Here is a 144,179-nt window from a genome sequence, read left to right as displayed (position 1 = left end):
TAAACATGCTGTGATAGGCAAAAGCTTGTGTCCTCACTGCTTTTAAGCAGTGAATCCTTTACGGGTCCATTATTATGCTAACAAAAGAGGTAGATCACTGGGGACATCTTTTCTGATTGGTTTCACAAACATTTGTAAAAGCAGCTTGTGCTGACTGCAGGAAAGCTGGTTTAGATGATGACCGCAAGATTTTTTTTTTTTAATTCCCTGAAAACTCTTCTGCTCATTCTTCAGCTAAAATTTTAATCAAAAATAATGTTTACACAATGTACTTTTGCCCAGTGTGACTTTATTAATTCAGGTATGTGATGGAGTATCCTTAAAACAATAAAGAGTAAATTAAAAAGAAAAAATACTTTCTTGAACAGCACGCTAGCAGCAGTGAACAGGAATGTGAGTGTAGAAGGCTTTCTAGAGGAGTTTAGCATGAAGTATGTCATATACGATGTTGCCAATGCTGGGAACACAGTGAATAAGATGTCAATGGTGCATGACTGGCACAACATATTCAGTTATAATAATAAACAGGGTGATGATTTTAAAGGATTCTGTTTGTCAAGTGAGAAAAAAAATGAGGTCTGACCTCTTTGCATATGCAAAAAAAAATATTCCTTCAGGGCCTGTCACAATGTAAGCTGGAAGACATGAATATCAAAAATCTCTTAACATTAATAATGAGGCTACAGTTGTTCATTCATTCCAGACTGATGGTGAAATAGCCAAAATGATTTTGAATCAAGGTAATCATAAAAATAGTGATGATGAAGATGACATTGTTAATACTGCAGATATGGTGCCTATAGACAGAATTGAGAAAATGTGTGATGGGTTTATTGAAAGACTAGAGCAATAAGCATTCATAACAGAACAAGGAAACGTGAGTTTATAAAATCAAAGAAAGACTTCTAAGAAAAAAAATCTTTCATTTACAGGGCCAATGACTCTGGAGGGAACATTTTAAAAAGCCATTCAGTAAAATGCCTTCTCATCCCTAGAGGACCTATTTTCTGGTCCCTCAACTGTTTCTGATGTTTTTCTCACCTAAAAAAAAAAAAAAAAGAAAAAAGAAAAAAGAATTGAAATACGGTGTATGGTTACCTCTTAATCAAAACACAGCATTGCAGGTGGAGACAGAGAAGCTGCCATTGTTTTATTTTTGCTGTTGTTTAACAATTGATATAGATTTTCTGGTAGTGCTACTGCGCTCCTTAGTTACCCTGAACACATTTTTTTTCACTGTATTAGTAGTATGTCATATTTTTGCTGTTAAGTACTTGTGTATGCATGCATGTAAGAAAATGATTGCATATTGGTTGCACATAAATTCAGTCAGGAATGATATTGATGCCAAACAATCACAGATTGTTCACATGGATGGCTAAGGTAGTGACACCTTTTTTTCCTGATGATCAATGTACATAAACTTTGTTTCATGCACAAAATTATTAAAATATATAAAGTTACCTTTAGGCTATGTGTATAAGGCATATGTGAATCATAAATACATTTTGTGTTTGGACTTGGGTCCCATCCCCAAGATATCTCAGTTTGCATAGGCAAATATTCTAAAATCTGAAAAAAATCCCAAATCCAAAACATTTCTGGTTCCAAGCATTTTGGATAGAGGATACTCAACCTGTACCAACAGAGTGCTTTGGACTCACAAAGGAGAAAAGAACTACTTCTAATACAGACAGATACAGTAAACTACAGTTAAATGATGGGTAATGATGGAAATCTACTAAATTCCCGTCAATATCATAATCAAAAGGGGAAAACTGAGATAATCATTCAGAAAAATACAGTATAACCCAAATTGGAGTTGGTCAGGAAGAAAAAAGTGATGGCATAAAATTGCATGTGGTTTGACAACTTCTCATGAGATAAAACTAAGCAGGAGAGATTTCTAATGCAGAGGGAGATGAATTTAGATCTTTTAAAATCTTGTAGGAGACAACGATATTTAATTTATCCTCTCAATTTTTGTTAGTCACCAGAAAAAAAAAAGTACACTCTTATGCATAGTGCTGCATTCAATTCTGGGTAACAATTTAATAATTGACACATTCTGAGACATTGTACATAATTACATATTAATAATGGCTGCTAACATTTATAAATGCTTTCTCTAAGTTGGAGAATGTATTGGGATTTTTCATGTATTATTAGATTTAATTCTCCAAATAATCCTATGCAGATGCCAATTACTATTGAATTTTTAAATGATGGTGATACAAACAGGTTTGTATTTATAAATAATGAGTTTACAAATGATGATACAAAAATGTTATAATAATTTCCCTTGGAAATCAAAAAATACAAGAGCAAATATAAAAAATAATCGAGCAGGATTTCAAATCTAGTTTACTTTCCTAAAGTTAGAGTTTCCATGTGCAGCTGACGGAATTAACTTATTTCTAGTCTTAACTAAGACTTTATTTTGGTAATCACATTTGCTCTTCTTTGTTGTAAGGTTTGCATAAAATCAGCTTGCTATCTTACATCTTTTTACGGTACAGACTCTAGCTCTTATATTTTAGGCCCAGTTTAAAAAATAGAATCCCCATGAAGCCTGAGTCTACCTCCTTTGGATCTGTCCAACATCATATGTCACCTGATCTTCCACTAGGATTTCAGCTTATTTTCTTCTGGACATAAAGTTCATAAAAATAGGAGAGGAACATGGACAAGGAATCATAGTAAAGCTATGAAAAATAAAGCCTTGAAATAATGAGTTTTTGTAGTGTGGAGCTGAGAGTAGGAAGATCATTCTTGGAATATTGGCTGAAATGCCACTTTGAATTGGGCTATCTCTGAACACGTGTTATTGGTTGTGAATTTCAGTACCTCTCTGGATAGTTGGAAAATAAATTATCTGTGTAACTACCTCACTAATCACTTTAACTAATATATACAATATCTGTTTTATGAATTTTAATTCTTTTTTTATGAATTTAAATTTATGCTTTATCTAGAAGGGCAGATTTGAAATGGTATAAAGTTTAAATCAGTTCTGAAAGAAAATCTGTTATCACATTTTTTAAATAAGAGCTAAATGGTTAAAATTATATTTTCCTTTTATTTATAAAAAATGAAAAATTTCATAAACTATGAATATATTAAAATCACAAATTCATAGCTTTGATATATTCAATATTCAAATCCTTATACATATAATTTCAGGAAAGAAGTATTTTCCATTTAAAAAACACATGATAATGCAAAATAAAGCAGATATTTTTCAAGAAAGTGTTTGAGAAGGTATTAATTCATTTAAAGAGCAAGTATTAGGCACCTACTATCATGTCAGATGGTATGTCAGCATACTTATTCAGTCTACTTAATGCATATAGGATAATAATGTGTACAAAATTTCAATTGAAATTCTAATTTAGCTTTGCTTTTGACTTAGTATACACCTCAGACCTGTGTCCTCAACACTTCATGAATTTAAGAGAGGGAACCCCAAGCTAAACTTTATACTTGGCCACAAAATTCATTCAGAGAAACAAGTGGGTCACAAGGATGATCTCTATTTACAAAAGAGAGTATTAGTAGAGATTTCAGTGAATATTTGCTTTCTAATTTTCTTGATGTATCTCAAATTCCAAACTTAATTCTCTTCTACCACATAATAAATAATTGTAATGCTTGTATTTTGTGCAGACAATTTAATTAAAAATGTAACTTTCACTCCTACATCTTTAAAAATTCAATTTCTCCCATCATGTTACTTCGCAACTAAGTCTAAGCGCTTTTATGACTCAATACCCTTTATCTAGTAATTCCATATATACTTTGTTCTTTTTTCCAATGTGTAATAAACATACCCCCTTTCCCTCTACTTACATAAAGTTTAATTTGTGTTACTTTTTGCATCTCCACAAGTGTTGGTTTTCCCTCAAAGCATATAGTTTTATTGAGATGCATTATTTAAGTAATATCTTCTGACAAATGAGGTCATGTGTGCGCGTGCATGCATATGTGTGTGTGTGTGTACGTGCATGCATGCACTAATGTATGTACTGTCAGAAATGTCCGAAAATTGAGGAGTTGTTGAAAAAGAGCCTCAGTTAGTCCAAACTCAATGAACAATTGGTTTGGCCAATAATTAGGGGATGAAATGTATTTTCTTGAGAATAAGTTGTTGTTGTTTTTTTCCCCAATTGAGTAATTGTTGCAAAACCTGAAAGCTCACAGAAAATGATTAATCTATCTTCAGTTTGAACCAAGTGGATTTATGGTATAAAACACTCTGCTAAGAGAAAATGGAAGATTATATTTTGTTCTTTGTTTCTCATTTGATGATTTTTCTTAAAATTATTACATTTACTTGGTTATTTCTATTTTGTGTTGAGCTATGGTATAAACACTGCATAAAACTACAAAGCTTAGTCTTTCAAATTCGCATGTAATGATAACTTTTGTCTATGTGGGAATTATTTATTCTTATGAGTTGCATTGTAATTGTTAGTGTCAAACAGAAAGTAACTTATAAGAAGGAATATAATAAATTATTTTTATATTATGACACAAAGATGATGAATAAACTCTATAAAAATACATATGCTGAAATTTTCTGATTAATATGTTCAATGGCAACTCTCTCTCTCTGTCACACATAAACATACACACACATCCACATACAAGCACAGACATTTATCTGTGTAAATCTTATAAGCATTACTCAACATCTTTGAGCTTCAATTTTTCTCATTTATGAATGGAAAAATGTATGTAAGAAATTTATAAACACCATAAAATAAATCTAAAAAAGTAGCAATTCTCTGAAAAAAGAACACCCAGATAAAACAATAGATTCTACAGATAATGACCACAGCAATTATCTCTAGGACAGCTGATTGTTAAGTTGCTTTGTACATAGATAGCAACATTAATATTATGTATATTGACTACTCAAGGCCATTCCTTTGCAAAATTATGTATGACAAATTCTCATACAATTGGAACAAGATCAATGAAATGAAAATAAAAATAATTTATTATTTCCTTTTATTTAATAAATGGTAAAATAAATATTATATGTGCTAGAAATCCAACCAGAAAATTATTATTCGAAGATACTAAGATTCTAGGATCCATTATATTGTTTCTTAGAACTGAAATAATTAAAAATAGGCCTTAAATGATATCCAATCACACTTTAGATATATTTCTACAACAACAGCTATACTACTACAGTTATTACTATTCCTAAATTTAATACTTGATATTTACATGACATTGTACTATCTGCCTTACTTACATTGCTTAATTTTATCCTATAGTACTTTTTATAATTTCTTCTATTACAAAGATGAAGAAATGGAAGCAAAGGACTTTGAAACAAATTACCCCAAGTCACGAAGTAATAATACTGGAGTAATGACATCCTGAGAGACGAAATTTTTTTTTTTTGGTTTTTTTTTTTTTTTGAGATGGAGTTTCACTCTTGCTGCTCAGTTTAGAGTGCAATGGTGTGATCTCAGCTCACCGCAACCTCGACTTCCTGGGTTAAAGTGATTCTCCTGCCTCAGCCTCCTGAGTAGCTGGGATTACAGGTATGTACCACCACACCTGGCTAATTTTGTATTTTTTTTGGTAGAAACAGGGTTTCTCCATGTTGGTCAGGCTGGTCTTGAACTCCCGACCTCAGGTGATCTGCCCACCTCAGCCCTGCAAAGTGCTGGGATTACAGGTGTGAGCCACTGCACTCAGCCTACTAAATATTAATGAATATGGTCCAGTACCACATTTTGGTAGAAATGAGAACGCCTTTAATAGCAACAATAACAACAATAGAAATAGACATAACTATTTAGATAATTGTTTTTGTTTTCTATTCCTGAGGGAACAAATGACCATGGTAGACATACTTCATATGGAAAATTATAGGATTCATTGTTCTGAAACCCATGTCAGTTATTTAAAGGTCTTCAGTATATAAAATCAATTCTTTTGGCTGGGTGTGGTGGTTCATGCCTGTCATCTCAGCACTTTGGAAGGCTGAGGCAGCAGGATTGTTTGAGGCAAGGGATTTGAGACTAGCCTAGGAAAAATAACAGATTATGTCTCTACAAAAAATAATAATATTAATATAAAAATTAGCAGGGCATGTGGTGCATGCCCATAGTCCCAGGTACACTGAAGGCCGAGACAGAGGTTTGCTTGAGTCAGGAGGTCAAGGCTGCAATAAGTCATGATTTCATGATTACATCACGGTACTCCAGCCTGGGTGACAGAGTGAGACCTTGTTTCAATAAAATAAAATAAACAATTTTTTAAGGCTTAAATTTTTTTTTTGAAAAATCTTTCAATCTAATAGTTAATGGTAGAATTTGGGTGATGCGGGCAACTTAGAATGGAGGTAAAGATAGCATCGCTATTCAAACCCCCTGTGTTTTGGAAAAACATGAGAAGCGAATTCTTTATTTACATAGATGTAATATGATAAATACAAGCCATTTTTTGAAAAACAGAATACTCTAATGTCCTTGAATCTGAAAATGGTCTTGGATATTATGTTTTCTTTAGTAGTAAAAACTTCAGGCAGTCTTTAGATAGACTTATCCTTGAGAAAGAAAGATAAATAATTTCATACAAAAGATATTGGTTTACTGGAATGCTGGTGACCCTAAAGTGGGAGTGATTCAGATTAAATATCTAAAGCTTTGAGGAGCCTTCTGACCTTTACTGATTGCATTACATAATTTGCCTTCAGCTGTTGGGGAGTTGAAAGTGACCTAGAGGAAGTTAGCTGTTTTGTGAATCTCTGAGTACAACCTGTGTCACACACTTGAGCATGAAGTATGGCTGCAGAGACCAAGGTACACATAGGAAAATTCCAGGAGTGATCCAGACTTTCAGGCAATGGAATCAAGACTGATTCATTTCAACTAAGTGAGCAACCTGGATGTCGTTGGGCACATCAAAAAAAGAGGAAAAAAAAAAGAAAAGAAAAGAAAGGGAATTCCTAGAAAAATAATGAGCTACTTAATGACCTACTTGTAATTTGCAGGGTGGGGACTTCTATGAAAGGAGATGCAACATCAATTTTTTTTTTCTTTTTTTTTTTTTTGGTGTGTGTGTGTGTGATGGAGTCTCTCTCTGTCACCCAGGCTGGAGTGCAGTGGCACAATCTCGGCTTACTGCATTCTCTGCCTCCCAGGTTCAAGCAATTCGCCTGCCTCAGCCTCCCGAGTACCCAGGACTAGAGGTGCGCGCCGCCACACCCAGCTTATTTTTGTATTTTTAGTAGAGACGGGGTTTCACCATGTTGGCCAGGGTGGTCTCGATCTCCTGACCTTGTGATCCGCCTGCCTCGGCTTCCCAAACTGCTGGAGCAAAACTACTGAAGCAGGTTATACCAACTCCAGCCTTCAGAATTAAATGGATGGGCCTACATCCATTGTCCTGTTTAAATTCTGATTATCAGAGACAGATATACATTCTCCAGAATCATTCTGAATTTTAGAAAAATGTATCATTTTTTAATGAAACACATTTAAAGAAAAACAGAAGGAGATAATATTATTGGCAAAATATTCTAGAGAGCAGAAAATACCAGGCTAGTTTTTTTCAAACTGCTCAGGCTGGGGACTTTCCATATTGCTTAATGTATAAGAGGGTAAGCTCTGGAATCAGACTGCCTGGGATAGCATTTTGAAACTTTTAATTGCCAAGTTACTTAGACAAGTCACTCACCCTCTCTTCCATTTAGTTTTATTTATCTGTAATTTTGAAGAATGTAATAGTAGCAGTCTTATAGGGTTATTGTCAGATTTAGTTTAATTAAGGCACATAAAGGGCTTAGTTCTGCACACAGTACATGAACAATAATATTAGCAAACATATGTTTACCCTCATTCAGTCATCTGTAGAGAAATGTTTATGTTCAACAAATCCTAAAACCCCTTATGCTTCAATCCCACTACTTTTAGTCTTTTTGTTATTGATAAAATAGATGAATGGGGCAACTATGGTATGATATTATGTTTTTAATTATGGTCAAGGAAAAAAAATGCCTGGTCTCATCTCTGGCCCTAAGGAAGAGAAGCATAATTATGCAACATCAGATAACAGATGTTATAAAGTCTGACCATCAACACACAGCCTTTGACTTTATCAGCTTTTCTCCAAAAATTCTGACATTGCTTTTACAATGTATCATACAAATTGAGCATCACATTAAACCCATATCAGAACATTCCATATTTATATCTTTTTTCTCTTTTGCAAATTTACTGTAACTCTGATACCAAAATATGACAGCATAAACAAAATAAACGATAAAGCAGAAACAGCAAATATATTTTTCATAGCGTGACACCCTGCAGCTCATTTGTTGTAACTGCTTGGTTGTAACTGCTTAGACTGCTGTGTGGACAAAGATTCCAAGAATGTACCTTGGCTCCATGGGAAGGACTGATCCAATCTATTGGTGGTATCTGTAAATATAGGGAATAAACCTGAAACCTCACTAGCCATAGGTGAAGCCACAAGCACCAAGGCTGGTGGCTCCACTGCCAAAGCCAGTACTGGTGCCCAGTTCACCACCAAACCTAGCACCAGTGCTCAGTCCACCACGGAAGCCTGGTGCTTGGTTCACTGCAGAAGCTAGGACCACTGCTTGGTCCACTACGAAGGCCAACAATAGAACAAGGGCCACTATTGAAGCTGTTGCTGGAGCTAGGTTTGCCAGTAAAGCCAGTGCTAGGATTAGGATGACTGACAAAACCAATGATGGTACTCAGTCCTCTGTCAAAACTGACATTAGGCTCACTGCCAAAGCTATCGCTGGTGCTGAGGTCATCACTAAAGCCAGCATCAGTGCCAACTTTGCTGCCAAAATCAGCATTGGTGAATTTTGTAAACAGGCAACCAGAATTCAGAATTATAAAAGAGGGCTCAAAAGCACTAAAAGAGGACTCAAAGAGTTAAAACTCAAAGAGCAAAAACTGTACATGTGAAACTTTACTTCTGGGCACTTTTTTTCTGACCAGTTGGTCTATGTGACTGTTTTTATACCAGTACCAGGCTGTTTTGGTTACTGTAGCCTTGTAGTATCATTTGAAGTCTGCAGTGTGATGCCTCCGGCTTTGTTCTTTGTGCTTAGGATTGTTTCAGTGATTTGGGCTCTTTTTTGGTTCCATAGGATTTTTTTTCTAATTCTGTGAAAAATGACATTGCTATTTCAGTAGAAATAATATTGAATCTGTAAACTGCTTTGGGAAGTATAACCATTTAAGGACATTAATTCTTTCAGTCCATAAGTATGAAATGTTTTTCCACTTATTTGTGACAGCTCTGATTTATTTCAGCAGTGTTATGTAGTTCTCCTTGTGGAGCTCTTTCATCCCATTGGTTAGCTATATTTCTAGGTATCTCAGGGCATTTGTGTGGTGATTATAAATCTAGTTTAACAGTAAGTTCTCAAACTATAACAATCCTAGAAGAAAACCTAGGAAATACCTTTCTCAACATGACATCATACTTGGCATAGAATTGTTGGCTAAGTTACTAAAAGCAATGGCAACAAAAACAAAAATTTACAGGTGGGACCTAATTAAACTAAAGAGCTTCTGCACAGCAAAATAAACTATCAACAGAGCAAACAGACAGGCTATGGAATGTGACAAAATATTTGGAAACTATTTATCTAACAAAGGTTTAATATCCAGAATCTATAAAAACAAACAAAATCAGTCAACAACGAAAAACCAAATAATCCCATTTAAAAAATGAATGAATAACCCGGACACTTCTCAAAAGAAGACATACAAGTGGTGAATAAATATATGAAAAAAATGCTCATCATCACCAATCATCAGAGAGATGAAAATCAAAATCACAATAAGATACCTTTTCACACCAGTCAGAATAGCCATTATTAATAACAGATGCTGGCAAGGCTGTATAGAAAAGGAAACACTTGTACACTGTTAGTGAGAATGTAAATTAGTTCAGCCATTGGGAAAGCAGTTTGGAGACTTCTCAAAGGAGTTAAAACAGAGCTACCATTCGATCCAGCAATCCCATTACCGGGTATATAACCAAAAGAAAATAAATTGTTCTACCAAGAAGACACATACACACGTATGTTCATCACAGTGCTATTCACAATAGCAAAGACATGGAATCAACCTAGGCACCTATCAGCAGTGGATTGCATTAAGAAAATGTAGCACATATATACCTTGCAATACCATGCAACCTTAAAAAGGTTGAAGTCATGTCCTTTTCAGCAACATAGAGGCAGCTGGAGGCCATGATCTTAAATGAATTAAGAGAAATAGAAAACAAACCACTGCATGTTCTCACTTATAAATGGGAGCAAAACATTGAGTACACATGGACATAAAGATGAGAACAACTGACACTGGGGACAACTAAAAGGAGCAGGGAAGGACAGGAGCATGGGTTGAGAAACTACCTATTGGGTACCATGCTTACTACCTGGGTGACAGGATTCATACTCCAAACCTCAGCATCACGAAACAAACCTGCATATGTACTCCTTAGCTCTAAAATAAAAGTTGGTTTTTTAAAAAAAGCTAACCCATAAACCAACAAAAAATAGCTAAAACTGTTTGATAAATCTGCCAAGTCTCTAGAAATCCTAACACAACTTGCTGAAAAAAAAAGTATATATAATGTATCTATAATATAGATATTATATATATATAATATATGTATACATAACTATATATAACTTTCAGGAAGTTAACTGCAAGAAGAACTGCCTAAAAATATACATTTTAAGTTGCCTGGCTCAGGCTCTGACCCTGAAACCCTAAAGCCTAAACCTTTTTTCTGGAAAAAGAAGTGTCATTTCTAATATCATCATAGTCCTTGGGTATAACAGAATTTTTCTATCTCTGACTTGGTATCCGCACCACTAGAATGTGGACAGAAATGTTATGGCAAGTGGTGAAAATGTGTTAATCTGTTAAGTATAGAAACAGTTCGGAAATAAAAACCGAGAGTTTCAGAGGCGATCCTCCAATGTCTGGAGAAGACACCTTCTAATATGACTGAAACAGGCTGCTGATATATTGGAAATGTGGCAGGCAACAAGTAACAAAAAGGAATAACTTGTTCTAAAACATGAAGTTATTTGAATTTTGAGGACTAAGTGCTTTACAAGTCCAAGAGTTTAGAGACACACTGGAATTTGAGAGTGTCACAAAGACAAACCACACACATATTTAAGTCACTGCTCACTGGGAAGAGATCTTGGTTATGTACTATGTATGGTATAGAATAGTTGTAATAGTTGCTAAGGTACCAGTGGATCAGGGAATGATCACAGAACTGCCTTCAACAGATAGGGACAAGGATACTAAGTGGGGCACTTTGAGTGATGTCAATGGATATTTGCTCTGTAGTTCCAAAGAAAATACACTAAATCAATGAGAAGTGGAAACCTTAAGTCACCAGAATGACAGAGGATTGGAGGATCAGGTCTTTGTGTATTGACAAAAATGTGGAACCAGCCAAAAATGGAAGACTCTAAACTCTTGCCCTATAAGATTAGTAGGGAAATGGTGGGGATAGATGTGGATGGTTTCTCACAAGGCCCAAAATGGACAAGAACTAGGAAAAGGGATAATTAAGTAGCACAAAAAAGTCTTCCTAAAGTATCATAGATGTTAAAGTGTGGATACATGCAAAAGAAATATCATCAAGATGACCTGAGGTATTTGTAATATCAAAATTATTAAGAATGTTTTATAAAATAGCACAGAAGTTTGATCCTAGAAATCCCTGAATCTCATTATAACAGAATCAGGGCAGATAAAGGGAAGCACCTAAAACACATGATTTAATCACTGGCTGTACTAGGTTTGATATGGGGGAGAAAAAGGAGGTAGGTTTGCTATTCTTTAGTACATTTTACCATACACCACAAGTGCACAGTGGTTTATATACATTTATAACAGGTACCAAAGCTATCTCCTAATAAAATATGTTGACCAAGACTATATTGTATAGGTTCAAAAGTTTGCCAGTATAATAGTTATATGATGTTGAAGCTGGAATTACCTGTATGGTATAACTGTGTGACAATAATTATAGAGAAACGTTAGTTGCAGTAGTAGTTCAGTGCCCTGAAATCAAAGCATTCTAGAAGTGAGCACATGGAGAGAGAGTAATCCAAACTAGTTTAGACAATGTCTGTTAGTATTGCAGATGGCATAGAGCAATAACACCTGTGGTTTTTTTTTTTTTTCATGAGTTACACTTGCTGCAGTAACTTTTTATATCACTATTGAGGCTGGGCAATCCCAAAATGGAAGCATTTTCACTTAAGAGTGGAAGGAGGAACTGGAAAAAAATAACTGCAGGACTCAAACATTTAGGCTATGATCTAGAACCCTAAAATCTCTGAGAATGTTTCATAAGACAGCTTAAACTGTCACCAATTATTTGCATACCAGAGCACCATATATTTCTAACCCTTTTTGTTAATACAGAAAAAAATCTAGAAAAGCATGAATGTATATGGTTTATTGAATAAGATCTGATGCCATAAAATATACCAAATACACTGAGCTCCATGTTTCAAATGCTCTAGTCTACCTACTAAGCAGTCAATGGATGTCAATACTATATTCAAGAGGTAAGCATTATCACATATGTATAGTTGAAGAAGATAAAGTAAGGATAAATTTAATCTGCCCATTAAATGCATTCATTTGAAAGATTGTTTCATGGGATATTGGGAGGGAAATTTTTGAAAGTTAATGTGAGATAGATAAAAGAAATCTAGAATATTACTATTATGTTATTGTTAAAACTTTTTATTTATCTTTTTTATTTTAAATTATAAAACTGGATTTGGCAGATTTTAGAAAACTTTAGCAAAGCCTAGTTAAGGCTGTCTCCTGACAGATGTAATCCTGTATATATTTTTCTAAGCTAGGTAAAGCATGTCAAAACAACAGGTGAGTTTAATCCTGTAAAATATTTTCATATTTCCCTATTCCAGTATGTTAGAGAGAAAATTCTATGACTTCTGGGTGTGATAACAACAATAAATTCATAAAACAGTATTCTTTAGGATGTTCAGAGAGGAATTGTAAAAAGAGACCCTGGAAGGTGCAGGAATTGCAGCAACAGAGTTCAGAAAAATCTTAAAAGGACAAAACCCTCAGCTAGGAAATACTTGATAAACTGCTCCAGGTTGACAGATTGAGTGCATTTCCTCAGTCTGGTAGGAACTGCTTAATCATTTATGTCAATAAATTCTCATGAGGCTAATCTAGCCTTGCCTTTTCTGATAGATTCCAGTGCTTCTTCTAAAATTTCTTCAGAATTTTCTTGCTTTCCATTTGGTAATAGATCAATATACATTTTCAATATTTCTGTTCAGCCTTCTACTTCTTCCTTTTCTTCTCACTTTCCATTTGGATAAGTTTTCTTACTGAAGAGCATGCATTATTTTTTTTCCTGATTCTCCTGTAAATTTAATGGGGGAGTGACCTATTTTACAACTTAAAAGCTCCCATATACTGTATTCTAGATGCAATGTTTGTGGGGCTTCTTCAAAAAAAAAAAAAGGCACTGATTTGGTGCCTCTGTACAGTGTGCTCTCTGAAATAAAAGTGGTGTCTTATAGAGTGTGGCAGACTCATACTGTGCTGACAAAAGCTCTTTGATCCAAAAAAAATTGATGCACTGCTTTGGACCCTAGGCAATAATGACACTATTTCGATTTAAGATAGAGAACCAATAAAAAATAGCTTCCTACAAGAATAATCCTTGGATATATGTAAGACAATATCCTTTATTGGGAACTCAACAAATAAAACTGGTTTAAAAATAATTAGAAAAACAAGAAATAATTAGAAAAAGTGGGGCATTTACCCTGTAATACTCCTATATGTCCAGTAAAGATGGAAGATAAATTTGATCTTATCTGACAGTATTGATCTGAGATACTAAGTTTTTAAGGTCAAATATCACATGTTCTCACTCCATATTTGGGAGTTAAAAAAGTGGATCTCATGGAAGCAGACAGTAGAATAGTGGTTGCCAAAGGCTGGGATGTGAAGGCAGGAGAAGGGAGTGAAGAGAATTTGATTACATGATACAGTAATATGGTTGGATAGAAGGAATAAGTTCTAGTATTTGATAGTATAGTAGGGAAATTATAATTAACAATAATTTATTTCAAAATAGCTAATTTTCCCTTAGCTATTTGAAATAAGATATTTCAAAATAGCTAAAGAAAAAGAATTATAATGTTTCCAACACAAAGAAAAGTATATGAGGTTATGGATATCCCAAATACCCTGATTTGATCATTATATATTGTGTACAGGTATCAAAGTACCATATGTACCCCCAAAATTTGTATAACTGTTATATGTAAATAAAAAATATAAGATTTTAATTTGGCCATTCAATTTGAGCAAATGTGAAAGTAGTTTATAAATAATATAATAATAATGTTATATAATAGTATACACATTATTGAAATTTATAATTAATAGTGCATTTTTATAGATATAAACTCAATATTTCCCAAAATGTGGTCCAATTATATTGGATTTCAGAACCAAATGTAAATGGAAAATACAGATACCTTATCAGCTCTTGTAGAATTACAATGTACTCCAAGATGCTAAATTTCTAATAAATCTTTGCAACTTTTTAACTTTGGCTTTCTCTAGTATTTCCAAATGTGTTTCACTACAGTAATCTCTATGGTGTCTGTATTAGTGTGTTCTTACACTGCTAATAAACTGCTAATAAAGACATACCTGAGGCTCATAATAAAAAAAAAAAGAGGTTTAATGGACTCACAGTTCCACATGGCTGGGGAGGCCTCACAATCATGGCATAAGATGAAGGAAGAACAAAGGACGTTTTACATGGCAGCAGGCACAGGGATTCCCCTTTATAAAACGAACAGATCTCATGAGACTTATTCACTATCACAAGAACAGCACAGGCAAAAACCCACCCCCATGATTCAGTTACCTCCCACCGGGTCCCTTCCATGACCTGCGGAGAGTATTACAATTCAAGGTGAGATTTGGGTGGGGACACAGAACCAAACTATATCAGTATCTGTAATTGATGTATGTGTGTTTGTGTGTGTATTTGCACACATGTGCTATGTGTGTGACCAATCAATATCTCACTGGACGCTTCTATTTCTTGCAGAAAAGTTTGGAGTACACTAAGTCAACATATAGTGTCTAAATCCTCCTATTCATCTGATGCTGGAAGTACTATTGGTCATTAAATGTTTTAGATTTTGGACATGATAGGGTATTAAATTGGCGGTTCTTGAATTTTTGTAAAATGGCAGATAGTGATAATCACCTGAATAACTTAAAAACAAACAAGAATATTGAATTTCTATTTTTTCTCAGAAAGTCTGATTGAGTAGCTCTATTGATTTTAAATAATTCTTTAGTTATTAGAAGTCTCCCAATGACTCTGATGATAAGTTACATTGGTGAATACCTGAATAACTAATATTCTTATACAGTACTAATGTTATATAATTCAGATGTTTGGAAAGACACTTAGACTATAATTTTATGATGGTATGAAATCTGTAATATTCATGTAATTATCCTAGCAAATAATGTCAGGCACATGCAATTAAAATTTCTGAACTCAGGTCATGGATTATTTTGTTGATTTAGAGATTGTTGAGAAACTTTTTCATGTTCTTATGTGAAAGAAAATTGTTAAGATATAGACACAGTCCTTCGGTCTGAATGAATGTGCAACACACCTCCCTCCCCCACCCCCACCCAGCCAAGTTAGTATGTTAAAAACCTAACCACAAATGTGATGGTATTAGAAAGTAGAGACTTTTGGAGGTGATTTAGTTGTGAGAATATGATCAGTGCCCTTAGTAAAGAGGTCCTAGAGAACAGCCTTGCTCCTTCCACCATGTGAGATCACAGCTGGAAGTTGCGGTCTATGAACCAGAATGTGGGGCCCTCACCAGACACTACATGTGCAGGTACCTTGATCCTTGACTTCCTCACCTCCATGACTATAAGAAATAAATTTCTGGTGCCTATAAGCTACCCAGATTATGAAAACTTAAACACCTGAAGCCTGCATGTTGGCACATCCCAAAGTGAATACAAGAAGGGATAAAACTGAACATGTTCATTACTAGTTTCCTTTCCCAAGTTCACCCACTATATTGGATATATTGGAAAGTCACCTTTCCACGTATAAGGAGAAATAAGTAAAGAACAGAAAGAGAAGAAAGGAATACTAATTTCTATTAGAAAGCTTCTTGCTGTGAAAACATAAGCAGAGATGACAAAATGGCTTCAGAAAAAAAAATAATGAGTTACAAAGCCAAACTCAATTCTGGCTTTCTGGTTTCCAGACCAGTATTTCCAGGATGTTTTCTTCCAAAAACAAATATGGCATAGATGTTTATGAAATTTGCAGTTTAATTCCTTGAATTCTTATCATCTAGTTCATTTATTCGATAATTTTCATTAGACTTCGACTTTGTGTCAGAATATGTGTTAAGGGAGGAAAAAAGAAGAGTGAATATGACTCATTATAGCCCATAATCTTGAGTCACAAAGTAAATAATCATAGCATGCTATAATAAATACAATGATTGAAATACCTGGATAGTTATTTAGAGAGAAGGATGAGGATGAACATAACCCAACTGAACATAACCCAATCCAATAAAGAAAATGTATTGCCTCATATAACCTTAAAATTCAGTGTAGGAGCCTCTAGAGGCTAATATATTGTTATCAAGTCAGGTATGATGGCAAGAGCTAGAGCAAGTTTTTGAGATCATGGGTGACACATTAAAGACAGAATATCAAAAAGGTAGCCTGAACTCTAGACATGTGAAGCCATTATACCAGCCTAGACTACTTTTGCTTGAAATGCTATATGAAGGAAATAATATTATTCCTTTATTTAGTGTATCCACACTGTATATACTACTTGCTTTTAGTCATTTAGTAACCACCTCAGTTATTGGATTGACTTGTCACAGTATAATAACGCTTGTCTTCAAGATACCTTTATTTTACTTAATAATAGCCCCAAAGTGCAAGAGCAGCAATGCTGGCATATTGTTATAAGTGTTATATTCTATCACTAGTTATTGTTGTTAATTTCTTAATGCACAATTTATAAATTAAACCTTATCATAGAAACATATGGTTAGGGAATACATAGTATATACAGATTTGGGTGCTATCTATCGGTTCAGGTGTCATCCCCTGGGGGTTTTGGAATGCGTATTTCTCTGCAGTGGTGATATCACAGGCAACTTAGACAACATTGATCCAAAAACACTTAATTAATTATTTAAACTTGCTATGACAACCACAGAAGGAAATGAAACTTATTTGCAGTAAATAAGAATTTTCCCAAAGTTCAGGATGTTCAATCTTTTTTATTTACGGTATGAAATTCTGTTATGAACTCTTTTGTTCATCATGCAATTTCATTCCAAATACTCCTTTCTAACATTCTCTAACCAAAGTTAGTTCCCTCCACTCTAATAATTAACTCAATTCGAGGTAACTCTTTTATTATTGTATCACTATTGTGAATGGCAGACTGACAGCACTACCAAAACTACAAAGATGTTGGCCTAGTATATCCCAGACTTCCTTTTTGACAAATCTATGTTTGCTTTTGACTCACATGACTTTAATTGTCCCCAAAATAATAATGATTTGCAGCCTGCTATTGATATCTTGCTTCTGTTCTGTTTTGCTCAACTTTCTTTATTCCCTTAAACTGGCTGAACACATGCTTTCTACTGAACAAACACTACATTTTCTTCCTCCAGAGTAACCACATTCTCCCTCTCCTTGTTGAAATTAATGCTTACCAACACTTATCTATCAAATGACTTTCTAAATTGTTTATCTCTGCTGTAAAGGAACCTATAACTTGAAAAGATTAACTTTTATTTTTCCTTTCTGATTATCGCTTCCCATAAATTTTTTATCGATCAACTTTTCCAGAATCAATCACAATATTTAATGTGCCTGTAGTGTATTTCTCACAAGCAGGTGTTGAATAAATTCCTTTGAATCAATTTATTTATATGCTCCTCTTTCTTCCCTTTAACCAACTTCTAAGGCCCCTATACATATAGCTTTTGAAATCTAAAAAATTGTACAAAGGTAGTTTTTCATCATTGTAGAAAATTATTACAACCCCAAATCACATTGGCAACTCCATTATTCATGCAAAGACAAAGGACTAGCAAGAACATGTGGTCAAAATAAACAAAAATAATCTGTATAATTATTTATGCTAGCAAAATTTTTAAAAAAGAAAATGTAAACTTGGAATTTGGGTTATAATTTTGATATTGATTAAATTTTCCAAAGCCACCCAATTTAGTTAGATCCCCTGAGTGGTAAGGTGTTTGTACATTTGTTGCTGTTTTTCATAAATCTGAATAATCAGACAATTATCTGAGGAATATGAAAACAAGACATAACAAGCTATAGCATATCAGGTTAGAATTAGTTGACTTACAACGTCACTGAATATATACATTCCATTTATTTCAAACACCGTGAAAAAGAATTGGATTTGGAGTCAGAGAGAATTGGATTTAAATAAGGCTTTGTCTCTTATTGGCTGTATCAGTTGAAGATATGTTTAGCTTCAACTTATTGAGAACCCAATTTAAAGTAGTGTAAATTGAATAAAGTAACTTTTTTCACATTTAATATGACATTAAACAATAGGGAGTATAGACTGTGATTATCTTGGTTCTTCCTTTAGGCTGGCTTCACTCATGTTTTAGTTGGTTCTCATGCTGCTAATAAAGACATACCCAAAACTCGGTAATTTATAAAGGAAAGAGGTTTAACTGACTCAGTTCAGCATGGCTCAGGAAGCCTCAGGACACTTACAATCATGGCAGAAGGGGAAATAATCACATTTTTCTTCACATGGTGGCAGGAAGGAGAAGTGCTGGGCAAAGGTGGAAAAGCCCCTTATAAAACCATCAGATCTCCTGAAAACTCACTCACTATCACAAGAACATCATGGAGTAACCACCCCCATGATTCAATTACATTGCACCTGGTCCCTCCCACGACACATGGGGATTATGGGAACTACAATTCAAGATGAGATTTGAGTGGGGACACAGCCAAACCATATCAACTCATGACTGTTCCCTCTTCACTTTTAGTGGAGGAGAGACAACTATTCATTTAAGCAGAGAATAAAAATGCTTTTCTTTAATCTGATTGAGCTAACATACACTATGTGCCTATTTGTAGACCAGTAATAATCACCAGGAAATGCCATATGTTGATTGCTTAAAGCCAAGACTTCCATACTATCATTGGCGAAACAGATGGAGTACTATAAATGGCCCAGACTAATAAAGATTATCTCTGAAAACAGAGTCAATGTAATCCAAGTCAAAAAGATTACTTGAAGGAGAGATAGATAACTGAACACAGTATAGTTGAATGCAGTATACAATATTGCTTAACAGTTCCATCTATTTCTACAAGGCAACATTTATAACGTTTTAGTCATTGTAGCCTTCAAATAGAAAAATAGTACTAATCAAAGAGTCACTGAACAATTGTTTAAATATTCTTTCTTTGAGTAGACTATTTTTCAAAATAGTCTAGTGTTCTGGGAGACTAATGATGGAAGTGGTTTCCCCTCCATCTGCCAGCAGCATGCCGCTCTGCACAATGTCCTTAGTCGTTTAATGCGGTATACAGAAATAGTGTAAGACCAGAAGACTTTCACATGATAGAGTAAATAAGTTTGAAATACACATATGCTTTCCTGTAAACAAAAGGGTATATAAGAGCAGGAAACTTTTATCTATGGCTACTACTGTCATCTCTGGGCATAAAAGAGTACCACATTAAATAAAATTTCAATAAAATGTTTTTAAAATGAATCTTTCTTAATCATATACATTAGAATATAACTTACCCCAGGATTTTTTTAAAAAGTATGATTCATTTGCAGTAATCCTGATTTTGTTAACATGTAACCTATAAAAAGTCATGCTAGTTAATTCCCAACAATGTGCCAAAACTTTATGAAATCAAAAATTACTTTTCTACTAATATTTTGTAATATTTTTAAATTATAGATTACTTAATTCTATGAGATATTGGACTCATTGGGAAAGATATTAATAAGTATGTTCACTTTTACTTTGCATAAGACTTCATTAATAATATTAAAAAGATAATAAAATAATTAGGGTATTTATTTTCTTATTTTCTCATAGAATTTCCTTTTCCTCAATGAAGGGTATACAATATTATCTTTAAATAATATCTTAAGTTGCTAACTTTAAGCAAGGCAATACTAAAATAAAATGATAATAATTTAATAAACCTACTTATATCTTTGATAGAAATTCATGTATTTTAATATTTAAATTTAATATTAAAGTGAATATTGACTTGTCAATGATTTTAGGGAAAAAGCACATCATATAACAACCAAATGGTCAAACACATTTACTTATTTTCAGATAAATATTTTTCCATTTCATCTGGTTTTGTCCTCTGCAGTTACGCATTTTATTGCAATGTTTTCAAAAGTTGTGGCTAATTTATTTCATGCATTTACACGCAACAAAGGTTAAATGTTGATGGCTGGGAGGAAAAATTCCTAGCTAACTTGTCATATTAAGTTGCATGAATCCCCAACTACTCAGGCTGAGGCACGGGAATTGCTTGAACCTGGGAGGCAGAGGCTGCAGTGAGCCAAGATCATGTCACTGCACTCCAGCCTGGGCAACGGAGCTAGACCCTGCCTCCAAAAAAAAAAAAAAAAAAAAAATAGTGTCCTATCTTGTTAGGTAAAACGGCCTATTTTAAAGCAACAGGAGTGGTGCAACTCAACGTTCCCTATCACCAATAGCCTAGATTACCTAGGATAATGAAGAAATGACCAATTTTAGTCGGTACTTTTCAGTTTTTTCTCATAAAGTAGCCTAGTCTGTTCAAGGAACCCATGGCTTTTAAAATCTAAAATCAACTAAAACCATCCAGAAACTCTTTCTTGGCTTTGTGTACCTAAATTACTTTAGAAGCCAAGAATCCTCCTACTGTTTGAGTTGGCCGGAGCCCAGGCTTAGGCCTATAAGAATTTCTGGTCAGACTGCTCAGCACATATTGCACGGGGCATGCTACAGCCTCTGGGGAGTAATTACTCTCCAAACCATTAGAAATACAGAAAGGAAGTAGTTGACAGGCAGGCCTCACAGTTAGCTAAACTATATTGGCAATGCTGTCCAGAAAATAAGCAATGCTTCAAGAACAATTCAAAGGTGATATAAGAGGTAATGTAACTGAGCTAAGCTTACTAATAGTTGGAGTTACTTCGTAATAGCTAGTATCATTAAATGTTGGGATTCATTTCAAACTTATTTTATCTAGCTTTGTCAATGATCTCCCTTCTTTAATTTAGAGAAACAACTATTTTTGAGGTCAGAATGCAGTATTTTAGCACTCTTCACAGCAATTTAGTGCTGTTTTCTCCATCAAAAGTGTCTGGGAAGGTAACCAGCTAGTTTTAAAAGTAATGTCATACTATAGCAATCCATCCAGAGACCACATGACCATGACATTTTCAAGTAACTGGACCAAAAATCCCTGCTAAGTCACTAACATAGATGACATACATTCATGTATGTAAAAATATTGTTATTCTATTATTACCTAATATTAAACATTCCTTATGAAACAGGAGAGTTCCCTGATTGCCCTCGCAGGATGTGCAACAAGGGTGTTGCATGCTTGGTTGCCCTGCAGCTCAAACCCCTAGAGGGATCATGCAGACGGGCAGGTACAGAGGCTGGCATGAGCGCTTTTGGGCGTTGACCCCACAGCAGCAACTAGGAGTGAGTGTCTGCAACTCCTGAAGCCCAGATGGGTGTGTGTTTCCAAGTTCTTTCATATTTGCTGTCTGTAGACAGCTTGTGTGTTAATCAGCTCAATGGACCCTCTGCCTTGTTGCAAGGGCAAGAGGCCAGTGTGACAGCCGGAGTCGTTGCCCAGTGTACTGGAAAAAATTGCATCACACTTGGGCTCCAAGGATGAGTGCAAGTTTTTATTGAGGGGTGGAAGTGGCTCTCAGTGAGATGGATGGGGAGCCAGAAGCAGGGGAGATGGAGTGGGAAGGTGGTCTTCCCCTGGAGTCTGGCCACCTATCAGCTGGACTCTTCTACCATCCCCAGCTGAACTCCTCTTAGCCTCCAGACATCCCTCCTCTTCTCTCTTTCTCTGCCATGTTGCTCTGCAGTAGCTGCTCTGCTGATCCCTACGTTCAGCCACGTGTGTGTGTGACTGCTATGGTCTTGGGTTTACATGGGGGCAGGATGAGGGGGTGGCAGGCCAAAAGGCAACTTTTGGGGCATGAAAGCAGAAATACCTGTCCTCATTTAAGGCCTCGGGTCTTCAGGCTTGAGGGTGGGGCCTTTGCCGGGGAACCACTCTCTTGGACCCAGTATTTCCCTGTCTCCTGTTCATATCACTAATAGCAACACTTTTCAAATAAAATTGCACCCCAGTTCTGAATCTACAACTGACAAACAATTGTTTGATTGTATTTTTACTTCTTATGGTACTTCTTAATGGAAGAATGTATTGACTAATAGATATAAGAATTGGCTTTTTTGTCAATTACATTATATTCCTTATCAGCAATAGATTATAATTCAGATTTATATAAACTTGAGTCCGTTTCTGAGTTATACTGCATAGAAAATATTTAATTTCTAAATCATCTTGTACACTTGATAGACAAGACCCTTACTATTCTTTATCATTGGCGGTAATACAGCATCAGGTCAGTTCTAACTTAATCTCTATTTGGAAAGGCTCATGACAATCTGTAGAGAATACACAAATTTCACTGGAAAGCAATTAGTCTGTTAATGGTGAATCAGACAAAATTCAACACCACCTTGAGAGTATTAATGTGGCCATCTCTTGTCCACATTAATTAATTCTTCTATAGCTTCCTTCCATTGTCAACAATATTGCTAGTCATAATAATGACCTTAAGGAACCATGAAACTTCTGTATTTGTTCTTCAATCAAAGAAAAGTATCAATAATTTTAAATATTGTCATCTTATTTTTTAACCTTTTGTTATTAATTGGAAGAAATTACTATGTAAAACCAACAGTTCACCTTCTATTTTATTAACTTAGGTTATTTTAATGATACTCTACAGTAAAAATATTTAACATTTGAACAATATCTTTTTTTTTTTTTCAGGTTGAGTGCTTTTTTTTTCTTTTATTATTATTATTATTATTATTATTATTATTATACTTTAGGCTCTATGGTACATGTGCGCAATGTGCAGGTAAGTTACATATGTATACATGTGCCATGGTGGTGTGCTGCACCCACCAACTCGTCATCTAGCATTAGGTATATCTCCCAGTGCTATCCCTCCCCCCTCCACCCATCCCACAACAGTCCCCTAAGTGTGATGTTCCCCTTCCTGTGTCCATGTGTTCTCATTGTTCAATTCCCACCTATGAGTGAGAATATGTGGTGTTTGGTTTTTTGTTCTTGCGATAGTTTACTGAGAATGATGATTTCCAATTTCATCCATGTCCCTACAAAGGACATGAACTCATCATTTTTTATGGCTGCATAGTATTCCATGGTGTATATGTGCCACATTTTCTTAATCCAGTCTATCATTGTTGGACATTTGGGTTGGTTCCAAGTCTTTGCTATTGTGAATAATGCTGCAAATATCTTTAAAATCTTTTTATTTATATAATATTATATCATTTTAACCTCAGAGATGATAGAAGTTACAGATTGATAATTATATGAAGAAATCAGAAAGCTTGATTTAATGATTTGCCTACAATCATTCAGCTAGAACAGAATTGAGCCAGGTCTAGATCCCAAGTCTCCAGTCTCAAAAGGATACATTTTGTGACAATAACAACTCATCCCAAACTAAGGTTTTAAGTGGATGACTAAAGTAAAAATCTGATGCCAGCTGATGCCAGAAAGAGAAATGAACAATTCTTAAATAGCCACCCACTTAAGAGATAGCAAACCAAGATTTTCAGAACTATTTCTAAAAGCATGAGCAGACTTGGCTAGAATCTTTTTCCTCCTTAGAGAGAAAAGTTTGTGAGGATCTATTCATAACCTCTACAACTTCCTTTTTCATGTGTTAAACTCCACATTTTGCTTTGCTAACACCTTCCCTTGGAAAACAAAGAATGGAATATGAAGTGAAATATGCTGCCTGCCTGAAGGAGTAGGCAGTGAAGCTAGTTGTTCATAAATTTTGTCAAACTGTGACATTTTAAGCTAATGTTACATATTTAGAATCTGGGGCTATGAAACTATTTCAGAAATAATTTATTTATGTAAAAAAACAAAATATTACTTTAATGAATTACATACATTTGTACACACAATATATACTATTTAACAATCCATATAGTGCCACCATTTTCAAACCCTGTCTTTAAACAAAAATGCTGAATTCTTAGCAAAAATTATCAAATACTTTTGTTTATACACAGTTGGTGTAATTCCTCTCATAAGCTTAGACTTAAGTGATTACTTATCCTAATATTAGGATAAATACATCATTTCTTTAGGTTAATTAAAACCAGTAAGTCTTGGCATTTATTTATTACTCCAAACAAGTATTTATTAATTTTTTACTTGGCACTCTAGGTGCTTCAGCACCATCAATGAACAAAGATGTTTGATTTCCAGACTGCTCAATCTAGCAAGGAGAAAGCAACAAACAATCAGCAGTAAAAAAGAAAAAAAAAGGCATAACGAATTAGAAATGTGTAATATGGTAGGAGGTGATAAATGCTCTGCAAAAATAAATAAATAAATGGAAAATTAAGTTGGGTTACCAGAGACTGGGCTCAAGATGAGTGTGCATTGAAATATTAAACAGATAATCAGGTCTGGCTTCAATGAGAAGACTGGACTTGAAGGAAAATTTGAAAGAGGTGAGAAAGGAAGCCAAGTAGATGTTGTTATGTGAGTGCAGTTGAGCAAAAGCCCTGAGGGAGAAACAAGTCCTAATTTAAAGGTACAGTCAGGAGTGAGAACAGAGTGGAGTGAACCAGAGGAGAGTACTAGGATGTGAGAGCCTAAAACAAAGCGTATGTGAGGAGAAGGGGAGTGAGGGGAAAAAAAGAAATTAATCTGGACTTTCTAAACCATTGGAAGAACTTCGGCCTTTACAGAACGCCATTGCAAGGCTTTAGGAAGAGAAGTAATATGGTTTGACTTCCCTCTAGAATGGCTTAGTCTGGTTGCCATGCTAAGAATCAACTGTGTGGCAACAGGAAGAGAAACAAGGCACCAGTTAGGATACTGGAAATACTTCAGACACCGACAAATGAGGGGACAGGAGGAGAGAATCGTAGGCAGCACATTTCTTCCCTGCTTTCCTTCCTTACTTGGTACCTTGGGTTTAGTAGTGACTGCCTTTCTCCACAGTCACAGTTACCACCTTTTATTTTAGAGAAATAAAAAGTGCTTCATGCACTAGCAAAAAGAGCTGCCTTCTGTCAATAACGTACTTTTGTAAAAGATGGGTTAGTAAAAGGAATAAAAGCTAAATGCAAGAGCAAACTTGGATAAATACGTTATATATCAAATTTGATTCCAATGAAGAAATCAATTTCAGTAGATTTTCTATTTGGGCTCCTTAGTTTGCTTATTCAGTTTCTTAACCACCCAGTGAGTATCAAAACAGATATGCAGACACTGGTTAATTCCACTGATCCTTAATGTTTAGTATTAGATTTATGGCTTAGTTTTTAGAAGAGCTTAATGATTTTTATAAACCCATGTAAAAAACACATGTACAAAGGAATGACTTGTTAAGTAAAATATTATTTTTCCTAGATCCTAGATGTACATTTTCACAAACTATTTCTGAACTTGGTAGCTGGGTTTCAATTCATATTTACTTCTAACTAAATATCTAGTAATCATTGGTCTGTGCTATGTTCATGTGAGTCTGGAATAAATATATATATATATATATATATATATATATACACACACAAACATACCTAAAACATGTTAGCTCTAATGTATGGAATAAAAAAGCTTTTGATAGAATTCAGCATCCTTTTGTGTTCAAAACCCTCAACAAACTAGGGATTGAAAGACCATACTTCAAAATAATAAGAGCCATCTATAAAAATCTCCCAGACAACATCATACTGGATGAGCAAAAGCTGGAAGCATTCCCCTTGAAAACAAGAAAAAGACAAGGATGCTCTGTCTCACCATTTCTATTCAACATTGTTCTGGAAATCCTAGTCAGAGCAATCAGGCAAGAGAAAGAAATAAAAGGCATCCAAATAGGAAGAGAGGAAGTCCAATATCTCTTTTTGTAGACAATATGATCAATATGATTTTATACCTAGAAAACCCCTTAGTGTCTGTCCAATAGTTCCTTGATCTGATAAACATCTTCAGCAGTTTTAGGATACAAACACAATGAACAAAAATCAGTACCATTTCTATACATCAACAACATCCTAGGTGAGAGCAAAATGTGTAACCCAATCCCATTCACAGTAGCCACAGAAAAGAAGAAAATATCTAGGAAGACAGCTAGCCAGGGAGATGAAAGATCTCTACAACATGAATTATAAAATGCTGTTCAAAGAAATCACAGATTGCACAAATGAATGGAGAAAACATTCCATGCTCATGGATGGGAAGAATCAATATTGTTAAAATAGCTATTCTGCCCAAAGCAATTTACAGATTCAATTTTATCCCTGTCAAATTATCAAACTACCAATGGCATTCTTTGCAGAATTAGAAAAAAAACAGAACATTGACATTAAAGAACTTCTTTGCAACACATAGATCAAAATATTTAGCATAGCTGAAAGACTGATTGCTCCAATTCACCTTGACTTTAAAATCAACATTTTAAAAAGGGGCTACTCAGAAATAGGGCCAGATACCTACAACCATCTGATCTTCAACAAAGCTGTCAAAAACAAGCAATGCAGAAAGGACTTCCTGTTAAATCAATGGTGATGAGATAACTGGCTAGCCATATGCAGAATATTGACACTGGACCCCTTCCTTACATAATATATAAAAATCAACTCAAGATAGATTAAAGATTTAAATGTAAACCTCAGAACTATGAATATCTAAGAAGACCACCTAGGTAATATCATTCTGAATATAGGAACTGGCAAAAATTTTACAACAAAGATGTCAAAAGCAATTACAACAAAAGCAAAAATTGACAAATACAATCTAGTTAAATTTAAGAGCCTCTGCACAACAAAAGAAACAATCAACAGGGTAATAAAAACAACCTACAGAATGGGAGAAAAATTTTGCAATCTATACATCTAACAAAGGCCTAATATCCAGCCTCTATAAAGAACTTTAACAAGTTTACCAGAAAAGAAAATGTAAAAAGTGGGCAAAAGGCATCAACAAATGCTTTTCTAAAGAAAATGTACACATGATCTATAAGCATATCAAAATGTTCAACATCACTAAACTTTAGATAAATGAATATGAAAACCACAACCAGATATCGTCTCACACCAGTCAGAATGGCTATTATGAAAAAGTAAACAAAAATAACAAATGCCGGTGAGATTGTGGAGAAAAGGGAACAGTTACACACTTCTGGTGGGAATGTAAATTACTTCAATCATTGTGAAATGTGGTTTGGTGATTTCTCAAAGAACTTAAAACTGAATTACCATTTGACCCAGCAATCTTATATTGAGTATATATCCAAGGGAATATAAATAATTCTGTCATAAAGACACATGCATACATATGTTCACTGCAGCACTATTAACAATAGCAAGGACACAGAATCAACCTAGATGCCCATCAACGATAGACTGGATAAAGAAAATGTGGTACATATACACGATTGAATACTATGCAGCCATGATAAAGAACGAGATCATGTCTTTGTCTCAACATAAATGGATCTGGAGAGCATTATCCTAAACAAACGAACAGAGGAACAGAAACTGAAACACCACATGTTGTCACTTATAAGTGGGAGTTAAACACTGAGTACACAGGGACATTAAGAAGGTAAAAGAGACACCAGGACTTACTTGAGTGTGGAGAGTGGGAGGAGGGTAAGTATCTAAAAACTATCTATTAGATACTATGCTTATTACCTGGATGATGAACTAATCTGTACACCAAACCCCTGTGACATGTAATTTAGCTATAAAACAAACTTGCACATATACCCCTGAACTTAAAAGTTGAAAAAAAAATGCCACTAGAGAGATTACGAAGTAAATTCAACAAATGTTGACAGAGCATTGACTATGAGCCAGTCCCATGCATAAATAAAACATAACATAAAACAAAATGAAATGAATGACTACTTTGGCAATAATCAACAAATTAATAATCCATCAGAAAAAAAATTAGAACAGACTTACAGGGCAGAATAATCTGTCTGATAAATCCTCTTAAATGGTACCTTTTTCTTCTCCTGCACCTTTCAATTCCTATGCTCGTGTTGGGGAAAAATAATTGTTTCATGATTAAGAAGATTAAAAAGCGCTTAGGAGAGGAGGCTCATGCCTGTAATCCCAACACTTTGGGAGGCTGAGGAGGGTGGATCACCTGAGGTCAGCAGTTCAAGAACAACCTGGCCAACATGGTGAAACCCCGTCTCTACTAAAAATACAAAGATTAGCTGGGCGTGGTGGTGGGCACCTGTAATCCCAGCTACTCGGTAGGCTGAGGCAGGAGAATCGCTTGAACCCAGGGAGACGGAGGTTGCAGTGAGCCCAGATTGCGCCATTGCACATTGCAGTCCAGCCTGGGTGACAGGGTGAGACTCTGTCAAAAAAAAAAAAAAAAAATAAGTCTAAAAAGTGATCTGGTCATGTGGAGATCTTTACAGTCAATCAGCCTAAGACATTTTTGTCCGAGTCCAATTAAGGTAACTAAGCTCTGTTGCTAGAAATCCAGCATTGAGAAATTTTATCAAAGTTTAAGTTATAATTAGGAAAAATATATGCATACATGTACACAGAAATATGTGTGGGGAGAATATATATATGTGCATATATATAGTTTGTATGTATAATTTATACCAATCATTCATAAACATTAACAGGAAAAAAATACATATGAAAGTAGATGAATATATTCAACCTTTTCAAACCAATGTAACAAATAGAGAAAGGGTCAGCAAACATTTTGTTTAAATGTCTACATAGTAAATGTTTCAATAGTACCTTTTGACAGAAACATTGTCAGTTAGGAGGCCGAGGTGGATGGATCACCTGAGGTCAGGAGTTCCAGACTATCCTGGCCAACATGGTAAAATCCATCTTTACTAAAAATACAAAAATTAGCTGGGTGTGGTGGTGCACCTGTAGTCCCAGCTACTTGGGGGGCTGAGGCAGCAGAATTGCTAGAATCTGGGAGGGAGAGGTTGCAGTGAGCTGAGATGATGCCACTGCAATTCAGCCTGGGTGACAGAGTGAGACTTTGTCTCAAAAAAAAAAAAAAACATTTTCGGTAGGAAGCGTCCCTAAGGCCTTGGTTGAGGATTTAGTCTTCTGAATTAGAGTATTAATTACTTAACTCATAGAGTCCATGCTTTAGTTATCTAGTTATCTTCATATCCCTTGTGACTAAAAAAATCTGCACATACTAGAAATTTAATGAATATTTGTTGAGTAGTATCAGCTACTAAATAAAATTTAAGTCAGTGTATAATTTGAAGATGATACCAACTATCTATAAATCCTTTTTAGTAGAGAAATACGATAATATAATTGCCAAGTCTGATGTGCTATAATCAGTTTCTGGAATGACCAGCTCTTAATTCTAGATTCAAGCTAAATAGAAGACAGTGCAACAAAGCTGGCTCAGTGAAAAAAATTAAAGAGTGGCCAATTACTTGGCTGAAATGGAACTGATAAGAGAGCAATCTAGCCTCTTTTAAAGGGGGAGAAAGTATATAATGAACAGAAAAGACTTGAAACTCCAAGTGCTAATGTTCAAGCATTAGAGATTTAGAAATACAAGCTTGCTTTCTCCGGCATCTGTAAGACTTTAAAATCATTATTCATGTTTTTACTATCATCAATAAAATCTAAAGATAAAATGACTCCATAAGGATAATGTGACTTCATCACCATCAAATATTCATTTTCATACTCAATAACATGCAGTGTAAAGTACCTGTTTATCAACATAAAAGTCAAAAAATAGGGAAAATAGCTCATTGAATGAAAATAATTTATAAAAACATATTTTCTGGCACTGTTTAACTTAGAGCTATCTACATAAATTAATGACAGTTTACATAGCTCTTTAAAAGTTATTAAACATTAATATCATCTTCCTGATATATCATGGAGCAGTTGAAACTGCTTCATATTTGTAGAAGTTCTGATTTCAAAGATTCAGAACCATGGGAGAAGGTCCTGACAAATTCTTTGATCTTTCTGCCTATCACAAGGGAAATTAAGTAAATAAAATACAAACAAACAAATACATCACTATAACTCTAAATGAATATATATGTGTGTATGCATATGAAATTTCCAAACATTTGAGGAAATGACACGACATGACATTTTATTTAGAACATTCTAAACAAATTTAAGATACATTTTATGATTTCTTCTATATGGCGGGAAAGTAAATGACCAAAAGACAAGGTCAGACATTAAGGAAGTGAAAAACATAAGAAAAGGAGACCTGCTAAATATACTTAATACAGAACCAGGTAGGATAAGGGGCTCAGTTACAGGCAGCAGCTAACAGCACTCATGAAAATGTGAAGGCCACTAACTAGATTTAATATATAGAATTAAGCAAGTCTTTCTTTATTAATATTAATAATGTATTCGAAGTAAATCCAGGAAATGCATGTTCTGCTTTACTAATTGACTAATTTATTTAATATGGACAAGCACTTTATTTCTTGTCTGCAGTATCAGAGCTTGGAGAAAGTATTTAAAAGTAACTACCATGTACTTTCTTCTTCTTCCCCTCCTCTCTTCCTTTCACCTCTACCTCTCCCTTCCCTTCCCCTCCTCCTTTTTGTTCATCCTCCTTTTCCACCCTTAATCTTTCTACTCTGCTATCTTTTTATTCAATACCTTGTTTTATGTTGTTACCGTTATTTTTGAGGCAAGGTCTCTCTGTTACCCAGGCTGGCCTGGAAATCCTGGGATCAAGGGAGCCTCTCATTTGAGCCTACCCAGTAGCAGTGACTACAGGCTTGTGTCATTGTGCTCAGCTCAGTAACTTTTTTATTATTATCATATCTTACACACATATTCAATAATTTTTATTTTAAAAATTCTTTCACATAATGTGCATAGTTAGTAATACAATAAATATAAAATAAGAAAATGAAGGGGTATATGAAAAAGTGTCTAACTAAAAAGGACAAACAAACAAGAAACCAATAATAATAATTATATAAACTCTTCTAAAATCAATCAGTATGAAATGAAAACCATATTGCAAATCCCTTTGAAAGAGTAGCAAGTGTAGCAATAAGATACGTGTACAGAAGCTCTTCTTTTTAGACAGTCAACATCCCTAGACAGATTTCTTTCCTCTGGATATTTTTCAATAACGTAAAAATTTACAGAAAAGATAGTTGTATGTGCACAGATAGATAGATACATACATACCTACATGCATACTTACATACATAGACAAAATTGGTGCTTTGATTATTTTGTATGTGAGATTCAGGTGGTATTCCTTCTCTTACTCTGTCAAAATACATTTATTAAGGACTTTTATGTTGCCATAAAGGTATAAGGTATAAGTTAATTTTTATACAAAAATTAACTCAAGATTGTTTAAAGACATAAACCTAAGACCTAAAACCATAAGAACCCTAGAAGAAAACCTAGGCAGCATCATTCAGCACACAGGCGTGGGCAACAACTTCATGACTAAAACATCAAAAGCAATTGCAACAAAAGCCAAAATTGACAAATGGGATCTAATTAAACCAAAGTGCACAGCAAAAGAAACTAACATCAGAGTGAAAACGCAACCTACAGCATGGGAGAAAATTTTTGCAGTATATCCATCTGACAAAGGGCTAATATACAGAATATACAAGTAACTTAAACAAATTTACCAAAAAAAAAAAAAACTGCATCAAAAAGTGGGTTCAGGATATGAACAGACACTTCTCAAAAGAAGACATTTTTGTGGCTAAAAAACATATGAAAAAAAGCTCATCATCACTTTTCATTAGAGAAATAAAAATCAAAACCACAACGGGATACCATCTCATGCCAGTTAGAAGAGTGATCATTAAAAAGTCAGGAAACAACAGATGCTGGAGAGAATGTGGAGAAATAGGAATGCTTTTACACTGTTGGTGGGAGCGTAAATTAGTTCAACCATTTTGGAAGACGGTGCGGCAATTCTTCAAGGATCTAGAACCAGAAATACCATTTGACTCAGCAATCCCATTACTGAGTATATACCCAAAGGATTATAAATCATTCTATTATAAAGACACATGCACACATATGTTTATTGCAGTGTTATTCACAGTAACAAAGACTTGGAACCAACCCAAATCATAGACTGGATAAAGAAAATGTGACAGATATACACCACGGAATGCTATGCAGCCATAAAAAAAAATGAGTTCATGTTCTTTGCAGGAACATGGATGAAGCTGTAAACTATCATTCTCAGCAAACTAACACAGGAACAGAAAACCAAACACTGCATGTTCTCACTCATAAGTTGGAGTTGAACAATGAGAACACATGGACACAGGGAGGGGAACATCACACACAGAGGCCTTCGGTGGGTGGGAGGCAAATGGAAAATGAGCATTAGGTCAAATAACTAATGTACGTGGGGCTTAAAACCTAGATGACAAGTTGATGGGTGCAGCAAACTACCATGGCATATGTATACCTATGTAACAAACCTGCATGTTCTGCACATGTGTCCCAGAACTTAAAGTAAAATAAAAAAGAAATCTGTAAAATTAATTTATCAGCAGATCTTTCTACAACTCTTAGATTTTTTCCTTTAAAATTATTGTTTTGCTTATTAAATAGACATTGTCAGTAGAGATTATCTTAATGAGAGTAGAGCTTCACAAATTTTAACATTAGCTTCTTGGTGTCATAAATAACCATGTAGTTCGGGGTGTTTATGAGAAGTTTCTTCTGCAATTGAACAGTAGATATGAGTATGAGAACTTCTTTCTCTTTCTGGCAGAAAACAAGATCCATTACATTTTCTAATGTGAATTATTCCATGGTATCTTTATTCCATCATTTTTTATTTTTTTCTCTGATTGAAGTCAAGGACTTTCAAAAGATAATTTTAGAAGAGTTGCAGAGGAGGCAATGAAAAAATTACAGAGTCTTCACTTTAAGTGGGATGTTTTTGGCTACAAAATTTCTCTACACTTAAGTACTGTGCAACTATATAGGGAAACAATAATATGGGTCAACATAAAGAAAACTAAAATATCCAAAAAAATTGAAAGAAAGTCATCTGTCCTTATGACCCCCTAATTTGATGATCTCATTAAATAAGTAGACTGATTACCATTTTTGTGATGTCATTTAATCTGATTTTTGTTGACTATAATAGAGGTCAGAAAACTTTGTCCCACAAGCCATTTCTGACCCATCATCTGTTTGGTTTGTAAATAAAATTTTATTAAGCATCGTTGTCTACTCATTTAAATGCTGCTTATGGATACTTTTGCACAATGAGAGAGTTGAATGGTTGCAACAGAGACCATAGAGTCAAAAAAATCCTAGATATTTGCTCTCTGCTTCTTTACAGAAAATATTTGCTCTTCTCTCATCTATAACATGGTATACTACTTATCATTGCTGAAAAAAAATACCAAAACAGTAATTTAAAACAGTATCTTATGTAGTATCATATATCCAGAATTAAGACATCTAACCAGGCTTACACGACTACTAACAGATCTGTAGTCCTAGCTATCAGGGAGGCTGACGCAGGAGGATCACTTGAGTCCAGGAGTTCAAGGTTACAGTGAGCTATGATCATGCCACTGCCCCTCCAGCCTGGGTGAGAGTGATACCTGTTCTTAAAAAAAAAAAAAATTGAGAAAATAGTGACTCAGCTGAGTGGTTCTGGGTCAGGTTCTCTCATGAGGTTGCAAGCAAAAGGTTGATCAGTGATATAAATATCTGAATTCAAGTTAGAAACCTCCATTTCTTAAAATGATCCATCCAAAGAAGTCACGAAACATCATTTTTGCAATATCCTATTCATTACAAGCTAGTCCTAATTCAACATGGAGGAGAAAACATGAGTGTGTGAGCATGAGCAGGTAAGGGACATCAAGATCATCTTGGATACTTGCTGTCACAGGTGAAGATCCAGTTCAGTGTAAATAAATGTTATAAGATAAAGACTACAATACCATGCTTGGCACACAGTAGAAGAATGAGAATTTTTCCCATTTTTTCCTTTTTGGGACATGATACACAGTAAAAAATTCTTCATGTGTATAAAGTTTATTGGCACAGTATATGTCTATGCCAGGAGTCAGTAAATGTTGATCCAAGGACTAAATCTGGACTTATGCCTCATTATGCAAAAAAGTGATATTGGGACACACCCATGCATGCATGTATGTTGGTTTGTGTATTGTCTATAACTACTTTTGTGCTAAAATAGCAGAGATTAATAACTGTGATGAAAATTGCATAGCTTACATGACTAAAATATATTCTACCTGGCCGTTTACAGAAAAAGTTTGCTGATTCTTGGTCTATTCCATATGTTGACCTGAGTAGGTTTGAATTTATCACTGAATAAACTGGAACTACATAACAGTGTGACCTAAGCAAATAGTCTCATTCTCTCTAGATCAATGGAAAACACTCCTGGCTGCAAAACAAGTCACTTTCTAGGCAGATCACACACACACACACACACACACACACACACACACACACACACACCCCAACAAAGTACCAAGAACAATGACTACTTCAATATTGCAGAGTTGGAAAGCTCTGGTTAAAAAAGAAAAAGCTGTACTCAAACCAGTCTATCCTTTTATTATCCAATAAACTATTTTTTAAAACATGAGATGAAATTCTCTGCAAATAGTAGCTATTTTGTGAAAGTTAGATTATTTTCAGTAATCAGAGATTCCATTTGTCTCCCTACTTTATGTACTCAGATATAACACTTAATTTATAACTAATGTTTTGTCTATACCATACAAATAATCAATTCTTTATGGTGGTGCATATGCTGCTCTGTTACTTGGTTTATATAAGTACTTTCTAACAAACTTGATTCCTTTGGGGAAGAAATGAAGCCTTTGAAAACTATATTCAAAACATGGCTTAATGGAGAGTTGTTCGCACAGTAGTTGTTAGCCAAAGGCCTCTTGATTAACTATGATCAATGCAATGTAATAGAAGTTAAAATCTCAATTACTTCAAAGAAATAAAATAACTAAGAATTGATATTTATCTAAAATCCTCACAAAGAATTACTGGCTTGGGCCATTGAAAAGTAATTGAAACGCTAAAATACACTTACATTTTAGATCTATGTTGACATCAGGTAAGGTCCCAATAATAAAGTAGGCAAATCCTAAAGTGCATGATGAAGAGAGAGCTTCTTCCTAACTTTCATTTCTACACCTCATAGTTCTTAATTTTAGTTAAAAGTAAGCACATAAAAACATATGAAACTCTTTCAGCAAAAATATGTTGGTTAAAAACAAGGACAAAAAGGTATCAAACACATTATATTATATAATAGAATAATATATAGAAAGAGAAGCCCCAAGCATAATATTCCTGTAATGGGAATTAGTATGCTGTCATACGGATGAGGATTAATTCTTCTAAGTCAGTGAGTTAAAGAAAAAGAAGCAAGTTTCCATAATCTGTAACTAGAATAAAATTAATAGCATGAGTACTCTGGAAAACTTATAACTCAAGAAATCACTTAGTCAATGGAACAGATTTTTCTACTTAGAGTGAATGTTACATTCACTGAAGCAGTTTGATTATTCAGATTCATGTAACATTTGTTCACTGTCTACACTGTTTGTGGCATTTTATCTAAGTCATTTAACTTAATTGTTCAAATGTGTGTTTAAAGTTGGTATTACTGTATTTTATAGTGAAGGAAATGGAATTAGAGAGTTCAAGTTGCCTAAAGGTATACATCTTGTCAATAGCATAGCCTGATTTCTAACTCAAGCCTTGTAGCTCTGAGTGTAATATTCTTGCCTCTGTCTCATTTAGGATCTCAGAATAGTTAAAATCTTCCCTATAATGATGCATAGGAAATAGTGATGCAGACATTCTCACACTGTAATGTGCATAAAAGGTAGTTACAAACTTAGATACCCAGGCTCTACTCAAAATGTTTTTAGTTTGTCAGTCTGCACAAAACCAGGTATGTGTATTTTATTTAGTGAGCATTAATGATCATTTAGACTAATTTGTCTGTACTTCACCAAAGGGGGGAAAAGTGATGCCATGAAGAAAAAGTAGGCTTTAATATACTTGGCTCTTAAATGGGAAAAGTGGAAAATGTGTAGTGTTACAGAACGTAAAATAGTAGATCATATTTTAAATGCAAGTGCTGCTTATTTAAAATAAATGATTTCATTTTGTTGATTGAAGACATTCATATAATTGGTATTTTATTATGAAGACGAAGAAAATTCTATATTCCCTAAAACATAGGAATAGACTTTTAATAAAAAATCAACTGTTATTTTATTATTTGATCAACATTCAGATTTAAAGGATAAATCCCTTTGTAGGATATGTCTTATTTAATTAGAAGTGAAAATTTTACAAGTCTGAAATATATTATTTTTAGATTGTCACATTGATAGATGAGGTCTCCCATATAAAACTCTGCAGAAAAAAAGGAAAAATATTTTCTCACAACAGACAATATAAAAAATGTGATTGAATGTCAAAATTACAGGTTTAGATGTTATATTTATACTTGGCACTGTTCCAAGGAATCTCAATTTCAAGAAGAATTCTACCTTTTGTTGCAGTTTTCTGTATCTTATTTGCTTATCTGTTTAGATCATTTCAATTATTTAAAGCTTAGACTCTCCATGAACCAAACTTCCTGTTGTCTTTGCCTTTCAAAATGAATCAACCTATCTTATTGTTGTTGCTGTTGTTACCTGAACATAACATTTCCACAGCAATTGAGTTAATACTGACTTCTAGAGGTCTTAATACAATGGTATATAGACTGTGTCATGGATTGGCAAAATTCTTTAAATTGTTATATAGAGGATATCTTTTAAATATTATTTCAATTATTTATATTTCCATAGGGAGGTAGTTTCCTAAGGAAAAAGAATAGTCAACTGCAATCATGTGTCTCTTAAAGACAAGGATATGTCCTAAGAAATGAATTGTTAGGCAATTTAGTCATTGTGCAAACATCATAGAGTGTACTTCCATAAACCTAGATGATACAGCTAACTACACATCTAGGCTATGTGGCGGAGCCTATTGTTCCTAGGCCACACACCTGTATAGCATATTACTGTATGGAATACTGTAGGCATTTATAACAACATGGTTAATATCTGTGTATCTAAATATAGAAAAGGTACAGTAAAAATATGATAAAAATAATTTTAAAAATTGTACATCTGTATAGAACACTTACCATGAATGGAGATTACAGGACTGGCAGTTGCTCTGGGTTAGTGGATGAGTGAGGGTTGAATGATTGAGGGCTGAATGAATGTGAAGGACTAGGACATTACAAGACACTTTTATACAACTGGCCGCATAATAGGCTTGTTTACACAAGCATCACCACAAATATGTGAACAATGAATGGCACTATGAAGTTCTGACAGCTGTGACATTGCTAGGCAACAGGAATTTTTAAGATTCGTTATAAATTCTTATGGGACCACCATCATATATGTTGTAAATCCTTGACTGAAATTCTGTTATGCATGGTATGACTGCATTCTATGTGAAACAGAGATCAAGAAAAATAAAATTGTAGGTTTCTCTTATAAATATGCAATCTATTCATGAAGGGTAATAATGCCAGAAAAGCAGATCAGAAAACTTAAACAAAAACTAAAACAAAACAAAGGACATGTGTTGAGGTTAACAAGAGAAAGAGAAAGTAAAATTAGTGAGAATAAGTATTCTTCACAAAAATGTTTGAATTGTTTTTAAATTTTATATCTAGTGGTATTTATTCAGCATAGTTCTGTAATAAAGGGTTTTCTGTTAAATTCTATCGGAAAAAGATAAGCCTTTTAATTCAATCCAGGGCATATTACATAATCTAAAACAATGGTCCCCAACCCCCGGGCTGCAGACCTTTACCCGTGGCTTCTGAGTAACCAGGCTGAAACAGCTGGAGGTGAGTGGCCAGTGAGTGAGCATCACTGCCTGAGGTCCACCTCCTGCCAGATCCGCAGTGAAGTTAGATTCTCATAGGAGTGCAAACCCTAGTGTGAACTGTACATGTGCGAGATCTAGGTTGCACTCTCATGAGAATCTAAGGCCTAATGATCTGAAGTGGAACAGTCTCATCCTGAAACAACCCCCTTGTAGTTTCCACAGTCTCATCTGTGAAAAAGTTGTCTTCCATGAAACCAGTTTCTGGTGCCAAAAAGGTTGGGAACTGCTGATCTCAAACAAGGCTTATTTTATGAACTATTGCTCAATTCAGAACATTTCTTCCACATATTCCATTATATTTTTTCAGTTGAATTCAATCAGGTCAAAGTATAGTAAATTATGCTAATCCAAACAAATCAGTTTAATTGAGAAAAATTTATTTAATTTGATTTGTTGAATGTAATGTATTTTTCTTTTCTGTAATGTAAATTGAATTAATTTCAACCCAGATCAAAAGTCAGATTAGTCCTGGTCCACCTCACTCCATCCGTTTTCAAACAAGATCAGATATAGTACAAGGCATTCAATTCAATTCATTCAATTCAATTAGCTTGAATTTTATTCTTTCTTTTCATTGATTTCAAACCAAAATGCATGCTTACTTTACAAATCTCACCTTAATAGTACAAAAAACCTAAGACCTACAGTCAATTTTCTTCTTTTGGTAAAACTTTAGGTTTTCCAAGACTAAACTAGAATTACCAAAAATATTTATTTACAGGACCAATTCATCTGTGTTCTCCAAAACTAGTGATTTTATGTTGCAATATCAACATCATTCTGTGTGTAGGATACTATGCTAAGTACTTCACAGCATTTAAAGAAAAAAAAAGAAAAAGCACAACTGCCTTTAGAAACTTGCTAAGACAAAAAATAAATAAATAAATATTCTAGTGTCATGTGTCATACTAAGTATTTAACAAATGAAATATAAAGAATGATAGTGATTTTAAAAAGATATCCATGTTGAAAATGCAGAAGCAAAAGATAACATTACCTCATTATCTTTCTCAACATCACCCCAGAGCAGCAAGGGGAACTAGAAAAACACACAAAGATATTAAGAGACAATGAAACCACAAAATTACAAAAGGGATGGAAATCTGCATGAAGGAATGGGGGATGAGCAGTTGTATATGGAGGCTGAAGCAAGCCAAAAAAAAAGAATTGCTGCAATTGTGGATTTCAGAGATACCTAGCAACATATTTCTTGGAGAAGGAAAATTCATTTGAGGCGAAAAATCTAAATTACTTGTTCGAAAGACATACTAGTCAGGGTTCCCCAGAGAGACAAAACCATAGGTGATATAGATATAGATATATATGAGAAGAAATTAACTAGGAAAATTGGCTCACAAGATTATGGAGGCTGAGAAGTCCCATCACATGCTGTCTGTAACCTATAGACCCCAGGATGCCAGTAGGTAACATGGCTCAGTCCAAGTTTGAAACCTCAGGACAAGAGAAGCTGATATAATTCTCAGCGTGAGAAACTGGAGGCCACTGGTGTAAGTCCTAGAGTCCATAGGCCAGAGAGCCTGGAGTTCTAATGTCCAAGGGCAGGAGAACTGTTCCAGTTCCAGGAGAATGAGAACATTGCCCTTTTTTCTGTCTTTTTTTGTTCTATCCGGAGCCCCAGGATGTTGGATGGTGCCCATTCACATTAAAGGTGGATCTTCCCCATTGAGTCCACTGATCCAAACACCAATCTCCACTAGAAACACCCTCACAGGTTAACCCAGGTGTAATACTTCACCAGTTCTCTAGCACTCCTTAATTCAGTCAGGTTGACACTTAAAAACAACCATCACAAAAGGATAAGGGCAAAATTATTGTTCTGGGATTAGAATCTTCCTTACACTAAGTTAAGTTTCAATAATCAGAGGAATTGTAGCTAATGAAAAAAAAATTACAAAGACAATCTCTACTTGAACAAAGTTGTATGTCCCTGGAGTGGCAAGGAAGAGATATTTTTATGTTTGTTTGTTTGTCTTTTTAATAAATTCTGGCTGCTAATTGTCTTTGGTTGGTAGGAATTGGTTTCAAATAGCTTAGCCCAGGAAGAACAGACACCCTTTAAAAATTATTTTTAATAAAAGTGGAAAGAAGCAGCAAAGGATAATATGAAAACGTTATGAGTCGAACACAGATGAGATATAAAAAACAAATACCAAATAAGAAAACAATCTCCAGGAAAATACATACATATATATATATACACACACACATATACATATATATATTTAAATAAAGGACAATTCAAACTGACTGCCTGGCCATGAATGAAATACAAAAAAAAAAAAAATACGATCACATCTGTGAAATAAGAATACACATCAGAAATTTAAGATCTTTTATACAAGATGAAAGACACCAGAAGAATATTACAACTGGATTCCTGGGTTGTCGAGGGAGAGAAAAGATGTGGAAAACAGAAAACTGTTACAGATAAAAAGTAAATAAGAAAGACACCAACAAAGATAGACAATGTTAAAATCATAATGAGAAATTTGGGAAACAGAAATGAAATGGTAATGAATATTAAATAAGATACATAATCTTAAAAAGGAAAAATAATATAAATAAGAGAAGAAGTGATATATAGATAGAAAAGGACATTGAATATGTATAAAATTAAAGTCCCTGTACAATAAAATTTAAATAATAGAATAGGATATAAAATTTTAAAGTACAGATTAAAAGTAAATATTTTAATCTACATATTAAGTATACCATAATTCAGAGACTGTTAACCCAGAGGACCAGCTTGAAATAATATCCTAAAAAATAAATTAGTATCTACTGGTAAATAAAAAAGTATTTTTGACAGCCAAACAAAAGAAAATCATTTTACCAGACAACATATGAAATAGCATAAATAATTTCCCAAGTCAACATTTAACATTAAAAGATAGTAGGGAAAATGCCTAATGTATCAATAAAGAGAGTGAAGTTGAAAAAAAAAATTATGTAGCAAATTAAACTATTGGTAGAGTGTAATGTTAAGAGAAATTAGTTTTAAATATCTAAGAAGAAAGGACATTATTTCTACAGGCCATTTTTACATAATTTACCGGAAAAAATAAAACAAGAAAATATTTAAAGGTAAAATAACTGGCAGTGAGAAATTATCTGCTTGTCTTTAGGAATTAGGATGTAACAAATAAGGAGATGACGTTCCACAACAAATAGCAGCCATATAGACTCTGATGAAGTAGAAATAATATAACTAACAAGGAAAGGAAGAAAGAAAGATGGCTGAAAAAGAGAAAGATGTTTTGATTTCCTTATCTGTAGTACCTAGAGGCCAATATATTTGAAATAAATCAAGAACTTGAGGTTCAAATATGTTTTACAGTTTAAATGTAAACACAAATAAAATGACATAATTAAATAAAATCAAACTGATACAGGAGGGAAGCAGGGAAGTGCTGGATAGAGGATAAGGGTGGGTCACTGTCAAGGGCTTCACCCCCAGACTTCTCCTCAAGGACCTAGGTGAAGACAGGCACTCTTGCCTTTGAGTCCAACCGTTGCATTTCCCAAGACCACCCTGGCCCGCCAGGCCCCCATCCTGTGCCTACAAAAACCCCGAGACCCTAGCAGGCAGACACACAGGCAGCTGGACCTCGAGAGGAGCATGTCAGCGGAGGAACACACAAGTGGCTGGACGTCAAGAGGCCCGCACCAACAGGCACCAGCACACCAGCAGGCCATCTACCGGCAGAACGACTTGGAGTTTGGCCCAGGCAATCGGAGGAGATCCCAACCCACCAAGCGGCCTGACTCCAAGGGAAAACCATCTCCCTTCTGGCTGCCCCATCTGCTGAGAGCTGCTTCCACTCAATAAAACCTTGCACTCATTCTCCAAGCCCGGTGTGATCTGATTCTTCTGATACACCAAGATAAGAACACGGGATACAGAAATCCCTCCGTCCTTGTGATAAGGAAGGGGGTCTAACTGAGCTGACTAACACAAGCCACCTATAGACGGCAAAACTAAAAGAGCACCCTGTAACAGATGCCTACTGGGGCTTCAGCTGTAAACATTTACCCCTAGACATTGCCGTGGGGTCAGAGCCCACAGCCTGCTCTTCTGTATGCTCCTCTAGAGGTTTGAGCACCAGGGCACTGAAGAAGCGAGCCACATGCCCATCTCACGCCCTGCAAGGGGGACAAGGAAACTTTTCCCGTTTCAAAATGATAAGGAGAAAAATGAGAGAAGAAAAAGGAAAATATAAACTCTGTATTTGATTATAGTATATGCTTAATAGATAGTGACTAAAAGTAAAACTTAGATATAAAAGTGGGATTTTCAACTTAATTACCTGGTTTAAATTATTTTTTCTAAGTATTTCTTTCTAACTATATAAGAATATGTGAACTGATTAATGAAAGCAAATAGAGCCCAGGAATAGACAAGATGTATACATAATTGGTTGATAAAAATGATATACTTGTAAGAAATTGTATTTGAACAGTTATAAAGACAGAAAAAAATTGATTATCACTTCACTTTATGTACAAAAGCCAGTTGCAGGTAGATTCTAGACATAAAGGAAGTGAAAAAAAATCACCAAGGAGATAGCATAGGAAAGTATCTCTGTAAATTTTAAAAACGAAAAGCTATCTTAAACATCTTTTAAAAGCTAGCCATTAAGAAAATTAAAACCTGATAATTTGGACGACATTAAACATTTCTGTTTGTTAAGAGATATGATTACGAATCAAATAGACAAAGGAATGGAATAAGATACCTGCAGCATATGGGACCACAAAAAATCCATCGAGAATATATAAACTTCCACAAATTAACAAGAAAATACAGAAGAAGACTTGGCCAGAGAGATTTTTTTAAAAATGCATAACTTTTAATAATCTTACACTTAAATTATCAAATTGCTCAGAGACATATGGTACAGTGCTTAAATTCATTAGTAATGAAGGAAATTAACACTAAAATCACAATGAATTTTCCCAACACAAACACCAGCGTGGCAAAACTTTAATATTTGTTAATATCAAGTATTGGTAACAAAGTGAAACAATTGTATGTTTCTTTAAAACTAATTTTGGAATTACTTACTAAAGCAGCATAAAAATAGCCAATGAAAATTTTGACAAATTTACTCCTAGCACTCAACAGAAGTCTGCAGCAATATACAAGAGACTTGTACCAAAATCTCCAGAGAAGTGTTATTTATATTAGCTTTATAATAGAAACATTCAGATGTCCATCAAAATTAGAATACATTTTATGTGTGTATATATATATAATATATATGTAATATTTTCTTCATTTTCATTTTTTTAGAGGCAGAGTTTTGCTGTGTCACTCAGGATAGAATGCAGTGATATGATCATAGCCCAAGGCAGCCTCAAACTCCTGGGTTCAACTGATCTTCCCACTTCAGCCTCTCAGTAGCTGGGACTACCAGGTACACACCACTTTGCCTAGCTAATCATTTTTCAGAATTTTTTTTGTGGAGATGAAGTCTCACTATTTTGCTCAGGCTGGACTCAGACTCCTGACGTCAAGCAGTCCTTCCACCTTGGCCTCTCAAAGTGCTGGGATTACAAGCATAAACCACCTCATCCAGCTTACATAATATTTTTCAAATGTGGCATGTTCATATAATCGAATATCTCACAACAATAAACATTTTTGCTACTTGGAAAAACACTGACTTTTACTATCTACAATTAAAACAAAATTGGCATTGCTAAACATTATCACAAGCAAAAGCAAAGGCATACTAAAAATCAAAGTGAAATACTTGTAGCCTATTCCAGGACAAAAATAAATAGTGTTTCTCATCTGTAAAGAGTAGCTATTAATTAATTAGGGAGACGTCTAACAAAAGTTCAATGGAAAGATAGTGAAAAAACATAGACACTTTGAAAATAGGAAATAGAAGCATCATTAAACATAAAGAAAGACTCAGTTGTATTTATAAATAAAGGGAAATAAAAAGTAAATTCAGAAGTCTTTTTTTTCAAACTGGTATTAATTATATGGTGTTGAAAAGACATAAAGAAACAGGCTCTCACACATTGTTGGCAGGTTTGTAAATTAAGATAAATATCTAATAAAATATCTGAAAATATTTTTTAAAATTATAAATGCATGTAACATTTGACTAAGCAATTACATTTACAGAAAGTTACCTTAAAGACAAACTCATATATGTGTGGAAATGGGCACAGTAAAGTTGTTTAGTACAGCATTTCATGTATGACAAGCCTGGATACTATGTGGATGTTCATAAATGGTGTGCAGGGTGCAAGAATTAATCATGGTATGCCTATATTATAAAGCCATAAACAAAGATGAAGAAGATTTTTATGTCCTAATATAGCAATCTCTGCGGGAAAAATATTAATAAAGTTATGTACAGAATAGTATGTATATTAGCCCATCAATTTTATGAAACGCTTCTGGAATATTGAAGGGCAAAGGCAAAAGGAAGGCTTTATTTTTATTTCTTCTGAATTTTTCAAAATGTAATAGCATTTCCCATCTAAAATTTGGAAACTATAATTAATACTATAAATAAACCTATAGATAATAAAAGATTAATAAGTGATCATTGTGAAAACTTTACATTTGGTGACTTTCTTAAAATGAACAAGTTTTTTGAAAAATGCAACTTAACAAAAGTAACACAAAAAAACTAGAAAATTTGAATATTCCCACATCTCTCAATGAAATAAAATTCCCTAGGTAAAAACTTCCATCACTTCATTTGTAAATTCTGTTGAACAAAATCAGGAATATGTAACACCACTTATCCACAAAATATTTTAAGAATAGTGAAAAAGGAACGCAATTGTGATAAAATAGCTTGTATTGATTAATCCTTCTACCAAAAATAACCATGAAATCGAAACAAAATACATGAAACAACTGTCTGATGTCATTGAAAGGGAAATAATGCACATACGAGAAGAGGTAGAGCTGCAATTCCTGAGAGAGAGTACCAAGTGAAGTTTCACATTTACACTTTTCTTCCCTGAAGATATTTGCCAGTTGGAAGTTTGGGGGACTGAAGAACAAGAAGAAAGCAGCAGGATTACTAGCTGCAGAAGACAGAACTTTAGGATGCCAAAAATCCTGGGGAACAGGAGATCACAGGGAAGTAAACCCACAACTCTGTACATTTTAATCTTAATGTTTGGTTGACTGCATAGTTAGGAATGCATAAGGCAAAACTCTAATAACCTAGCAGAAGATAGAAATTCTTTGGCCAAAGACATAAGCACACATTTAGCAGCTATATTTTGTGAGGAAAAGAGATTTGGGAGTTGAAATTCTTCCAAAGTGGGGTGGCTAGATCACCACAATATACTTCCAGGTAAAACGATAGAAATTCAAGCCTCTGTAAAATGATGTGGCTAGGTCATCCTTCTAGGATTTTAGGTGAAATGGCAGAAGTGCAAGACCCTATAAGGTGCAGAGGCTTAGATAACCATTCTATGCTTTCAGTGAGATAACCATGGGAGTAAGAACTAAACTCTAGGGACAAAGCAAAAAATTAAAGAGATCAAAAATAACAAAACTTAAAATAAATCTTTGCCAAGATCAAAGTGGTCTCCTGATACTGCGTTAAGACATAAGAAAATATAACCCCTTTTAGAGTAAGAGAACGTAATATAGCAACTCTAAATTTTTTATATAAAAATGTTATAGCATAGTCTAAAAATGACAAAATGACCAAATAACCAAAATTGAAAAGGAAATAGCATACAATCAAAATAAGCTCATTGATTATTTAAATATTAAACTTATCTTAGGTTATTAAAACTAATTATGATTAATACATTAAGAAAATAGCAGAAAATGCTGGAGAAATTCACCACAGACTGACAGTGTATATAATTTTAAAATTAGGTGGAAATTCTAAAAGTAAAAAATATTATAACTCAAATAAATCAACAGATGATCTTAAGAGATGACTAGACATGATAGAACAAGAATTAATAAACCTCCTGGACTTCAGTTAGCATAAATATAAATGATGGGAAATAATCCTGGATAAGTGGGTTAAAACCAGGGCATGGATCTTTGCTGTGATTTAGAAAGTCAAATTCAGCAGAAGATAGTAGTAATAAAATCAATTAATACTAAATGTAAATAAACAATATTACAAAATAACCAAAGAGAATTGGCTGGAGACATCAAGATGACGCATTTGAGATGATGATTCAATTGTGAATAAAATGTCAAGAAGTGAGACTGTGGTAGCCCGGGAGTTCAAGTTTAACTCGAGGGAATGACAGTAAAGAAATCAAATAGAAGTCTACCTTTGAATTAACCTGCAGAAAATAAAAGGGAGTAGAGCTACAAGGGTAGAAGAAAAAGCATTTAGAGAAGACGAATTTGTAAGATAGAATAAAAAGCAGGGAGCTGGGTGATGTTAAAAAGAATGGAGTTTTCTCCAGTGTGAAAGATGGATTATTTCATGAGGCCAAAATTGAAAATGAAGATTTCAGAGTAAGAAACTGGTTAGGCATGAAGTTTAATGAGCTCGGTTTTAGACAGTCTGAATTTAATGTGTTGCTGAAACAACCAGTCACTGAAGATTGTCATCTTCACCTTAAAGATTTAGTAGATATCTTCCTAAGGTGAAGGAAGCCAGAAGAGTAACTGAGATCTCTCAGGTAAAACATGGAACATGGGAAAATTTCAGGGTGATTTCTTTGAGCAATCTATGATTTTGAATTGGAAATAGTAAAATAGAGAGAAAAGGAGGGGCAGGTGTATAAGACAAGAATGTGATTAGCATTGTATCTTGGATCATGGAAGAAGAGAAAGATCAAAATTCAAGAAAAGAGTGACAAAATCTGTACTCAGATCACATAATATAAGTAGTTGGGTTTAGGTATTATAAGAATATAGATAACTTTGAAGAGAGCCATTTTGCCATATTGCCTAAAGCTGGTGTCAGAATGCCAGAACTTAATGTAGTGTAAAAAATAAAAATAAATAAATAAAACATCAAGAAGGAAAGGAAATATAAGTAAACCATTATTTAAAGAATGTCAGTGGTAACAAGAGGTGCAGATATAGGACAATATTTGAAGTAGGCAAGTGAAAATAAATGGCCCTTTCTGATTAGATTAGAATTAAGGGTAGAGAGATGAAAGGGTAGAAACATATAATTTGGAAGAAAATATTTTTAAAAGAAGCAAAGTAGAAAATAGCAAAATGACTTAAACAGTATCAGATCACAAGTTTAGATATTCACATGACAGTGGGCATATTTTGGCAGGGAAAAGAAAAGAAGAGGTAAATGCCATTAAAAAGAATATTTCCCCTGCTATGGATTCATATTATTATATACTTTCAATCAGCTCTATAAAACTGGTGTTGATATTATCAAATCAGAGTGAAAGAGGCTAGCTAGGGACAAGAGGAGAGAGAAAATGCTTTGGAGCAGCATTGGTTAATTTAACAGAGAAGAAATGAGGAATGAGCACAAGGATTGTTAAATCCCAGTGAAATCCTTTTGCCAGAGTAAAAGTTTTGTTATTTAGCACTACAATGTAAGTGCTATGTTTTATAGTGCTAGACACATGAGTTCTACAATCCAGAACAAGAAAAGCAGAGGTAAGCTTAACTCAAAAAGACCATTGTTCAAATCCAGGCTTACAATTTCTTTTCTTTCCCTAAAATAATAAATGTGCAGGAAGATGATTTTGCTCCCTGCCAATGTGACATGTTGTGTAATATTCTCCATTTAAATGTACTATAAGTAAGATATATGTAAAAATGTTTTTCTGTGCTACTGACAACTTATAAGGAGAGAGTACTAACAACTTAAAAGAACAGTCATGTTTGATAAATATTGAGAGAAAATGATATATAAATAGCTACAAGGAGAGAAAGTCACAAAATGAAATGAAAAGATAAGAGTTTAGAAAAGCATTATTTTACAAAGAAGTAATGAGGGGTTTATTCACTATATGAGCTCTAGATTTCTAAAAATCTTTTTACCTGGTAAAGTATGAATTCTATAACTTTTGATGCAAGTTCAACTTAAAATACACTTTTAAGGAATTATAACAGGCAATCACAATGATTGTGGGCATGCTAGAATTGTGTTTGCTTTTTAATAGCATAATGTTTTAAGTAAAATGAAAAAGTTAATTTGAGGATTCAAATGTATACATCTTACTAAAAAGGCTTACATATTGCATTAGTCCATTTTCACATTGCTGATAAAGAAATACCCAAGACTTGACAATTTACAAAAGAAAAAGAGTTATTGAAGAGTTCCACATGGCTGCGGAGGCCTCACAATCATGGTGGAAGGCAGGGAGGAGTAAGTCACATCGTACGTGGATGGCAGCAGGCAAAAAGAGAGTTTGTGTAGGAAAATTTCCATTTTTGAAACCGTCCCATCTCATGAGACTCATTCACTATCAAGAGAACAATGCAGAAAAGACCTGTCTCCATAATTCAGTTGTCTCCCACCGGGTTCCTGCCATGACACCTGGGAATTGTGTGAGTTACAATGCAAGACGAGATTTGGGTGGGGACACAGCCAAACCATATCACATATGGAATGTAAAATTGTCATCATTTTGTGTGTTTTTGTCAGGAAAAATATATAATGATAAAGTTTTTAGTTTTAGTTTTTGTTTTTTACAATTATTTTAGATACACTGGCTGAAGTGCCTGCATGGATTTCCCACAGAGATACTTTTGAACAATGTATCAGGCAGTGATAAGAACGATCAATTCTTTTTTTATTTTTTATTTTTTTTATTGTACTTTAAGTTCTAGGGTACATGTGCACAATGTGCAGGTTTGTTACATAGGTATACATGTGCCACGTTGGTTTGCTGCACCCATCAACTTGTCATTTACATTAGGTATTTCTCCTAATGCTCTCCCACCCCTTGCCCGTCACCCTCTGACTGGCCATGGTGTGTGATATTCCACGCACAGTGTCCATGTGTTCTCATTGTTCAACTCCCACCTATGAGTGAGAACATGTGGTGTTTGGTTTTCTGTCCTTGTGATAGTTTGCTGAGAATGATGGTTTCCAGCTTCATCCATGTCTCTGCAAAGGACATGAACTCATCCTTTTTCCTGCAAAGAGCTATAACTCATAGTATTCCATGGTGTATATGTGCCACATTTTCTTTATCCAGTCTATCATTGATGGGCATTTGGGTTGGTCCCAAGAATTTGCTATTGTGAACAGTGTCACAATAAACATATATGTGCATCTGTCTTTATGGTAGAATGATTTATAATCCTTTGGATATATACCCAGTAATGGGATGGCTGGGTCAAATGGTATTTCTAGTTCTAGATCCCTGAGAAATCACCACACCGACTTCCACAATGGTTGAACTAGTTTACAGTCCCACCAACAGTGTAAAAGCATTTCTATTTCTCCACATCCTCTCCATCATCTGTTGTTTCCTGACTTTTTAATGATCACCATCTAACTGGTGTGAGATGGTATCACATTGTGGTTTTGATTTGCATTTCTCTGATGGCCAGTGATAATGAGCATTTTTTCATTTATCTTTTGGCTGCATAAATGTCTTCTTTTGAGAAATGTCTGTTCATATTCTTTGCCTACCTTTCGATGGGGTTGTTTGTTTTTTTCTTGTAAATTTGTTTAAGTTCCTTGTAGATTCTGGATATTATCCCTTTGTCAGATGGGTAGATTGCAAAAATTTTCTCCCATTCTGTAGATTGCCTGTTCACTCTGATGATAGTTTCTTTTGCTGTGCAGAAGCTCTTTAGTTTAATTATATCCCATTTGTCTATTTTGGCTTTTGTTGCAATTGCTTTTAGTGTTTTAGTCATGAAGTTTTTGCACATGTCCATGTCCTGAATGGTATTGCCTAGGTTTTCTTCTAGGGTTTTTATGGTGTTAGGTCTAACATTTAAGTCTTTAATCCATCTTAAGTAAATTTTTGTATATGGTGTAAGGAAGGGATCCAGTTTCAGCTTCCTACATACGGCTAGCCAGTTTTCCCAGCACCATTTATTAAATAGGGAATCCTTTCCCCATTGCTTGTTGTTGTCAGGTTTGTCAAAGATCAGATGGTTGTAGATGGGTGGTGTTATTTCTGAGGGCTCTGTTCTGTTCTATTGGTCTATACACCTCTTTTGGTACCAGTAACATGCTGTTTGGTTACTGTAGCCTTGTAGTATAGTTTGAAGTCAGGTAACGTGATGCCTCCAGCTTTGTTCTTTTGGCTTAGGATTGTCTTGGCTACGCAGGATCTTTTTTGGTTCCATATGAACTTTATAGTAGGTTTTTCCAATTCTGTGAAGAAAGTCAGCAGTAGCTTGATGGGAATAGCATTGAATCTATAAATTACTTTGGGCAGTATGGCCATTTTCACTATATTGATTCTTCCTATTCATGAGCATGGAATGTTTTTCCATTTGTTTATATCCTCTTGTATTTTGTTGAACAGTGGTTTGTAGTTCTCCTTGAAGAGGTCCTTCACATCCCTTGTAAGTTGGACTCCTAGGTATTTTATTCTCTTTGTAGTAATTGTGAGTGGGAGTTCACTCATGATTTGGCTCTCTGATTGTCTGTTATTGGTGTATAGGAATACTTGTGATTTTTGCACATTGATTTTGTATCCTGAGACTTTGCTGAAGTTGCTTTTCAGCTTAAGGAGATTTGGGGCTGAGACAATGAGGTTTTCTAAATGTATAATCATTTCATCTGCAAACAGGGACAATTTAACTTCCTCTTTTCTTAGTTGAATACGCTTTATTTCTTTCTCTTGCCTGATTGCCCTAGACAGAACTTCCAACACTATGTTGAATACGAGTGGTGAGAGAGGGCGCCCTTGTCTAGTGCCAGTTTTCAAAGCGTACGCTTCCAGTTTTTGCCCATTCAGTATTATATTGGCTGTGGGTTTGTCATAAATAGCTCTTATTATTTTGAGATACATTATTGAGAATATTGAGATACGTTATTGAGATACGTTATTGAGAATTTTTAGCATGAAGTGCTGTTGAATTTTGTTGAAGGCATTTTCTGCATCTGTTGAGATAATCATGTGTTTTGTCATTGGTTCTGTTTATGTGATGGATTATGTTTATTGATTTGCATATGTTGAACCAGCCTTGCATCCCACGGATGAAGCTGACTTGATCGTGGTGGATAAGCTTTTTGATGTGCTGCTGGATTCGGTTTGCCAATATTTTATTGAGGATTTTCGCATCAATGTTCATCAGGGATATTGGCCTAAAATTCACTTTTTTGTTGTGTGTCTACGAGGTTTTGGTATCAGGATGATGCTAGCCTCATAAAATGAGTTAGGGAGGATTCCCTCTTGTTCTGTTGATTGGAATAGTTTCAGAAGGAATGGTATCAGCTCCTCTTTCTACCTCTGGTAGAATTTGACTGTCAATTCATCTGGTGCTGGACTTTTTTTGGTTGATAGGCTATTAATTATTGCCTCAATTTCAGAACCTGTTATTGGTCTATTCAGAGATTCAACTTCTTCCTTGTTTAGTCTTGGGAGGGTGTATGTGTCCAGGAATTTATCAATTTCTTCTAGATTTTCTAGTTTATTTCCGTAGAAGTATTTGTAGTATTCTCTGATGGTAGTTTATATTTCTATCGGATCGGTGGTGATATCCCCTTTATCATTTTTTATTGCGTCCATTTGATTCTTCTCTCTTTTCTTCTTTATTAGTCTTGCCAGCAGTCTATTTTGTTGATCTTTTCCAAAAAAACAGGTCCTGGATTCATTAATTTTTTGAAGAGTTTTTTGTGTCTCTATCTCCTTCAGTTCTGCTCTGATCTTAATTATTTCTTGCCTTCTGCTAGCTTTTGAATTTGTTTGCTCTTGCCTCTCTAGTTCTTTTAATTGTGCTGTGAGGACATAAATTTTAGATCTTTCCTGCTTTCTCTTGTGGGCATTTAGTGCTATAAATTTCCCTCTACACACTGCTTTAAGTGTGTCCCAGAGATTCTGGTACATCGTGTCTTTGTTCTCATTGGCTTCAAAGAACATCTTTATTTCTGCCTTCATTTCATTATTTACCCAGTAGTCATTCAAGAACAATCAATTCTTAATGTATCTGCCTTCATACTGTTTGTAAACTGAGATAAACTTTCTCTAAAATCTGTAAATGAGTGTTCTTCACTGATGGTGAAATCTAAGACACCAACAGGTATTTAGTAATAAACCACACATGAATTAGTAATAAAGTGACTGGCCAGAAAGCAGGTGAGGCTAGCAGCTGCTGCACTTATATTTGACTTTATGATTACAGATATACCTCAGAGATATTGCACATTCAGTTCCAGGCTATTGCAATAAAGAGAATATTGCAATAAAGTGAGCCATACAATGTTTTTGGTTCTCCACTTGATATAAAAATTACATTTACACCATACTGTGGTTCATCATGTAATATCACATGTAAAAATGACATATTTTAATTTACAACTACTTTATTGCTAAATGCTAACAATCACGTAGTCTTCAGAAAGTTGTAATCCTTTTGCTGGTGGAGGATCCTGCCTCAATGTTGATGGCTGTTGACTATTAAGGTTGTGGTTGCTGAAGTTTGGGATGTCTGAGGCAATTTCTTAAAATAAGGCAACAGTGAAACTTGCCACATTGATTGACTGTTACTTTCATGGAAAATTTCCATGTAGCATGCATTGCTATCTGATGGCATTTTACCACACTAGAACTTCTTTTAAAATTAGAGTAAATCCTCTGAAACCCAGCCTCTGCTTTATCAACTGACTTTAGGCAATATTCTAAATACTTTGTTGTCATTTCAACTGTGTTCATATTTCAGACGTCTTGAAGGATTGAAAAAAAAAAACAACAAAAACCAAACAATGTTCACAGCATCTTCACCAAAAGTAGATTCCATCTTAAGAAACCATTTTCTTTGCTCATCCATAAAAGCGCCTCCCTCATCTGTTCAAGTTTTATCAGAGATTTCAGCAATTCAGTCACATCTTCGTGCTCCACTTCTAGTTCTTTTGATATTTCCACCACATCTACAGTTGTTTCTCCACTAAAGTATTGACCACCTCAAAGTCATTCATGAGGATTGTAATCAACTTCTTCCAAATTTCTTTTAATGTAAACATTTTTACCTCCTACTGTGAATCACAAATGTTCTTAATGGCATCTAAAATGGTGAATCTTTTTCAGAAGGCTTTTAATTCACTTTGCCCAGAACCATCAGAAGAATCGCTATCTGTGTCAGTTACTGCCTCAGAATTTTTTTTTTTTTTTAGATTTTGACTCTCTCTGTTGCCCAGGTTGGAGGGCAGTGGTGCGATCTCGGCTCACTGCAACCTCTGCCTCCTGGGTTTGGGCAATTCTACTGCCTCGACCTGGCAGTAGAACCACCACACCTGGCTAATTCTTTTATTTTTAGTAGAGTTGGGGTTTCACCATGTTGGCCAGGCTGATCTCGAATTCCGGACCTCAGGTGATCCGCCTGCCTTGGCCTCCCAAAGTGCTGGGATTACAGGCATGAGCCACCGTGGCCTGCCCAGAAGTATTTCTTAGCTAATAAAACTTGAATGTCAAAATTACTCCATGAGCCATATGCTGCACAAAGAATGTTGTATTAGCAGGCATGAAAACAACATTAATCTCCTTGTATATCTCCATCAGAACCCTTGGATGACTAGGAGCATTGTCAATGAGCACTAATATTTTGAAAGAAATCCTTTTTTTTTTTTTTACCTGAACAGTAGGTGTCAATAATGAATTTAAAATATTTAATAAACCATGCTGTTAGCAGGTGATGCCATTCAGGCTTTGTTTCCATGTATAGAACATAGGCAGAATAGATTTAAGCATAATTCTTAAGAGTCTAGGATTTTCAGAATGTTAAATGAGCATTAGCTTCAATTTAAAGTCACCAACTGCATTAGCCCCAAATAAGAAAGTCAGTCTGTCCTTTAAAGATTTGAAGCCAGGAATTGACTTCTTTTCCCTAGCTATAGAAATGGTAGATGGTATCTTCTTCCCATATATAAGGCTGTTTCATGTACATTGGAAATCTGTTCTTAGTGTAGCCATCTTCATCAATTATCTTAGCCAAATTTTCTAAGTAACTTGCTGTAGCATCTAATTCAATACTTGCTGCTTCACTTTGCACTTTCGTTTATAGAGATTACTACTTTTTTACACCTCAGGAACAAAACTCTACTGGCTTCCACATTTTCTTCTACAGTTTTCTCACCTCTTTCAGCCTTTATAGAATTAAAGAAAGTTAGGGCGTTGCTCTGGAGTAGGCTTTGCTTGGGAGAATGTTGTGGCTGGTTTGATCTATCCAGATCGATACAACTTCTTCTATACCGGCAATAAGGATGTTTCACACTTTCTTGTCATTCCTGTGTTCACTGGAGTAGTGCTTTTAATTTCCTTCAATAACCTTTTTCTTTGCTTCACAACTTGGCTCACTGTTTGGCTCAAGAGGCCTAGTTTTTGGCCTATCTCTGCTTTCGGCATGACTTCATCACTAAGCTTAAGCATTTTTAGCTTTTGATTAAAAGTGAAAAATATGTGGCTCTTCCTCTTACTTGAACACGTATAGGCCATTGTAGGGTTACAAATTGGCCTAACTTCAATATTCTTATGTCTCAGAGAATAAAGAGGTCCAAAGAAATGCAGAGAGATGGAGGAACAGCCAGTTGGTGGAGCAATCAGACTACATACATTTAGGAATTATGTTTGGTGTCTTATATAGGTATGGTTTGAGGAGTCATAAAGAATTACAATATTAGCATAAAAAATTTCTGTTAGCAGGTCACCATAGCAGATATAATAATAAAAAAAATTTAAAATATCGTGAAAATTACTAAAATGTAACACAGAGACATGAAGGGAACACATGCTGTTGGAAAAATGGTGCCAATAGGCTTGCTGGATGCAGATTTGTAAGAAAGTTCCAATTTGTAAAAAAACACAGTATCTGTAAAGCTCAATAAAGTGAAGCAGAATAAACTGAGCTATGTCTATATACAACTAATATATTTCTTTATTTTCTAAATAGGAAAAAATCACAATAGCTGATAAATATAGTAGCTTAGAAAATATTAAAAATAAAAAGTAAGAACTTTTTGGTCACTTTATAATTATTTGGCTTGTAGACATTTTAAAAAAATTATTACATTTCAAGTCTAACTTTAGGCAACTCATGCCTTATAACGTCTTGTCCTAGAATAACTTTTTATCTTGACTGAAACTTGACTACTCTCTTAGTTTTAACTACTGCATTAATATCTAAGATCACAGGAGAGTTGTCCTTTATCTTTATTTAAATTTGTTAGACATGAATTTTTTCCTCAAAATGTTGTCTCAGATGTTTTAATACTAATGTGATTTTATTTCACAAAACATTCTTTCATGGCAATTGATTCCTGTAAATTGCTTTTAATATGACTAAATTAATGAAGCTACACTCAGGCTCACCAGCATATAATTGAAATTATAGTCTTATAGGATAACAATAATAGTAATTCAATTTTCTGTAGCTCAATCTAGTCACGTGAACAACTTCAGGAACTCAGATAAGGTCATATTTTCATAATGTATGTCTCTGTGTATGCATGTGTATGTGTGTGTGCATGTGTGTGTGTGTGTGTGTGTGTGTGTGTGCGTTTTCCTGGGTGCTTCTTGCAAATGCTCAGGAACCAGTATGCTAATGTTTTCATTTTACCACTTCCTTAAGGAAGATCACCACTTAAAAGGCATTTGGATTCATTCACGTGGATGCCAGTAACATCCATGAATGTGGCTTCTTAACCAAAGGTTATTCTCCCTGTGCTACTAAACCAAGAAAACAAAAGCAAAAATAGTTCAATATGTCATACCTTTGAGTAACTATGGTCATTTTTAAATACATTGACATGTCTCACCCTGAGATAAATACAGCCAGATATTATTTGAAGAGGTGAAAACAGATTTTATTGAGTAACTTATGAGAGTCGTGAAAAGGGCTGAGTTCCATTTTGACTTGTGCACAGGTAATTTGGAGGTTTTATAGGGAAAATGAGGGAAGGGAAAGTGTGGGGTTTCAGTAGAGTTAGATAAGTGAAAAAGTACAAAGTGTTGGTCAGTATAAATGTGACGAGGTCAGCTGTGTCTGCTAGCTGTCTGTTATCTAAGTTAGGATTCTATCATTTCACCAAGACTAGGAGACAGACAATAAGTCCTTCTTAATGATTACATTTTAAAGGAATGGCTTGCAGGTCTTTGAGAGAGATGCTCCTGAGTTGCCAGAGAACAGATTTATATTTGAAAACCCTTTATAGTAAATGTTCAAAAAAGGTAGAACAGGGTCCTATTATCTGGTGTGTGTTGGTTAGAACAAATAGTAAGTTTTCCTGGCAGCACTAAAGTTTCTTGGCAGACACTTTAAAAAGGCCCAGGGTCATCCTGGAGACATGTCCTTATGCTGCTAGAAGTCATGCTAGAGTTTGGTCCAGTCTCTTAGTGTAGGAGTTTGCCAAGTGTTCTATACTTCTCACCCTAATTACCTACCACCTCTTGAATGTGAGCCCGATTAGCAGCACCATCTAAAGAACAGAATGCTGTATATTGGTGACATATATTTTTTGAGGCTAGAATTGCTGCTTACATCTTGTTTTCTTGAATCAAATTGGACATAGATCTTCCAGGCTTAACCTTTGGATGACTTCAGTTCCCCCGAGTTTACGTCTTCTAGTTGAGACTCTAGACATCACAGAGCCAAAGGAAGCCATCCCCATGTGTCCACTGGGAATTACTGACCCACAAACACCATAATGTAATAAATACCTCCTTTTTTCTTAAGTCCCTAATTTTGGAATAATTTGTTATGCAATAATATATAACTAATACAAAATGAATACACATTTTTTAAAATGTTGAGGATCCATAATAAGCAAATGCCCCTTATCTTCAGTTTTTAAAAAGAAGTAATTTTATTACAAATACTTTAATGTTATTTTGCAATATTTTATATGCATCTTGCTCAAGCCTATATACAGTAGATCACCAATGAAGTATCACACTCTACAGGCAATTTTGGGAAGAATATGTGTCTTTAGGAATAGGGATATGGAAGATTTATGTTTTAACTACTACATATAAATGTATTAAAGCCTAGCTATTGAAAAATTATAGACCACAAATATGCAAATATGCATCAGCACATGCTCTAGGGTTATACAAACAACCCACAAAATACTGAACAGATAATAATTTATCATTAAAAAGTTAAAAAGTCAGCAAATGGAACTCACAACCAAGTCAATATATCAGAAAAGGTGCCATACTAAGTATTCTTGAATAACATATAATTTCTGGCCATCTCCATGTAACATATGCTGATTCATTGGGTTGCTGCATTTTAGCCTCAATATGTCCAATCATAAAAATGTAATTTAGAAATATTAAATGTATTGGTTCCTGATAAATCACTTAGTAGATAATTAATTACATCTACTCAGCTGCATACAAAAATGCAAGTCTATTCAATTCTGTATCATTGTCAATTTAGATTTGTTTTCTATAAATTCTTGCCCCTTTAAAATTGTGGGATCTACCAATAAGGATTTTTAGAGCCCACGTGCACTGGGACTTGGAAATCTTGACTCCTTAGAAATTAGACCAGGTTGAGGTCCATCTAAGGAGGATACTCATTATCTCGTCTTCAGCTATTTTCCTCCTTTCTCATTTTTATTATAAGCATGTACCTAGCATAAAATACCTCTTCCCTTTTTCCCTCAGTAAATGAATATTTCATAGAAAAGTCTCTCTAATTCATGAGTGCAGTCCTGGTCTTTGCTCAGCCTTGTTACTCCACTTCACCAACAACATTCCAAGAACAGAAATGAAGACAAAACCCTTAGTATTATACCACATGACACAACTGTTTCTAGCCTGACCATAGATAAGAATATAGAATTTGGGGACAGTTAGCCTATATTCCATCTTGCCTCCACCATCTACGTGAACTTGGACAACTTCGATGCTTTTAGTTTAAGTTTTCTTACACATAAAATAAAAATTACAATTTGATTTTTTTTTGAAGATTGAATGAGTCATTTAGTCAAAATAGAGAACACAGCCTAGCACATATCAAGCTATTATTGTCAATATATTACTATTGTTGGTGCTATTATAATAGCATATTTTATGATAATATCTATATTTCATACTTGTGCCCTAAAATCCATACTGTAACAAAATAAAAAATAATTACTCTTGGCTCATGTCTTAGATTAATCAAATTGGAAACATAATTACAACAAATACAGAACATTGAAATTAAAGAACTTCCTTCCAACAGGTAGAGACAAAATATTTAGTAAATCTGGAAGATTGATTGCTCCAATTCACCTTGACTCTAAAATCAACGTTTAAAAAAGGGTCTGCTATTTTTAGTGTTTAGCTCTATGGATAACAGTAAACCAAGGAATCATAATACTTAAGGTAAGTTGTTCAAGTTTAGTAATACGTGGTGGAATGTTTAATTAGAACAAAATGCTATCTTTTCATAGTGTATAAAATTTAGATGTTTAAGGAACTCATTGTGTCTAACGATTGTGCAGCATATCAACAGTGTAGTCTGTACTTGTGATCACGTTACTTTTAGTCCCTTTTTCTTCCAGTCAGTGTTACACACTGCAGTGCAGTTACACACTAATGCTTAATAAATTTAATTATATTATTCCTCTCATAACATTTTTATAAAAAATACAATACAAAAAAATACAATTCCTATACACCAAGCAGTATAGCACCTATTCACATTTTTGCATATCTCTTCTTGTTTTCCACAGTTAACTTTACGTCAGGGGAAAGACTGGTCAAAATGTTATGGTTAATATTGAGTGTCAACTTGATTGGATTGAAGGACGCAAAGTACTATTTTTGGGTGTGTCTGTGAGGGTGTTGCCAAAGGAGATTAACATTTGAGTCAGTGGACTGGAAAGACAGATCCACCCTCAATCTGGGTGGGCACCTTCTAGTCAGCTCCCAGTGCTACCAGAATGAAAGCAGGCAGAAGAACGTGGAAAGACTAGACTGACTAAATCTGGCCTCCATCTTTCTCTGGTGCTGGATGCTTCCTTCCCTGGAACATCAGACTCCAAGTTCTTCAGCTTTGGACTCGGGCTTAACACCAGTGGTTTGCCACTGAAGGCTGCACTATCAGCTTCTCTACTTTTGAGGTTTTGGGACTCAGGTTGGCTCCCTGGCTCCTCAGCTTGCAGATGGCCTACTGTGGGACTTTACCTTGTGATCGTGTGAGTCAGTTCTCCTAATAAACTCCCCTTCATATAGATATCTGTCAGTTCTCCCCTCTAGAGAACCCTGACAAATACACAAAGAATAATATATTTTTAGAGGATTTGCTTTATATCACATTGATATCAAATGATTCACCGGACATATGGCAGAATACTCACCAGTGTGAGTTAAAACAATCCTTGGAAATGTAAACAGAACATTGGAAACTACATTTCTTTTCTATATATACTCGTCTAAATTTTTATCTATTCTAGGACTTCTTAAGAAGCCATTGTCCAACCTTCAGCTTTAGCATTGAGGTCAAAAGAGGAAAAAACTTTCCAAATTATTGGTAGAATTGAAATGAAATCTTCATTTTAGAATGATTTTTAAAGCTTAATTTTTAGACTCACCTATTAACTCCCATTTTGAATATGTTTGTCGTATTGGTACCTGTTAAATATTTCAAACACCATTGCTTTAGATTTACTCTTATATCTAAAGAGTCTTCTTTTGTCTCTTGCTCATATACATAAAATTCATTTCTTATAAGTATAGCCCTTAATGTCTTTGTGTTTCTTTGTTTTCAATATTTATCTATATTCCAGAATTATTACTTTAGCCAAGTTTGCTTCAAATGCTGCTATGGTCTGAATGTTTATGTCCTCTTAAAATTCATATGTTAAAATCTTAACCCCCGAGATGATGGTATAGATGGCCTTCAGGAGGTGATAGATCATGACATGGAGCCCTCATGAATGGGATTCATGCTCTTTTGAAAGAGGCCCCACGACTGCCTTACCCCTTCCACCATTTGAGGACACGGCTAGGAGATACCATCTATGTACCAGAAATACACAAGAGAAGAGACCTCATTGAAACCTCAACAGACACCAAATCTGCTGTCACCTTGATCTTGGACTCCCCAGCGTCCACAACTGCAGGAAATAAACTTCTGTTGTTTATAAATTACCCAGTCTTTGGTACTTTTTTAAAGCAGCCCAAACAAAGACAAATACCTGACTCTGCTGAAATATCTAGATCATTTCTCTGCTTACTATAGGCAAAATATTGGGGGATGAGGAAGATTTATTCTACAATAAATCCTGACTTTATGAAAGGAAGATATTTACTGTTTTTTTAAACTATTATTTGTATAAGTTTAAAAAGTACAAGTATAATTTTATTACATAGGTATATTACATAGTGGTATAATAAAATCTAGGCTTTTAGTATATTCATCTCCCAAAAAATGTTCATTATACTCACTAAGTAATTTCTCATCATACACCACCTCCCACTCCACAACACTTCTGAGTTTTAGGTGTATATTATTCCACATTCTATGTCCATGTGTACACATTATTTAGCTTCCACTTATAAGTGAGACATAAAAAGTATTTGTCTTTCTGCTTCGGAGTTGTTTCACATAAGGTAATGGCCTCTGGTTCTATCCATGTTGCTAAAAAAAGAAAAAAAGAAAAAGAAGAATGTGATTTCATTCTTTTTTATGGCCAAAGAGTATTCCATTGTGTATATATACCACATATTATCATCCAATCATCAATTGGCATATACTTAGGATGATTCCATATCTTTACTATTGTGAATATTGCTGTGATAAATATATGAGTGCAGGTATCTATTTGATATGTTGATTTTCTATCCAGTAGTGGAATGCTGGATTGAAGGTATCTCTATTTTTAGTTCTTTGGGAAATCTCTATACTGTTTTCCATAGAGGCTGTGTGAACTTACATTCCCATCAGTAGTGTATAAGTGTTTTATTTTCTACACCTCCTGGCCAACTTCTGTTAGTTTTTTACTTTTTAATAGTAGCAATTTTGACTGGTATAAGATGACATTTCATTGTTTTAATTTGCATTTCTCTGATGATTAGTGATGTTGAGTATTTATTCATATGCTTGTTAGGTATTTGTATACCTTTGATATTTTTCTTCTTTTATTCTTTTCAAGCTACATGCCTATGTATGTCTTCTTCTGAAGGATGTCTATTCATGTCCTTTATCCACTTTTTAATGAGATCATTTTTTTTTCATTGTTGTTCTTGAGCTGTCTGAGTTTCTTCTAAATTGTGGATATCAGTCCTCTGTCAGGTGCACAGTTTCCAAATGTTTTCTCCCATTCTGCAGGTTGTCTGTATACTTGGTTGATTATTTATTTTTCTGTGCAGAAGCTTTTTAGTTCAATTAAGTCCCATTTGTCTATTTTTGTTTCTTTGCTGGTAATTTTGAGGACTCAGTTATGAATCATTTGCCTACACCAATGTCCAAAACAGTTTCCTAGGTTTTCCTCTAGTATTTGCATGGTTTCAGGTCTTATATTAAAGTATTTAATCCATCTTGAGTTGAGTTTTGTATATGGTGAGAGATGGGGATCTAGTTTTATTCTGCATATGGCATTCCAATTTTCCCAGCACCATTTATTGAAAAGAGTATTCCTTCTCTAATATATATTCTTGTCAACTTTGGCAAAGATCAGTTAGCTATAGATATGTGGCTTTTTCTGGGTTATTTATGCTGTTTTGTTGATCTATGTGTATTTTTCTACCAGTACCATGCAGTTTTTGTTTCTATAGCCTTGGAGTATAATTTGAAGTCAGATAACATGACTTTGTTGTTTTTGCTTAGGATTGCTTTGACTAGCCAGGCAATTTTTTGATTTCATATAAATTTTAGAATTTTTTTAATTCTGTGAAGAAAAATGTTGGTATTTTGAGAGGAATTGTATTGAATCTCTAGATTGCTTTGGGCAGTATGTCATTTTAATAATGTTATTTCTTCAATTCCATAAGCATGGGATTTTTTTTTTAGTTTGCGCCATTTATTTTTTTTTTAACTCAGTGTATTGTAGTTTTCCTTGTAGAGATCTTTCACTCCTTTGATTGAATATATTTTTAGGTATATTTCTGTAGTTATCGTAAATGGGATTGCCTTCTTGATTTGTTTCTTCACGTGATTGTTATTGGTGTACAGAAATGCTACTGATTTTTCCATGTTGATTTTTACTGAAACTTTACTAAATTCATTCATAAAATCCAAGAGTTTTGGTGGAATATTTAGGGTTTTCTGCGTATAAGATAATAAAATCAGCAAACAGATAATTTGACATCTTCTTTTCTAATTTGGATGACTTTTATTTATGTCTGCTGCCTGATTTCTCTGGCAAACACTTCTAGTACTATATTGAACAGACATGGCAAAAGTGGGTATCCTTGTCTTATGCCAGTTCTTAGGGAGAATGTTTTCAACTATTTAAAGAGCTTAAGGTGGCTATTTCCTTGAGTATTCCACTGACACCTCAAACTAGGATATCAGAAACCAAATTCATCATATCTTTGTCAGCCTGTTTCTTCTTCAGTACCTCTTATTTAGTAAATAATGTCAAAGAGAACATACTTGTCCAAACAAGAAAACTGGGGATTACATTTGTCCTCTTCATTCTCACTTACCGTACTTTGCATCTGATTATGCTCTATAGCTTCCACTTTTACAATAATTCTTTTGTTTGTCACTCTTCATCAGATATTAAGCTCTTGCTTCTTCCAAGTTGAATAAGTGCAACAATATAACTACATTTTCATCCTCTAATTGAGAGAGTTCCCTGACACCCGTCACAGGAGGTGCAAGGTGGGTTTGGCTTGTCTGTTTGGTCGCTGCTGCCCAAACCTATTATGGGAGGAGGAGCACACAGATGGACAGGTGCAGGAGCCCAAGTGGGCATGTGTTACACTATGCTCTTTTAGCCTTGCCATCCACCAGACAACTTAAGTGTTAACCAGCTCAGTGGACCCTCTGCCTTTCTGCACGGGCAGAGCACCAGCATGACAGCTTTCTGTATCCCAAGCTCTTGTCCAGTGTCCTGGAAGAATCAGGTCACACATAGGCTTCAAGGATGAATGTGGAGGTTTTATTGAATGGTGGAGGTGGCTCTCAGTGGAAGGATGGAGAGCTGGAAGAGCAATGGAGCAGGAAGGCAATCTTCCCCTGGAATTTGGTCCTCCAGCAGCCGAACTCTTCTCCAGCCACCCCCAGCCAAACTCCTCTCAGCATTCAAACATTGTTTCTCTTTTCTCTGCCTCACCATTCTGTCATTCATTTGCCTGTCTCCTCATCTGCTTCTGGAGCCTGGTACTGGGGGTTTATAAGGGTACAGGATAGGGAGACCCGATGGGCCAAAAGGCAACAGGAATGCCTGTTCTCACGTAGGGCTGTGGATATCCAGGTGTGAGGGTGGAGTCTTTGCTCAGGAACTGCTCTCTCCTACCCAGTATTTTCCTGGCTCCTCTCTGTATCATAATCAGGATCCGCTCCAATCTATCCACAACACTAACAACAGAATTAAAGATTATCAGGCTGGGCACAGTGGCTTATGCCTGTAATCCTGAGAGACGGGATTAGCTGAATTTCATAGGCCGACTAAGAATCCCTAAGCCTCGGTGGGAAGGTGACCGCATCCACCTTTAAACATGGGGCTTGCAACTTAGCTCACACACGACCAATGAGGTAGTCAAAAGAGCTCACTAAAATGCTAATTAGGCTAAAACACGAGGTAAAGAAATAGCCAATCATCTATTGCCTGAGAGCACAGGGCAGGGACAATGATCGGGATATAAACCCAGGCATTCGAGCTGGCAACAGCAACCCGCTTTGGGTGTCCTTCCCATTGTATGGGAGCTCTGTTTTCATTCTATTATATCTCGCAACTGCACACTCTCTGGTTCATGATTGTTCTGGTTGGAGCTGAGCTTTTGCTCGCCATCCCCCACTGCTGATGGCCGCCTTCGCAGACACTGCCGCTGATTTCCACCCCTCTGGATCCAGCAGGGGGTCCACTGCACTTCTGATCCAGCGAGGTGGCACCCATTGCCACTCCCAATCGGGCTAGAGGCTTGCCATTGTTCCTGCGAGGGCTAAGTGCCGGGTGCTCATCCTAATCGAGCTAAATAGAGCTATAACACTCACCCCATGGCCCAAGATTCCATTCCTTAGAATTCGTGAGGCCAAAAACCCCAGGTCAGAGAACAAGTGCCATCTTGCCATCTTGGAAGCAGCCCACCACCATCTTGGGAGCTCCAAGAACAAGGACCTCCCACTGACACCCCCCTCCCAGCCCCGGTTAACAGTCCCAGCACTTAGGGAGGCAGAGGCAGGCAGATTGCTTGACTCCAGAAGTCCTAGACTAGCCTAGGAAATGTAGCAAAACCCCAGCTCTGCCAAAACACACACACACACACACACACACACACACACACATCCACAAATTGGCCAGGGCCAATTTGTGCATCTGTAGTCCCGGCTACTCTGGAGGCTGAGGTGGGCAAATTGCTTGAACCCGGGAAGTGGAGGTTGCAGTGAGCTGAGATGGTGCCATTGCACCCCAGTCTGGGCAACAAAGTGGGACTGGGTCTCAAAAAAGAAAAAATAAATAATGAAATAAAAATTATCATCACAGTTATATTCTGCTTAACATATTTAGTAATTATGCATAACTTTCCGGAGACCAATGCCCCCACTTATCCCTAGACAGCCTCATCTCAAACCATATTTTCAATTGTGATGTTTACCATAATAGACATGAGGCTTATTTAAGGAGTTGCATGGTTTCATGCTACTATGATTTGACACAGGCTAATTTTTCTGTTATGAAGTAGACGTTTTACCAAATTTTGAACTTGAAGACACAGTTAAAATAACATTCCTCTAGAAATCCCAACTCTGGCTTCAGGATGAATGTCTTACTCAGATGCTCTTCCTAGTTCCTTACTTTACGTGTTATTCAGTTCTCTATCATGAACTCATTATATCTCATTATACATATTTTTTTTTCTTTTTTTTTTTTTTTTTGAGATGGAGTCTCACTGTGTCCCCCAGGCTGGAGTGCAGTGGCATGATCTCGGCTCACTGCAAGCTCCGCCTCCTGGGTTCACTCCGTTCTCCTGCCTCAGCCTCCCGAGTAGCTGGGACTACAGGCACCCGCCACCATGCCTGGCGAATTTTTTGTATTTTTAGTAGAGATGGGGTTTCACTGTGTTAGCCAGGATGGTCTCGATTTCCTGACCTCGTGATCTGCCTGCCTCGGCCGAACCCATTATATTTTAATGCACTTTATTTGTATCTTATCTTGTTTATTCCATTGAATAAAGACATCATATATTATTTAAGCTGGCATCCTACATGCTCAATATGATGCCTGCCATGTAGTAGGTACAATAATTATACTTCTTGTCAGATGATCTGAACAGAGATTGAGACATCTTCAGGTACTGTGAAGACAGATGCTTTGGTTCTACCACGACTAGGTAATAGAGTGTTTCATGGTGGGCAGGTCTCTGCAAAGCTGCTCCAAAGTCCAGGGAAGCTGAGTGGCCAAAGGAAAAGGCTGACAAATCTGTCTTCACAGAAAGAAACATTTAATAGGGACTTACGAACTGAAGCCATGTCTGTGTCTCTGGTGGCTATGAGAGAAAATGGTGGATTCTAACACTGTTACCCCCGAGACTCAGGAATAACATACCGAAGGGAAGGTGCCTTAGAAAATATGGATAGGAATTTTCCCTGAGGACATGGATTATGGTAAATAGGAGTTTATCAATGTTGATTTTCTCTGAAGGCAGGATTTAAGGTAAGTACATGTTCTTAAACAGGAACAATAGAAAAACTGGAAATCTTAAAGGCATTCTGGAACCAGGGTTGACCAGAAGTCAACATGGCAGATGAGTTTCCAAGACAGAGTTGCTTTGGCCTCCATATAAGGTAAGGGTGGAAAATAACTCATCTTCTGATTTCTGCCCTGAGAATCACAAGATGTGTTCACATGCAGTTTATGGAGAAGATGCTAGTAAAACATCATTTTTCCTTGTCATATACTAACATTTACACACTTTAAATTAAGGTACTCTTGTGTGTGACATCTTAGTTTTGGTGATAGTAGTGCTTCTTCAAATATTTTGATGAATAGTCCGGAGAAGTTCACAGTAATTTTATTTCAAGAAGCCTGGACAGCATTTATTAAAATAGAAACTGTGGCATGAAGCATGAGATAAGCTACTCCGATGATAATTGTATGAAATGTAATTGTCAAATTGCAACATTGTTTTTATGAAGAGTAACAAAGGGTTCCTGTTTCTAGAAAACTTTAGCATAGACTATGTATAAATGAAAAGGATTTAACATTTGTAAAATCTCACTGAGAAGTTAATAAGCGAGTATTCCCTTACACCTTCTCCCAATTGGCATATAAAGTTTTGTGTGTGCACATGTGTGTATAATTACAGTTGTCTCCAAGTGTGAACAATTATTTCCCCAAATTTTATTTCTTATATTATTGCTTTGTGAAAAGTCCTGTGTGTAATTATGTGAGAAACAATGTAATGCAAATCGAAAGATCTGCCTCCGAAGTTCAGTTTTCAAGCTTCACCACTTGATATCTGAACATTGGCAAGTCATTTGCTTGGCCTTTGCTTTGCTTTCCTCATCTGTAACCTGGGGAGAATAACAGCTATTATTAGCCTATCAATGGCATAGGATTGTTTAAGGATTAAATGAGTTAAAATACATAAGTAATTTAAAAGTGTAACCAAATTTTTAAGCAACTTATCAATTAATATGGGTTATTTTTAGGCTCATCATTACCCTTAACTCATTATTTGCTGGAGCTCATTGTAGAAAGCAAGGGGACCGAACCCAGTGACTACTTCCGATGAAAAATACGTATCTGCATTATTACTGCCTTTATGCTTAATAATTCCACAAAGCACATAGTTATGGCCCATAGTAATGAAGCAAAAGCTGCATAGATAGAACAGGAATAACAAAGAGCAGAGATCTTAAAAATAGCTTTTTGGGCCTAAATATTTTTCGAAGCATGTCAGGGACTCCTCTGTTTCTCTTGTCGCCCTGTCTCTGTCTCTCTCCTCTCTCTCTTAGCTTCCTTCTGTCATGTGAGAGTGTTTGTGTGTCTTGCACACATGGAGATGTGTGCATGGCAGGTCCAGGGGATGGCTACATTAAGGCAGATCATCAGTTTGATGGAACAGCTCTGTATTACTAGTTTTGTAAATTAGTTGTACCTTAGATTTATTTTGACCAAGTCCTTCATTTAATTTAATTTAAAAAAAACTAAACCTGAAAATTACAGGAAAAACATACAAAGAACTCTAAATAGGCTTCCAAGAAGAAACTCATTTTTGATCTATGTATAATTTTTTTTAAAAAAACTATAGGTAATTTATTCAGTGGGTGTCAACTCAGTCACATATCAGTTTTCCTCAGTCACATATCCGTTGGTTTTAGTGACTAATTTTAATGTTATAAAAAACCTTTAAATAATGTGTAACCAAATTTCTCAGTTTATTTCACAAGTTCTTCTTCCAAAATAGCCCTATGAAAACTTTCACACTAAAAAAATCTCACTTGATAAAATAAAATCTGCTTGATATTTAAGCCCAGTATATTGAGACCCCACCAGCATAAATGTTTATAAGGAAATACTTCACAGTAACGTGGTACACTAAATTCCTTCTCTTAACTAAGCCTTAATATGACTGAAATTCTACTTTAATTCTGTATTCTGTGTATCTTATATAAAATATTTTTTAATAATCTATTACTCCTCTCAGGCTGTATATACACACATATACACACAAAATGTGCTGGCTTGTGCAGGAGTGACGGGTTAGTGAGTCTTTTGATCTCACATGATTACTTGCTTTTATCACAAAGGAAACTTTCAATATCAGTTTTCTGTTTAGTCTTTTAACATATGAGGAACACAATGTAAAGAAATACCCTAATAGGCTGGACACAGTGGCTCACGCTTGTAATCCCAGCACTTTGGGAGGCCGAGGCGGGCAGATCACGAGGTCAGGAGATCCAGACCATCCTGGCTAACACGGTGAAACCCCGTCTCTACTAAAAAAAAAAAACAAAACAATTAGCCGGGCGTGGTGGTGGGCGCCTGTAGTCCCAGCCACTTGGGAGGCTAAGGCAGGAGAGTGGCGTGAACCTGGGAGGCAGAGCTTGCAGTGAGCCGAGATTGCACCACGGGATTCCGGCCTGGGCAATAGAGCAAGACTCCGTCTCAAAAAAAAAAAAAAGAAATACCGTATTAGAAAGTCCACAAATCAGATATCCAGTTTGACTCTATAGTTTTGACAACTAGTATCACACTATAATTGTGTCAATAATATAGAATGCAATAAGAAAAATAATTCTTTTATATATTTCCAATTAGCAGCTTGTTTATATTAGATATTCTCTTCTGTTTTGATCTTATGATTTTATGTAGAAATCTTTAATTCAATATTAGTTAAAATACAGAAGTAATTAAGGACTGGAAGCTAAACTGTTGCCTCTACCGGTTTCCAAAAAAAAAAAAAAAAAATCAGCAGAGTAAATGTAGTTTAAGTATCATTCATATTGACTCGGTATATGACATATGTTACATGGTGCTGTGTTCCAAGGCAATGCAAAGTGAGGAACAGTCCTACCAAAAGTATTTTGACAATGACTGTTTTGCTGGAGACTGCATTAATGATGTATATGTGTGGAAATGTGAGTTTTGCTAAAGGTTGCCAAACCATACACCTGAAAAGTACTGACAATTACCATCATCCAAGAGACAGTTGCCAGTCCCTTGGCAATCTAAAATTATAATCAGATATTGAGAAATAACATAAAGAAAAATATGGTCAAATTAGGAGATTAAAACATGATCGAATTACTTAGCTGTAATTTTTGAGGATTTTTATACATTATATGAGATAACAGAAACATAGAATAATCAATAAGCAGTATCAATAATGTAAAGAACAAGAAAGGAGAGACATCTCTTTGGAAGAAAGAAAAAAGTAAAAAAAAAAGAACAAGCACGATTATTTCATGGAAAAGCAACTGCAAGTTCTCAAGATTTGTTCCAACTTCACTCATCTTATAATAAAATACTCCATCACTTATAATATCAGGCACCAAATAGAAACAATTTAACTAGGAGTGAGAATTGATTCTGTGTGCATATTCAAGCGTGCATCCTATGTGAATTATAACAGTATTCCTTTTTCAAATTTGGACTAATTGTCTCATATTTTACTGCTATTTATTGGAATGCTTATTAGAATAAAGATGGTAATAATATATGTTAACATAGTGTATTTATCTCACCATAAACATTTATTGAACAGCTGTGTAGATTTTGACACTTCTCTTGCCTCAAATTGGTAATTTTCTCAAGAGTTTGTGAGACATCTTGGCAAATGACTGCTCACTTTTATTATTATTATTTTTACTGGGGTAAGAACACATCACATAAAATCTACCCTCTTATCACATTTTGCAGTGTATCCTGCCACAGTTGAAAGCATGGATGAAATTGGAGGACATTCTGATAAGTGAGGTAACTACTCGCTTTCTGATGAGTCCATCTCTGCAGAGAATTATTATTTTGGTTGGCTTCTAATTAATTAGTACCTATTATATTTTCATTTCTCATGTTTTTCATAACAACTTCATAAAAATATCAATAATCAAAATTCATTCAGCATGTGGAGCCACATTTCATTTTGGCTGGGGTTCAATGTTTGCATGTCATAATGAATAGCTTTGCCAAAATGTTACCAGCCTGCAAAGTATATTTTTGGATTCTTCATCTAAGAAGACTTTAAAACAAAGTGAAACACCTTCTGGAATTCATTCACCAGTGTTTTCCAGCCAGATTATATTTGGTATAAAGAGCAATGGGAACTGGTCTTTCAGCTTTAGGCAACATGTAGTTATCACTAGAGCACGATCTGAAGCTTGAAGTCACCTTCGACTTGTCACTATCCCTCTGCCTGCTGTTTAGAACCATTAGGGGCCAGAGAGGCAGCAATAAAAAGTACAGCTTTGGATAATAGAGGAAAACATACTGTGCTCTTTATGTTTGTTAATAGGGCATGACAATTGTTCCCAAACTGCCTGGAAGCCATTGTGCCTTGCTACTCTGGAGTGTGGCATATAATGTAATAAAGGACACAGTTTCTCAGCTAATGCAAGCATGGCATTTTCCCCCACCCAGCAAATGCCAAATGTTTACAACACTCGGGGGTTTTAGAAAGTCTTATAGGGATTTTCTTAGGTAGGCAGACCAAATGGCTTAACGTAAACCCATTTATTTGAAATAGGTCAAAAATAAATAATTCCTTTCGACTTAGCAAAGAGATTATGTTTTATAAACTGTAATTGCCCTATAAAATTAATCAAAACAAGAACTTCATTTCATATACTAAAAGAAAGCATGAATACTCATCAAAACAATGTTCTGTAATTAATATCATTTTGTAGACATTTGTGATCTCCCAAGCTCTTGTTATATTCTCTCATTTTGTTATATAATTTTCACAATAACACTAAGAGATAGACGTGACTGTAGTCCTATATTAGGTAGAAAAAGGTAATTCAGTGTTGTTGCATAATTTACCTATGGCTACACATATAATAACTGGGAAAATAAGGATTCAAACTCTGAGAAACCTTCCCTAGGAAAGCAAGAAGCTTTGTCTAGTTTTTATTACTATTTTCCCCAATGTTTAAAGTTGTGGCAAAATATACATAACATAAAATTTACCATTTTAACCATCTTTAAGAACATTGTTTAGTGTGATTAAATACATTTATAATATTGTACTACCATCACCACTATCTACCTCTGTAAATCTTTTCATCTTGTAAAACTGAAACTGTATGCCCATTAAACAGTAACTCCTCATTCCTCCCTTCCCCCAGTGATTGGCAGTTGCCATTCGACTTCCTGTTTCTATCATTTTGGCTATTTTAAGGATATTATATATATGAAATTGTGCAGAATATTTTTCCTTTTGTTACTGGCTTATTTCACTTATAATGTCCTCAAGATTCATCTATGCAATAGCATATGTCAGAAATAACTTCCTTTTTAAGGCTGCATAATATACTTGTACACATATGTACAGTGTATCACTTTTTTGCTTATCCATTCATCCATAAATACAAGATTTGGACTTATTCTTTATTTTTAGCTATTTTAATATGCTATTAACATGAGTGTACAAATATATCTTCATGACTCTGACCTCAATTATTTTGGGTATATTCTCAAGTGGAATTCCTGGATCATACAGTAATTCCATTTGCAATTCTGTTTTCACTGTTTTTCACACAGTGGCTGTGCCGTTTTACATTTCCACCAACAGTGCGCGAGGTCTCCAATTTCTCCACATTGTCACAAAACACTTATTTATTAGTGCTATCAATGGTAGCCATCTTAATGGGTAGAAGGTGCTATCTCACTGTAATTTTGATTTGAATTTCGCTAATGATTAGTGCTGTTGAGCATCTTCTCATGTGCTCATTTACCTCTTGTATATCCTCCTTGGAGAAATGTGTATTCAAGTCTTTTGCCCAATTTTGACTCAGGTTGGTTGTTTTTCTGTTGTTTTAGAAATTCTCTGTAAATATCAGATATTAATCTCATCAGATAGTTGATTTGCAAATATTTACTCTAATTCTGTGGGTTGCCTTTTAACTCTATTGATATTGTTATTTGATGACAATTTTCATGAAGTTTCAGTTTGTCTATTTTTCTACTGTTGTTGCCTATGCCTATGATGTAAAATCCAGGAAATTATTGCCGATTCCAATGTCTTAAAGCTTTTGTCGTGGGTTTCTTTCTAGGAGTTTGTATAGGTTTAGATCTTATATTTAGTTCTTTGTTGCACCTGAAGATAATTTTTGTTTATGGTGTTAGAAAAGAGGTCAACTTCGTTCCTCTGCATTTATATATCCAATTTTCCTAGAATCTTCATTGAAAGCACTGTTCTTTTCTTTTTGAATGAAAATAAAGGTATTTGTGAAAATACCTTTTGACCGTATATGAAAGGTATTATTTCTGGACTCTGTATTCTGTTCTGTTGCTCTATATGTCTATCTCTATGCCACCACCACACTGTTTGATAACTGTGGCTTTGTAGTAAGATTTGAAATCAAGAAGTGTGCCTTCCAGCTTTATTCATTCTTTTAAAGAAGTTTTGGCTAATAGGAATCCCTTGTAATTCCATATAAATTTTCTAATGGATTTTTCTATTTATGGAAAAAAACTGGTGTTTTGATAGGGATTGCAATCAATCTGTACATCACTTTGGGTAGGATTGACATCTTAGCAACATTAACTCATTTAATTTATATACATGGGATTTATTTTCTTTTATTTACATCTTCTTTAATTTCTTTCAGTAATGTTTTGTAATTTTCATCATACAAATTTTTCACCTCCTTGGTTAATTCCTGAGTATTATATTCTTTTGATGTTATTGCAAATGGAATTGCTTTCATAATTTTGTTTTCATATTGTTCACTGTTAATATGTAGAAACACACTTTTTTATTATTATACTTTAAGTTCTAGGGTACATGTGCACAATGTGCAGGTTTGTTACATAGGTATACATGTGCCAGGTTGGTTTGCTGCACCCATCAACTCGTCATTTACATTAGGTATTTCTCCTAACACTATCCCTCCCCCGGCCCTCTACCCCCCGAACAGGCCCTGGTGTGTGATGTTTCCACTTAGGAGTGAAAATGTGGTGTTTCATTTTCTGTCCTTGTGATATTTTGCTAAGAATGATGTTATCCACCTTCATCCATGTCCCTGCAAAGGACATGAACTCATCCTTTTTTATGGCTGCATAGTATTCCATGGTGTATATGTGCCACATTTTCTTTATCCAGTCTATTATTGATGGACATTTGGGTTATTTCCAAGTCTTTGCTACTGTGAATAGTGCTGCAATAAACATATATGTGCATGTGTCTTTATAGTAGCATGATTTATAATCCTTTACACATGATATTTTTAATGTGTTGACTTCACATCCTGCTACTTTGCTTATTTCATTTATTAGTTCTAATGGTTTTTGTGTGTGAGCATAATCTTTATGGGTTTCGACATTCAAGTTTATATCATCTGTGAGCAATAATTATTTTATTTCTTTTCTAATTTGGATTTATTTTATTTCTCCTTCTTGCCTACTTGCTCTGGCTAGAACTTGCAGTACTATATTGCAATACTTGTGGTACAAGTAGGCACCCTTACCTTGTTAATGGCGTAAAGGAAAAGGCTGCATTCTTTACTATGGAGAATAGTGTTTGCTGTGTGTTTTTCATATATGGCTTTTATTATGTTGAACTAATTTTCTTTGATTCCTAGTTTGTTCAATGTATTTATCATGAGGGGGTGTTAAATTTTGTCAATTGTTTTTTCGGCATTAATTGAGATGATTTTGTGTATTTTTTCTTTCGATATGTAAATGTGGTGTATTATATTGATTAATTTTTGCATGTTTCATCACCCTTGTATTTCAGAAATAAATCGTATTTCATCATAGTATATGTTCTTTTTAATGTACTACTGAATTTGGTTTTCTAATATTTTGGTAATAATTTTTACATCAATATTTATGACAGGTCTGTAGCTTTCTTACAGTGTCTTTGGCTTTGGTATCTAGATATCTCACTTCATTTTGTCTGCTATAACAAAATGTCTTAGATGGAGTAATTTATAAACAACAGAAACTTATTGCTCACAGTTCTGGAGGCTAGGAAGCCCAAGATCAAGGCACCAGCAGAGTTGCTGTCTGGGGAGGGCTGTCTTTGTGCTTCAAAGCTGGGGCCTTCTTGCTGTGTTCTCACTTGACATAAAAGACTAACTAGCTACCTCAGGCTTCTTTTACAAGGGTGTAATTTCCTACATGAAGGTGTATGTATCATGACCTAATCACTTCTAAAAGCCCTCACCTCTTAATAGTATCACTTTGGGTATTACGTTACAGTGTATGAATTGTGGGCCTCACCAACATCCACACTATATCAGAGGGTAATGTTGACCTCTTAGAACAAAGTAGAAAGTTTTCTCTGCTCTAATTTTTTTTTTTCTTGTAAACTTTGAGAAGAATTAATGTTAGTTCTTCCTTAAAAGTTTGGCAGAATTTACCAGTAAAGCCATCAGATGCAGAACTTTTCTTTGCTGGGAGGTTTATATTACTAATTCAATTTCCTTACTAGTTATAAGCCTATTGAGATGTTCTAGTTAGTGATTTAGGCCTGATGGTTTTTATGTTTCTAGAAATTTCTCTGTTTCATTTAGGCTACCCAATTTGATGGCATGCAGTTGTTCATAGCACTCTTCTTGAATTCTTTTCATTTATATAGAATTAGTAGTAATTCTACACAATTCTTTTATTTCTAATTTTGGGAACGAGTATTCTCTTTTTTTCTTAGTCCATTTTACTAAAGCTTTTTCAATTTATCTTTTCAAATAAACGACTTTTGAGTTTATTAATTTTATCTATTGTTCTTTTATATTCATTTATCTATGTTCTAATCTTTATTATTTCCTTCTTAATGCTCGCTTTTGGTCTAGTTTTTTTCATTTCTTAAGTTGTAAAGTTAAATTGTTGATTGGAGCTCTTTCTTGATTTTTGATGTAAGCATTTAAAGCTCTACATTTTTCCCTTGGCATTGGTTTCACTACATCCTGCAATTTAATTTTTGGTATGTTCTGTTTTCATTTTCCTTGTGTTTTTTTTATTTGGTCAACTGGTTAAGAGTATGCTTTCTAAATTTCCACAAATTTGTACATTTTCTCATTTTACTTATATTATTTATTTTTAATTTTATCTCATTGCAGTCAGAGAAGATACTTTGCATAATAGCTATCTTGTTTTCAATCTATTGAGACTTAATTTGTGGCTTAACAAATGAACTGTACTGGAACATGTTCCTCATGTACTTGAAAAAAATGTGACATGGACACAGGGAGGGGAACATCACACACCAGGGCCTGTCAGGGGGTAGGGGACAAGGGGAGAGATAGCATTAGGACAAATACCTAATGCATGCTGGGCTTAAAACCTAGATGATGATTGATAGGTGCAGCAAACCACCATGGCGCATGTATACTTGCGTAACAAACCTGCGCGTTCTGCACATGTATCCCAGGACTTAATGTATAATAATAGTAAAAAGAAAATAAAAGAATGTGCATACTGCTGTTGTTGGATATAATGTTCTCTATTTATCTGTTATATTTAGTTGGTTTATTGTGTTTTTTTAAGTTCTCTATTTTCTTCTATTTGTTCTATCCATTATTGAGAGTGGGTTATTGATGGTTCCACCTATTACTGTATGACTCTCTATTTCTCTCTTTAATTCTGTCCATTTTTATTTCATGTATTTTGATGGAATCTCATTAGATGAGTAATTTTTTATAATTTTTATACCTTCTTCTCTATGCTGAAGCTTTTATTAATATACAGTGCCCTTCTTTGTCTCTTATATTTTAATTTAAAATTTATATTGTCTGATAGTAGTATAAGACTAAGACCCCTGCTAAGTTTTGTTTACTGATTGCACGTAACATTTTTTTTTATCCTTTTACTTTCAATCTATTCCTGTCTTTGGATATAAAAGAAATATTTTGTAGATGGCATAAAGGTGGATCATGTGTTTTTATTCATTTTGCTAATCTGACTTTTGATTGAAGAATTTCATCCACATAAATTAAAAGTAATTATAAAGGAAGACATTTCTGTCACTTTGCTATTTATTTTCTATATGACTTAGAGTGTTTTATCTTCCATTTTCTGCATTATTGTCTTACTTTGTGTTTAGTAGAGTTTTTTTTTTCTTGCAGAGAAATGTTTAAGTTTCTAATTTCCTCTTATGTAATGTCTGTAGCTATATTTTTATGGTTACCATGGAGATTACACTTAGCATTCTAAAGTTATAACACTCTAATTTAAATTTACACTGGCTTTACTTCAAAACATGCAAAAACTCTGCTCCTTTACAGCTTTATTTTCATCCCTTTTAGTTGTTAAAATTACAAAATTACACTTTTACAAATTGTGTGTCCCAAAACAAAATATTAAGACTTTTACATGTATTAGGATCTTAAATCACGTAGAAAACAAAAAGGGGAGTTACGAACCATTGTTAAAATACTATTAATTGTTCTAACTGCTTATGTATATACCTTTATTGATATCATTATTTCTTTATACAGCTTTGTGCCAGTGTCTAATGTCTTTTTATTTCCCCCTACTGAACCATTTCCTGTGGGGCAGGTCCAATGTAACAGACTCTCAGATTTCATTTATCTGGGGATCTTAAAAGTTGTCCCTCACACTTGAAAGACAGTTTTTCCAGATATAGTATTCCTCACTGATAATTTTTTTCTTACCACTTGGAATATATCATCTCACTGTTTTCAGACCTCCAAAGTTTTTGATGCAAAATCTGCTCATGATGTTATTGAGAATTCTTTTCATGTGAAATCATTTCTGTCTTGCTGCTTTCAAGATTTTGTGTTTGCTTTTGTCATTTAAAAGTGAGATTATAGTGTGTGTTGGTGTGGGTCTTTGAATTCATCTTACTGGGAGTTTCTCAAGCTGCTTGGATATTTATATGTTTGTCTTTCATTTATCAGATTTGGAACATCATCACTCACTGTTGCTTCAAATATTCTTTCTGTCTCTTTCTCTTCTTCATCTTCTTGTAAGATTCTTACAATACATATTTTGGTTCATTTGATGGTGTCCCACATATCTCTTCAGCTCTCTTTCGTTTTCTTTAATCTTTTTTATTTCTCTTTCTAAGAAAGTTTGATAATTTCCATTGTCTTTTTAAAAATATTTTATTTTATTTTATTATTATTATACTTTAAGTTTTAGGGTACATGTGCACAATGTGCAGGTTAGTTACATATGTATACATGTGCCATGCTGGTGTGCTGCACCCATTAACTCGTCATTTAGCATTAGGTATATCTCCTAAAGCTATCCCTTCCCCCTCCCCCCACCCCATTGTCTTATCTTCAAGTTCACTGGTTCTTTTCTCTGCCTTCTGAAATATTCCTTTTTATCCATTTAATGTGTTTTGCATTTCAGTTATTATACTTTTCAGCTTCAGAATTTTCTTTTGGTACATTTTTAGGTTCCTTGTCTGTTTATTAATATTTCCATTTTTTAACACATTGCTTTCTTGACATTCTTGAAATCTTTCTTGTGTCCACTGAGCATCCTTAAGACAGTTGTCTCAAGTCTGTGGCTAGTGGAGGTGCCATAAAAGTTTTTTTGGGACAGTTTTTAGTGATTTTTTTCTTTTGAATAGATTATACTTTACTATCTATTTATTGTATCGTCTGACTGTTTTTGTTACTTCAAGATTTTTATGTCGAAACCAAACTTTTAAATTGCTGTTATTAAGTGGTAGGGCTTATGGAAGGTGAGTAGTTCATGAGGGCTCTACTCTTATAAATGGGATTAGTGTCCTTATTTAAAAAAAAAGGCACAAAGGAGTTTGTTCACACTTTTCATAATGTGAGAACACAGAAAGAAGACACCATCTTTGAAGCACAGAGAGAGCCCTCACCAGAGACTAATTCTGCTGGTGCCTTGATCTTGGACTTCTCAGCCTCTATTGACTGTAAGCAATACATTTTTGTTATTCATAAATTATACAAGCAAGGTATTTTGTTTAGCAGCTCAGATGGACTAAGACACTTTGTATGCCTATGATTTTTTGTTAAAGCTAACATTTGAATGCAATAATCTAACTCTTGATATCGGATTATCCCCCTTCCCCAACGTTTGCTGGGTTATTTTTTATGTTTGTTTATGCTTATTGTTACTGTTTTTTCTGATTGCTGTAGCTGTCTCTGCAGCAAAGATCAGCTAGACATGTAAATTTAAAGACTTCTTAGGTATTTACTAAGCTTGGGCCTTTACCTGGACATGCATGGTCACTTTCTAATTTCTCCCAGATGTACATTTGCTTCTGAATATCTTGGTATTTAGTGTCTGGCTTCCAAAAGAGAAAAACAAGAAAAATGAAGGAATGGAGAGTAAAAGTTGTGCTCGCTCTTTAAATTCTCTGGATATCACTTGAGCCACACACTTGCAACATGGTAGGGAGGTAGTACAACAATGAATGCCTGCCTGTATGTCTGCACGTCTGTGATTAAAAGCATTCATCAGTGGACTAACAGATGCAGGTGCATCTGTTAGGCAGGTGCAGACTCTGTGTTCAGAAGGAAGCATTATTCAATGATCAGAGCACAGATCCCTGATATTCAGAAACAGAGTCCTTTTAGCCTCTGTCAGGCTGCATGCAGATTGCTCTAGGAACACATGCACGAATTCTTGCCATGTGGCGGGTGGTGACGGTAGACACTGTGCTAAGTGTGGCAACTGAATAAAGATTAATTGCATATTTTTGTTCAATTCATTCTTTGGCCACTGCAAGCCTTCAACGGATTTCAGAGTTTCAAAATACTTCATTAAACAGATTCTGCCAGTGCAGCTGTTGTCCAGGTGAGAAGAGAGCTTTCCATGCTGACTACAGAGCCATCATCATAGACTCCTCTTTTCAGACTTTATTATTTTTTAGGTAATAATAATAGCTGCAATTGAGACTTTATAAAATATCACAAATTTTTTCAAATTATCTCCGTATATTACCTCATCTAATACTGTAATTCTCTTAGAAAGAAATTATGTCCTGTTACCAATGAGAAAACCTTTCTCTTTTGAAGGACTGAAAAAAATTCTTAAAAATGACTTATTAGAGTGAATAAACCAAAATCTAGGCTATAAATATTTCTTCCTAAGATGGCAACATTAATAAATCAATCATTGACTTTTAAACTTAAAAACACTTACAGTAATTGTATAATATACTGTAAAGTTTCTTTCTTAAGTAGCAAAAAGAGAGAATGTGGTATTGTTTTTATACAATTTTGAGGTAAATTTTACACAGTGAATTAAATTCATCTAATGAATATAAGAATCCAAATTAATTGTAGATTTAGATGCATTCTAGTCTAGGAAAAATATTTAACAATTCAAGAATATAAATTTTTATTTACTGGTTGTTAAATACTGTTTTAGAAATTGGGGACATCACAAATTTTCAAATTTCTAAATAATACTAATGCCCTGTGTAAAATGTGTAGGAAAACAAATTATTATCATATAGTTTTGATGAAAATGCAAATTGGCACAGATATTCTAATTTAGTGATATGTGATAAACCTAATTTAAAAACATCTTTTCTTGTTTATCACCAAAAAAAGATTTACTTCAAATATAAATGCATATGCTCAAAGATATAAAATATAAATAAACAAGATAGTGGATACCAGTGATGAACTTTGTGATTGTGTTTTATGTGTCAACTTGGCTAGACTAGCATCTCCAGTATTCAGTCAATCACTAATCTGAATGTTGCTGTGAAGGCATTTTGCAGATGTGATTAAAGTCCATAATCAGTAGACTTTATATAAGGGAGACTATTCTGGAGTCAATCAAGTTAAAAATCTTAAGCGCAGAACTAAGTCATTCTTAAGGAAAAATAAACTTTATCTTTAAACAGCAGCTTTAGCTCAGATTAAGAGCTTGATTGAGCAGATTGAGAGTTCCAGTCTGCTCTTCTTGATAGATACAGAATTTCAGATTTGCCTTGCAAGTGTCCACAATCATGTAAACTGATTTATTGTAAAAAATCTACTAATATATATCCATTTCTCTGGTTGATATATATTAGCAGATATCAATTTATCTGGCTGTTCAATTTCTCTGGTTGAACACTGATTCTGATTTTTAAAAGAGATAATAGAACACTCATGCAATAAAATAATTTATAGCTGCTAAATAGTTATAGCATAATATTTTTAATTAAAAGAATATGTATAACATATTTTTAGGAAAAAAACTAGTCTATAAAAGAACCTGAGTAATTTATTACCATTATAATATATGTAAATATGTGCACATATTTATGCATATATTTGTGTATATAATATATACAACATATCATATATAAATATTATATAAATGTGTATATGTATATTGTATAATATATACACAGAATATGATATACACACATATATTAATACATAGTATATATTATTTATGTATAATATATACACAAACATATGCACAAATATGTAATATATTATATACATTACATATACTTATATATGTAACAATTTGTGTGTGCATATATACATAAGTTTGTATATTTAATCAGAAACCAAAATATTAAGAGATAGTTTAACTTTGGCAGCTGCGAATAGGTCTTATAATTTGGTTTAGTTTGCTTTTATTTACCTTAATTGTTTTTCATTTATCTGCATTCCTGTACTTTCTAGAAGTAAACATAAACTGTGTATTATTTTATTTGTAATTATAAAAAATGGTGCAATATGTTTACATATATACATATATACAATGAATGTATGTGTATGTGTGGATAGATGCAGATAGATTAGATATAGATATAGATATAGATAGATGATATAGACATAGATATATAACTTCTATTTTCAGCCATGGGATTATGTAAGATCTAAGTAGGAGAGTAATATAACATATTTTTCATCTAGCATTAATATAGAAAAAATTTATTTTATTATGTTTTCCCTTCTTTCCTTCCCGCCTGTCTTCCTCACTTGAATTTTTCTTTATTTTCTATATATTTTTAAAAGCAGAAAATGCTTTTCCTAACTCAGACACAGATTGCTATCCTATTTCATATTGTTTCTCATTGATAGGTATGATTTACAGGCAATTATGTATGTAATTCTCAAACATACAGTTTGATATATTTTGATAATGTGTATGTACATTTATCACCACCACGGTTAGAAATAAAGCACTTTAATCACTTCAAAAATCTTTTCTTTGTATGCATTGTCTGTCAACCTAACCAACAAGCAAAACTACGGTTATGATTGCTACCATTTTATACGCTATTAAAATTGATGTAACTTAAGCTATATTGTAGGTATTCTTTTGTATAAGGCCTCTTTTTACATAGTACAGTTTTGAGATTCATCTGTGTTGTGCCCATGTAATATCAATTTGTTTCTTTTTATTGATAAGTAATATCTTATCAGACGAATATGTCATGATTTGTTCATGTAGTCTGTAAATAGACATTAATGTTGCTTCCAGTTCGTAGCTATAAAAATTGTTGTACACATCTTGTGTGAACATATGTTTTTAGTTATATTGTGACAGTACACAGGGGCTAAGTTTCTAATATTATAGGTGTATGTTTTTAAGATAAGAAACTGTCAATCTTTTTAATTTTATTCTCCCACCAACAATACGTAAGTATTCCAACCATTTAATATCCTCAACAAAACTTAAAATATCCAGCCATTTAAATTCTACTCATTCTAGTAACTATGAAGTGATAAGAATTTGAAATTCTTTTATAGATGCTAATGCTGGTATAATGTCATGTGCTTATTTGCCCATTTGTTTATATTCTTTTGGAAATATCATTTTAAGCTTTCTTTGTTACGTTATTTTATATTTTTTAAAATAAGGTATAATTTAAATACAATAAAATTTACCTGTTTTATTGTACAATTATGCATTTTGACAAATGCATACCATCATGAATCCACCAGTATAATAAAGGTATAAAAGCGTTACAAAATTTACCCAAATCTTCCATGCACTTTGTAATCAACCCTGTCCCATATGCCCACCTAGCCCTTAGCTAAAAATTGATTTGTTTTCTGCCCTAATATAGTTCAAATTTTGGCAGAATATTATATATACAAATACATATGTGTGTGTACATACATACATACAATTATATAATATATAGGCTTTTGAGTCATGCTTCTTCTACCTTGTATACTTTATCCGATGTTCATACTATAGTTTCTGTCAGGACATTAATCATTCTATTGCTGAAGAGTGTTCCATTGCATGGATTGACCTTAGTTTGTTTTTTCATTCATCAGTTGAAAGACATTTAGGCTATTTCTAGGTTATATTTTTGTAATTTAATCATTTTGTGATTAAAAATATAGCAGCTATAATATTTTCATAGTTTCTGTGTGAACATAACTATTTATTGCACTTAGGTACATATCCAGAATTGCAAGTTTTTATGTTTAACTTTATTAAAAATCAACAAACTTTTTCAAAATGGCTTTAAGATGTTACATTCTCAGCAACAATGTATGAGGTTCAAATTACTTATCATGCTTAGCAGCATTTAGTATTGTTAGGAAAGACAGTTTCTCAAAAAAGACTTATTAACCATGAATCTTATATCCAGCAAAACTATCTTTTAAAAATGAAAGTGAAATGAAGATATTCCCAGATAAACAAAAACTGCAAGAATTTCTTACAATTACACCTGCCTTGCAAGAAATAGTAGTTGACATTCATTAGTTTGAACACAAGTGACTTCAAATAGTAATTTAAATCTACTCGCTAAACACCAAACAATGCAAACAACCAGCACTAAAGAAAATAATTTAATTATATAGGACAGTATAAATGCCTATTTCTTCTTTTTCCTCACTGATTTAAAATGCAATTGTATAAAACAATAAGCACATAATATATTATTAGGCATCTAATATAATATGTAATATATTTGCCAATAACAGCACAAAGAAGTGGGTAGGAGCAATGTTACACTGGGCAAAGGAAATGACTCCAGATGGTAACTCTAACTCACAGGAACAAATAAAGAGAACCAGAAATGATGAAACAAAAGCTCTAAATATATACTTGCTCTCTTTTATTCTATCAGTTCCTTTAGCAAAATCAGTTTGTTTGTTTGTTTGTTTTTGTTTTTCTTCCTGAAGGTGATGGATTAGAGGCATGTTAGCATACCAGTCCCACATGGAAGGACCAAATAGTGTGCAGAAAGTCACATTGATAATTCTTTTTCAAGAAGCAACACAGGAATTGAACAAGACAACCGAAGGAATCTAGGGACCCTTTGAAGGAAGCAGGAGGTTGTAGCCGACAATGTGAGTCTGATGAAGGGCTGCACATTCCCAGATTGTGAGAGGGGAGTTTGCTCCTGGGATACACATCCCCACTGGAGACCCTGAAAGTTAAGACCATGGGGGAAGACCCTGACCCCACCCTGTGTAGAAACTGACTCAAGGAGGGTCATGGGATATAAAAGAAGGAGTAGCGATTGGAAGACCCTTGCGTGCACTCCCAGATTCCAACACAGACAAAGGGCAGCCATTCCTTACTATTCCTTATAGGGGACCCTGTGGAGGACAGCTAAAGAGTTCTGGAAGTATCCTGGCAGTGGTTGCAGGTTGAAAAGAAAGCTCCCAAAGGGGTTTCAAGATACAACGTCAGGTGGGGACAAACTCCCTTGGCCAGGGACAGGGCAAGGGAGAGGGAAAATAGGGCTGTCAGTACAGGAGAGTCGAGTACAGGAACCACAGTGCAGGTTTTGAAGTGGACAGGGAGGGGTGTGTCCTGAAAGCCACAGGGTTTGCTCTCTCCATGGTGAAAGCGTATGACTCCAGCAGTTGCAAGTTCTGATTACAAGCTGACTGGAACTCAGCTTGTTGCTGCCAGTGGAACACTGCTGGAGTGCATCTGCCTTGCCAAGTGCATGGACACTGTGTGGGGCTTACCACCACCTGCTATTCCACACTCCCTGCACAAACTCTTCTGTGTAGCAGAGGCAGCAATGCTCTTCTCTGGAACATTGACCCAGAGACCTGAGACCCGCTCCCATCTCCTAACACTCACAGGGGCTACTGTTTGCCCTGCAGGTGGAGACTCAGAGAAGAAACCTGCTTAACTGAGCTCCCACCTGGTTTTGCCCTGCCACCTGCCCCGGGAGCTTAACATAAAAGGCAGAATATCTTGTGAGCTACATGGCCCCATTCATTGCCAGGGAAACCAGACTACTCACCCTGAGCAACATAAGGCAAGCAAAAATCCCACTGCTACTACTGCAACTAGTGCTCTTTGGCAAGCACCACCTCCTGGCTGGAGGCAAACAAACACACTCCATCACAGTATCTGCTTGTAGAATAACACTGCACCCAGGAAGGAGAAAATGGCTGCACAATCTCAGCTATTACCACTGCCTGCACCACTATGGCTAACCAGGAGGTGCTGAGTTTGTCCACATGACCAGCTTATTACTACTATAACTGGCATTCAAGAAAGCCAACACAGTAAAGCTATCAATAAACAAGATATTTCAGAGTCTATATCATTCCCCTGTCACCCCCATTAGAGCTGGTGCTGCTACCTAGGGCTGGGAAACTTTAGGACAGGTCACACTACCAGATCCCTTGCAGACATTCCCTAACACCAGCCCAGGAGTGTAGACACTTCACCATGCAGCTAGAATCGAAGGAGCAACAACACTCACAGTAGTCTAGCTCCCAGTGACTCCCATTCCTAGAAGGGGGATGGCAACACATCAAGGGAACAACATGTGGGACAAAATAATCTAAACAGCAGGACTTGAGCACTAGATCCTTCCACTACTGGGAAGCTTCTTTCAGCAGAGGCATAGTTGTAGTGCTGGGCTCAGTAGGAAAAGTCTTCAGCTGTATCCCAACACTCAGACAGCCCCGGTGCATGTGAAGGGTCTTGGAGAAGAGGAAGTATTTTCCCCTTGTCCATCATGGTAGGCACATCTTGGGGTTTCTTCCACAGGAGCTCAGCATGGGTGTAACTATGGACAGCCTTTCTGGGACATGTCAGGGTGACAGCATCCCCATAGAAGATTTCAGGGTGAGGCTTGCTTGAGAGACAGAGTCACAATTCCTTTCTATTTGGAACATTAACATTCCTACAGATGAAAAGAGGTGCCTGTCTGATCTGAATAGCTGGAACACTGGGACAGGAGTATGTCTGAGAGGTAGATAACTTTCCTGCTGACCTGGCAGGGCAGCTGAGGTGGCTCCAACCCTTCTCCCTGATAAGACCTCAGTGCAACCCACGGAGAGCTCTTCTAGCCGCCTCTGTCAAGGCTGGGACCTCATTTCCCCACTTGCTTTAGCTATAATTGGTTTCTACCCAAGGACACCTCCTCTACTAGTTTGAAGCCTGAACCATCAAACTAGTAAATAAAAGGCAAATACTAGGGAAAAATAAATAAATAAATAATACATGCCACAGGGGGATGAGATAAACTTTTGGAGACATATAATATTCCAACCCCATAGGAGATAGTGAACTTGCTCTGAGCACATTGCTACTACAACGATCATATGAGACAGCCATCGTACAAAGACTCTCTATAACCAAATAACTCTAGTCTTCACCCGTGAAAGTACCAAGAACTGACTTAGGCTATAATTAACTATGAACACTAAAGTATCACACTTAAGGAGAAAAATGAAAACAAACAAAAGAAACAAAGTAAAATCAAATATAAATTCAAGCATAACTAGAAGAAATAGTCTACCCAAATGAGAAGTAACATTCCCAAAAGATCACACTAGCTCTCCAGCAATGGACCCAAACCAAGATGAAATATTTGAAAAACCAAATAAGGAATTCAGATTAATTATTAAGCTACTCAAAGAGATGTTAGAGAAAGGTGGAAGCCATCATAAAGAAATTTAAAAATCAGTTCATAATATAAATAAAAATTTTTGTAGAGTGATAAATATCATCAGGAAAAACCAATCAGAATTTCTGGAAATGAAAGACACACTGAGGGAATTCTAAAGTACAGTGGAAAGTTTTAACAATAGACTAGAACATGTAAGAGAAAGAATTTTAGAGCTCGAAGACAAAGCTTTTGAATTAACTTACTCAGACAAAAATAAAGAAAAGAGAACCAAAAGAAATGACTAAAGTCTCCAAGAAATATGGGAATATGTAAAATTGTCAAACCTAAGAATAATTTGGTGATCTTGAGGGAGAAGAGAAAATAATAAGTCTGGAAATAATAAGCTAGAGATCTAGGTACTCAAATCCAAGAAGCTCAAAGAACTCCTGGGAAATTCGTTGCAAAAAAGTTGTTCATTAAGGCATATAGTCATCATGCTATCTAAAATCAGCATGAAGAAAAGAATTCTAGGAGCAGTAAGACAAAAGCATCAGGTAACTTACAAATAAAAACCTATAAGACTAAAAGTAGATTTCTCGGCAGAAATCTTACAAGCTAGCAGGGATTAGAGGCCTATCTTCAAACTCCTTAAACAGAACAACTGTCAGCTAAGAATTTTGTATCCTGCAAGATCAAGTTTCATAAGCAAAGGTGAAATAAAGTCATTTCAGACAAATGCTGAGGGGATTTTTCACTACCAAATCAGCATTACAAGAAATGCTAAAAGGAGTTCTAGACATTGAAATGAATTCCCAATGTGTACCATGATAGAACCTCTTGAAAGCTTAACATTCATACAGCCTATAAAAGAATAACACAAAAAGAAATTATCTGGGTAACAATTAATGTGGTGAAGAGAATAATATCTCACATCTCAACATTAACATTGAATGTAAATGGCATAAATCTTCCAGTAAAAAGATACAATATGGCAGAATGGATTTTAAAAAATCACATTTCAAGTATCTGCTGTCTTCAAGAGACTCACCTAACATAGAAGGATTCGTATAAACTCAAGGTAAAAGGGTAGAGAAAGGTAGTCCACCCAAATGGAAACCAAAAGCAAGCAGAAGTAGCTATTCTTATTTCAGACAAAACAGACTTCAAACCAACAACAGTAAAAAAAAAAAGACAAAGATGGTCACTATATGATAAAATGATCAACTCAACATGAAGATATTACAATCTTAAATTTATGTGCACAAAATACTGGAGCTCCTAGATTCATAAAACAATTACTACTAGACATAGGAAATGAGATAGACAGCAAAACGATAATATTGAGAGACTTCAATACTCCACTGAAAGCCCTAGATAGATAGTCAAGACAGAAAGTCAACAGAGAAACAATAGACTTAAATGGCATGCTAGAACAAATAGACTTAATGGCTATTTGCATTTACCTGATATCTGCAGAATGGCATCTTCTAATCAGCACATGAAACATTATCCAAGATAGACCATATGATAGGCCACAAAACAAGTGCGCATAAATTTAAAAAAATCAAGATCCTATCATATTCTCAGCCCCCAGTGGAATAAAACTAGAAACCAACTTCAAAAGGAGCCCTCAAACTATACAAATATATGGGAATTAATAATTTACTCCTGGATGATAACTAGGTTAACACTGAAATCAATATGAAATTTAAAAATATCTGATTTGAGTGATAATAATGACACAAGTTATTAAATCTCTGGGATACAGCAAAAGCAGTGTTAAGAGGGAGTTTATAGTACTAAATGCCTCCATCAAAAGGTATGAAACAGCACAGATAAACAACCCACATCACAACTCAAGGAACTGAATAAAAAAATAACAAATTAATTCTAAAGCTAAAAGAAGAAGAGTAATAAAGATCAGAGCAGAACTAAATGAAATTTAAACAAACAAGCAAAAAATAATACAAAAGATCAGTGAAACAAAAAAGTGTATTCTTTGAAAAAATAAACAAAATTGATAAACTATTAACTGGATTAACAAAGAAAAGAATAAAGAAGATCCAAATAAGCTAAATTAGAAACTAAATTGAAGACTTTACAAGTGACACCACATCATTCAAGACTACTGTGAACATATTTATGGGTAAAAACTAGAAAACCTTGAGGAAATGGATGAATTCCTGGAAACATACAATCCACTTCCTCAATCTACAGATTCAATGCAATTTCCATCAAAATACCAACATCATTTTTCATAAAATTACAAAAAGCAATCCTAAAATTTATATGGAATTAAAATAGCCCAAATAGCTACAGCAATCCTAAGCAAAAAGAATAAATCTGGTGGCATCACATGATCAGACCTCAAATTATACTACAAGGCTATACTTACCAAATCAGCATGGTATTAGTATAAAAGAAGGCACATAGCCCAAGGCAACAGAATAGAAAATCCAGAAATAAAGACAAATATGTACAGCCAACAGTTCTTAGACAAAACAAACAAAAACATAAATTAAGAAATGAACACCCTGTTAATTAATTAATTGGGAAAACTGGAAAGTCATACATGGAAGAATGAAACTGGATCCCTATCTCTTACCATACACAAAAACCAACTCAAGGTGGATCAAATACTTAAATATAACACCTGAAACTATACAAATTCTAGAAGGCAATGTTGGAAAATCTCTTCTGACATCAACCTAGGCAATAATAATATTGTTAGGTTAGATACATTCTCTCAAATAGATCTACAGATTCAATACAATTTCTAATGGGATTCCAGTTGACTGCTTTATAGAAATTGAGAAGTCAAAACTAAAATTAATATGGAAACAGAAGGGACCCAGAATAGTATAATAACCTTTTTGGAAGAAGGAACAATTTAGGAGGCCTCACAACTCCCAGATTGAATATTTATTAGAAAAAAGATCAGTGATCAAAACATGACCATGCTAGCATAAATAGGAATAGAAATACAGGTGGATGGAATAAAATGCAGTATTTAGAAATAAAGTCATGTCTATAGTCAGCTGAATTTCAATGACAGTGCCAAGACTATTTAATGAGGAAAGAAGTGTCTTCAACAAATGGTGCTAAGACAACCATATAGCCACATGCAAAGATTGAAGTTGTAATTTTACTTAACACTGTTTACAAAAATTAACTCAAAATGAATTGAAAACCTAAATATAAGAGCTGAAACTATAAATCTGTGTCAGAAGAAAATACAGAGGCAAATCTTCATGATGCCACATTTAACAGTGGTTTCTGACATGTGACACAAGACAAACAAGCAACAACAGCAAGAAATAGAATAAATGCACTTTATCAAAATTAAAAACATTTGTGCGTCAAAAACACTATCAAGAAAGTGAAAGTCCAACTCACAGAAACAGAACATATTTATTAATCATATATCTGCTAAGGGGCTAGTTTTAAGAATCTATAAAAAACATCCACAACTCAATTATAATAAGATAATGGAGAAAATGGGAAGATGTTAGTCAAAGGGTAGAAAAATATAGTTATGTAGGATGAATAAGTTCCAGAGATATAATATATACATGGTGACTATAGTTAATAAGACTGTATTGTATACTTGAAAGTTGTTAAGAGAGTAGATCTGAAATGTTCTTATACACCACCCCCAAAAAAAAAAAAGAAAGAAAGAAAAAAGAAAACTAAGGAACTAAGTCAGTGGATACATTAATTAGTTTGATGTTATAATCATTTCACATTGCATATGTATAAAAAACACATTGTACATCATATGTCTACAATTTTTATTTTCAACTATTTCTAAATAAGGCTGAAAAAGATAGGCAAAGATCTGAAGAAAAACTTATCCAAATATACATAAAGGACAATAAGGTCATAAGAAAACCCTCATTAGCAATTAACAAAATGTAAGCCAAAGCACAAGATATCCTTCACATCCACTGGGATAACTATAGCAATAATAATTTTTAAAAAGAAATATAACAAGTATTAATAAAGATGTGGAAAATTTGGATCCATTGTACATTGCTGCTGGGAACCTAAACTGGAAAACAGTGGAAAACAGTGTGGGAATTACTCTTCTCCTAGTTATATACTCAAGAAATAAAAAACAAACAAGCAAGAAAAATGTACAAAATATTTATAGCAGTACTATTCACAACAGCCAAAAGGCAGAAACAACCCAAATACCCATCCATAGATGATGGAGAAACAAAACATGGTGTTTTTATTCACTGGAATATTATTCGGTCATACGAAAGAATAAAGTACTGTTACATGCTACATCATGGACGAACATTGAGAATATTATGCAAAGTGAAAAAGACCAGTCAAAAAAGACCACATGTATGATTCCATTTATATAAAATGTTCAGAGTAAATAAATAGAGACAGAAAATAGGTTAGTGGTTGCTTATGATATGGGGTGGTGATGAGGTGGAGGTAGACAGATTTCTGCATGTGTTGAGGGAAATCTAAAATCAACTGTAGTAATGGTTGAAGATTTTTTATACTATGGTAAAAATTCATTGGATTATATGAGAGGTCTTTAAGAGTTTCATAGAAATGAATATTATGAAAAAATGCATGGATTTCAAAAATATTTAGTACCAGAATAAACTCATACCAACTTGTTATAATGTGTATGCACAGGATCTAGTGTGAGACACTAAGTAAAACAAGAGATCAGCTTGAAAAGAACCCCTATCAGAGCAACATGAATCCTTCTAAAACTGAAGCAAGAACAAACATAAAGTTTATGGCACACCTTGAGTGGAAGAAAGGTGAAATAATTGATGCTTTACAAAAAGTTTATGGGGATAATGTTCCAAATAGAGTGTCAGTTTGCACATGAATAACTTGTTTTAAAAAGGGGTGATGATGTTGAAGATGGAGCCTGTGGTGGCTGTCCATCCACATCGATATGCAAGGAAAAAAATAATCTTGATAACGCCCTGACTGAGGAGGAATGACTATTAACACCACAAACAATAGGCAACATCGCAGACATATCAATTAGTTTAGCCTACATGATTCTTCTGACTGAAAAATTAAACTTGAGCAAACTTTCCACTCGATGGATGCCAAACTGTTGCACCCAGATCAGCTATGGACAAGAACAGAGTTTTCAATGGAAATTTTAAACACGTGGAATCAAGATCCTGAAACGTTTATTTAAAGAATTATAACAGGAGATGTAGCACGGCATTACCAGTACAATCCCGAAGACAATGCACAATCAAGACAATGGTAGCCAAGTTGTGGAAGTGGTTGAGTCAATGCAAAACCAGACCAATCAACAGGAAGGGTCGTGGTAACAATTTTTTGGGATGCTCAAGGCATTTTGCTTGTTGACATTCTGGAGGGCCAAAAGGAAGATAACATCTGCTTATTATGAGAGTGTTTTGAGAAAGTTAGCCAAAGCTTTAGCAAGAAAACACCTAGGAAACTTCACCAGTGAGTCATTTTCCACCAGGACAATGCTCCTGTTCATTCCTCTTATCAAACACGGGCAATTTTGCAAGAGTTTCAATGGGAAATTATTAGACATGCACCTTATGGTTATGTCTTGGCTCCTTCTGACTTATTTTATTTTATTCTTTCTTATTCTTAAAACCCTTGTAAAAGGTACTCATTTTCTTTAGGTAATAATGTAAAAATGATTTCATTGACATAGTGAATTCCCAAGACCCTCACTTCTCCTTTTTTTTTTTTTTTTTTTTTTTTTTTTAATGGAGTGTTTGCTCTTGTTTCCCAGGCTAGAATGCAATGGTGTGATCTTGGCTCACCACAGTCTCCACTTCCTGGGTTCAAGCGATTCTCCTGCCTCTGCCTCCCGAGTAGCTGGGATTACAAGTTCGTGCCACCACACCTAGCTAATTTTGTATTTTTAGTAGAGACAGGGTTTCTCCATGTTGGTCAGGCCAGTCGCAAACTCCTAACCTCAGGTGATCCGCCCACCTTGGCCTCGCAAAGTGCTGGGGTTACAGGCATGGGCCACCACACCCGGCCAGACCCTCACTTCTTTAGGGATGGACCAAATGGCTGGTATCATCACTTACAAAAATGTCTTGAAGTTGATGAAGTTTACATTGAGAAATAAAGTTTCTATTTTCTATTTTTATCTTTTAATTTCATTTTTCAAAAGCTTTTTAAAGTCTTTCATACACTTCATTTTATCTTATTTAAATTTAACAGAATTTAATTGAGCAAAGAATGATTCACCCTCATACACTTTAAATGGGGGAATTGCATAGTAAATAAATTATACCTTAACGTAGCTGTTTTTTAAAAATGAGCACTTTTATCATTTTGTATGTGGATATAGTTTTCCCAATACAATTTATCTTTCCTTTGCCCATTGTATTTTCTTGACACTCTTGTTGAACATTTGTTGACCATATATGTGTGGGCTTATTTCTGAGCTCTCTATTCTGTTCCATTTGTCTATATGTTTGTTTTTCTGCCAGTAGCATACTGTATCATTTACCATAGCTTTATAATATGTTTTGAAATTTTTAAAAAAATTTTCAGCTTTATTCTTCTTGCTCAAAATTTCTTTGCCGATTTGGGTCTTTTGTGGTTTCATATAAATTTTAGAGTTATTTTTTATTTATTTAAAAAATGCATTGGCATATTGATAAGGATTGCATTAACTATCTAGATCACTTTGGATAGTATAGATATTTTATCAATATTAAGTCTTCCAATCCATGAACACAGGATGTCTTTTGATTTATGAGTCTGTTTAAATTTCTTTTATCAATGTTTTATATTTTCTGGGGAGCACATTTCACCTCTTTTTTTCCCCTAAGTATTTGATTCTTTTTTATGCTAATGTAAATGGGACTGTTATCTTCATTTCTTTTTGTGGATAGTTCATAGTTAGTGAATAAAAACACAACTGAAACTGGACACTTATCTTGCACCATAAACAAAAATTCATCCAAAGCATATTAGACACTTAAAAATAAGACCCAAATTGTAGAACTCTTAGAAGAAAACATAGGAAAACCTTTTCTTAATATTACTCTTGGAGATGATTTATCAGATATAGTAACAAAAGTACAGGCAGACCGGGTGCAGTGGCTCACGCCTGTAATCCTAGCACTTTGGGAGGCCAAGGTGGGCAGATAACCTCGGGTCAGGAGTTTGAGACCAACCTGGCCAACATGGTGAAACCCTGACTCTGCTAAAAATACATAAATTAGCCGGGCGTGGTGGTGGGCGCCTGTAGTCGCAGGTACTCGGGAGGCTGAGGCAGGAGAATCGCTTGAACCCAGGAGGTGGAGGTTGCAATGAGCCGAGATCTTGCCACTGCAGCACTCCAGCCTGGGCGACAGAGCAAGACTCTGTCTTAGAAAAAAAAAAAAAAAAAAAGCACAGGCAACAAAAACACAAGTTGACAAACGAGATCACATCAAACTAAAGAGTTTCTGAATAAGAAAGAAAACAACACAATGAAAAGGCAAACTACAGACTGGAAGAAAACATTTGCAAACCATTTATCTGACAAAGGGTTAATATTCAAAATGTACAAATAACTCCTAAACCTCAATAGCAAAATAATAACAATAATCCAATAAATATGTGAAAGGAACTTCTTAGACATTTCTCCAAAGAAGACATACAAATGACCAATAGATACATAAAAGTGGGCTCACCATTATTAATCATCCAAAGGGAAATCAAAACGGTTGTGAAATATCACCTCACAACCATTAGAATGGCAATTATTTTTTTTAAAAGGTAGCAAGTGTTGGCTAGGATGTGAAGAAAAGGGAAATCCTGTACATTTGATATGGTTTGTAGCTGTGTTCCCACCCAAATCTCATGTTCAGTTATAATTCTCAGTATCGGAAGTGGGGCCTGGTAGGAGGTGATTGGATCATGGGGGTAGATCCTTCATGAATGGTTTAGCACAATCCCCTCAGTGCTGTTCTCCTGATGGTAAATAAGTTCTAACAAAATTTAGTTGTTAAGAAGTGTGTGGCACCTTCCTCCTCTCCTTCTTGCTCCTCCTCTGGCCAGGTAAGATGTTACTGCTTCCTCTTTGTCTTCTGCCATGATTGAGAGTTTCCTGAGGCCTCCCTAGAAGCAGATGCCAGTATACTTCCTGTACGGCCTATAGAACTATAAGCCAATGAATCCTCATTTCTTTCTAAATTAGCCAGTCTCAGGAATTTCTCTTTTTTGTTGTTGTTGTTGTTTTTTTTTGAGATGGAGTCTCACTGTGTTGCCCAGGCTGGAGTGCAGTGGCATGATTTCCACTCACTGCAAGCTCTGCCTCCTGGGTTCACACCATTCTCCTGCCTCAGTCTCCCAAGTAGCTGAAGCTACAGGCGCCCACCACCACGCCCAGCTAATTTTTTGTATTTTTAGTAGAGTCGGGGTTTCACTGTGTTAGCCAGGATGGTCTCAATCTCCTGACCTTGTGATCAGCCCGCCTTGGCCTCCCACGTGCTGGGATTACAGGCGTGAACCATAGCACCTAGCCCAGGAATTTCTTTATGGCAATGTGAGAACAGACTAATATAACACTCTGTGAGGATGCAAATTATTACAGCCACTGTAGCAAACAGAATGGACATTGCACAAAAGATTTAAAATAGAACTACTATGCGATCCAGCAATTCCATGCCTGGATATATACCCAAAACAATTGAAATCAAGTTGTCAAAGAGATATCCTCATGCTCATGATCATTACAGCATTATCACATGGAAGCAACCTGTATGTCCACTGTCAAATGGATAAATAATGAAAATGTGGCATACACATACAATGAAACACTATTCAGCCTTAAATGAGGAAAATTCTGCCATTTGTGACAATATTGATTTATCTTGAGGACATAATGCTAAGTAAAATAAGCTAGATAGAGGACAAATACATCATACCACTTATATAGCATGTGTATAGAATATACCAAAAATGTTCAGACCTACAAAAGCAGAGAATAGAAAGATGATTGCCAGGAGCTTGCAGATTCCAAAGTGTCCAGGTGGCAATCTTAACTTCCAGTTTAATGGAATTTTTGTTGGGTCTCCTGGCGGCAGCATTCCTCCCTCTGGAACTAAGACCTTTAGGCCAGCAGAATGTAATGTTTTGGGAAAAGGAAGCAAAAATTTTGCTAGTGGATCACTAATGGTGATGGTGAGGGATGCCACTTTCACTTCCACCCCTTGATTCCTGGACCAGTGAATCCTAGTTACGAGAGAAACAATAAAATATATTGGAAGCTGATTCAGAGAATACATGGCCTTTGGAGAACTTTGTTGCAGCTCTGCAAAGTATTGTCACTTAGTTGGCATTGTTATTGTGACTTCAAAAGGCCATTCCACTATTCTATCAATCCAGCTGCTTCATGGTGATGGGGAACATAGTAAGACCAGTGAACTCCATGAGCATGAGCCCCACTGCTGCACATCTTCAGTCATAAAGTGAGTGCCTTGGTCAGAGCAATGCTGTGCAGAATACCATGACTGTGGATAAAGCATTCCACGAGTCCAGGGATGTTAGTCTTGGCAGGAGCATTTTGTGCAGGGTAGGAAAACCCACATCCGAAGTAAGTGTTTATTCCAGTGAAGACAAACCTCTGCCCTTTCTGTGATGGAAGAGGTCCAATATAATCAACCTAGGGGGACAGAACTAATAGGATATATATATATAATATATGTATATTATATATATAGGGGAGTCTATTAAGTATTAACTCACATGTTCACAAGGTTCCACATTAGGCCATCTGCAAACTGAGGAAATGCCGCCACATAGCTGGCCGATCACCACAAGGAATGGTGCCATATCCAGGGCTCTGTGTTGGTCTCTGCTGCTGGCAAATTGGGCACTCAGCAGTGGCCGTAGCCAGGTCAACCATGGTAAGTGGAATTCCATGTTGCTGAGCCCATGCGTAGCCTCCATCTCTGCCACCATGGCCACTTTGCTCATGGGCACATTGGGCAATGACAAGGGTGGCTAGAAAAAGAGGCTGAGTGGTGTCCACAGAACAAGTCATCCTAGCCACTTGATTATTAAAATCCTCCTCTGCTGAGGTCACTCACTGGTGAACACTCACATGGGATACAAACATCTTCAGTTTGTGACCATTCAGATACCTCTTTCCCAAATTTATTTGTCACCAGTTTATCAATTATGCTTCTTCCAAGTCCCTGACCATCTGACCAAACCATTGCCTACAGCCTATGAATCAGTATATAATCACACATCTGGTCATTTCTCCTTCCATGGAAAGTGCACAACCAGGTGCACTGCTTGAACTTCTGCCCACTGGGAAGATTTTCCTTCATCACTGTCCTTCAGAGATGTCCTAGAAAGGGGCTGTAGTGCTGCAGCTGTCCACTTTCCGGTGGTGCCTGCATAGTGTGCAGACCTGTCTATGAACCAGGCCCTAGTCTTCTCTTCTTCTGTCAACTGATCATAGGGAACTCCCCATGAGGCCATCAGGGCAGGCTGGAGAAGACAAGGCAGGGTGGCAGGAGTGGAGACCATGGGCATCAAGCCACTTCTTCATGTAACTTACTTGTGCCTTCAGGACCTGCTCAAGCCCAGTCATGTATATACCACTTCCACTTGATGATGGAATGCTCCAGGGCACTCCCAACTTTATGGCTGCATTGGTCAGAAAGCACCCAGTTCATGATAGGTAGTTCAGGTCACATGGTGACTTGATGACCCATAGTCAAACATTCAGTTTCCACCGAAGCCCAATAACAAGCCAAGAGCTGCCTCTCAGAAAGAGAGTAGTTGTGTGCAGGAGATGGAAGGGTCTTGCTTCAAAATCCTAGAGGCCTTCACTGTGATTCACATATGAGGGCCTGCCAAAGGCTCCAAACAGCATCCCTATCTACTACTGAAACTTCAAGCACCATTGGATCTATTGGGTACTATGGCTCAAGTGGCAGAGAAGCTTGCACAGCAGTCTGGACCTGTTGCAGGGCTTCTCTTTTTCTGGACCCCTCAAAACTGGCAGTCTTTCAGTTCACTCATTAAGCGGGCCAGAATATCACACCCAAATGAGGAATGCATTGCCTCAAAAATGCAAATAGGCCCACCAGGCGTTGTGCCTCTTTCTTGGTTGTAGAAGCGTCCAAATGCAGCAACGGATCCCTCACCTTAGAAGGAATGTCTCGACAGGCCCCATACCACTGGACCCCTAGAAATTTTACTGAGGTGGAAGATTCCTGAATTTTAGTCAGATTTATTTCCCATCCTCTGCTATGCAAATAACTCACCAATAAGTCCAGCATGCTTGCCACTTCTTGCTTACTGGATCCAATCAACATAATATCACCAATATAATGGACCAGTGTGATATCTTGCAGAAGCAAAAAGCGATCAGGGTCTTTCCAAATAAGATTATGATGCAAAGCTGGAGAGTTGATATACCCCTGAGGGAGGACAGTAATGGCATATTGCTGGCCTTGCCAGCTGATGACAAAGTGCTTCTGGTGGGCTTTATGGACAGGAAAGAAGAAAAAGGCATTTGCCAAGGTAATGACTACATACCAGGTACCAAAAGATGTGTTAATTTACTCAAGCAATGAAATTACACCTGGTATAGCAACTGCAATTGGAGTCAACACTTGATTAAGCTTACAATAATCCATGTCATTCTCCAAGATCCACCTGTCTTCTTCACAGGCCAAATGGGAGAGTCGAATGGGGATGTGGTGGGAATCACCACCCCTGGGTCTTTCAGTTCCTTGATGGTGGCACTAGTCTCTGCAATGCATCCAGGGATGTGATATTGTTTTTATTGACCACTTTTCTAGGTAGAGGCAGTTCTGATGGCTTCCATTTGGCCATTCCCACCATAGTAGCCCTCACTCTACCAGTCAGGGAGCCAATGTGAGGGTTCTACCAGCTGCTAATTAGGCCTATGCCAATTATGCATTCTGGCACTGGGGAAATGACCACAGGATAAGTCCAGGGACCCACTGGATCCACTGTAAGTCAGACCTGAGCTAAAACTTCATTAATTACCTGACCTCCATAAGCGCCTGCTTCAACTGGAGGACCACAGTGACATTTTCAGAACCCTGGAATCAACATCAGCTCCAAGTTAGTGTCCAATAGTCCCCAAAATGTATAATCATTTTCCTTTCCTTAATGCACAGTTATCCTGGTAAATGGCCAGAGGTCTCCTTGGGAAAAGATGAGAGAAAGATTAACAGCATAAACTGTTAGTAGTGTAGTGGGATCCTTCTTCAAGGGGACCTGGCCTCCCCTTCATTCAGGGGGTCCTGGGTCTGTAACTTGCTCAAATCTGGACATTGATTCAGTGGCTGTGATTCTCTTTTTTGGTAATTCAAATTAGTCTTTTGTCCATTTGACCTTGAAGTTATCTGCTTATATAAATTATGTAGGAATACAGTAGGCTTTGTATCAATTTTACTTCTAGGAACACTGTGATTAATTAGCCAATGCCTGAGCTCTTCATGAGTCAGACTATTCTGATTGCTTTTTGACTCACTGTCCATTATGGTAGCTATGCCCACCTTGCCTTTGATGGTTGAGTCCCGCCACTTGGCTCCTGCCACCTCAAGATGCAATTATTCGCATTCTAGTTAAATGTTGTAGTTGAGTGACTGCAGTTTCCACTGTTAGATCTGATATACCAAGAAGAACAATTACAGGGCTCTTCAAAGATGCAGGTGCTGACATCACAAATCTATTTCACAAGGCATTTGTCAAAGGTATATTTTCTGGACCCTTCCAGCTGGAATGAGTAGGTCTAAGGTGACCAATCCATTCCATCATCCCAATCTTCCTAAGCCTTTGGATCCCTTCCTCTACATTAAACCAAGGAAAATCAGGCATTTCCAGCTCGCTCACTGTGGGCCATCTTTTAATCCATATTTCAGCTAAACAAGCCAATAAACTATTATAACCTTTTTTAAATCCCCTAGCTGCAACATTAAATGGAGAATTCCTATTAAGTGGGCCCAAATTAATAAATTCAGCCTGATCCAACTGTGTGTTTCTTCCACCATTATCTCACACCCTTAATATCAATTCCCATGCCTGTTCTCCAGATTTCTGTTTATATAAATTAGAAAACTCAAGCATATCTTTTCGAGTATAGCACACCTCTTCATGGGTCACACTCTCAACCTCACCTCTAGTGGCTCGCCAGGACTTTAGTCTAGTTATAGGTCTAAAAGCAAACAGGGGTCATGGAGATGGCTCCTGAGGAGAATCAACATTATGTTGCCTGACTAACTGCCCCGGGGTGGCTATCATTGTTGCCTCAGGCAGTGCAGGATTTATCTCCTCAGACAAAGTTGGAAAGGCTGATGGCAGCATGGGTCCTGGAGGGGATGTTGCCACTAATGGGGATGGAGAAGCTGTTTTTTCTGGCAAAAAAGGTTCATTAGAGTTTCAAACTCAGTGTCCCCAGCTTCATCAGGATCCTCTCACACATCCTTATTCCAAGTTGCAGGTTCTCATTCTTTTCCAATCAATGCCCTCACTGTAACAGTAGACACCTGGCGAGGCTGTGCATGTGCCTTTCACTGTAGGGTAGGCACTTGCATGATAAGAGCTTGTGTTTGTTTTTCCACAATTTCAACTCTTTCTCTACAGGAGATAAGACTCTCACTGGGGCAATCTTAGAAGATTTAAGACTCAGTATCTGCTTCTGAAGGCAGGAGTTAGAATCCCTGAGTTCATCATTTTCTTTTATCACTGTGTCCACTAAACTTAGGAGCAATCTATGAGCTTCATTATGTTCCTTGTTTCTCCACATGTGGTCAAAGGTATTATGTATAGAGTCAATAAACTCCTTGCCTCTCATGAGCAGTGAATCATGAGTGTCAAATGAATTTATTTTGCATAATTCTCTAAGCGGTTTACACCAAGGACTGTCAGTGTTCTCCATACTATTAGAAGTAGAGTCCTTAGCATTTTTGGGTCTAATCATATTAAGCAGCCCACTCCAGAAACCCCAATGAAAGAACTCCATCCTAAATATTCTGTTTCTCTAGAAACACTCCTGATACCAAAATCAGTTTCAGTCAGAGTTCTCTAGAGGGACAGAACTAATAGGAGATATATATATATATATCTCATATATATATCTCATATATATGAGATATATTATATATATATCTTGTGGAATCACAAGATCCCTCAATAGGCCATCTGCAAAATGAGGAGCAAGGAGAGCCAGTCTAAGTTCCAAAACTGAAGAACGTGGAGTCCAATGTAGGAGGGCAGCAAGCATCCAGCACAGGACAAGGTGTAGTCTGGAAGACTAGGCCAGTCTAGTCTTTTCACGTTTTTCTGCCTGCTTTATATTCTAGCCATGCTGGCAGCTGATGAGATGGTGCCCACCCAGATTAAGGATGGGTCTGCCTTTCCCAGCCTAATGAGTCAAATGTTAATCTCCTTTGGCAACACCCTCAAAGACACACTCAGGATCAATACTTTTCATCCTTCAATCCAATAAAATTGGCACTCAATTAACCATCACATATACCAGTCAGTTACTGTACTTGGTAATGCTCAAGATAAATACTAGAGCTTTTTGCATGTAATTTACATTTTGTAATCCCAGGAGCTCTTAGAGCAAAATGTGAGCTGGGGTTTCTGTGATGAAGAATTATTATTTTTTCAAAATTAATCTCGTGAAACTCATATATATATATAAAATATATAATCTAATATTGGAAAAAATAATCCCAAAGTATTTGCCCAATCCAGGTATGAGGCCTGGTTTTGCATCACACTAATAAATTAAAAGCAAGAACAGGCAAATGATTCTGAATCAAATGATTTCGATCACATTCTTATTCACCCTCTGCTCCCTGCTCAAATTTCTTCATCCAAACTCTTCTATTCTTGTACTAACAGAAAGTGATGGGTTGGACTAAGAGTAGTGGTTTCTGCTTGGTTTAGATAAGCACTTCAAAGGTTGTGTGCTTATCACAACTATCTGCCACTCTTGACACAGCAAAATTGCTTTGGATATCTTGCCAGACCAGCTTTACTTATGATATAATTTTTTTTTCTTTTTCTAAGGTCTTCAAGATAAAAAATGCAATGAATAGGCATTGATCTCTATTCTTCTGATCCAAACTAAGTCAGAAATTCTACAAATTGAAGGTAATATGTACATTACAGGTCAATGGAGAATTTAAAATTCATCAAAGTTGCCACACTAGTCTTTTTTTTTTCTTTTTTTTATTATTATTATACTTTAAGTTTTAGGATACATGTGCACAACGTGCAGGTTTGTTACATATGTATACATGTGCCATGTTGGTGTGCTGCACCCATTAACTCATCATTTACATTAGGTATATCTCCTAATGCTATGCCTCCCGCCTTCCCCAACCCCACAACAGTCCCCAGTGTGTGATGTTCCCCTTCCTGTGTCCATGTGTTCTCATTGATTTTCAAAGTAGGTTGCCACCTGGTCGTCAAAAATATCCTTTAGTGTGCATTTCTAGAAATAATTTTATTATATAAGGAAGGAAAAAATATAAGAGAAGAAAATAACTGGGGAAAGGGAAATAGTGCGAGAGGGTGTTTAAATGTTACTAATGACCAGGGAGGGAAAAAACACCTGGAAAAGTTTTCCATAAATATTAATATCTTATAACATGTTATGCTATTTCTCTGTCTTTCTATCTCACACACACACACACACACACAAACATGCATACACACACACTCGATATGCTTACCATTTATGCATAACTGGAGATGTGTTTTGCAAAACTGTGACTTAAGTCATTAATAATTGAAAAAACAAAATACAAATGCAATAGATCTGCAACAGTCCCCATTCACCTTAAATATTAAAGAAAAACAGAAATAACCTTTTCATTCATGTATTGATTCAACACCCTTTTAGTTTATGATTGTTATATGGAAAAACAAAGTGTAACATGCTGTGAGGAATAAAATACAAATATGACTAAGTACTTGATTTTATGTTTCTTAAAATACATAGAGGAGAATTATAAATAACTTTCTGTTCAGGTTATTTTTAAAATATAATTTTTGTCATTTAAGTTTTGTTTGAAATTGTAAACAGATGGCAGTTCTGAAATGTTGTTTACATGAGATATTCTTTGACTACACCTTAAGTAATTTTTGAGTATCCAAAAAGGAAACTTAGTATTCAGTTCGATAGTAAGCATCAAGCACTGTTTTGCAAATGTGATAATATCAGAAGCCTCGCATGTAGAGCAGAGATTTACATAATCAAGTCAAGCACTGGTTAGACTGAGAAGAAGCATATCTGGGAAAGCAAGTCTGATGCTGTATTTCAGGCATGAAGCATATAGATAATATAATCAGAAATGATGCTGAAATTTTTATTTTAAATAACATTGGAGGATCCCACAAATATCAGGCTTGACTACTTGGCCTTTTTTCTGCATATAACAAGGAGTTGTTGAAACTTTTTGGATAAATAAATGATATAATCTAGGTCTTTAGTTATAAGTATTTTCCATTTCCTGGAGGCATTGAAAGGAGTCTCTAAAAATAAATTAATTTAACTGACATCCTGTAAATTCACAACTGAATCACCTTAATGGTCTCTTAGAGTTTTTTTATATCTTTCTTTCATTACTGGCACCTTCTTTGGCTTGGATAGTTATATGAATGTGGATATTTTATTTATTAGCCCGTCTGCTTTGCCAAATAAGAAGTTTAAATATTTTTTCAAAGAATTGCCACTCCTGCTCCCAACTAGAAGAGTTTAGCTTTGATATATTTTACTTTTAGAATTTTAAACAAGCTGCCATCTGTTTAAAGGTTTAAACAAAACTTAAGTAACAAAATTATATTTTCAAATGGGCTCATTATTTGGATGCCTTTAATAAAGTTTTTCACTTTCTTCATTGTATGTTTCCGCTGAATGTTTTTATGATCTATTCATTAGGAGTACATCCCTTTAATTTAAGTTACCTGGTCACTGCATTTTAGTGAAGATTAGCTCTCTGTTTTTTCATGGTATACAACTGCTATGTGACAAATACTCCACTACCATATCTTCGTTAGTAATTAGGACCACTTATATTTCTGTCTTTACCTATGAGGCACAGTGGAAGGAAAACAGATCTTTATTTTATATCAACAATATTATGATTTTGAGAGGTAAATATTGAGGACTGTATCTTATATGTTTCTGTGATTACAAACTACATTTAAATGCACTCACAGCAAATGCCATATATCAATATTATACTTATCTCAATCTACATTAAAGCAAACTTTCTCGTGACTCGGGAGTTATTCTATAGATCAAACTGGGATTAGTCTTATGTTAAGTTCTTTTTATTTCCTAATTGTCCTCTGGTAGTCATTGTCTCAGATTTCTGCAGCATTATTCTTTGGTATTTTGATAATTTTATTGCCAGATGCATTCACTAATAAAAATAAGTCAAAGGCCTCTCATAAGCATTCAAGTACCTGTTTGAAGTGACATTATTATTATTTTTGTTGTCATTGTTTTTCTGTTATTATTGCCTTTGCCTATTACCAGATGCATTATTTTACAAAGTCATAATGCTATCACATATGTAGGTAGAATTGGTATATATATATTTTTTTATTATTATATATATTTTTATTATTATATATTTTTATTATTATATATATTTTAACTGAGTGCTATGGGGACTTCAAGCAGGAAGAAGTTAATTTATTATTTGATTTAAGAAAGATGCAGTATTTACTGAAGCAGCTGAAATTAAGTTTCTCATTTATAATTGAACCACATAATCAGCAATACTGCTGGATATTTCAATGGGCAGCAATATAACTTTATGACCTAATAGCTACCAATACCAAGTGCATCTTGGAAATACATAATTTATTTCTTTTCTCTTCTTCAGCTTTTTCGCTTTTCCAGGATACTGATTAACACAGTAGAGGCTTGAATTGTGGCAATGTTGTCTGTTCTTGCCTCTTCTCCTTCTGTAAATCTGGATCATTCAACATTGTTTATCACCTGAAAAGTGACCCCATTATTTATAATAAAAATGACCTTTCCATGTCCAAGGTGACTTTCCTTGAACAACCAGAAGAAAAATGTGTTCTTTTTTTTCTCACTATTTTTTAGTCCTACTCAGCCTTCAGAAAGCACACTCTAAAAGGATTTAGAGTAAAAGATAATCTGAGGATGACCCATTTAATGCGCAAACAGACCTTTAACCTGCTAGATAGATGTGTCTTCCTAATAGGAACCCCCACATTTTGTTTTCCTGCTCCAGCATTTTGATCAATATTGGTAGAACCCAGGCTGTTTATTTATATTGGTATAATGCCTGAATAGAGGGCAACTCCACCTTGATGTTTCACGGTGGCCTGAAACACATTAGCGCCAAAAATAAATTGATCAACCTCTTTCTTCCCTTTCTAGGGCTCCAGGGGAGTTGTTTTTCTCAGAATTTGTGAGCACGCCCAGTAGGTTTTGTATTTATTTAACTATTTTTTCCTTCTCTCTCCATACTTCCCTTTTAAGGCATTTTTTTTCTATTAATATACTTCCCAGTTAATGAATTTGTTTTCCGATCTAGCCAATCTGTTGATTAAGTTATATTAAATCAAAAATTTTATCTGTTGTATTTTTCTTTTGTTAAATAATTTCAACTTGTATTTGAGATTCATGGAGCACATGTGCAGGTTTCATACATGTGTATATTGGGTGATGCTGAGGTTTGGGGTACAAATTATCTTATCACCCAGGTAGTGTGCACTGTACCCAATAGTACACGATAGTCTTTCAACCCACATACCTCTCCCTCCCACCCGCTGTAGTAGTCCCCAGTGTCTGTTGTTCTCATCTTTATGTTTATGTGTATTCAATGTTTAGCTCCCACTTCTAAGTAAAAAACATGCAGTATTTGGTTTTCTGTTCCTGTGTTAATTTGCTTAGAATAATGGCCTTCGTTGCAACCACGTTACTGCAAATGATACAATTTTGTTCTTTGTATGGCTGTGTAGTATTACATGATATATATATGTATATATATGGTATATTACTATATATGTAAAACTATATATATGGTGTGTGTATATATATATATATATATAGAGAGAGAGAGAGAGAGAGAGTATTGTCTTTATCCAACTCACCATTGATGGGCACCTAGGTTAATTCCCTGTCTTTGCTATGGCAAATAATGTTGCAATGAATTCATTCTTCATGGTTCCAATCATCATTTTATGTTTTAAACACTCTTCTGTTTTCTTAGACATACCAATCACAGTTATTTTAACATTCTTTTTTTTTCTGCTGCCTGTGCACATTGTTTTACCATGACTTGACCTGGGTAATGCTTCTCACATGTAATCTAGGGGAGAACGGAATGTAGTTTGGGGTGGGTGATGGTTGCTTAGAGTCAGAGAAAACATAATATCTGTAGTGTAACCTTACATGTAACTTTCTCAATTAAAAAAATCATATCTTTTTAAAACTCCAGTGTGTATATCATCCATACATTTATTTCTTTTTTATTCTATTGATTATTAGTCTTACTTTCTTGCCTCTTGCCATGTCTAGAATAAAAAAGCAAAAACCTACAGGTGATGTTCTCACTTCCAAGACTACTTTTTTTTAATTTCCTCTCTTAGATAGAGTGAGGATGGACATTTTAATTCAGAAATGAATTGATCTTAGTAAGAATTGGAGCAAAGTTGCAGTAAGACTTAGTATACTCTAGTTCAATCTCAGTTTTCTTGCCTTATTATTTTTGTTCTTGTTGGGAACCTAGCTAATCGGGTTATTTACCTTTAAAGTCTGTGATAAATTCATGCCCTCTATTTTTTTTATTCTCTTCCACCAACCCATACTATGTAGTTCCAAACCTGAGAAATGCTGGAGACTTTGTGTTGGAGGCAGACCCCTTTTCTTGTTAGCCTTAGGTTGATAAGCACTGTGAGACTGAAGAATATATTACTGTGACTTTAAAAATTCTCATCCTAGTCCTCCAGCCTCCTGTGTGCAAACCCATAACTCGGCAAAAAACTCCTGGGTCAAGTCAACTGGTTATTTGAGGTTTCTAAGTCTCCAATTTATTATTCCAGCACTGAAGGACCACTAAAATGTTTGCTGATTTTTCTTTTCCCCAGTGGGACCTCTCTCTCTGACATAAACCCAGTCCTTAGCCTATATGCAGAACTAAGCACTGGGAGAAAATCACTCATGTTTCTAGTATGTAATACTGAAACCCTGAAAAGGAACAACAAATAAGGTAGGAGACCAGAAAGAACAGTGGTGTAGAAACAAAGCATTAGAGTCTCAGAAATACGAACTCCCACTACACATATATGGAGGCAGAGATTAAATGTGCTGCTTAATTCTCCTTATTCCTCTGTTGTTCAATCCTATGGACGCAAAGCATGAACAGTCTGTGATAACTCTAACTTTATGTTGGTGAAATCTATAATTAGAACTAGAAATTAGAGGTTTCAAAGTCAGGGATTGTAGGAAATTGAGAATCTGAGAGCTTTTGACACTGTAACATACTGATTTAGCCATTAACTTTTGTCCAAATAAATAAGGAAGGTAAATAAGATTCATACATTATTATTCTGTATCTTGTTATCATCTAGTTAAATTTCTGTTCAGATCCACATAGCAAGGAAGGCAAAGCAGTTTCTATATTGTTTAGTGGTGTGTTGTAGTAGCTCTATGTAACCACGGGATTGTGAATATTAATTGTGGGAAAATGCATATGGTCTAATGTTTGTGGTGTAAAATGATTTTTTCCTCATTTAAATTCTCAAATCTTGTTTGTCATAGAAAGGTGGATTTTCTCCCTCTCTTGTGATTATTAACTGCTGGCTGTGAAGTCATTGATAAAGTTTAAAAATTCCTTAATCAGTGTAAAGGACATTGAACATTGTCCTAGAGTTCAAAACATACCTAAAATTATTTATTTTATTAATATATGTTATTATTTAAATAAAATAACAAACAAAAAACAAACAACCCTGTTAAAAAATGGGCAAAGAACACGAACAGACACTTCTTGAAAGAAGATATATATGTGTCCAACAAAGACATGAAAAAAATACCCCACATCACGAATCAACAGAGAAATGCAAATCAAAACCACAATGAGATATCATCTCACACCGGTTACAATGGCTATTGTTAAAAAGTCAAAAAATAACAGATGTTGGCAAAGTTGCAGAGTTAAAGGAACACTTACATACAACTGGTGGGAATGTAAATTAATTCACCCTCTGTGGAAAACAGTGTGGAGGTTTCTCAAAGAACATAAAACAGAACTACCATTCCACCCAGCAATCCAACTGCTGGATATATACCCAAAGGAAAATAAATTATTCTACTAAAAAGTAACATGCACCCCTATGTTAATCACAGCACTATTCCCAATGGCAAAGACATAAAAATCAACCTAGATATCCATCAGTGGTGGACTGGATAAAGAAAACGTGGTATATATACACAATTTAATACCACACAACCATAAAAAAGAAAAAAATCGTATTCTTTGCATCAACATGGATGCAGCTGGAGGCCATTATTCTAAGCTAATTAATGTGGAAACAGAAAGCCAAACACCACATGTTCTCACTTATAAGTGGAAGCTAAACATTGAGTACTCATGAACACAAAGCTGGGAACACTGGATCCTGAGGATTACTTGAGGTAGGGGGTGGGGAACTGTGAATTAAAAGAAATACCTATTGGGTACTATGCTTACTACCTGAGTGATGGGGTCATTTGTACACCAAACCTCGGAGACACAGAATTTATCTGTGTAACAAAACTGCACATGTACTCTCTGAAGTTAAAATAAAAGTTGGAAAAAATGAAATAAAGTATGTAACTCTGCAGATTTCAAAACAGAGTAAAAATGCTATCCGTAGGCTAATTTTGTTAGATAGGGAATTATCCACTCTTAAACTGCCTCGAGTTAAATATTTAGCCATGAAAGCACAAAGCTAAAAAGAACATTAATTTGGGACAACTTGTCTCCATCATTTCTATTAACTGACTAATGAACACCTGAAAAAATTTCCCAGTAAGAATATTGTGCTTTATCCACGTACTTATGGTGTTTATGTACAAATACATACCCACTCATACTTATTGAGCTCAAGAAAACTCAATATGTAGTGTTTGTACCACTGAACAATTCCACAAAAACCATTAATACCTTTCTACTAGTCTGTGAGGTATATTTCTATACAAATAACATTGATGTTTGCAAAACTATGAAGTTAAATCCAATCTTATTTATACAAAATAAACCATATCACACTAACTATATAAAATAAAATATCTTGGGAAATGCTTTTTAATGTATTTACTCCAAGCCTTTAAAGTAAAGATCTAATTTATTTCAAAATTAGAGAGACAGCTGCAGTAGTAGTTATAAAATCTGACTCATAGTCACACTTCAATTAAAATCAGAGAATCAAAAAACTCCAGTTAAGCTGAAATCATCCATAATTTTAAACACACTAAGGAAAATTACTTACCAAACTGGATACCATGTTTGCCTTTTGACTACTTAAAAAGGGGCATGAGATTTCATGATATTGCACAGAGCAAGAGTTTGTCCCAAATTCTTGAGTTACGTATTCCCACAATTTAGGCTACTTGTAAATTTCATGGTCTTCTTTTCACCTGCTTTGACTTTTACAATATGGCAAAAATTATATCTTACTGATAATCACTGAAATTCTGAAGAGATCCTTATTAGTTTGATTTACTTCAAAATAAAATGTAAGAGAAATTAACTCAAAATGCCAAAACACAAATCGTAAATTTGTATACAAATAGTCCAGTGAAGTTAGAATAACTTTATTTTTGAATTCTATCTAGTTGCTGGCATTTTACATCTTACCCCCAAAATACTGGCGGAAATCAGATTTAAATGACTTAACTAACCCTCACCTAGATAATAACCCCATAGTCTTCTATTGATTGAAACTAAATGTCAAGGCAATAAAAACATATCAACTCTATTTTACTCCACTGAAATGTTAAAAATTCCATAAACCTAAAATTCACAAACAATAGTTGTCCTTATTTAAGGACACCTGATATTGCCATTTTTATGATTCTAAGTTTCCAAAATTACTTTTGGGCTCATATCAGATCCCTATAAATGTCTCAACTTTATGGCTTTAAAAAAGAAAGACTGCCAATAAACTACTAATATTTCAAATAGCTTTTCTCTCATAAATTTTTTCAAAAAACTGGTCTTTCCATGTTAATGGCAGTCAAAATTATTCATCTGAATGTCACAAGAAAATAAGTCAAATTGTCAAATACAATTGGCATCCATAATTATTTTGAAATTACATTCTATACTAATTACTACATTTTTCCATTTTTATTTATAAAAACAAAACAACTGTGAAGCAATTAGTCATTTGTGAATCATTACTTTCTGGAAACCTTTTTATGGAGTTTGAAATTTACAGTAACTCGACTTTAGTCATCCTTACATTCTTTTAAAATTCATGGCAATAAATCTCAGTGTCTATGTACTACTCAGTGTGACAGTCCATTGTGTCAAGGTGGCATACAAAATTTTTCAAGCTGTTTATTTTAATATGTTTCCTACTAAGAAGTAGGAAGCACTTGATTATGAATCAATCTGATTTAAAGATATTTCTCTTCTTTTTTCTTTTCCTCTTTAAATATAATGTAAGAAATTCAACCATGCAGAAAACAACATGGCTAAAATCAATATCTTATTGTTGGTGTAGCTAAAAGAGTAATAAGGAAGGACTTTATCTGCGCTGTACTGAATAGAATCCAAAGTAAATTATACTTAAAACATAAGCCCACAGTTACCTTGGAAAGGAAATAGGAACAGCTGTTTAAAAAGTAATATTAAAGACCGAGCGCAGTGACTCATGTCTGTAATCCCAGCACTTTGGGAGGCCAAGGTGGGCGGATCATCTGAGGTCAGGAGTTCAAGGCCAGCATGATTAACGTGGTGAAACCACGTCTCTACTAAAAATACAAAAATTAGCCAGGCGTGGTGGCTGGCACCTGTAATCCCAGCTACTCGGGAGGCTGAGGCAGGAAAATCACTTGAACCAGGGAGGCCGAGGTTGCTGTGAGCCGAGATCGGGCCATTGCACTCCAGCCTGGACACCAAGAGCAAGACTCTGTCCCTCCCCTCGCCAAAAAAAAAAGTAATATTAAAAATATTACACAGTTGTGTTTCTTGATACTTACATAATCCTCACACATTTATCTTTAAATTAAAATTCTTAGAATAATATTTTCCTAATAAACAGACCTGTCTCAGCATCCCAGCTATCATAGTGTGAAAGATTTCTCATTTTGGTAATTCTCATAATTAATCTGAGTCAGGTGAGAAGGAAAAGATTGCTAGCTTCTGCTAAAAATAACTCAGACTCATGTTTCAAAAATATTCTCTTTTAAAATAAACAGGCACAAAGGTGATATAAACCTCCTAGACAGCAAGTACAATGAAGATGTCACTCAATAAAAACCATACACCTCACCACCATCACTATACCAGAGTTGTCTTAAAAATAAAGTAAAAGACATACAGTAAGGAAATAACTTGTCAACGTGTCGGTCCCATATGGAAAAATAAACAAATTCTGATTAAAGTGAATGGAGAGTGGAGCCACATAGAGGAGAATCATGTAAGCAGGTGGGGAAGGGAAGAAAAATCTATATTCTGGACTTAATCATCCTTTTACAGTTGTTGCTGATTTTAAGAATTAAATCCATTCAGATTCAAACTGAAACATATTTGTTGAATTGCAGATTAGTTCCTTACTCTAAATCAAAATACAAGATTTAGCAAATGTGTTAATTTGCAAACTTCAGAAAAAGGCTTCAAAATATATTCTGTTATAAATTTAATTTATTGTCTTTACTAGAAATATTTCAATTATATGTAATTAGCTCTGAAAATCTGATCAAGAGAATTATCTTTTTCCACACACTAGACATATTAACAGCATTTTTCTCTAATTCAATCCTATGGTTGTCCCCAGGACTGATACAATAACTTTTAGTTATTTGCATTCCCCATGCTACAGTACAAGTAACACAGTCACCGCTCAACAAGTAATATTTAAAATTCTTAATAAAGAACCGTCAAGTAGCTGTTTTTTCAGAATATCTCTTTCAGCAATTATTTAAGATACTCATGTCTCATCCATTTTCCTACAGTCATATTTCAAAATTTTACCCTCTTCTTTATGATTTCTTTCCTGCAGTTGCCCCTCTGCTCATCAGAATAAAGGAATTATTCCTCAGGCCCCACTTCCTACTAAGACAATAAATACATAACAGTTGCAATTTTTTTTTCCTTTTCATCTCATGTTAGTGATGTTTGCCATTTAACTTATAAAGCTAAGCTCATTAATATTAATATTCAGAACCTAAAATAGAGTTGTGAATGCCATTCACATATATCTATTTTTCCTAAATATTCCTTCAACTGTACTTTTGCTGACATCATTCTACAGGGTAGTGAGAAGAAAAAATACTAAGGTAGGAATCAAAAGATCTAACTTTGGTTCTAATTCAACTACTTTAAGTGTGTCTTTGGGAAAATCTCTTGATATATCTGGATCACAGTTTGTTCATTATTAACATAAAATAATAGGCCTAGGTAAACTTAGGCCAGTTGTATGATATATGGTTCTATGCTTTTCTGGAAGGATTGTCTGTTTACCACCAGTATTCTGTGCGGTAGAATGAAATAGAAATAGTTAAAACCCAGCTGATTGACATCCAACCTCATTATGTACTAGCTATGTGTTATTTGGTACATCATTAAACATTTCAAATCTTGTACCTTATTTGGAAAATAAAAATAGTTGTAAATAGTTGTATGTCTCTTATGTGTTTTTTTGTGATGGACTATATCTGAAGGCTAAATTAATATTATTTTCCTTCTCCCATTATTCAAGACTCAATTTAACTCTCATACTCTCTTGAAGCTTTCAATGATTTCTTTATTTAAAGGCACATAGTATAATAGGCACTTGGTTTTTGAAACATACAAATCATTATCTGGAAGTAATCTTTTTAAATCCTGAATGTCTTTAGGTGTTTAGCTATATATTCCTCATGTTTGTTTTTATGTTCTTCCTCGTGTTACAATAATGTAACTAGTTGTATATTTCCTTTTTCAAAACTCGAGACTAGTAACCTCATAGGATTCATCTTTGTGTGCAATATAAGGTTTAAATGACTGTCTTGCTTATGATTGAAACTCCATAATTATTTGAAGAATCGATGACTGAATTCACACCACTGTAATATCCAGCACCAAATTTCCATGCATTTGAGGCATTATTTTCCCTGTGTTTTTTCTTAACCCTCCACAGGAAACTCATCTCTACAATGCTGTAAAACATTGTAAATCAATCAATAAGTAAATTTAAAAATGAAACTTTGTCATTCTGTTTTTTCAAAGATATTTTCAAAAGCTGGTTTACACAAATAGTTTTCGTGAGCTCAGTATAGAGTATGTCTTGATAAGATTTGAGAAATAAAATGTGTAATTCAAAATACATTCTCATATCCTACATACTGGAATGTCTAGTAGAGTAAGATAACAAGAGTTCGCCATGGTAAACTAATATTGTAAGATTTAATCTTTGCTTTCCCCAAGGAAATAAATACACTGGTAAATTATATTTTTGTGCAATTTTATTAACTTCTTTGACTCACCTTTCTCATGCGTATAACTAGGAAAATAACTGTATTTATCTTTTAGTATTGTTGTAAGGATGAAATAAGATAATTTATGAAAAATATTTATCAGAGTGTTAAACATAGAATAAAAGCTCAACAGAAGTTAAATATAAAAGCCACTGGGGACCACTAAAAGGGGGATGTGGAAGGGAATAGAATGAGCATTGAAAAAATTACCTATGGGTATAATGTTCACTGTTTGGGTGACAGATATACTAGAAGCCAAACCCTCACCACTACACAATCCTGCACAATATATCCATGTAAAAATCCTCCATGGATACTCCCTGAATCTATAAAAATAAGCATTAAAGTAAAAAAAAAGTTCAGAAATAAAATGTTTTATTTCTTTTATTTTCTTTCTTTATTTTATTTTCTCTTTCTTTTTTTTTTTTCTTTGAGACAGAGTCTCACTCAGTAGCCCAGGCAGTACAGTGGCAAGATCTCTGCTCACTGCAACTTCTGCCTCCCAGGTTCAAGTGCTCCTGCTACCTCAGACTCTGGAGTAACTGGGATTACAGGCATGCACCACCAAGCTAGGCTAATTTTTGTATTTTTAGTAGAGATGGGTTTTTCCCCATGTTAGCCAGGCTGGTTTTGAAGTCCTGACCTCAAGTGATCCACCACCTCAGCCTCCCACAGTGCTGGGATTACAGGCATGAGCCACCACGTCCAGCCTTCAATTCCTTATCTCAAAAGATAGCATTGAATTCCAAAATTGTTGCTTGGTGCCCATTCTGTACCATGATTGAGGATATTGAGATTCTTTTTAAAATGGCAAATAACTTACTATCCCTTAGAAAGAACTAAGACATCACAGATATCCATGAATTATTGTGGAAATTCACAGAAGGGGTGGTTAAATTCAATAGACGATATCAAGAGGTGACTGATAGTAAAGTGACTTGTTATTTGAATCATAGTGGAAGAGGACAAGTAGGATTTAGTTATGCTAGTCTACGGGTTAGGGAGATCATTCCAAGAAGATGAAAGGAAATAATCAAAAGCAAAATTACTTGAAAGAACATGGAATGTTTGAGGCATAAGGAGTATTATAATCTTTGCTGTAAAATTAAAGTATCTGCAGTAAATAGGAGAATTTTGTGAGATTGATAGACTCTATGAATTACTAATGATCACAGTGTAATAATGACTATAGTATTGTTGATTTTATAATAAAAGTATTGCTGTGTATGTTGTGTTTAATACTAATACAATGGGAAATAACTTTATCTTACATAATGAAACCTGTGGACTAAGTGAGCGAAAGCAGTACAGAATATAACCCATTGCATTGAATCAGGGATTTTAATTAGAAAGAATTCTAAGGGTTAGTGAGAATGCAAGAATCACTGTCTAAGTTCTGATCTTGAGAAGAAAAGAGTTGCTGAAGCTGCAGAAGTTCAGAAGTCTTGCATTTGGAAGATACTTGCTTTTCTATTAAAATATATGGCATGCATGGGCTGTGCTGATTCATTAATTCTAAATATTGGAATTTAGCAATGGGAAGCATTATATTCAAAACCATGATATCGAATTAATTCTGAAGAATGAATATTTTAGAAAAACACAACTTTGAAACAAAGCTGCAGGCACACTAAAATTCTTTGTTGGGCTTTATATTTTTTCTTTTGATCGCTGTTAGTCGACACAAGCAAGAGTAAAAGCAAACTATAAGATTTAAAATGACAGTCTAGAAATAAACTAGCTTATAGTCAATTGTGTGGTGTGCCTTTAGCTAATATTGATATTCAAAGTTGTAGAATCTCATACATCTCTGAAGAGACATACTGTGTTTATCAATCACAAATCCTCTTTACTGACGGTTTATTATTAAAATAAACCTTTGCTTTAGGCTTTTAACTCTTCCTTGTCGTATAATTTAAGAGTAAAATAGTTTTATTTTCAACATTTTTTTCAGCTTTTTTTCTTTTCTAAATGATATATCCCTTGAACTCTAACTGTAGAAGTTACCATATGCTACAACAGTAAAACCAACTATTGAGAAATCACACAGTCAATACACAGGATCAGTAAGCATGGATGCAGACTTCCTCCAAAGTTCCTGTTCACAAAATCAATATGCCTTCCATTTCAAACATTTCACTATTCAATAACTATAACAGAAAAAAGTTGACTGTCTACAGTCCAGTAAAGTGTGTTGTTTGGCACTGTATTTTGTTTTTGGGGTTGAGGAGAAGTAGTGGTTTTAATATTATAGCTGGTAATCTGATCATATTACATATTGTCATTTATTCATCCACTAATGCTCAAAGGATCAGGAATGTGTATGTTTTTCCTCAATAAAACACTGGAAGATAATCTTGTTGTGAATGTAGGTTATTTGAAATTAATCTAACAAGGAAATCCACGGCTGTTCTAAGTTTCAGCACTAGAACAGTTCAAGAGGTCTTTAAAGGAGCCATCCCAGAATCCAGTCAAAGACACAGATGCTGCCTCTGGAAACACACTGGAGAGATCTCCATCTGGGGCCCTCCGTGTGCCAAGTTCTTCTCATAAGTGGTCACAGCAGTTAGGTTCTTTGCTCCAGATGAGAGAGAAAGGCACCAAAGGGAACTATTCCCCACCCTGCAATCAACAAGAAAATGCTGTGCCAAGTGAAATTGTAATTATATATACAGCGATGTGTTAATGAGCTTTGAAAATGTTTGGTTGGATAAGATAAAAGTGTCTGGATCTGACTAAAACAACTATGTATCTGAAAGTGCAATACACATTATTAAATACAACTCTGTGTGCCAGAGTATGTTTGCCTGTATGTGCACATTTGAGGTGCAACTGTCTGAATACTACATGGATGTCACTGTGCTTCCTTAGACATTTAGTTTATGAAAATGTCTCAATCTAAATTAAGAAACAGCTTCAGAATATTACCATCTTATTATAATGATCTGAGAAAAACAATGTGGCTTCCAGCAATTTTTAGATTAGAAAATCAAGTCCAAGAACAACTACCTTCAAAAAGTAAATTTTGTTGGAAATGTTTTACTTTTAGTATGGATCTAGTTACAAACCTTAGTGGTAATGACATCCTGGGCTTTTTTGCTCACAGACCTTCCAGTTCTCATAGCTAGAATCCCTCAGCTTCTTTCTGTAAATGAAACTGGTTCAAGCTCTGAAATAAATAAATATGTAAATGTATATTATATGCGTATATACATACATGCAGAGAGAGAGAGAGGGAAGTACTTAAAAGAAACTATGAATTTATAACAGTATAACTCAAACCACTTCAGATTCTCTGCTGATCTCTTTATGCTCCTGCATATTCAATTGAGAAACTAGATTTATTGTTTATTTTTAGTGAGTCGGTATTTTTATCAACTTCATGAATTTACCCTGTTACAACACCAACTGCACTGCCATGTTTCCTTGTCTCGTTTTACAGTTGCTACAGAGTTAGATTACTAACAAAGTAAGTTCCTAATTGCAAAGTTCCAGCATAAGATGAGTGTTTCTCAATGCATGGCCTGTGGCTGAAGTTCCAGATGCATCAGAATGATCTTAGGTGTTGGCTAACAATGAAGACACTGCATTCTCTTTTTTATAAATAATTTGTTAATGATCTATTAAATGGCCAAGGGTTCAAGTGACTTAACTTTTAATAATTAGAATAAATAAATTTACTTCAATATGGGCTCTGACTCATATGCTTTTTAAAGTAGGGAAAACATGGTAGAATTAGTATATGTTATGATATTTAATTATAGAACGGCTAAGACATAGCTATAATTTCTGTTTTATTTTGAGAAGATACAGAGTTATGCAAATCTAGAATATCACATCCTTCACTTGAAGCTGGGATTCTTTAGCTATGCATGTACCCTCTCCAGCTGGATCCAGAGTCTCCTGTCTTACTACTTAAAATGTGGTCCATGGACAGGAAGTATCAGAATTAGCATTACGTAGAAGCTTGTTAAAAATTTAGAAACTTGAGTTCTACTCTTCAAGACCACCTAAGTCAGAATCTGCAATGCAAAAGAACAATTCAAGAAACTAATATACAGGTTCAACCAGTCCATTGGGTTTCTATATTATCCCTGAACATTCATCAACATTTATGTAAATTTGACTAGACTCTAGGGCATGATACACCTGGGTGTATCCTAATCCAAGGCAAAAGGCAATTGTCATTAAACAGGCTTGTGGCCAATTTTGGGGATAGGGATGACAGGAAATATTTAGCAGTATGAGTGGTAACAGTTCCTAAACCAGTGGTTCTCAGAACTGGCTTCACATTAAAACCACCTAGACAAATTACTAGTGCCAGAGTCCTACTGAAAATCAATTAAATCGGGATTTCTAGAGGTGAACCCAAGTTATAGGCAATTTTGAAAACTTTCCAAGGAGATTCAAATTTTCAGCCAAGTTGAAATCCACCACATTATAGAACACTTAACAGGTGTTTTAATAGAATTAAATTGGTCTGAAACAATAATTTTCAAATCTTCCTGGAAGATTGTTAAATACATAAAGATCCAGGACCTTCCAAAAATTCCAAAATATAGGTGGCACCCATATTTTTAACAAGCATGAAATTTTTAAGAATCCTTCTTCAGGACTAATCTTCTTTGCTCAATTAAGCTAGAGTGAATTTTTCTGGATGGAACAACTCACTTTACTATGGGGATATAAACGAAGTTTGAATTTAATTGCAAGCAGATGGAGTGATCTGAGTAGGATTTAATTAAATCATATTGGCCAATAATGAATGATTTTTTAAGTTTTATTTATTCTTTGTACTCTGCATACCCTTTTTGCTTTATTTTATTATAGAGTATTTTCAGTGTAATGAATAGAAATAATGAAAGGACATTCTTGCCTATTTGCCAGTTTAGGAAGAAAGCATCCAATCTCTCACAATGAAGTATGATATTGCTGTAGTCTTTCGTATATCGTTCTTTAACGAGCTGAGGAAATTCTGTGTTCCTAGTTTGCTGAGAGTTTTTAATCATGGATGAGTGTTACATTTCATCAAATGCTTTACCTGCATCAACTATATGACCATATGATTTTTCTTTTTTATTGTTCTGATGTAGTAGATTTTATTGCTTTATTTTCAAATAGTGAATCAGCCAGGAATTAATACCACCTGTTTGTAGTATATAATTCCTTTGATTTGAACTAGATTTGCTAATATTTTGTATAGAGATTTTGCATCTATGTGAGACCTATGGTTTTCCTTTCTTGTAATGTCATTATGTGGTTTTGGAGTAAGGCAATATTCACCTCATGGAAAGTATGGAATGTTCTTTTGGCTTCTAGTTTCTTGGAGAAATTATGGACAATTTGTATTACTGATTCTTAAATGCTTGTTAGAATTCACCAGTAAACTCATCTGTTCCTCTATACTTGTTTCTTTTTTTGAAAATTATTAGTAATTCACTCAATTTATTTCATAGCTGTAGTATTATCTGGGTTATCTTTTCTCCTTGTATGAGTTTTGGTAGTTTGTATCTTTCAAGGAATTGGTCTATTTTATGTAAGTTATCAGACTTGTGGGCAGAGAATTGTTCCTAGTATTCTTTCATTATTCTTTTAATATCAATGAACTCAATGGTGATGACTCTTCCTTCATTTCTTATATTGGTAATTATGTTCCCTATTTTTTTCCTTAGTTAGCCAGGTGAGAGTTTTAAGATTTTCATGCATCTTTTCTGAAAACATTATTTATAGGGAATATCTACTGGCAATGAATTTAATTAGTTTTTGTTATAGAAAATCTTTACTTCTGCTTCACCTTTGAATGATAATTTTGCTGGATATAGAAACAATGATAGAGTTAATGTATGTGAATAGAGTGAATCTGAGTTATACGTAATTTTTATGGAAGATTAAGTTAAATTGATTTTATTATTTCAATAGACACATGTTTCTGGATTATGGCTCTTTGTATGAAATTTTGTTTAAATGAATTTTAAAAGTGTAAGTTTCTAATATGAATTAAAACTCACTAAGTCTTGTCTTTTTGGCTTTTATGCTAAAGTGTTTAGATTAAGTTGGATTGCATTGACACATCTTATCTCATTACAAAATGATTTTATAAGGATTTTTTATAATATTAATAGTTGCCCTTTTTTAAATCATATTCTATATAATTTCTCTATATAAAATGGCTTGAATTTATTCATGTGGTTTCTTATGAGTTTATTTGACTTAATATTAATATTAGGAAAATATTATTTATGGCATTGTAAATTTTTCTCTTGATTAAATTTTAATTAAAGCTATCCTTTCTCATTCTTCTCACATTAAATTGGCTGATTCTAGTTTGGTTTATACTTATCTAGTACTCCGGTTTGAGTAGAATACGGGAAGGGAGAATGGGAAGAAATTTTGGGACTAGAATATAATGGTAAAAAGCAGTCTGAGTCTGGTATTTTCTCAAATTAATTTATTTGAACTGACAGCCATGATCAGGTTTTTAGAATTCTTTAGTCAAAATTATGCATTTGTCTTTCCTTCCTTTGCATTCCACAGTAAAAAAGAAATGATATTCAAATTCTATCCAATAGTCGAATCTGGCCTCAACCTACCTATGTCTGTCATTATTTTCTACCATCAACTCTGTCCCCTACTTAGACCACTTTCCTCACAGTCTTTCAGAATATGGTGTACTTGGTTCCATCCATTTGCTCCTAGTGTTCTGTTTGAATGGCCACCCTCCTTCTCACTTCCCACTATCAAGTCTCAAAATGTCTTAACCTTACAGTTACTATATTTATTATTTCATTACAATTTTACAGCATGCTCAGCATGTACACACACACACACACACCCCCCATAGAAATTTTGAAAGTATGGATTCTTGTTCCTATTGTACTTTCCAGGAATATTTATTACATTAATTGATTACTCGTATTTACCTTGTATTATTTTAAGTGCTGTGTATGCAATAATGTATCTGAATCATCAAAATGATTCTAGTTTCAATTATTATCCCAAGTTTCAAGACAAATAAATAAGATACAAAGATATTTAAAAATTTAGTCAAAGCCACCCATAATTTATCGAATAGTCCAAGCAGTCTAAAGTCCACATTTTTTAATCATAAGGTTGTATTAAATAAATAGATATGTAGAATAAAAAGATTAAGTGAAATATTTGGTCTTTCATTTTTTAAGGATATAATTAGTATTTTCATATCACCTTTCAGTGTATGAAGCAACCATAATAAAGTGCTCAGCTCCTGGAACTCTGGTATTTCACCAGCTATCTTTAAATGTTGGCATGATCATCCACTGTCTATGTGACATGTGGCAACTTATTTAAAGGGCTTGGACCTCAGTTGCCTTATCAATATTCAGGTCAGTAATAGTAACCATGTCACACAATTGGTATGATGATGGCTAAATAAGATAATGTATAAAATACCTTGAACTTTGGTTGGCTTTAATATGTACTAAGTAAATATTAGCTGATACTACTAGAGCAAGTAAATTCATATCCATTCTTACATGAGCTTTATAATAACCCCGATTGAAATTATTACCATATCAATTTTAAAGATCAGAGCACTGAAGCTCACATAGATTGTTTCCTGATATTAAACAGGTAGTGAATTTTAAAAAAGAACATAAGTTAACCCTAATTACTTTCATTATATTGACTAATATTGCTATAGTTGTCAAGATGAGGTTTCAGGACCAGCAGTGTTAGCAACATTTCAGAATTTTTTTACAAATGCAAATTATAGGGTCCTACCAAAACTTACTGAATCAGAAACTCTGAGGCAGTGACCCACAATCTATGTTTTAACAAGATCTCATTAGGATAAGGATGCATTCTCAAGCATAAAATCCCCTGAGGTATATTACATGTGTTTCTTGGCTTGAAAGTTCTAGAAAAAGCAGTGTCTGTTCAGATTGTCCTATTATTTTAGATTCAAATGAAATAATCTCACATTCCTACTCCATATGTGGATTTCAGCATCTTTCTCTCTGTTTCTAGCTCTTGCTCTTTCACTCTCTCTCTTCCTCTTTGTGTGTGTGTGTGTGTATGTGTTTTGTACAGGGGCTTGTTGAATTTCTCCTAAAGAACTCTGACTTTTTTATTTTAACTTTGGCTTTATTACTCAGACTCCCTTAAATACTTCACTTTTCCCCACGACAGCTTAAAATCCCTGAGAAATGTCAATGTCTGCTTTTTAATATACTTTATATTCAATCAGTCACAAGTAGGTTATTTTCCGCCTATATCTTTTCATGCTGGTTGTCCGGTCTTATTAGGGGAAGTAGTCGAAATTTTCTACACGTGTTATTTACTTTAACAGTAAAATAAATTCGTAATATTTTGTAGCAGCATTATATGCCCTATCTGACCTTTTATTTGGCTAAATACCTCTGAGCTCAAGTCAAATGGAAAGCTAGATTTGTTGCATTTTTAAAACAGATAATACCTTTAGAGATGAGGACCACTAAATTAACCCTGACAAATCTAAATTGGATAAATCTACTTCAACTTTGTGCTAGCGCATTGATTAAAATTCAATATAGAATATTTTGACTATTTATATTCCCATAATCTAATATGAATGTGTACTTTCACATTTTTAGAGAGAACACTAAAATCATCAGTGATTCATTTAATTAATACCTATAAATAGTGAGTTCCAGATGTGTCTATTGGCAGAGGTGATGAATTATAATGAGAGAGAGGAGTCAATTCAATCTATTATTTGTAATAAAGTATTGCTATGGTAAGCAATAAATTGTGGAGTCTGTAGAGCAATTAAACTCATTCTTCTTAGTATTTGTCATATTCATTCATGAACGTATATAAGAATGTGGAAATATCAAAGCATAAAGAATATTAATGTGGAGGTAGGTAGAAAGTATTTATGCAGGACATAAGTATAAACAATATGATGCCACTCTCTGATTTTAATATTTAATGAAAAAAAGTATTTGAAATTATATGTAATTTTATACATTTTAATTTTAGATGTCTTACTATTCTATTATCAAATTTCTAACTATTGTCTTTAGAAGAAAAGCTTAATATAAATATAAACTAAAATTATATGTATGTGTATATTATTATGTGTATTATGCACATATATTATATGCAGAAAATACATAGTTGAACCTTCCAGAGACACTATTAAAAATTCCAGCGAATATAGGTAAGTTTATAAAAAAAAAAAATCTACCAGACTTGGTGTGGTGACTCATGCCTGTAATCCCAGCACTTTGGGAGGGTGAGGCAGGAGAACTACTTGAGCCCAGGTATTCAAGACCGGCCTGGGCAATATTGTGAGATGCCGTCTCTACAAAAAATCAAAATAATAGCCAGATATGGTGGCACACACTTGTAGTCCTAGCTACATGGAAGGCTGAGGCAGTAGGATCGCTTGAGCCCAGGAGGTCAAGGCTGACTTGAGCTATGATAGCACTACACTCTAGCCTGGGAGACAGAGGGAGACCTTGTCTCAAAAAAAAAAAAAAAAAAATCAACCATGTAGATAAAATATTTTTGTGATTCTAAATAAATGTCTGAATTATTTATAGGTGTAATAATAATTACAATATTTATGGATAATAGATTATATACTGTCACCTACTTTACCTATATTTTATTCTATTGTATTTGTTTTTAAGTTAAAATTTGCATAACATATTATTTATCATTTTTACCATTTTGAAATATCCCATTCAGTGGCACTGAGTATATTCACAGTGTTATAGAACCATCACCATTATCCAGTTCCTGAACGTTTCATCACCACAAAAGGACTTCCAGTTTCCTGTAAGCACTCACTTCCCGTTGCTCTACCTGAAAATCACTAACCTGCTTTCTGTTTCTGTGGATTTACATATTCTGAATATTTCATATAATTGAAGTCAAACAATAAGTAGGTTTTTGTGTCTGGCTTATATCACTCAGCATAATGTCTTTAAGGTTCATCCATGTTGTAGCTTGTATTAATATTTCATTTTTTTGTGGTTGAATAATATTCCATTTTATAGATATCCCAGATTTGTTTATCCGTTCATCAGTTGCCTGACATTTGAGGTATTTCCATCTTTTGTCTATTTTGAACTGTACTGTTATCAACATTTATGTACAGATTTTATGAACATCTGTTTTAAATTCTTCTAGGCATATACATCCAAGTGAGATTGCTGATTATATTACAATTCTGTTTAACTTGTTGAGGAACTGCCAAACTGTTTTCTACAGTGGTTACACCATTTTACTTTTCAACCAGCACTGTAGGATGGTTCCAATTTCTCTATATCCTTACCAACACCTAATATTATTACCTGATTTTATAATCATAGCCATAATAGTGGGTATCAAGTGGTATCTCATGGTAGTTTTGATTTGTATTTTTTAATGATTAATGATGTTAAGCATCTTTTCATGTACTTGTTTCCTCTTTGCATATTTTCATTGAGGAAATGTCTACACAAGACTTTTCTCCAGTTTTAAGTTAGGTATTTTTCTTTTTTGTTGAGTTTCTTTTCAGATTCTGACACTAGACTTTCTGTATCACAGGTTTACACCTTAATAATAACCTCAATAGGTATATTAGAACTGAAATTCGAGAGTGTAAGTGATTTTTCCAAAGTCATATAGTCAGCTAGTTACTGAGCTGAGTTTCTACTCATGATTTTTTAATAGCAAAGTAAAACCAATTTAGACATGTACTATATGAGATGTGTACTGTGTGAACTGTGCATTATTTTTCTCCTTGGCCTTTACTATTATTAAAGAACATGCTTTCACTATGTCTGACTTATTTGTGAGTATTCTCTCTCTCTCTCTCTCTCTCTCTCTCTCTGAAAATATTTGTTTAGAAGAAGGCCTCTGTTTGAATCCCTGGCTAGCTATATGGCTTCAACAACTTCCTTTGTTCAAGATCCTAGTAAGGCTTGCCTACCTCAGAAGGTTATAAATAAGTTAAACTAGATAATCCATTTAAAATGCTTAATACCATGATGCATATATTTTAATCCATTAAATCCATTTTTAAATAAGAAGACCCCTGGGTTTTTCTATAGAAGTCAACAAGTTTAATTTGTGTCTAAATATCTAGCTAAGCAGGGCATTCATATTCATTTTGAAAACAAGGGGTTTTCAAAAATGTCATGGAAAATGTATGTTAAAAAAAGAATGAATGTCAGTTTTTTATACCAACATCAACTCGAATTAACTTGTTAAAACATACTTGAACAGAATCTAGTGTGAGTCACTAAGAAGTATAAAAAATCATTTTGAAAAATGCCCCCATCAGAGCAACAGGCATTCTGCTAAATTGAAACAAGAACCAACATCAAATTTATAGTAAAGCTTGGGTAGAAGAAAGGTGAAATCTGTTTTACCTTACAAAAAATGTATGGGGACAATGCCCCAAATAAATTAGCAGCTTAATAATGTATTATTCATTTTAAGAAGGAATGAGTTGGTTTTTAACATGGAGCTCACAGCAGCCAACCATTCACATGGATTTGCAAAATTAAAAAATTATTTTTAGTGCCCTAATTGAGGGACCATAAAAAAGTTAACAGTGTAAACAATAGCCAACACCATAAACATCTTAATTGCTTCAGCTTACGTAATTCTGACTGAAAAATTAAACATGAGCAACCTTTACATTCAATAGGTGCCAAAATCCATGTGCCCAGATCAGCTGCAGACAAGAGCTGAAACAAGTGGTTCCAAGATCCTGAAGCATTTATTTGAGAATTGTAACAGGAGATGAAACATGGCTTAACCAGTATGATCTGAAGACTAAGGACAATCCAGCGATAGTGGACAAGACGTGAACATGGTCCAGTCAAAACAGAAGCAGACCATTTAGAGGAAAAATGATGGCAACAGTTTTTTGGGGGGGGATGTTCAGTTCATTTTGCTTGTTGACTTTCTGGAGCATCAAAGAATGATAACATCTGCTTACTACGAGAATGTTTTGAGTAAGCCAAAACTTTAGCAGATAGATTCCCAGGAAAGCTCCACCAGAGAGCCCTTCTCCACGAGGGTTATGCTCCTGCTCATTCCTCTAATCAAACAAGGACAATTTTACAAGAGTGTCCATTGGAAACTAGTAGGCATCTACCTTATCATCCTGATTTGGCTCCTTCTGGCTATTTTTTAAATTTTCTAATCTTAAAAAGATCTTTAAAGGGCACCTATTTGTCTTGATTTAGTAATTAAAATAGATTACATTGACTTGATTAAATGTCCAAAACCTCAGTTCTTTAGAGGTGGACTAAGTGGCTGGTATCATCACTTACCAAATGTGTTGAGCTTGATGGAGCTAATGTTGTGAAATAAAGTTTCCATTTGTATTTGTATTTTTAATTTCCATTTTTATGTACTTTTTGATATCTTCTTTTATGTGTGTGTGTATGCCTACATATATATGTTAAGTATAATGATAGACCATGTTCCTTCTATTGTCACTAGAATGTAAACACTTTGAGGGGCAGGAATTTTTTTTTTTTTTTTTTTTTGCCGTTTGGTACTCTACTATATCCTCAGCACCTAAACCCAACGCCTAGCAAATAGATATATTAAAATAATGATGGAAACTTGCACTTGCATAACATTTTATAGTTTCTAGAAACACTTTCTTGCACATACGTATTCTCACCTGCGATCCTCTTGATAACCCCCCTGAAATCTAACTTTGTCATTATCATTGTATATATAAAGAAACTGACCCTCAGACAAGTGAAGTGAGCTGTTCATGATTCTCTAAAATTCATGCATTCTGACTGTCCCTGCTACCACAGGTTTACAGCCTGAAATAGATCCTGACACATAGTAGCTACCTATAGTTTACTGTGACTAAGTAAGAGAAAGTAAGGCATGTTATTAGTTGCTAAGCCTTTGTTTTAAATAGTCTATACTTCTCCCTTTCAGATAACTACAGTTAGTGGGTACATGGTGATTGGTTGATCAAAATACATCACCTTTGTGGTGAGTAATTTTACACATCAGAATTGAATTAAAAGAAAACATGGATAGCTGTAGGCTATAATGCAAAATTTGCATTAATTTAAAATATAAAGGATGAGTCTCTAAAGGAATTGTATGAATTGCTTGCTTCAATATATGATTCCAAACTGTTTCTGTGACCCAAATAAATTCTCCTTTCCAGTTAGGATTACATTAGTAGAACATTTTAAGAAATATTAATTGAGATATATTGGATACATTGGTGTGCTGGGAAAAAAAATCAGTGAAGAGGTATGTATGTATTTATTTATTTATTTCGAGATAGAGTTTCCTTCTTGTTGCCCAGGCTGCAGTGCAATGGTGCTACCTCAGCTCACTGCAACCTCCGTCTCCCGGGTTCAAGCAATTCTCCTGCCTCAGCCTCCTGGGTAGTTGGGATTACAGGTGTGGGCCACCATGCCCAGCTAATTTTGTATTTTTAGTAGAGACATGGTTTTACCATGTTGCTGAGTCTGGTCTCAAACTCCTGACCTCAAGTGATCCACCCGCCTCGGCCTCCCAAAGTGGAAGTTATGTTTTAGATTGCTGTTTTGTTTGGTAAAGCAAGTGTGCTTATGTAGAAAATCTGATAGCAAGGACATCGTCAGTGATGGCTGCTCCTTTTGTTGCCGTCTTTTGTTTGTGAATTTGGAGAAGTTATTCAATGTTTATAAATCTTAGACTCTCCTAATTTATAAAAATGACAGGAGAGTTTGCTATCTGAGAAATTAATCATCCTAAATCACTTTTGAAAATTTCACATATGCCTAATTGCAATACCCAGCAAAACACCATTAACAATAAGCACATTTTATAAGACCACAAATAGTCTCTCACTGCCAGTGGGTATCATTTGTGCTCACTGATTAATGTATTGGATAAACCTTTTTTATTAGTGAGAACAAGAGAGAACAAACACCACATTAGGGAAGATGTGTCACACAATGTGGCAGTATACTAACATAGGTCAAATGGGCCACATTAGAAAGGAGCTATAGATCACATATGAACCTGGAGTCCCTAAACATTTGCTTCATTCTTGCCTCAGTGGGAAAATTATCAGCCATTCAACCACTCACCAAAAAAATTAATTTTGAAACAGACACAGTATGTCCAAATCTTACCTTTGTTTCTGTTTTGGAGATGGACTAATATGAAAGGATAAATGGTTTTATAAGCATTTATGCAATTATGTGCTGCTTTGTGAAATATTTAAATCCTTAACAGGAAGTATACATTAGAGCATCCCTGCTATTTAAAGGAAACCTATGGAAATGTACTTGTTTGTAATGTATGTTTTTCACTATCAAAGTGCTGGGTGTGGTCAACATAGAAAATTAGGAAATAAATAGTCCTAATAGAAAAACACAACCATTTCTATTATTTTTATTTTAAAAAGAAAGCACCTCCTTGTTAAAGCTGAATAGGTGTATAATGGTGAATGAAACTCTTTAAAACTTTTTTTGTGTTTCACAAATATTGAAAACTAGGTAAACAGATTCATACCAGTTTGCCTCTTTTGATTCTGACTTTTGTGTCAACATTTTTGTGAGGTTTGCATGGTTTTGTCTTGATTGTATGTCACAGCTTATTTGTTTATACTTCCTGCACTGATAGGCATTTGGCTTGTTTTCTGTTAGAAATCTTTCAGGGTAATGCTGTCATACACATTCTTTTACCTGTTTATTTTAATTATTATTATACATTAAGTTCTGAGGTGCATGTACAGAACGTGCAGGTTTGTTACATAGGTATACACATGCCATGGTGGTTTGCTGCACCTATCAATCCATCATCTACATGAAGTATTTCTCTTAATGCTATCCCTCCCCTAGTCCCCCACCCCTAGACAGGCCCTGGTGTGTGCTGTTCCCCTCCCTGTGTCCTTGTGTTCTCATTGTTCAACTCCCACCTATGAGTGAGAACATGTGGTGTTTGGTTTTCTCTTCTTGTGTTAGTTTGCTGAGAATGATGGTTTCCAGCTTCATCTATTTCCCTGCAAAGGAAATGAACTCATCCCTTTTTATGGCTGCATAGTATTTCATGGTGTATATGTGCCGCATTTTCTTTATCCAGTCTATTATTGATGAGCATTGGGGTTGGTTCCAAGTCTTTGCTATTGTGAATAGTGCCACAATAAACTTTCATGTGCATGTGTCTTTATAGCAGAATGATTTACAATCCTTTGGGCATGTACCCAGTAATGGGATGGCTGGGTCAAATGGTATTTCTGGTTCTAGATCCTTGAGGAATCGCCACACTGTCTTCCACAATGGTTGAACTAATTGACACTCCCACCAACAGTGTAAAAGCATTCCTATTTCACCACATACTCTCCAGCATCTGTTGTTTCCTGACTTTTTAATGATTGCCATTATAACTGGTGTGAGATGCTATCTCATTGTGGTTTTGATTTGTATTTCTCTAATGACCAGTGATGATGAGCTTTTTTTCGTATGTTTGTTGGCTGCATAAATTTCTTCTTTTGAGAAGTGTCTGTTCATAGCTTTTGCCCACTTTTTGATGGGGTTATTTGTTTTTTTTCTTATAAATTTGTTTAAGTTCTTTGTAGATTCTGGATATTAGCCCTTTGTCAGATAGATAGATTGCAAAAAGTTTCTCCCATTCTATAGGTTGCCTGTTCAGTCTGATGATAGTTTCCTTTGAGCTCTCATATTTTAAGAATTGTATAAAAGTGCAGTTTCTTAGATCATAAGTTATGCCCAAATAAAGCTTTAGTGTGTGTATTTTCCAACAATTTTCCAAGGTAATTGTATCAATATAAAATCTCATTGGCAGTTCCGGATATTTCATATCTTCACCACAACTTGAAATTGTCAGTCCATTTATGATAGTGATTTGTTTTCAACATATAACAGAATTATAAATTACAATGTTATATCCATACCTGTAACCAGTTATAAAATATCACTGTCATTGTTCTAAAATAAAAATGTTTTCATTGACCATTATATATGGATGGTATGGATGATACAATACCTTGTAGTTCAAGTCCATAGTTGCCAATACTCCATCCTGCAATTCACCATCCTTCCACGTTTGACTCATATAAGTATTTTTCTCTCATCAAATTCAATAATATTAATATGTGCATATACATATTCAATCATTGAAATAATTACCTAGCTTTATTCACAAAACGTGTAGTAGAAAATCGAGTCATGTTATCCTTATGATCAAGTTTATAGAATAAACTTTTAGAAATATTATTTGTAAAAGTAAAATGTACGTGGTTTCAACAGACCTAAAGAGAAACTAAATTTTGCCAAATCAAAATTCATAGGAATGAATATAGGTTGAAGCATGAACCTTAAATTTTTCTATCTTACAGTGAATAATTTTTCTAATATATTTTAGAAGCCTTTATCAAAAGTTTAAGATGCCCTGGCTAGTCAAATATTTATTTGCTTAATATAATAAAGACTATTTGACCTTAAGGAAAAGAATTCACACGTATTTTTACTTCATAATAATAAAAATTCACATGACATATATTTATTACATAAATATACATATTCTATATTTAAATCATGAACATTAACAACTAACACTAACAACTATGAATACCTCATTAGAGGTGAAATTGGCCCTAAAATTTTTCAAGATATTAAATTACATTGTGTTTCTTAACATTATTCTTCAATTCTAAGAGCTCTCCTCGCCTCAGATTACTATTCATGTAGGGTGTAAGCAAAATAGTGCAAAATCTCATAGGATAAAATAAAATATGTAGAGTTTTGGAGTTGTTAAAGGAAGAGAGGAACATACTTAGGATGCATTTTACACAATGTGTGTAAATGAATGCAAAGGAAAACTAGTATTATTATTTAAAAGTTTTTATTTAATTTTATATGGATACCAGAGTCTCTTTTGAGATTATGTAAAAGTACTTTTTTTAAAAAAAGGTGGTTAATTTTCATAGGTTTATCCATGCATTCCAAATTTATTGATCTATACTGTGTTGGAGGTGGACAAATCTGTACCTAATAACATATGTATCTCTTTCCATATGTAGAAGGCATGCTTTTAATGATACAAAGAAAACATAATAATGTGCACTCAAGAATAGAAGAAATTTTGATGTAAAACTCCTGTGTCCTATCTTTTATTTTTATTTCATGATATGTATTTCAGACATAGGGAAGATTTAAATAAATTGTTCATAATTTCATTGGAGATAATCTATCTGTCTATCTAATCTATCTCCATCTATCAATCGTCTTCTATCTATTCTTAGCTCACTCTTTATTTTTTCTCTCTTTCCTTCTTTATTTCTTTCTTTTTCTCTTTCCTTATCTGTCAATCTATCATTTATGTATAATGAATAGGGCCTTATCTCCAGTGTTTAGGATATTTAAGTGCACAAAAATATTTGTTGAAACCAAGAAAGATACCTAGAGACATTCCCATTCCTTACTCCTCAAGAAGAACATTTCATACAACAAAATATAATCAATTGAAGACCTAATCCTTTGCAAAAAATGCTGAAATTTTAAAAATGTACCTGAAAAAAAGTAATTTATTAATTCAGAAGAGTTTTTCAGTTACCTTAACTTCATTTATTGTGGATTTTAAAAGTGAAAGACTTTTTCATCAGACGATTCATGTATATGTTTTGTGTATGTGTGCTCTGTCTGTGTTTGTATGAGTTCATGCCTGACTCGGAAATTTTCTTTTTATTAGGCATTTGTATTAATATTTTGAAACCATTAAAAATCACTATAAAAAAGCTTTTTGCCTCTTGGATCGACAATATCTTAAAATAAATAGTTATCAAGATGTGTTTTGATTAATTTAAATTTTTGCTTTTTAATGACATGTCATTGATCTCATATTTGTAGCATTTTGAGGAAGCAAGCAAATTGGTAGGCATCAGAAATTTTAAAGAGAGAGAAATATTTCTCTTAATATTCACCATCTACTTTGTATAGGGATGTTAAGCATTTTTTCCAATGTAACTTCAAATGTTTCAAATGCTTTCCTGGCTGTTATTTAACTGAGTCTTAGAAAACCAACTTAAACAATTGGGAAAAGCACTAATTTGTTTAAATAAATTCAATTAGTCAATTTCATGCAATCCCTTTATATATATATAAAAAAGTCTATGAGTTCATCAAATCTAGGGTGCCATATAAAGCATAAGACATTATTTTATTGTTATCTTAAGAAGAAAGCCTGCAAATAAAACAATGTTAAGAAACCATTAATTTAACAATAAAATATATTAAATAAGTAAAAAGGGAAAATGTCATGTAATTAATGACATAAAGCATGTGAATATATATACATATCTGCACATATTTAAATTTATAAATATACAAATTTATATGCATACATATTAACATATTAATATACTAATAAATGTAACTCTATAAACATAATGAAAGCCATAAATAAAATGACAGAAAACAGTAGAAGTCTCACATAGCCCAGAATTAGAGTGATATTGTAGTTAAAAAACACAATTCAGGAATATAAATATTTCTAAACTCAAGTTTCATACTTCACTGTGAAATACATACATGTCATATACATTGCACCCTTATTCAAATTATTTTTTCCTTACATGCCATATTTAGTTTTGGGTCTCACTTTAAAACACTGTTTATAAAACTGACTTCACAGCCCTATCCAAAATGCCTTTAGCCCTTTGCTCCTGACCTCAAATAACAAAACCTAAAGGTTCACATAACAGAAGCAGAATCAACCTTGTTGTCAGAGAGAAAAAGGAAATTAGCGAAACAAAGGCAGATCCCTCCCCAGGGGGAAAATGTTAGAAAAGTCTAAGAATATGAATATTCTATGGTTGCTCAATGTTTGTACTGAAGGTGAACTTGTGTGTTCTTCTGCGTGTGTGTGTGTGTGTGTATCACACGTTACATGTATGGTTCTTTATATTTGTATGTTTTTATATATTTTTCTTAGTTCACTGGACAATACGTATTTTTCTTTCTGACTTAAAGTTGAAGTTATCATGTGTCGTTAAAATGATTTTGATATTGCTACCCTGGATACAATGCCTATGGGAACTAAATAATTAAGTATGCATAATCAATTTGCTTAAAGTTAGGTCTTAATGAGCCTCCCAAAGGAATATTTCTTTTAAGGACATTTTAATAAGTGAAACCAATCAGGAGGAAGAAACATTTCAACTTAATCAGAAATTTCCTCTAACCATTAAATCATTTTTGAAAGACTCTCATAATACTCATAATACTACATATTAGCTATTGCAATAAGGGTTTTTACAAGTACTATGGAATCACAATCATGGTGAATCTGAGTGTATGTACTTTTTCCTCCATTTTTCAGCTTTCTTTCCTGTCTTCCTTCCTCTTTCCTTTGTGTCCCAAATAGTTTCACTATGTAGAAGCCGATACCCCCATGTTGAAGAGAAGTGGATTTTTCACTTTTGTAGAATGAACTTAGTGGCACTGTCTGTATCAGTGTGAAAGTGTATTTTTTAAAAATAGAAATAAGTAGATATGAAAATAGATAAGCATGTGTGTATGCTTGTATACATGTATTCACACATGTGTGTATAAACAGAAAATGAATCAATAGATGGATAGACAGATAGATACATAGATACACAGATGTTCATGGAGGTGTAACATAAACAAAAATACCCCAATAGCAATGAATGTGTTCCTCATCAAGATCTTGGTTTACAAATACCTTTCTTCAACAGAAGTGTGTAGCATCCTTGGAAAAATGAATCGGGAAAATATGAGACAGGACTGGAGCATTTGGTTGCAGAAAGTACAGAAGTCCTCCAAAGAAGATGGAGATGTCAAAAGAGAAAAGGAGAAAATCCCACTTCCATCAGGGACAAGTACCTTTCCCATAGATAACAATTATGGACTGATCAGAATACAAAAGTAAACTATCTCAAGACAAATTTTAGAGGCAATTTGATATAGAAAAAGGGCAATTGCACAACGTAAGATTTTCTCTCTACACAGCTTTTAACCCAAGGAAAGGTCAAGGGCAGTCTTGTATTGGAAAAATAAAATAAAATACTAATTTAAAAAGGAAAGAATTTGACAACTTCAGCTGCCAGAAAGTGAGGGGAGAATCTTTGAAAGAGGGCAATCAGAGAGCGGAAGGTATATTTCTGTGTTTAGAATCTGACTGCTGACATATGTATGCATGTGGTTAACTCAAAGCAGCCCAGCTAAGGATAAATTAACAAGCCAGAGATGTTAGGTTCCACACAAGTGAGAGAGTTTGCAATTTGAATATAATCAAGTCATCCCTAACTAAACAAAACAAAATGAAACAAAGCAAAATTATTTCTGTAGCAATATAAGAGAACCCAAAAATTCTACAAATTAAGAAATTTATATATTTTATATGTAATAAATTTATAGATGTATATATGTAATATATTTGTATATAGATAGAGAAGGAGAAATAAATGAACAAAGCCAAAACTCAGTTCTTTAAAAATGTAAAAGTAAAGAACTACAGTACAATTTTTTAGTAGACTATTTTTTCAAATACAAAATAATATTATGAATGGCAGATACTACAAATCCTACAGACATAAGCTAATTCTTTGAAAATATCTCTGCCTCAAATATGCAACTGACATGACAAATTTTTGAAAAGTCAGTTGGACAAAACTGGCACTGAATCAAGCAAAAACTCAAAATAGTTCTGCCTCTATTAAGGGAATAGAATTTGTTATCCAAATATATTCACAACAAAAAAGTCAAAGCTCAAATGGTTTCACAGGTTAATTTTAAGAATTGTTTAAGAAAGAAATAACAGTCATCTTAGACAGCTACATCTTATATAATACTTAGGAGGAAAGAGACTTTCAATAGTGACAAGGTTTCATGGAGGTATCTCAAGACCAAGGCCTAAAGTTGATTATGATTGAAGTTCCATTGTCCTTCTACTGAACACTAAAGGAACTATCTTTTTATACAATCATAACAGAAAAGCCAAAAACATAAATAATATGGTGCCATAATGCTTAGATTATTATGGATAATTAATATATAATCTAAAAGTATATTAGCACTCTATATACTATTTATAGATGTAAAACAACTCCACACTACATATGCTAATACATATGATATATATTTATATCACATATGCTACTTCACATTTGTTTTAACTTACCATTGTAGACTATGACTTTCCTGACTCTTGTATGGTATTAGGTTGGGGCAAAAGTGATCATAGTTTTTGCCATTTACTGTTTTGCCATTAACAGTAATGGCAAAAACTGCAATTACTTTTGCCCCAACCCAATAAATAGGTGATGATTAATGCATAATATTCTATCCTATGCTTTAAGTTGTCCATTATTGTTGAATATTTAGCTTGCTTTATTCTCTTTAATAATGTTAGTAATGTATCTATTTTTTCATATTTATGACTATTTGACATATTTAAATTTCAAAAGTGAAAATACATAAGCAAAACATATTAAGAGCTTTATGCTATTTATTGCCAAATGACTTTTCAAAAATAATGGTTTACTATCGTTTCTACAAATACATTTTTTATCCAGTTCATTTGCTGAATATTATTTACTATTCTTTATTTTCTATTTCTAAGTTTATATTATTGTGTTCATTCTTTAAATTATTTTTATAAAAGCCTTATTTTACCTAAATTAAAAAGCCAGTGTGATCATCCAGAATTAGATGACCTCATTGATGAATCAACAAGTACCAAAAATGGAAACATATCTTCTCAATGAAAGCATATTCCTGTATTTACATGCTCTTGAGAGTTGCCAACTCTTGTGGCTTGGTTTTGTTTTTATTCAGACACAGAGAGATTTGCTCTGAACTAAATCAATAAATAGTAACTAAATTAAGTTGCTAACTGCATGTATTGCAATATGTCCCCATGGAACTGAGATCAGTTTTGATTTTAGACATATACAACAATGTCAAGTTTTCTGCAATTAGCTATGTGTCTTGAGACTTCCTACCCTTGTGTTGTTCACACCCCGTTGACACATACATGAAGGAAAACTGAAAACTGTTTCTCATTTGAATGATAAAATGAGAATGATACACAGAGATTTGCACTTAATAATCTCAAGAAATGACACATTTTCAACAACCTTCAGAGACTCCAAATTATAGTAGCATTATCACTGGTTTCTTCATTATAGCACAGAGGTATTTTAAATACTAGGCAAACCTATTCTAGTTTTTCTATTGGAAAATGAACATCACTAAACTTTCCTAAAGTTACAATGGTGATGTGTGTGGGGTGGGGGGAGGGGTGGTGTGTAAAAGATACTTTAAAATTTAAGAGAATTAAAAATCCTAAAATGTATGCATTAGAAATACAGAAAACATTAATTGGGCCACCCTTTGTCCTGATTCAGTTTACTAAATTTTCCTCTGAAACATCCAAATTTAAATCCAGATTTATTTGTTAGCATATTTTCTTTAGTGAACCTAGCAATCAACTAATCAATCGAGAAAATTAAAAATCAAATAAAAGCATTAGCATTAATATCTTCATCCTTAACATCATCGAAGAAGTTATGAACATAGTAATTAGGCATTAGAAAAATAACTTTTAAATGTTGGCTTTACTACTTAATGTTGAAGGCAAGAGACAGACATCAAGAAACTATGTTTCCAGTGCTTTAACTTCTTTTTCTGAAGAATGAAAATAGAGTCGCTGTCAAATTGGAAAAACTAATTTAAAACAGTTTGTGCAGTACCTAATACTGAATCAATTCTCATCAAATCTTATTACTATCATTATTTGAGTAGGATCATAATTTTGCTGTTTGTACTAATATATCATCTCCTCGAATTCTCAGGGCTTTCCTTTGGTTAGCATGGAAAAAAGTTTTTGTCCCACTTTAGAAATGAAGAAATGGAGTCTAAGAACGGTTATGACTCATTTACCCAAGTTGACATTTTTATTGGTTGTCAAAACCCAGAGCATCAAACTCCTAATCCAGTACTACTTTCACTATAATACACAGATTTGAATACTATGTTGAATATGTTTAAGTTTTATTAACTCTATTGCTGTGTTTCACTGATGATAGTCTCCCTTCTACAAAATTTAGGCCTTCTTTAGAACTGTGTCTAGGGAGTCATAACACTCTGGATGTATTTCCTACAAATCAGTATAACATCCCTTGAACTTTATTTCTTCTCTAATTATTTTCTTTGCTGCAATTTTGTCTCCACAACTTGACTTTAATTCTCTTGAAGATGGACCAGGTTGACACATTGTTATAAATCTTTAATAAACATTCTGTATTTATTTATTTACTACCTTTTTATAGCTCCAAGGAAACAAACAAACAAACAAAAACACTTTTCTGTAGCCAGTTAATTTTTATTGCAATTTCTCTTACAGTCAGATTCAAAGAAAGGGACAGTGAAATTTAACCATTAATTCCTAGTCACGCCTTTTTTATTTTTAGGTTTCAACTTAAATGCCACCTCCACAGAATGGCTTTCCTATTAACATTAAAGTTTTCATCTCAAAAATTACATCCATGTTATGTCTGTCTGACAGCTATATTTGTTTCCTTTATAACACTTTATTACACATACTGTCATGTCTTTGTTTACGTGTCTGTTTTATTTATTAGAATGGAATATCTAAGAGGGCAGAACATACGATTATAATGTATACAGTTGAATCCCAAACAAATAATCATAACTAAATAAGTGTTTCTAGAATAAATTTGTCAATGTGATTAAAAAGGAAGTCCTTGTATTGCTGTTTGTGATACTATAAAGGAATACCTGAGACTGAATAATATACAAAGAAAATAAGTTTACTTGACTCATAGTTCTGCAGGCTTTACAGGAAGAATGGTACCAGCATCTGTTTCTGGTGACACCTCACAAAGATTACACTCTATATGAAAGGTGACCGGGAACAAGAATGTCACATGGCAAGAGCAGGAGCAAGGTTGGGGGATGTAACACACAGTTTTCAACAACCAGGTCTCATGAGAACTTACTATCATAAGAACAGCACCAAGCTATTCATGAGTGTTCTACCCCCAATAATCCAAACACTCCCACCAGGCCCCACTTCCAACACTGAGGATTACATTTTTACATGAAATGTGGAAGAGACAAATGTTCAAACAATATCATTCCACTCTTCCTTTCAAATAGTCCCCCACAGTCTTAAAGCATTACAGCATCAACTAAATTTAAAGTCTCAAGTCCCAATTCCCAAGTCTAAAGCCTCCTCTGTAGATGAGTTCCTTCCAAGCCTGTGAAATAAAAATCAAGTTATTACTTCCAAGATACAATGGGGTTATAGGCATTTGGTAAACATTCTCATTCCAAAAGGGAGAAATTGGCCAAAATAAAGGGGCTACAGACCCAATGCAAGTCTGAAACCCAGCAGAGTAGTCATTAAATCTTTTTATTTATTTATTTATTCATTTATTTATTTATTTATTATTATTATTATTATACTTTAGGTTTTATGGTACATGTGCGCAATGTGCAGGTAAGTTACATATGTATACATGTGCCATGCTGGTGCGCTGCACCCACTAACTCATCATTAAATCTTAAAGCTCCAAAAAATCTCCTTGGCTCCATGTCCCACATTGCACCCACTGGTGCAAGGGGTGGGTTCCCAAGGTCTTGGACAGCTCCAACCCTGTGGCTGTGCAGGGAGTATACCCTGTGGCTCCTTTCATGAGTTGGAGTTGGGTGCCTGTGCCATTTCCATATTCAAATTGCAGGCTTCCTGTGGCTCTACCATTCTGGGGTCTGGAAATAGCAGCATTCCCATAGGTCCACTAGGCAGTACCCCAGTGGCAATTCTATGTGGGGGTTCCAGCCCTGCATTCCCCCTCCATGGTGCCCTAATAGAGGTTCTTTGAAAGGCCTCTACCCCTGCAGGAGATTTCTTCCTGGGCACTCAGGCTTTCTCATAGATCCTCTGAAATCTAGGGATAAGCTGCCAAGCCTCCTTCATTCTTACATCTAAACACCTGCAAGATTAACATCACATTGAAGCCACCAAAGCTTACAGCTTCTACCCTTTTAAGCAGCAGCTCAACATGTATTTAAGCCTCTTTGAGCTGAGGTTGGAGAGACCTGGATGCAAGTAGCATCCTCCTGCAGTGGTGCTGGACAGCAGGGCCTGCCCCCTAAACCATTATTTTCTCCTATACCTCTGGGTCTGTTATAGGAGAGACTGGTTTGTAGATCTGTAAAATGCCTTTTCTCGTTGTCCTGTCTATGAGCATCTGTCTCTCTTTGAAACATACAAATATCTCTGGCAAGTGCTTGCTCTGCAGCCTGCTTGGATTCCTCTCCCAAAGAAGCCTTTTCTTTCTTTGCCACATGGTGTATTAGTTTGCTTTCACTCTGCTATGAGGAACTAGATGAGACTGGATAATTTATGAAGCAAGAAGGTTTAATTGATTCACAGTTCCACAGGCTTAACAGGAAGCATGACTGGGAGGCCGCAGGAAACTTACAATCATGGTGGAAGGTGAAGGGGAAGCAAGCAACTTCTTCACATAGAGGTAGAAGAGAGAGAGACAGATCTCATGAGAACTCACTATCATGAGAACAGCAAGGGGGAAATCCACATCAATGATCCAATCACCTCCCACCATGTGGTTCCCCTGACACATGGGGATTACAACTCGATATGAAATTTAGGTGGGGACACAGAGCCAAACCGTATCACATGACTAGGCTGAAAATTTCCAAACTTTTCTGCTCTGCTTCTCCTTTAAATAGAACTTTAACCTTTAAGTCATTGCATTGCTTCCACCTTGAGTTATGTTGTTAGAAGCAGCCAGGTCACTTCTTGAATTCTTTACTGCTTAGACATGTCTTCTGCCATGTACTTTAAATTCAAACTTCCACAGTTCCCTAGGGCATGAACACAGTACAACTGTCTTTTGCTAAGGCATAACAAGGGTAACATTTCCTCCAGTTCCCAATAAGTTCTATATTTCCATCTGAGACCTTGTCAGCCTGACCTTTGCTGTATATATTTCTATCAGCATTTTGGTTACAACCAATTTGCAGTCTCTAAGAAGTTCCAAACTTTCCCTCATCTTTCTGTCTTCTTGTAAGGCTTTTAAGCTCTTCTAACCTCTGCCCATTACCCAGTTCCAAAGTTGCCTCCACATTGTTGGGTAGCTTTATAGCAACATCTCACTCCTGGTACCAATTTTTTATGTTAGTCCATTTGTACACTGTAAAGAAATACCTGAGACTGGGTAATTTATAACGAAAAGAAGTTTAATTGGACCAGTCTTCTGCAGGTTTTACAGGAAGCATGGTGCTAGTATCTGCTTCAGATGAGCCTTCAGGGAGGTTAAAATCATGGTGGAAGTTAACAGGGAACCAGAATGGTGAGAGTGAGAGCAAGAGAGTGAAATGGAAGTGCCACACACTTTTAAACAACCAGTTCTCATGGGAATTTACTATCATGAGGACAGCACCAAGCTATTTGTTGGTGATCTGCTCCCATCATCCAACACTCCCACCAGGGGATTGTTGTTCTCATAGATCCTCTGAAATCTAGGGATAAGCTGCCAAGCCTCCTTCATTCTTACATCTAAACACCTGCAAGATTAACATACATTGAAGCCACCAATGCTTACAGCTTCTACCCTTTTAAGTAGCAGCTCAATATATATTTAAGCCTCTTTGAGCTGAGGTTGGAGAGACCTGGATGCAAGTAGCATCCTCCTGCAGTGGGGATTACATTTCAACATGAGGTGTTTGGAGGAGACACATATCCAAGCCATATTAACCCCAAAAATACAAACCAACAATATTTAATGAAAGTATCTATGAGTCTAGAATCCTTCAACTAGTTCTTTAGCCTTTGACTATGTTTCTGTTCAGATGTAACCCTTGTCTGCCTGGGTTTCCATTTTATTAGAGAGAAGTATTCATGACTCAAGGCCAAGGGTGATATTCAGTTGTATGTGCTAATATGGCCAAATTCTTTTTTAAAATACTAAAAACTGGGATAAATAACTGTTTCCCTGAAGTTCATATGTTGTCCACACACACATGCACATGCACATGCACGCACACACACACACATAGTTTTCCTCATGATCCAGTAAATAACAAATGAATATCTAGCAAATGAGAAGACGTTCAGAAACCAGTAGTCAATTTTACCATGGGTGAAGGTCTAAATTTTATGACTTAAGTTATTACAGAAGATAAATAGTGTTCCTGGCAAGGCCATTTGATTACAGTGTTGTGGACTGAATATTACCATAAACAATGGAGTTAGGAACTCTAGCACTGAGATTCCAAATTGAATGCAATACATTTTGGACCCAAAGTGATTTAGGATTTTTGAATGTTTCTGTTTCTAATGCCAGGAATATTTGGATTAAATGTGCTAGAGAAATAAAAACAAAAGAATTTCTCTGATTACAAACACTATACAGTATAGTAGTGCATAATGAACTATGTACACTTTTTAAAATATGTTTTGCATTAGTTAGAAATTAGATAAGTTGAAAGTAAAATTTTATAAGAAAATTTGGATATGTTAGTTAAGTACAGGCAGGCTCAGGAGTGTGTGGCATCTGTTAACTAAGCCAATAAAATGAAAGTAGAAAAAATAAGTAAAATAAATAGTAAAGAGAAGAAAAAGATATAAATTGAGGGAATACAGTATGAAAAGTTTTAAAAGAGAAAGGTAGGAATAATAGGTCTGATTAAAAGCACAAAAATCGTGCCCAATTTGATTTTCAAATATTTCTTGATGGCATCCTATTAGAAATGTTTCATAGAATTTTTATCAATTGAAAGAGTCACTCTAAAACTCCTAAATTTGACTCTATTAACATTTCCTTTGAAAGGTTTAAATACTCTTTCTGGCAACTTTTGTGCGTATGTTTCATTTTCTTTTCATTCTTATACTCTTTTTAAAACAACTTTAGTGTCAGTTTTGAAGTTGAATTCTAAATTATATATTATTACTATTATTGTGATTTTTGTTTTAAATTTTTCTAGCTGTTACAATGAACCTGTAAATTTCTCAAGTTTAGGGGCTTTTTTGAGAATTTAATGTTTTTCCTATAGGAAAACAAAATTAATTTGTCCTGGTTGTTGATAAAAGCACTTAAGTTAAATATGACTGCAGCCAGTTTTTTTCACTTCTCATTTTTTCTTATTCTTTTTTTATTTTTATTTTTTATTTTACTTTAAGTTCTGGGATACATGTACAGAACATGCAGGTTTGTTATGTAAGTATACATGTGCCATGGTGGTTTGCTGCATTCATCAAACAGTCATCTAGGTTTTAATCTTCACATGCATTAGCTTTTGTCCTAATGCTCTCCCTCCCCTTGCTCACCACTCCCAGACAGACCCCGGTGTGTGATGTTCCCCTCCCTGTGTCCATGAGTTCCCATTGTTCAACTCCCACTTATGAATGAGAACATGCGGTGTTTGGTTTTCTGTTCCTGTGTTAGCTTACTGAGAATGATGGTTTCCAGTTCATCCATGTCCCTGCAAAGGACATGAACTCATCCTTTTTTATGGCTTCATAGTATTCCGTGGTGTATATGTGCCACATTTTCTTTATCCAGTCTACCATTGATGGGCATTTGGGTTGGTTCCAAGTCTTTGCTATTGCAAATAGTGCTGCAATAAACATACATGTGCATGTGTCTTTATTACTTCTCATTTTTAAACTTTATCTAATAATAAAATATTATGTGAAATTAACATTTAGTTGGCAAACTGTTTAATGATAAATCCTTAATAAATACTTTAATAATAAATTCCTTAAGAATTTGAATATTCTCTTATAAGTATGTTTTCCCAAATCTCACAATCATATTTCAAAGCTCAAATATCATTGATATATTTTTCATTGATATAATTTTCAACTATTATTGATATCATGGATATAGATAACACTGTATGTATGGCAGATTACATGAAAAGCCTTATGTTTCTGGAAGATAAATTTGCTGTTGACTTTGAGAAACATTGTCTTTTAGGAAATATGTCCTTGTTAGTGACCACTTTATTTTAATTACCATGAAAATATTAAAATTAATTCATATTTCCATTTATCTTTCAGATAGCAGAACATATTTTCACTCCCACATCCTATCTTATTCCTTTTTCTAACTTAATATGTGTATAGACAAGTATATGTGTAATTCATATTTCTTAAGGAAATTGCAAATATGTAATCTATGTAAAACAATTGAAACAGCCAGTTTGAGATTCATCTTAGTCCTTCAAGGTAAATATATAATTCTTTAAAGTACATAAATGCTGAAATATCAATTTTATGTATAGTTAATCCAAGGACCTGAGATGTTGTTTGGGAAGTCAGTGGAAATATTAAATGCAAAAAACTTATGAAGTTTTTAATTCCATTCTTCCTTACCATTTCAAGGTGATGCAGATTCTTTCTCTCACATCAGTGATTCCAAACTTAGAATGTTGAGAAGTTAGAACAGGTAATAAGCAGTGATGTCTAACCAATAATAGTGGCAGCCAATGGATGTTGACACAGATAGGTACTGTGAGGCCAGGAGAGGGTCACCACTTAGCGTTTTCTTTTATTCTCTAATTTCACATTTAAATGCCATTAAGAACATCTCTATCCATGGAACTCTGGCAATTTTATTTATAGCATTTAAAACATTTTGCAGTAACTATGTCTTTCTATTAGTCAACTGTTTTTATTTTTTTTTCCAGAGGGTCTGTGAAAAATACTGGTGCTAATTACTTGCAATTTCACATCAATTAACTAATTTCTAGCCCAACAGGACATCTCCTGTCATAAAAGTGCCAGAAGTATCTTCTAATATCCTTGACCTAACTGGCTGTTCTTGGGATATAACTACATATAATATATTTTTAAAATCTATTCATGTACTTATGCTCAATGCATAAATTTCAATGAAACATTTCATAATGCTACTAACAGGTATATACATTACCCCAGAAAGTGTTATTAGATAATTAAAAAGATGATATTGTTAAAGAGTAAAATGTATGAAATTATCTTAGAACCACTCAAACTTAGGGAATGGAATAAAGAACCAACATGAAGGTCACTGATTTTTCCTAATATTCCTATAGTATTCTTCAAGAAATTATCTAATTTGTATAATAGTCAAAGAGACGGAGAAATAACAATGTCAAAAAAGCTCACACATATGACATTAAACATTTGTACCTTAAACATGCTTCTGACTTGGTTAACATTTGGGACACTGATTGTGGTAAACCTAATTCAACCTCATGTAAAGTTAACCATGGTAATCAGTGGTCAAAGCTTATGGTACACCATTATACTCAAGCATAGAAAATAAGGCAAATAATAAAAGAATACAAATTTATTAAGATATTTTAATTTGGATTTATAAAATACTTATTTGGCATGTGAAATTTTGGAAAAAAATATACACATTACTCATTATTGTATTTTATGATACAACATAACTCTAAATTCTTCATAACATACCTTTAAAATTTAAAATTAATTAGTCACTGAAAGTATTAAATACATAAATATGTGTAGTTACCGCCCCTCAATAACTCTCTAGAACCTTAAAACTGATGCAAATGACTTTTTACAAGGTTTACAAAGGTCTTAGTCATAAGACAAGGACTTAAAATTTATGTGAACGCTGAATGTTTTTAGACACTGAAAAATATGTTCTCCCAGAAACTATGAATTCTTGTGGTGGGGAAAAATAGTTTTTATCTACTCTATCTCCCTTGAAAGTAATCCAAAAAAAATAATCCTACTTGGCAGCAAAAGGGCTTTATGAGATCTGTGCTTTAAACCAATAAGGCAAATTGCCTCAGAGCATCCTTCGATTCCATCTCCAATCCTACAGTGGGGATTAATGTAGCCTTATCCTCTGATAGACAGATATACCTTTCAGGATGTGGAGACAACATTTAATAGACAGGATCCATGCAATTGCCTGCAGCTAACATATACTGTCGATTTCTATAGTGAAGAAGAACCATATGTTTGTAATTTCCTTATAATAAAAGGTTTGTTAAGCACATTATAGTGGATTTACTCTCTCTCTTTATATTTTATGCACCCAGGGGCTGGATTGTATACAGTACCTATAGTTTCACTAGAATGATCTTCATTTAGAGAAACACAAGTTTAAATAAAAACTAGCATGATATTAGAGCTATGTATATTTCTGCACTATGGAGGTGGCAGACACTGAGTACCTTCTGGGACAGTCAGAGTGGTTCTTCAGCCATACAGAGGCCTTCAACTAGAAAATCTAACATATGTGGTTTGAAATTTGGAGATCGTGAAAGTGATTCCTTTAATAACAATGCCTGAGCTAATCAAAGTGAAGAA

Source organism: Pongo pygmaeus, chromosome 9 (assembly GCF_028885625.2).
Source record: "Pongo pygmaeus isolate AG05252 chromosome 9, NHGRI_mPonPyg2-v2.0_pri, whole genome shotgun sequence".
Classification (NCBI taxonomy): domain Eukaryota; kingdom Metazoa; phylum Chordata; class Mammalia; order Primates; family Hominidae; genus Pongo; species Pongo pygmaeus.
The sequence above is the reverse complement of the archived record's forward strand: the minus strand, read 5'-3'. Positions refer to the sequence as shown.